Here is a 128,109-nt window from a genome sequence, read left to right on the forward strand (position 1 = left end):
GTTAAGTACGTTGGTCATGACCGATCAGAAAGTTGTCAACGCATTCCTTATGATGGAGTTTTTCAAGCAGCACCGTGCGTCTCCATAATTTTTCATGAAATGAACGGTTTTGTACGAAATTAGTATTTTTTTAAGGGATACAAATAAAACAAAAAACTGTTTTTGGTCCTCAAATTGGCTAGAATGCACTTAAGTTTAATGTTTTTATATGAAATCGGACTAAAGTTTTCCGAGGAATCCAATTCCGTGTCCAGATCTCATATATAAACCGATAAGTTTGTCCCGCTGGATAGATTGACGTCTGCTCCTTCAGACTTGCTGCTGTATTATCAGAACGTCGAAGGGATCAATAGCTTTCTATCTGACTACAAGCTCGCATGCTCCGATGCATGTTACGACATATACGCTTTCACGGAGACTTGGTTGAATGAAAATACGTTGTCCAATCAATTGTTCGACGATAATTACGTTGTATACAGACATCGTTCCCCGACCAACAGTGACAACCGCTCTGGTGGTGGCGTTTTGTTAGCCATCCATTCTATCATCAATTCGCGTCAGGTCCTTCCTCCAGGTCGAGCAACTCTGTCCGGCCTGAGTACTTTCATCTGTGTTATCTATCTTCCTCCTGACCAAGTCAATGATGTCGATGTCATAGAAACGCATATCAACTCGCTTAACTGGGTTGTCTCTCAGATGAGCGCTTGGGATAACATCATCATTACCCAGACAACCAGAATGCACGTATATTCAAAGTTGTTTTCGTGATATACAAACATATATACAAACAAACAATTCGTATAGAATGCAAATAAATGGCTTATACGTACAAAAGTGGAGGCCATATACGTGCAAATTTTAATTTAAATTTAAACGAGTTGATTTAACATCATATACGATTTAATCTGTAATAAAAAAATCATTTTGAAAAGTCTTACGATGTAATCCGATTTAATTGGTGATACAGTACGACGGAAAAATAAGTCATCGCATATAGGTCGGAAATTGGCATTCTATACGATTTAATTTAAACATAATGTGAGGTATGCCATTCTTATATGCGATTTTGACTGAAACTGTAGCAATTTACGATACTGTCTTTACTGTCTTTGTTATACGACTTCTGGTTGTCTGGGTATCGGCGACTTAAACCTCCGTGGCATCACTTGGCAGTTTAACCAAAGTGGGTTCTTTTACCATGACGCCACTCGTTCCGGGAATAGTTTCACATCCGGATGTTTGCTGAAGTAAACGATCGTTTATTGGACCTCTGTTTTGTTAGTGATGAACTCGGTACTCACTGCAGCATGATACGAGCTCCATGTTCGTTGGTAAAAGATTGCAGTCATCCTTTGCCATTATCGTTACAGTGTGATGTTCGAAGTACTTTCGTTGATGCTAGTGCTAATAGCATATACTACAACTTTAGTAAAGCCGATTACTCCTCCTCCTGAACTAATGATTGCGATGTGAACCTAGCTGCTAGCACTGTTTGTAACATATTACTGTACGCAATCGATCAGTTTTTTTCAAAGAAGTTACAAAAAGAACAAGTTTACCCTGTCTGGACCTCGTTGCTTAAAGGTCAAAGGTTAAAATAAAAGCATTGAAAAAATTCAGCAAAACAAAACCTGCGTCGTCGAAAACCCGTTACCTAGGAGCCAATAGGGTATATAAAAGACTGAATAAGCATCTATTTCACGCACATCGTTTGCAACGGAGTCTATATTCGAAACCGAAAGAATTTTGACACTATGTTAGTGATCAACGAAAAGAGACCGGACTTCCTTCAATTATGTCTAACGGTGATTTAGAAGTTTCAACTAGTGATGAAATTGCATCCCCCATCCTTGCCGTTTTTTTAATAAGCCAGCTAGCCTACAAGTCGATACCATTGTCAATGTACCTCTTTTACCTGCCATTGGTCCTCACCATTCGATAACAACCGATGTTGTCCTAGCCGCAGCAAAACGATTGAAAAGTTCCACCAGTTTTGGCCTCGATGGTATTTTAGCTATTATCCTTAAAAATTGGATCCATGCAATTGTATCTCCGTTAGCATCAATATTTGATTCTCGTTGGCTTCTGGTGTTTTTCCTAGCTGCTGGAAAATCTCATTCGTTTTCCCGGTTCATAAAAGAGGATGCAAGCGTACTATTTCCAACCAGCGAGGTATTACCGCTTTGTGTGCGTCGTCAAAACTTTTTGAATTGATTGTTCTGGACTTCTTATCACAGAAATGCTCGCAATATATAAATCATCAAATCAACATGGATTTGTTCCCAAACGGTCAACTACCTATCACGAATCTTGCGACAATTACTTCTTTCTTTACAGTATTCACTCAGCTGTCGACAGAAGCAGATATCTCTCAATGTGTTTTAAGCGATCGTCTGTTTACTCGGCAGCAACCATTGTGTGGTCCTCCTCATTGTTCTTCATCAACAGTTCTTTCAGTCGATGCGTCGTCGATTTTGGAAAGCAACCGTTTCGTGATGAGTGTGTGAGTGATAACCACGTTTTGCGTCCATTGCTGTAATGGAAGCGCTCTGTCCCCCGTTGGCGAATCTGCCATACAATGAAACCACTGGAAGTGGCTCCCGTTCTGGTGGAGGAGGCTTATTGGATAGCGGAAGATAAAATGTTTATTGTGTTGTACCTTTTGACTATATTTTTAAGATGTATTGTATAGTGAACAAGAATCCTCGGCTCTGTAAAGTTAATTTGGTTGAGCCTTATCAAATAAATTAATATACAAAAAGTGGAGAAAGGCTTGCAAGATGCGATTTGTACTTATCTGTCGGCTGCTTGCGATCAAATGGATCACGAAATTGCCCTGGCTATGTTTGACAGATTAGAAATTGCCGGTAACCTTCAAAGTTGGCTTCGCTCGTACCTGACTGGACGGAAAATGTCCGTCAAGCTCGGTGATAATGTTTCGTCTTCGTTTCTAGTTAAGTCCGGAGTAGGTAGTCATCATGGACAATTTCTTTTCCTGCTACACATAAACGATGTTAACAACCACAAAAAATCTTACGCTGACGACCTCAAGCTATATTCTGTTATCAACAAACCAAGTGACGCTTTCTTTCTTCAAGAGGCCTTCGCAGCTTGGTGCAAGACGAATCATATGGTCTTAAATGCTATTTTCTTTGGGCGTAAACGACCACTGGGCCAGGAGGGCCTCATCACAATTGGGATTTATGTTCCGATTCGGCAAACCTTACAAGGATGTGTTTAGCTTGAAGGCATTATATTGCGCTTTAGTGCGTCCATCGCTCGAATATTCTGCTGTGGTGTGGGCGCCGTATTATCAAAACGGAATAAATAGAATACGTTACGCATTTCGTTACTTGCCATGGAATGACCGTACTAATCTTCGCAGCTATGCTGATCGATGCAGGTTGATTGCTTTTGATTCACTCAACGGTAGGAGAGATGAAGCCAAAACTTCTGTCGTCAGCGACTTACTAACATCCAATATCGATTTTCCAGAGCTTCTTAGTCAACTGAACGTGAAAATCCGCAGACGTGTCCTTCCTTCTCATACGTTTCTCAATATAGCTAGATCTGTGACTAATTATGGAATGCACGAACCCATCAAGAGAATTTGTCGTGTTTTTGACAATTGTTGCGAGTGTTTCGATTTTAACTAATTTAACATAATTTTGTGAGAGCCCTATCTATTTGATGTTATTTTTACATGTTACTTAATTTAAGATTGTCATTGGGTTGTTTTAACCTGTTGCCTGTACAAGGTAGCAAGTAAAGTTTCTTCCATGTGTGGAATTTAGAGACGTGTTAGTAGTTTTCTTACTCGAAAAGCTATGCTTTGGATTTATTTTGCACATATTCATTCTGATTTGAGATATTTGATCGTTCCATGGGGCAGAGCTGGTAAGTCTAAATTGAAAAAAAAGACTTCAAACTTTGCCTTACAATCATTTATATATTAACACTTTTACTTTTATGCCCATTAGTTCAACTATACACCTATTTGTCCCTCAAAATATTACCAATTCTTAGATTGTGTGAAGAGCAAACTTTGCTAATGGTTCATAATATTCTACACGGCAATCTTTCAAGATCCCATGCGCATTACAATTTCGGAAAAAAAAACGGGTTTATCTTCAACAAATATCAAAAATGTTGTTCTTCAAAACTAAGATCAAATGATGCCTAAGAGACCGAATTGAGCAAGTATAATTTAACATATTTTTTAAAGTGTCATATGTTTAATAAATATATACTTTTTAACTAGTTCGTTTATTTGGAAGGCTCAATCGCGTTAGCTTTACGGAGCCGATAGTTCATTGTTCTTTGATTGTAACAAAATTCACTTAATTCTGTCCAAGGTTGCAAATACTCATTTCAGCTAAAATAATGTTTTTCGGAATAATAAAACCAAAAGATGGTATGATGGCATGTTTTACTTGTAACTTACAAGAAGATGTTACACAGTATTTTGCTTTCTATGAGTCACAATCAGCGATTTGATGATCGCTGAGTGAGTGAGTGAGTGAGTGAGTGAGTGAGTGAGTGTGTGAAAAATCGCTGATTGTGACTCTCATGAAGTGAAATAAACAGGTTTAATATGTCAAACACGTTCTTTGCAACCTCTTCGTGTATCTTACTTATTCAAAATATGATCATAGCATCTAATTATTTCATAATTTAAAAAAAAAACATTGTTTTAGCTGAAATGAGTGTTTGCAACCTTGATTCTGTCTAGTAGGAGTTGGGCCGAATACTCGCGGCTTACCCGAAGTTTAGAGGGGTACATTATCGAAGTGCAGGATCAGGGGAAGAGCTTGGGGATGAGGTTTCGTTGTCTCGTCAGAGCATTGTCGCCAGTATGAACGGTGGTGCGGGTCTAGTTTCGTCTGGAGTTCGACCGGCTATGGTGACCAGTGGGCGACAATGAAACTCATCGAGACGGGGGGACAAGACAAAAAAGAACTATTAAAGAGAGACAAAAGACAAAGGAATTGAATTCTTAAAGGGGAAATGTTGGCTTCGGTTGGCTTAACCAATTATCGTCAGGGGGTAAACAACGTTCTTGAGAGCTCAATTTCGGCGTGTGGATACATTGTGTTTCAGAGCATCTATTGGTCAAATTTGACTGCTCTAGGACTTTGTTTACCCCCTGACGATAATAGGTTAAGGTATTGCCGAAGCCGAAATTTCCCCTACTAGACATTTGCAGAAACACATTAATCGACTGCATATAGCAGATATCACGAGTTCCCAACACGTCTCTGATAGGGATATAGGGTTGTCTTCCTTGGACCTCGAGGGTATTCAAAAGTCGCTCTTTGGCGGCGTCATTATCCGTACATTGCCAAACTGCGTGATCGATGCCATCGTAACCGTTTTCACACCGACAGATGTTGCTGTCCACGAGGTTTATTCTATGGAGATGTGCATCTAGCGAGTAGTGGTTAGACATAAGCAGAGCTGGTAAATATCACGGCCGTCATGTGAGAATGAGAAAACAGGTCCTCTCACTATCACGAGATGAAACTATCTATCATTAGCTTTTTTGTCATTTTCCAACGATCAAGCACTCATGAGAATAATTATATTGCGGTTTTAATATCTTTATTTCTAACCGACTTAGATTAATTCAAGCAAGTAACCGTATGTAATCGGTAGAGTGAATATATTATTACGATTTTCTCGGTACAAGTAACTTTAAAAGCAATAAATGAGCTAGTAATTACGATGATCACAACACTGTCACGTTTTGTCATGACGAAAAATTCGATGAGATTTTGAAGAAAATCTCTACCATCGTTTTCTCATCCGATGATAGTGACAGAAGTATCTCTGTAAATATCGCGTGAGATCTTTCATTGAAAATGACATTTGCCAGCCCTGGACATAAGTCTCATAACGCGGTTATGAGGTTAGACATGAAGTCACGACTTAAATCCAAGCCCTTAAACCATGCTCTCGAAAAAAACATTAGGAATAATTGAATGTAACCACCGTCCAAGATTTCCATTGTCCCAATCGGTTTGCCAACTCTAAAGGGTACTCTGACGCACTAAATGGTAAAATTCATCGTGTGAAATTTGATGTCATAAGATTCGCCTTCCTGGGCGCCCACCTTTGCAAGAAAGTCCGCCTTCTCATTGCCTGGGATTGAGCAATGTGAGGGGACCCATACAAAGGTAATCATATATGATCTTTCGACGACTCATCTACTCCCTTACCTTTGAAAGGAAATAAGATGAGTGCCTACCTGTTTTCATCGACCGAATAGCATCAATCGAACTGAGACTATCCGAGAAGATGAAATAATGGTCTGCGGGTATATTGGAAATCATCCGCAATGCGAAGTTGATTGCTGCCAGCTCAGCAACAAAAACGGAACAAGGTTCCTGGATTTTGCGGAAGGCGCTAAAGTTTTCATTGAAGACACCGAAGCCAGTGGATCCACTGAGACGAGACCCGTCTGTAAAATATCTGTTCACGCAATTGACGTTACTTTTCAGTAAAAATACGCGGCATATTAATAGGGTGAAGTTAATCGGGAATCCCATGAGCTGCTTGTTTCATGGTCAGATCGTATTCAATTGAGGAACTGCGATTGGTGTAGTGAGCACGACCTGGAGTATAAAAAAGAAAACACGTATCCGACGATATGTAGTGGTGTTCAGCCCAAGAATTTTTCGAAAATTTGCAATTATAAGTGTGTTCGTCACTCCGCATTTGATTAGTATTCTGAAAAGAGCTCCCAGAAACGGTTCTGGAGGGGTGTTACTCCTGCCAGAACCTCGAGGCTCATGTTATGCGTTGAGTGCATACAGCCGAGAGCAATACGCAGACAACGATATTGAATTCGTTCAAATTTAATTAGGTAACATTTTCTTGCCGAGATAAAGCAGAAAGAGCCGTACTCTAGAGCAGAGAGAATTGTTTTTTTTTTAATAAAGCGTTATGAGGTCTTCCGGATGAGCACCCCACCATGTGACACAAATTGAACGAAGAAAGTTGATCCTCTGCTGACATTTTTGCTTCAAATACGTAATATGGGCATTCCAAGGGTACTTTGAATCAAACCAGACCTCAAGGTACTTGAAAGATAATGATTTCTGCCCAAAAATTAAGCTGCATTTGGGATGGGTACCGCTTTCGAGTAAACACTACCAGTTTAGTTTTCTGCAGCGAGAATTCGATCCCTAGATTCCTAGCCAAAGACGACGAGTTATCTAACGAACTTTGCAATGGTCCTTGCAAGTCCACGGCATGTGGACCTCTTACGGAAACCACACCGTCATCTGCAAGTTGTCTTAGCGTGCATTGTTCTGCCAAACAGTTGTCGATATCTTGGACATAAAAGTTATAACGAAGAGGGCTGAGACATGACCTTGAGGCAGGCCCATGTGACTAATTCTGGAAGTTGTCAGTTGTCCAAGGGAAAAGTTCATTTGCTTTTCTGACAACAAATTTTACAAGAATTTTTTTTAAATTCCGCAAAGTCCACATACCAAGACATAGACGAGCGTCAATTTTGATATAAAATTAAGTCATAGCAGACGTGAAATTCAACTCAATCAAACGAACTTTTCGTCGAGTAACGAAATTTTCAGTCTCGGAGCACTTAATATTACATGAAATATATGTTTACGTCTGATCCTTTATGTCAAAGGTGGATTCCGTCACGTGTAAAATTAGTTATTTCTAAGTGTGTAAAGGAATAAGTGAAATATTTTAGATATCTTGAAAACAAATCACGAGGAATTCTCCTGGTGTTAGTGCAGAATTCACGGTCTTATTTCAAGACACATGTTCTATAACTTTGAAACGAATGATTAATGCTGATGATATTTTCACCAGTTACTCGACAAAGAATAATAAATAAAACTGCTATCAAAAGTTTCTAGCTTCAATCACTAGAAGCACAGTGGTACGTTGAAACCTATGTCCAGATTGACTTATAACCGTGGTTTACATGTGCAAAGCTTAACATGACCGAAATTTTAAAACCCCTTGCTGTAACTACGGTGTGAAATAAAGGTTAATCCCACTGGCCCATTTTAAACCAAGCCCCTGCCCTCAACTTAGTGTTCTTTGAGCTCTTCCAAAACTATTGAGTTGGCTTGAAAGTTTTCCAAACCATAGACCATTTTCGCATTCTGTGGAAAGCACACACGGGAAAAAATCTGTTCCGAAATTCGTCAACCTCAAGTCATGATTTTCGGAACAAGTAAAATTTTCGTTTACGAAAGTACACCATGAATAAATATCATGAAATTGAGACAATTGTTCCGCACTAGGCACCAGCAAAGGCAACACAAGTCATAGAAACGTGACTTCTATTCTGAAAATCATTGTTCTGGTAAACATGATTGAAGTTCATGACTTGTGACGGTACGACTCATCTGCATACACTAATAATTAACTGTAATCAACACACTTTTCTCGAAGAATCCGAGCACTCAGTAGCAATAAGTTTGACAAAAACCTGAAAATGACTGCTGCTATGGATGTGATCCAAGTTCACGATTGCAGGAACGAAAACCACGATTATGGGTTCATGGTATCACGAAATCATGATTTTATTTTGTATTTTGTTTAACGTTACGAAATCGCTAGTCGCGCTGAACAGGCGTGAACTAAGTTTACGGATTTGAGATTAAGTTCATGAAAATTCGCCTTACTCGATCACGTTTATGGGAACTAAGCTATGAATTCGAAAGAGCTAGTAGTTCGGCTTTACGTGATTTCTTGTTCACGAATATCGGAACGGATTTTTTGTTTGCGTGCAGCGATCAAATTTTACCTAGGGCAGCCCAGGCATATTCACAACCGAAAATATTATTGACCGTACCGTGAATCGAACCAGCCGTCTCCAGCATGGTTCTACTAGGATTTTGAAAGGTCGCTGGATTCATAATAATAAAATCATTAACCGCCATCAAGGAAAACATGAGGAATGCAGGTATCAAGAGAACAGTACATACATCGATTAAATTGATGAAATACTCCAAACTCTGTCTGTACTTACTTCCGTATTCGAGAAGTTTTATCACCACTAAGAGCCCTGAGATGTGCTATCAACTCATTACATAATGAAAGAATAGTGCAAAAACTCTTATCGGTCGAAACAAGATTCACGTTCTGATAAGTATGATACGTTCGTAGAATATGTCCAGTTTTTAAAAAAAATAATCAGGTTCTACTTCGCGACCAATAATCACTATATAAACTTCGCGCTGATGGAAAAAAAGTATCATTTCCTCGCAGTTTCTCTCAGATTGAACAACAATCCACAACAAAATGAAAGGTAAAATCTTATTTAAATATAACCATGTTGTACGGATCTTCATACATACTTCACTTTTCTCGTAGCATTCGCACTTTTCCTGGCAATTGCTATCGTGGGTGTTAGCGCCGCCCCGGAGTACTATCAGCAACAATGGCAACAGCAACCACAATACAACCAGAACCAACAGCTTAGTCCCGATGGTTACAAGATTGTTCCAGGAGTCGTTGACCCCCGCTGCCCACGAACTGACGATGCAAAGAACCCAGCTCATCTGCCAATTCAGGGAGTCTGCAACAAGTTCATGAAGTGTTACGGAGGACGTGCTTATGAACAGGAATGCCCTGCTGGATTGGAATTCGGAGTCAGCGTAAATCGTTGTGATTATCCAGCAATCGCCCGATGCAGCAACAATGGATGGTAAACTGACGCGGGATGTGATCTTATTAAAGAAATAAACTGCATTGGATTTTTAATTAATTGGTCTTCTGAAATTAATTACCTCATATACGATAATCGATCGGTTAATGCTCGTCTCTTGAATGATCCCAATACCTTGGGTGATGCACACCAGTAGAGTACACGTGGCGTAAATGTGTCCAACATGGAATATCTGGTGAAACTAGCCATATAGATGATTACTGTCTTCGGTTGTTCATAAACAGGTTTTTTAATCGAAAACCGTCGATAACGTTTGCAATTTAAATTCACCATAGCAGACGTTATCGACGGTTATTGGATAACAACGCTGGTCAAGGCCCTTATTTAAGGACAAATTTCATGCCATGAATGGGCAACTAAATTTTAGTGTGCGCATATCTACTAGACTAATGCAAAATTTGAAATTTTCAAATCGCTGATTAGCCTCTCAAGCTTTTAATTAATTTGGTAAGAAAATGATTGTGTGATATCCATTCATGGATATAATTGCTAACCCATATGCCACAAATGAGTATCAATCTAGTACGTGTGGATAACAGTTAGGTATTCATTTCATGTGTTCATTTTTATACTTATTGTATATGTGCACTTCTTTGAGAGGTGGGTACTTTTCCATACAATAAGTAATGAAAATGGGAGCCTCAAATTTGCGGGTGTACTTTTTGCTGATTCTTGGTCAACTTTACCCACATACACGGCCGTTGAATCAAATTTGAGTTCCGTCAATTCAGTTTCGCATAAACCATGGCTACTAATAGACTGAGAAAAAATGTGCTCGAATGTTATGATAATAATTCAAGTAGATTTTCACTCAGACTAGGAGTAAACCGCTCCACAACGTAATAGAATTCGGTGAAGACGGCTCCAGCGTACTTGTCAACATCCGTGCACGCTATGTCTGAAGGCACTTTTTTGCAACTTTCATGTACCGTAAAACGGGGTAATATTGATCATTTTTTAAAGTATATTCTATATTGTTTACAGCAATAAATGTTTTTAAATTTTTATATTTTTAAAACAAGTACTGAGGATCCAAGAGTTAACTCGTTACAAATATGTTGAACGAAAACTAAAGCATTTGCACTATTTTTTTTTAGTTTTGTGATCGAACTTCAGTATTTTGATTTGGGGTTACTTTGATAATGCTCAATGAATGTAGAAAAAAAATGGGTGAAACTTAAATAATTTAGTTCTTTAAATATGAAATTTTGAATGAGTATATTATCAGAAATCTTCATAAGCAATAAGAATACAACATTGAATTCGTGATGGCTGTATTGGAAATACATTTCATAAGAGATGATTTGAGTGCTTTTTCCAAAAGCGAAAAACACGGAAATTGTTTTTCAATATGTTTGTAAAATATGTAACACATACAATGTAAAAACTAAATACGATATCAACGGAAATACCCCAAGCTACAATATGGAACCAATGTTTCTAATTTGGAAAAAGCACAGCGAGTAAATTTAATCTTTATATTATACTATCAAAGTTACCCGCATTATCAAAGATACTCCGTTTTACGGTACCTCAGTTTTTTCTTCACAGGAATTTAATATTGATTCTAACAATCAAATCTGTGAAGGTTTTAAAATATTTCATCTTTTATTTTTGAGAAAAAGTGTTTTTTAAAGTTATTACAAAGCCTATTATGAAGGCGTATATGGATCATTACGAGTTGAACAAATGCAGTTAAACAAGGTCCAAAAGTTGATTGAATTAATCCAAATGGCATTAAAGAGTTCTCTTTAACTCTCAAGTAAGATTCGTATTGATTATGTCGACTTTGCGCAAAATCAATTAACATTTGTAATGAAGAGCGTTGAGTGGGTTCGTTTATTTCTTTTAAATTCCGTTATAATTGCTTATCTTTTGACAGATACGCGTATTTCGTCTACTACTTGCAGACTTCATAAGTGCTGTTGCGTACTTGGCACTGATGAAGTCTGCAAGTAGTAGACGAAATACGCAGTTGCCACCAAAGCATCCTGAGGGGTGGGGTTTGACTCAACGGCGATATCGAAAATAAATCGAAACCATGACGAATTGGTTTGAAAACCGTTTAACCGGTAATTCTTTTTAATACATGAATGAAACTCACATGACGTTAGCTAGTTTAGGTAGTCCTCACCTTGAATTACTACAGAATTGTTAGGGCTTTATTGCAATTCCCATATTTTGTCGAAGAAAACTTTCAGGAACGTTCAGCGACTTTCTAGGAAATTCTGCGGACTGTAGGGAACTATAGTTAATTTTAGGAAAGTTCTGCAAACTTTAAAAAAGTTCCTGCAAAGAAGCAGAGAAATTCAACAAATTTCAGAAAAGTTCTTTGAACTTCAGAGGAGTTCTACAAACTTCAGGAAAATTCTTCAAACTTTAAAGATGTGCTCCGATCTTCAGAGAAATTCTATAAACTGCAGGAAAATTCTGCCAGCTTCAGGGACATTTCGTGAGTTTCAGGGGAGTTCAATGTCCTCCTGGTAAGTGCTACAAACTTCAAGAGAGTTCTGTGAACTATAGCAACAATATACCAATTTCAATGATGCTCTGCAAAAAGTTCTTTAAACGTGAGGAAATTTTTGCAAACTTTAGGATGGTCTGTGAACCACAGGGAAAATTTAATAACATTAGGAAAGTACTGTGAACTTAAAAATATATCTGAGAATTTCGGGAAAAAATGCCAAACTCAGAAACGTTCAAAGAAAATCAGGAAAGTTAGAATAATTTCATAGAAGTTCAACGAAATCAAGGGAAAACTTACGAACACGGATTTGAATTTGAATGTAACTTCTATAAGCTGTCTCATCAGGTCGTTGCTGGAACAACTCCCACTCCGTGTCTTATAAAACAGGTATGATAGTAAGAATTTGTTGCGATGTATCTTTCTCTTTTACGATTCCCTTATGAAATGTGATCGAGGGCATGAGCAGGGTGGAAGGACGTAAAAATGAGAGTTTGCTACCTAAAAAATATCGTGAGTACGACTCACGCATGTTGTATTGCCGTTTACCGGTATAAAAGGGAGCAGTATATGAAAATTGAGGTTCACAAATATCCAGACGAAAGATGTTAACAAAAAGTTCAAACCAAAGTCGACAGTCAAAGTTGTGCGGGTGTGTAGATATTTGTAAGAAAAAAATACCGCAGAAAAAAAGAAATTCATAAAAATTTGCAAATTATGTCTGACGCAGGTTTCTCCTGGGAAACGTCATGCATGTAGTGAACACCGGAAACTTCAGAATCTCTCCAAATTGGCCTCACTTCGTTTCCAAAAGCATTAAATAGTTAGCAGGCAAACAATTAGCTAAGGTTATTTTTTCAAACGTCGCAGGAAGGCCAAAACAGCCAGAAAAAAAATCTAAGATTTCTCACGAAGATTTACTCAGCTTAAAGAAGATCTTAATCTGTTAATAAAGTCGGTATTTAACAGTTATCTTTATAACTTTATATTTTACATAACTTTAAAATATACTTTTCTTATATTACAGACACAGCTCGGCCTCAAATCAGCTATGATTTCTTCATAGCGACCAAGAATGATCCCAATAGCGCAATATGGTGGCTGCCGAAAATGCGACTCAGCATACGCAATTTGAATTCGCTGGTCGCTTGATAGATGTCATGCCTGATGCCTGGATGCCTGATAAACGTACAATTTTTGAAGAATGAAATTTTGATCATCAGCTAATGAAAAACAACACATCGCTGATTTTTCGATATATGGTGTAAAAACCTAAATTTTTCAGGAAAAATATGAAAACTTATTACAACCTCTGAAAACCATCATAAATGGATGCAATTAATATATTCAATAAATATTACATCATGTATTTTTAATTACTTTTCATTTGATATAATGGTCTTTAAAAATGGGGTCCAGTGATTAAAAAGTTATAAATTTTTGAAAAAAATCATTATGAAAAAAAAAATTGACTACCCTAACGATGAAATGGTCACCCTAATGACAAAAATAAAGAAAATATTTTGCGATAAGGAACAAAACTACAATTTTTAACCAAAGTCTGAGAACCACTATATCGTTTTGCAATGCAATGGCTTAATAATAGTAAATTTAGAGACTAACCCATTGATTAATTATTTTATTTATTTATACATTATGAGGTCATGACATAGGGGAATTTACGTATTCTCGGCAATCTAAGCAGCGACCTTCTTTCTATAGCCTTTTTCTCTAAGGAACGCACACATATGCAGTATTGGTTTGTTTACAATCTTTGCCAGCTGCTCTAACAATTTCAGTCGAAAGAATTGTCAAAAACTGTTTTGAAACGCTTTTACAAAGCTCCAATCTTCTCTAGTGAGAGCGAGTATTGTCGGCAACTAGTTTTTCTTGGGCAACCGTTCCATTTGAACTGCATGTAAATCTGCTGTTCTATTATCGGCAACTCGAAATCAGTTACAATTTGTAGTGGGTGTGTTTCATTTCAAGAAAACCTTGCTAGATTGCTTTTTCTCAGTGGTAAAAATATAGTCAAATTGAAGCTGAAAGCATAAAGAATCGTTTGCATGCATTCAGCGAAGTGTTTTCGTAAGAAAATGCAGTGAAAATAGTGTTTCAATTTGGGTTGCCGAAAATAGTCTGGCATGCCGAAGCCGTCATTTCCCCTAGTTACGATATCTGACGGTACCGAAGAGGGAATCTTACTATACCATTGAAGCTTAGTATTTTGACAACTTTAATTCCCTTTTGAATCATTTTCAGCTGGATTTGTTTTGATCCTTAACAGTTTTTTATCATGAATAGTCCGTATACGCCATTGTAAACAGCTAAGTAAATTTCAAAACACTTTTTCTAAAAAATCCCAAGATGAAATATTTTAAAAACTTCACCGATTTGATTGTTAGAATCAATAGGACTAACTTCCTGTGAAGAAAAAACTGAGGTACATGTAAGTTGCAAAAAAAAAGTGCCTTCAGACATAGCGTGCCGTGCCTCTTTTTTTTATAATTCGTTTATTTTTCCAGGCTTATTTGCTGTAGCTTTGCGGAGCCGATATTCATTGTTTGGATAGCATAATTACTTAAAAATAACGTTATTAATTAGTAGCGGGGGCCGATTACTCGCGGCTATCTCGAGGTTAGGGGTAACAAATTGTAACAAATGGATGGCAGGGTAAGGATTGTGAACACAAGGTTTGGAGAGCAATGTGCTCTTGATCTCGAACTAGGCGACACTCTGATGAAAAAGACAAACATGGGGGTACACCGATGGGCAGCTAACAACTTGGGGGAACACAAGATGACACTAACTACTAAATCCTCAGATCGATCCGTTTTAAAAACACATAAATTAAATTAAAATAGTCGAGGTCCCAGCTCGCCAAGACATTCCCAACAAACAATTTTAGCTGCAGACTAGCTTATACAGGCAAAAATTAGCTGTATAAGCCATTTTTTGGCTGTATAACCTGATCTGCAGCTAAAATTGTTAGTTGGGTTTCTAACGGGTATCGCGAGTTGTTTTCCTCGGGCCCTGAGGGATGTGGATAACTCAGATCTGGCAACACGGTATAAGGTACATGACCAAATAACATGCTCGATATTGTGATAAACACTGCCACACGCTCATAAATTGCTGCCTGAGAGCCCAATTCGATAGAAGTGCGAGTCTAACGAGCAGTGATTGGACATAAGCCTTGATATAACGCGTATAAAGTAGCGGCTCATGTTCAACCTTTTGAACCATGGTTTGTTCGACACCTGTGGGAGAATAGAATGTAACCATCTTCCCAATTCACCATCATTCCATTTTTGTTGCCAACTGATGAGGACTTGCTGACGAGCAATGGAGAAAAATTCGTTGAAGGCGATTTGTCGCTTAAAAACATCGCCTTCCATAGCACCCACCTTAGACAATGAGTCCGCTTTCTCATTACCCGGAATTGAGCAATGAGATGGGACCCAAGCTAAGGTGATAGTATAGGAGCAGTTAGATAAAGCACTCAGTTTAGATCGTATTTCAGGCAGGAAATACGAGGAGTGCTTCATCGGCCTCATTGAACGAATAGCCTCCATTGAGCTAAGACTATCCGTAAAAATGAAATAATGGTCAGAAGGTAGTGAGGCAATTCGCTCTACTGCGTAAAATATAGGTGCGAGTTCCGTAACGTATACGGAGCATGGTTTCTGCAGTTTATAAAAGGCGCTATGAAGTTGATTAAATACACCAAATCCAGTGGAAGCATTTCTGGTTGATCCATCTGTGAAAAACTCCTATTGTTACTGACATGGTGATACTTGTTTGCAAAAAATAAGGTAACAACCAACGACCAATGGTGATCTGGTATTCCACGGATTTCTTGCTACATGGTCAGATTTACAGAGGAACTATTAAAGTCTTGAAGGCAAACACGATTGGAATTGTACGAAGAATGGCCAATCTCTAGTGCCATGTACTCGTAATAGAGACTCATGAATCTTGTTTGAGGATTTCTGTCGAGTAGCTTCTCAAAGTTTTCTATTACCAATGGGTTCATTACTTCACAACGGATAAGAAACCGAAAGGACAGTTCCACAAAACGATCTGTCAGTGAAAGACCACCCGCGAGTACTTCGAGGCTCATCGTATGCGTCGAGTGCATACAGCCAAGCGCGATTCGGAGACAACGGTATTGAACCCGTTGCAGCTTCAGGACATGTGTTTTTGTCGCGTATTGAAAGCAGAAGCTACCGTACTCTAAAACCGAGAGGATGGTTGTTCGGTACAACTTGATCCCCATGTGCATTTGGAATCGAACCAGACACCTAAATACTTAAAAGAAATACTTTGAGTGATTGTTTCACCCATTAGCTGAAGCTGTAACTGTGCAGGCTGATGCTTCCTAGAAAAAAACAACCAACTCAGTTTTCTCCGGAGAGAATTCGATACCCAGCTTCAAACCCTAAGTAGACAAATTGTCTAAGGTATCTTGCAATGGTCCTTGCAGGTCCGGTGCACTTGGTCCTATAACGGTTACAACGCCGTCATCTGCAAGCTGCCTTAGCGAGCAATTGTAATCAAGACAACCATCAATGTCTTTTACATGAAAATTATAAAGAAGGAGGCTTAAACATGAACCCTGGGGGAGACCCATGTAACTAATTCGTGAAGTTGTCGAGTTTCCATGAGAAAAGCTCATATATTTCTCAGACAACAAGTTGCTCAAATAGTTGTTCATAATTGGTGAAAGCCAACTATCGTGGAGTTTATCCGAAAGGACGTCGATACAAACAGAATCAAAAGCCTCCTTAATGTCCAAGAAAACTGAACCCCTTTGCTGTTTTTGCGCATAGGCCAGTTGAATTTCAGTTGAAAGCAACGCAAGACAGTCGCTCGTTCCTTTGCCTATCCGAAATCCAAATTGCGTATCTGAAAGTAAACCATTCAACTCGACCCATATGTCTAGACAAAAAAGAATCATTTTCTCCAACAATTTCCGTATACAGGACAGCATCGTGATGGGACGGTACGAGTTATAATCCGACGCGGGTTTCCCGGGTTTTCGAATGACGATAACTCTTACTTGCCTCCAGTCATCCGGAACAATGTTGTGCTCCAGAAATTGATTGAATAAGTTCAACAAGCGTCTCTTCGCGACGTCTGGGAGATTTTTGAGCAAGTTGAAATTGATTCTATTCATTCCTGGAGCTGAGTTGTTACATGAGAGGAGAGCAAGTGAGAATTCCACCATCGAAAACGGGGAATCTATTTCGTTACTACCTGACGGACGATCACAAACGTTGGTTTGAACCGACACCGAATCCGGGCAAACTTTCCGCGCGAAGCTGAATATGCAACTGTCTGAGTACTCCTTGTCTTCGTTGACCGGTGATGACGCGTTTCGCATTCTCCTGCCGACATTCCAGAGTGTTCTCATGGAAGTCTCTCGCGACAAACCATCGACGAACCGACGCCAGTAACCGCGTTTTTTAGCTTTAATCAAGCTCTTAAAAGTTTTCTCGAGGTCGATGTACCGCTCGAAATCCCCGACCTTACCGTGTTTGCGGAAGCGTTTAAGCGCGACGGACGTCTCGCTGTTTGCGTCGGTGCAATCCTCATCCCACCACGGAGTGAGAAGTCGTTTGCGAACGGAAACACCCGGAACGCGTTTCGTCTGTGCTTGAAGAGCGCAGTCAACGTTAAGTCGCGATAAAAAGAAGTACTCATCCAGCGGAGGGAGTATCTCAACCAAATCAGTAGCACTGAGAACCGCGGACGCAAATTTTTGCCAGTTGATGTTTTTCGTGAGGTCGTACGCGATGTCAACCGAGCGAGTGGAAGATGAACCATTGGTAATAGAAATTTTGATTGGCAAGTGGTCACTACCGTAGGGATCTTGAATTATTTTCCACGAGCAATCCAACGATAGTGAACTCGAACAAAGTGAGAGGTCTAATCTGCTTACTCTTGCTGGAGGTTTGGCTACTCGTGTTGCTTCCCCGGTGCTCAGAATTGTCATTTTGAAGATGTCGCACATGTCGTATATCAAGGTTGAGCGGTTTTCGTCGCACAGTTCACCCCAGCCTGTACCGTGAGATTTAAGATCTCCTAAGATCAACCGAGGCTTAGATCAAACTGAGCAGATATCTGATAGACCTTGGCGAGAAATCGCGGTTCTCGGAGGAAGATATACTGAGGCAATACTGAGGCTTTTACCTCGAATATTTACCAGACACGCGACAACTTCAATGCCTGTCACGGAAGGCAGATCGATTGTATAAAAGGAATGGAGCTTATTAATCCCTAGAAGCACCCCTCCATACGAATCTGCTCGATCAAGGCAAATAATGTTAAAATCGTGGAATCGGTGTCTGAAGAAAGCCATGTTTCACAAAGAGCAAATGCGTCACAAAATGAGTTGTGAACTAAAAATGTGAATTCGTCAAGCTTCGGAATAAGACTTCTACAGTTCCACTGAAGAAGAGAGATCATATCTCCGACCTCATTCGGAAAATTATCCATCAAAAGATATGATCGATGCAAGGAAGGACCACCTAGAAGCTAGTTGCTTCAAAAGAGTTTTCACAATTGGAAGCACTAAATTATGTTCCTCGTTGAGTCAGAGACGTTAAATATATTGAAGATGCTCTCCACAATTCCAGAAAACGTGAAAATGGCATCATGTTCTTGCTGGTTATTCAGCTGTTTTTCTGGCTGAAAAAACTGGGATATCTGGGGTTTTAGATGATCCCGAAAGTGGCGGAAAGTCTTTGTTAAAATTACAAACTTTAAATCCCGGTGGTGGGGGTTTTGCTACATTTCCGCTACCTCTTAAATTTTTCAAGGTAGGTTGAGAGTCCGTACGAAATGCCTTACGAGGTTTTTGGGTGATGTTTTTTTTGACCGCTTCCTCGTGTTGCCGTTAAAGACAAAAGGACTACTCTCACCAACCTCTGAGTCAGAGCCCTGATCATCATTTGGCAGGAGGTGGAATGTGTTGTTGCTTTTTGGGGTGGTTGGTTTGGGAAGATGAAGCAGTCGCTTTCAAAATTTCTGCTAACAAGCGCTTAGAGCGAGCTTCCAAAGACCACTTTAGTTTTCCTCCCTGCTGTTTGTACTTCGGGCAATCACTAAGAGCATGCGGAGCATCCTTACAGTAAACGCATTTTGGGGTAGCATGACAAGGACCCTCCGTATGCTCTTCCCCACATTGATCGCACCGCGGTTTGTTGGAACAAAAGTCCGCGGTGTGACCTAGTTGTTTGCATTTCAAGCAATTCATTCCCAGACAACCAGAATGCACGTATATTCAAAGTTGATTTTGTGATATATAAACATATATACAAACAAACAATTCGTATAGAATGCAAAGAAATGGCTTATACGTACAAAAGAGGAGGCCATATACGTGTATATTTTAATTTAATTTTAAACGAGTTGATTTAACATCATATACGATTTTATCTGTAATAAAAAATCATTTTGGAAAGTCTTACGATGTTATCCGATTTAATTTGTGATACAGCACGACGGTAAAATGAGTCATCGCATATAAGTCGGAAATTTGCCTTCTATACGATTTAACTTAAACATAAGGCGAGGTATGCCATTCTTATATGCGATTTTGACTTAAACTGTAGCAATTTACGATACTGTCTGTACATTGTTATACGACTTCTGGTTGTCTGGGTTACCCTCGGTACAAACAAGCGTACAGGTAGCCGATCCTGAAAAGGTCACACGAAACGAATCTGAGAGGGTATACGTTTTGTTTGTGCCTATGTGCGACACTGACTGCAGTTGAATGCAGTCCAGTATCTTGACATTCGGGAGGGCACGGTTTTTGAAAATGCCGAAAGATTCGGCTAGTAGGAAATCCTCACAAGTCAGACTCGATTCGGTGACCACTCCTTCAATTTCTACGTCACAACTGGGGACGTAGATTCGATATTCAATCGAAAAAAGCTCACAGGCAACAATCCGATTTGCCTGTTTCAGGTCATCAACGGTAACGCGCAGTTTATTTGGCGTCACCTTAAAGATATCGGTTACGGCCGAAAAATGTTTTGTCAGATCCTTCGAAATCCGAGCAATATTCAAAGGTTTTTGTTTGGGCCGGAAGAAAACAACCCACGGACCTTTCAAGTCATCAGGATAAGCCTTGTGGCGGGGGGTCGCTGATATTTTCGGGGGGACAGGAGGAGAAGGCGGTGATGGTGGAGAAGGCGGTGATGGTGGACAAGGCGGCGATGGAGGAGAAGGGGGCTGTGGTAGAGATTTCACTTTTGGATAGGCTCCAGTGTTCTTGCTGGTGGTTTGATCAAGGTGCTCTTCGAGGGTTTCCATTTCCCCAGAGCTATCAAGCTTTTCAAATGAGGGAGACTTTATTGACTCATCATCAGAGATGTCAAGCGACAGACCCCGCCTTTATTTTTATCATCCATTGCGGTGACTTAAGATACCACCGCAACGGAATTTGTTGCAATCTTAGTTATTAATTGTTTATATTTTCCACAAATTTCAAATACATAGATTGAAATTGGAAGGAAAACAACAAGAAAAGGAAATCAACACTGTGGGCGAATTGCTCAAAGTGTTAATAAAAAATATAAAAATAAAATAAAATATGTGCAAAAAAAAACTAAATAAGATAATGAGTAAATAAAAAACAAAAAATTGTAAGAAAGGAAGTTCAACGCTGCAGGGGGATTACTTAAATATAAGCAAATCAAAAACAAAAAAAATATTTACAAAACAAAAAAAGATGAGAAAAAAATAACTTATCTTTAAATGCCGGGATGGCGCGTTTACAAACTCCACTGTACGATGAAGCAGAGATGATCGCTCTATTGTTGCAGCACGTGCCTTAGCACAAAGGGCACCGTCCGGTCTGGATAGACCGTATCTGCAGTTCTGCTGCTTCGTTGTACGGGTGTATACGGGTGATGACCTTTTGATGCGATGTCTAGGTGGTGGTTGATTATTTGACCGTTGGACAATCCAATTTCCAGACTCGGCGGAGATGGTTGCTTCCTCCGGGGAACGTATACGTCCGCCTGTGGCACTGCACACCAGAAGGTGAATAAAAAAAAATCTGATCGGGAGAGAGAAAAAAATCCAATCCAAAAAACAAAACTTTTTGCGGCGGCGGGAGAGTAGCGTAAAGAAAACTTGCTCTGTCGAACGTTCGACAAGGAATGCGTGCCGCGCCTCTTACGTCAAAGTACTTAACGAGTTCAAATCTCAATCCCGGACAAGTAACGAATGACTCAAGAGTGTTGATTTCGGAACTTTTTAAAACATGAACGATATTTGTTGTGAAAAGGAATTTGAAAACATGTTAAAATTGAGTCTTCCAGGATATTTGAATTTTATACAGACATCAACGCTCTATTCGATGGACACCGGTTTTCTAGTTGACGCTGTTTATATAGATTTCAAATCGGTATTTTATCAAGTGAGTCATGATCTTTTGCTTGGTAAATTTTGCAAACTTGGCCTTTCGATAACCATAAATTGTACTTGTCTGGATGGTCTGTTACTACATTGGGCTTACCTTAAGGAAGTAATACTATTCTCAGTCTTCATAAACGAGGCAGTTTTTGTTCTGCCATCGGGAACACGTGTCTTCTGCGATGATGTCACAAAAATCACCATAATTATTACGTGTGCAGAGGATAGTTTTGAGTTCAATGACTGCTGGATTCCTTCGAGGACTGGAGTCAGCGAAATCTCTTAGAATTATGTGAGGCAAAATGTAGTACCATTTAATTCTCCAGAAAATGACAACCGAACAACTACAACTATCGCTTATCTAGTCAGATCAAAGGCAAACACGCAGCTTGGATTTATTTTTAAGCTCGCCAATGGATTCCGTGACCCTCTGTGCCTTAAGTCACTGAAGTCCATACGATAGAGCGATAGTGGACAGTACTGAATCGGTTCATAGAAAATGCGTACGTTTAGCTCTCCGGCATCTGTCATGGCGTGGTCGAATAAATTTGCCACCATATGAACATCACAATATGCTGTTGGGACTCGAAACCCTGGAGAAAAGAAGATCGAATAAGCAAACCGCTTTTGTTGCCAAGGTTTTGACCAACGAAGTAACTGTGCCTTTTTGTTTCATGACAGCTCGCTTCAACGAAGTCTCCAGACAATTCAATTATAATGTTTGATCGCGCACGGGTGGGATCCCTACGTTGTGTTGATACGGAAATACTATTTATTGTTTGTATGAGTTTTTGTAGACTGTAGTATCGATACAGTGGGTAAGGTAAATGCACATATATATGACGTTGTACAAACAATGTTCCAATGCTACTCTGGAACGTCGCAATTTCAACCGAATGGACTAAGAAGTTCTAGTAACATGCTACACACTTAGTTTTTTCTACCGAGCTCGGCTGTGCAAATCTCGGCAAAAAAAGTTTCACTGAGATCTCAGCAAAAGTGACATTTGATTGCTGAGTCTCGGATAATGCTAAGCTGAATCTCAGCAAACAAATGAAATGTTTGCTGAGATCTCAGTAAAACTTTTGTTGCCGAGATTTGCACAGCCGAGCTCGGTAGAAAAAACTAAGTGTGTATGTACCGTATGCGTGATAATGTTTGCACCATCGTACAAATAAGGTTCCCGTTTCACCTGTGCATACAATGCCTTGGTTTTCTTTGCATGCACGTAACCTATAGCTCATACCGTAGTAGGCTGTGTATAAAAGAAAATGATTTACTTAGTTTGACAGTTGCACCATGACGAAGTGGCAGCGTATTCGTAATTTGTGACGATGACGATGGATCGAGTGATGTGCGTTGTTCGAGTAACGGGGACACTCTCGATCCCTTTGAATCGGGGGGGTTACGGCAAGGTGATGGACTTTCGTGTCTGCTATTCAACATCGCGTTAGAAGGTGTGATCAGAAGAGCTGGAATATACCCGAGTGGCACGATCTTCAGGAACTCCATCCAGCTTCTTGGCTTCGCCGATGACATTGACATCATGGCACGGAACATTGAGACGATGGCGGAAACGTACATCAGACTGAAGGCTGAAGCTAGGCGGATTGGACTTGCCATCAACGCTTCAAAGACAAAATGCATGAAAGGAAGAGGTTCTAGGGAAGACAATGTTAGCCTCCCACCCCGAGTTCAGATTGACGGTAACGAAATCGAGATGGTCGATGAGTTCGTGTATTTGGGCTCACTGGTGACCGCCGAAAATGATACCAGCAGAGAAATTCAAAGACGCATTATGGCAGGGAATCGTGTCTACTTTGTACTCCGGAGGACGCTCCGGTCGAATAAAATTCGCTGCCGCATGCATTTGACTGTCTACAAGACGCTGATTAGACCGGTGATCCTTTACGGCTACGAGACCTGGACTATGCTCGTGGAGGACCAACGTGCCCTTGGTGTTTTCGAACAGAACGTGCGACCCAACAGGAACAAGAAGAAGAGGCGCGCAACGGGCAAGGTGGATCGACCAAGTAGAAGGCCAACTGCGGAACCTTCGCAGACTACGAGGCTGGCGAAGTGTGGCCATGGATCGAGTAGAGTGGAGACGACTTCTTCGGACAGCAGATGGCAACAAGGCCTTAGCCTGATTGGTAAGGGAAGTTCTGAACGTAATTCTTGCTGATGAAAAAATGAGAAATTTAGATTTTCGCCGAGAGTGACCCAATTCATTTTTTTCGCAACTACAACTATACATTGAAGTCGCTTTTTTACACGGGAGGCCGCGTAAAAATAACGTGTAAAAAAACCACGTAAATTCTGGAATCTATATTAAAAAACGCGCAAATTCTGAAACCCCCGTAAAAGAACCGCGTAAATTCTAGAATCCGCGTGAAAAGAACCGCGTGAAATCCGAAATCCGGGTGAAAGAAACCGTGTAAAAAAGGCGCTAATTCCAAAATATTGCGCGTAAAAAATCCTCCTAAAACTCATTTCACGCGTTTTTTACGAGATTTTTTTTACGATGCGCTCAAAAAACACGAAAATGCACTGTCTGAATCCTCATTAGAGGAATAAAATCTAACATGATACCAGTCCCTTAAAGAATAATTTATTGTTTGTTTTTCTTTGTTGAGTTTCAAAGCAGGCCATCACACACATAATCGAAGATTTTTTTTTTAAATAAAAAAAAATTGTACGGAATTGAAAAGAAAATTTTGTTTACAACTCCTTAGACAAACATTTTATCTTTTGTTTTACTATAATTTATATTTATTTTATGTGCTTTTTGATGGTTAACATGTTTAAATTTCAATGGACCCAGACGTCTCTTTCGAGCTTTACCTTAGCAGCACACTTGTCACTGAAAAATCGTGGTAACTTGTTTGCTTATTCCAGTCACAATCAAGTTTCAGCAACTTATCTTGATGGTAGTGTATTGCTTGCGTAGTTAGTGAACAAATTTTAATTATTATTAAGTCTCAGCAGATTTATTTTAAGAAGAACCACCTTGATGGAATTGGTTTGTTGACCAACATTCTCATGTCATGGGATTTATTTGATAGAAGAATGAACTTCGGATGATAATTTCTAATCAAACACAACTCGCAGATTAAATAAATTAACGTTTACATTTATGACAGGACTATAATTTATTCAAATGAATTGATGGATAAAAAATAAAGCTGTTTGCGATGCCCTTCCGTTTTATTACTAATTACTGCAAATAAATACAAACACCGTACCATTAAGTCTACGCCGTCAATGCAAACCACTAATCACCCAAGCTGGTTTCCACTCTACGGACGAATTGTGCATTTGGCCACCTTTGGATAGTCACACCGATCAAATCGCACACTCCAGTGCTGTCCCGCAGGACACTGGATGAGATAAGCACGGCCATCATAGCACTTGTAGAATTTTCCGCAGTCCTTTTTGTGGGTTAGGTGCATAGGATGTTCGTTATCATCAGTTATCGTGCAACGGCTATCAGTAACACCGGCGATCATCTCTCGTTGTTCGTCTGTCCATTCAGACGATTGCAATAGATATTCTTCATCGCTATAGTAATCGTAATAATCGTCATATTTCACTGCTTTACTAAGCAATTTAGACATATTTTTACGTTTAGGTAGTGAGCATTGCGCGTATTGTGGATAGTCACAGCGGTTTAGCTTTGGTCCGAATTCTTGACCAGGTGGGCAGTTCAAAATGTACGCTCTACCGTCAAAGCATTTCTGGAATCTTCCGCAATCGGTAGCATGAGGCAAGTGGATCGGGCGGAAAGGATCATCTGTCCGTGGGCAACGGATGTCAGGAACTCCTGCATTATAAACAAATTCAGCCTTCATCGGAACAGCGATAGCTGGTCGGGCAAGTGGTTGGTCGTTTATTGCCGTTTCGACTGCTTCTTCCAATTCAACATCTGTATTTTCTGAACTTTCATTTACACTTTCAGTGTCCTCTGTTTCATTAATATGATCAGCCTGGAATGGTTTTGCATTAATGACACATTTCGCAATTGATGGGAAATCACAACGATTGAGATGGGCAGCCCAATGTTGTCCAGGTGGACAATCCAATTCAAATCTCATTCCGCTGAAACACTTCATAAACTTTTGGCAGCTCGTCGGATGTGGCAGATGAAGTGGGTGCATGGGATCATCATTACGAGCGCATTTTGCGTCACTTACTCCATCTTCAAATTTGAATTCAGCCGGATCTGGTAAAGCCAAAACTGAGCGGCACTGAGCATATGCTGGATAATCACAGCGTTGAATTTGTGGCCCAAATTCCTGACCCGGAGGACAATTAATTGTGAAAGCGCGACCTCTGAAACATTTCAGGAACTTTCCACAATCTCTGGCGTGTGGTAGATGAACAGGATTCATTGGATTTTCATTCAATGGACATCTCGAGTCTACGATACCATCTTCGTATCGAAAAGTAGGATTGGCGATTGTTCCAACTGACAGCAACAGCGGTATGATGGCTGTAAAGACTGATTAGCTTTCAATTAGTATACATTGGCCATAATAATTAAAACGAAATTACCCTTCATTGTGAATCCCAAAAGTAAATATCTCGTATATGAACTGCTCACTGGTATAATTCGTTTCGTTCGTGGCACTTATTTCAACACTGACTTCATAAACACTGTGGACGTTACTACTTATATATGTACTACAAGGATATCAAGTTCTTCGTCGGAGATCAAAAAATCCCGACGATACCGATGCTATCACTTTCCCGGTGCAGTGCCACTCACAGCGGTGACTAATGGTAAATTCCGAAATGACGAGTTCTTTTCTGCCCAAGGAATTCGTTACGGTTCACTCACAGAAGGGGCTTCCTGTGTAAACAACAAACACTTCTGATTATTGCAAACAATATAAAAATTGTGTTATCGTTCGAAGTACACCGAATCATCATTATACACTGATGATGAACAACTATGATACGCAGCCGCCTAATTTGAAAATCATGTTGAAACTGCTGTCAGAGTATGAATACCATTTGCTTGCTTCCAGTGCAAGAGAAAATGATTTAATAAAAAAAATCAATTTATACAGGTAAAGGTTGAAGATAAAGAATTGAAAGATTCTCTCAAATGCTATGTGTTACTACACCTTCTCCCTCAATTTTCAAGAATCTCCCGATGGCTTCGCCTAGGTTATAAGACGATTTGTTATAAGCATGCTTTCATGATTTTTCTCCCATACCTCGTTGTACAAAATTTTGAAAGCGCCATGGCGACATAACTATTCATTCAAGAACACTCCTTCAGAGACTTCCCTGATCCAAAACATCATGCCGCGATCGACACCATCACCGTCACTCAATTTATATTCTTTAATCTTCATCATTAGTATACACATACATTCACACACTACTCATCTAAAAGTTTAAAGCAAGTATAACCTGACTTTACAACCATATTTTCCTGGTTAAAACACTTCCACTGTATTTACTTACTTGTGTTCTTCGTAACATTTCACAATGTCACGCAATCGAATTCATGAAATTAATTTTAAAAAAACTGCTTCTCAAATCTATAGGTGAAATCACCAAGAAAACCACTTTGATTCCACTACTTTGCTAGCGAACGCAAAAATATCATTGAGCAAGCGATGCCAAAAGTATTGCCTTTAGCAATGAATTTAAGTTTACTAGACAAGTTAAAACAAATTGGCACATTAACGTTCCAACTAAAAAGGTTACGCACAAGGGTGTAACAAAATTTCATACAGCTTGGTCTGGTAATCTGATTTTTTTTTGTCTACGACATTCTTATGCACTAGATAGTATGACGTCACGTCATCGTCATTCGAAAATTAGTCAATAGTCAGATGGGTTCAACAAAATTCAGACGTTAATCATCCAATGCAAAACAACGAAGTAGACGTACCTATATCGTTAGGAAAATCAAATGAAATTTTGTTTTGATATTGTATTGGAGAACTTTAGAATTAAACTGTATTATACGAGGGAATTATCCACATTTTTCATAACATAACTTACTAACTAACTAACTAACTAACTGAGTTGATGTTTTATGAAATGATGGTTAAGATGATTTCAACTTGTATACATCACTAATCAATTCCAATGGACCTCCATGACGTAGGCTGGAAACCTTGATCAGGTCAATACACTTCACTTAATGGTCAACAAATCGACCAGATTAGCCGAACTTCTTGAAAGGCGTATCCAAAAGATGCCATGAATGGACAAACAAAAATCAATTTTTTTAACGCGTGTGAACAATTTTATGACATAATTCAGTTGATTTTAGTAATGAAGCTATCCAAAAATAAATTCCTCCTTTTAAAAGCTCAGGAACTGCGTCAGCTGGAAGCTAACATCTCCGTGTTTTCTGTTCACCCAAGTTGTTCGCGTTGATGCCCTTCGAAGCCTTCTCACAGGCATATTCAACGTGGCCGTTGAAGTTTAGTCGGTCCACGATCATCACTCCCAGGTATTTCAACACACGCTTCAAGGCTATGACGTGCTCACCGACAGTGATTTGTGCCTGCTGCACCGCTTTACAGTTACTGACCAATAGCCCTTCCGTTTTGTGGTGGGCTATCTGCAGCTTCGTTCCTTGCATCCAGTTACCAATCATGTCGATCGCCTATGTAATCACACTTATTTAAAATAGTTCCAGTGCTCCAAAATTGATGAAATTTTAGATTTCGATTCCATTTGTAATGCAGATTACGAATATGCAATTGGATTCTTTAAGGTTATCTTTTTGGGCCCATACATGAATTCAGCAATCGACTAAATTTTCAATAGCGACCAAAACTATCCATTAGTACCGTCCCAATGCACACTGGGGACAAAATCGAAATAATGTGTTAAAATTCAATAACTTGGTGTTCGCTGGAACAAGAGACTAAACAATAGTCATTCTTATAGAAAAAAGTCTCAGAAATCGATTGGAGTGGGTTTCATCTTGGGCACGATAGGGTAAGTTGGGGGTTTTCACAGTTTTGCCCTAAAATATCCTATTTTGCATGATTTGAATGCTGTATCTCAAGATACCGATGATATAGACGGATGATTTCTTAGGAAAAGTTGATCAGGAGATTAAGGACTATTGGATGATGGACAGAACAATTCGGAATTCTTCCGCTAGGCGACACTAGTGAGCATTCGAAGTGTATATGTTTGCGCTGCTGTATCTTAAGATCCTGACTATTTAGACGGATGATTTCTTCGGCAAAGTTGATAAGGAGGTCAAGGACTGTTGGATGATGGACAGAACAATTCAGAATTCCTCCACTAGATGGCGCTAGTGAGCATTGAAAGTGAATATATTTGTGCTGCTGTATCTCAAGATCCTGACTATTTAGACGAATGATTTCTTCGGCAAAGTTGATCAGGGGTCAAGGACTGTTGGATGGTGGACAGAACAATTCGGAATTCCTCCGCTAGTTAGAGCTATCTATGATCTTCTCTGGCTATTACGTCCCAACTGTAACTTAACGCCTGCTCTCAACTTAGTGCTTTAGATGCACTTTCACAGTTGCTTATTGAAAGCTTTCCAAGCCTGTTCGATTTTAACATGTGTATATTGTGTGGCAAGTACAATAATATACTATGCCCAGGGAAGTCGAGAAATTTTCCAATCTGAAATCCTAGACCAACCGGGATTCGAACCCAGCCACCTACAGCATGGTTTGCTTTATAGTAGCAGGCTCTACCGACCGAGCTTATGGAGGCCTCCTGATCTATGAATGTAATCAAACTAAAATGCGAGATGGTAGCCTAATTAACAAGTTTTGAGGACAATTTGGTGAACCTAGAACGTATTAAACATATCGAATTCAAACGTAAATAATGTGCATGATATGTTTAAGATGTTTGGAGATGTTTTAATACAAAGGGCTTTGAATCTGTGAACCTGGATGAGAATTTGATCTGAACTCAAAGACAATTTGGAGAACCGTTTACTTGACTTTGTGTCTAGGGCACTGTCGAAAGCACCTGCGGCTGTAGCGCAAGGTGTTAAAAACTGGATTGGTCAATTTAATCGGTGATGGTTAAAAACCCACAGTAAGGATCGATTCTTTAAGAAGAATGCAGAGTGGCTTGAAAGCATATTCGAGGTAAGAATCCCTGGGCGTGCTTAATTTTAGAAAGCAGCATAAATTAACGAAGAAACGTTTTTAATACGATACCCTCGAACATTAAAAAATTACAGTTCGGAAAAATTGTACCTGTTGAGCGAAGTGCTAAATTTTCAAAAAACAACGGATTCCAAACCAATTTAAATTGGACTTGAATGAAAATTAGTAAAAGCGTGGGAATGCGTTAATGTAAAGCAAGACATACTACTGATGAAATCTGTTTTTGTTCATGTTACTAAATAATCAATAGCATCAACCGCGATTAGAAAAAGACTTGATATTTGTATGAATATTTTATAAAAATCCTAAACAAAAACTACCGACTCTAAAATTTTACGAAAAAATGCTTGGATATAATTCATCATCAATTATTTTATCAGGTCGAAGACCAACCCTCAGGATCCAGGCCTTCGAAAAATACGCGGGTCCATTCAAGGAAACCCAAAGATCCCTCGTCACAATCATCTCCTATTTCACCTCCTTTTGCCACTCCGGATTTGGATACCAGTTCCAACAGTCAGCGAAGACCGTCAACCCTAAATCCTCGAGGTCGAAAGCGCAAGGAGTTTAGCCAGTTGACAAGATTTTCGAAATACAGACGCAGTATCGGACTTTTCAAAGAACAAGGTCTTGATAACTTGCTGTAGTCAGCCAAAATTGCTGCCATAAAGGCTGCTAATCCAGCAACTGCTCAAATCTTACAGCATTTGTTGAGCGGCGGTGAGGTTTGGGTAAAAGAGACCATCGAATCCGTTGACTCTGTTCGTGGAACATCTCTGTGTTCGGAGGAGTCAACTTTGGCGATAAAATCAAAACTTGGGTTAAGTAAAACCAAATATGGAGAGCTGGCTCGATTCACTAAGAAGCATCTAGGTATGACAGTTTAATTAACGTATATATAAAAAAACTTAGTAGAACAATTTTTTTGTTTAAAATAGGTCAAGTTTCTAAATCTTTGATCAATTTTAGAGATATGCATTGTTATTAGTCCCTTCATATTGTCCCATTTATGTATTGCAATTTTGCAGCCCTGGAAAAAAGTAGCTGAATTTAGAAACGCCATAATTCCACCGTTCTCAACTCCAAACCGAGAAAAAGGATACTTATCATCAAGCGTTTCAATCCGTGATATGGTTATATGCGATTTGCAACGGATTCTACAACAGGATTTCAAAGTTAAACCAGAAAGTGTTGACTTGTAAATTGCATGTCACGGCTGGTCCGCACTCTGATACAGGTTTTGCGCACTACAACCAGAGTGGCTTTTTAAAAGAGGATGATTCTCTTCTCTCCGAACATTTTATGAGCCTGTTGTTAGTATTCGAAAGAGGAGAGGATATTTGGCGGAACCCGAATCCCCAGTCAGATTCGTTCTGCAGAATACGCTCTATGAATTGGACTAAAGAGACCAACTCGCTTACCAAGTCCATGTTTGAGCAGTTTTTTGCAGAGGTTGATTCCTTGAATCTGGATCACAAACATATTTATTTCAAATGCTCACTAGTGCCATCTAGCGATTCCGGATTGTTCCTTGACCTCCTTATCAACTTTGCCGTAGAAATCATCCGTCTAAAACGTCAGGATCTTGAGAAACAGCAGTACAAACATATTAACTTCAAATGCTCACTAGCGTAACCTAGCGGAGGAATTCCGAATTGTTCTGTCCATCATCCAATAGTCCTTGACCTCCTGATCAACTTTGCCCAAGAAATCATCCGTCTAAATAGTCAGGAACTTAAGATACAGCAGCGCAAACATATTCACTTTCAATAATCACTAGTATCGCCTAGCGGAAGAATTCTGAATTGTTCTGTCCATCATCCAACAGTCCTTGACCTCCTGATCAACTTTGCCGAAGAAATCATCCGTCTAAATAGTCAAGGTCTTGAGATACAGCAGCACAAATATATTCACTTTCAATGCTCACTAGCGCCACCTAGTGGAGGAATTCTGAATTGTTCTGTCCATCATCCATCAGTCCTTGACCTCCTGATTAACTTTGCCGAAGAAATCATCCGTCTAAATAGTCAGGATCTTAAGATACAGCAGCGCAAACATATACACTTCGAATGCTCACTAGTGTCGCCTAGCGGAAGAATTCCGAATTGTTCTGTCCATCATCCAATAGTCCTTAATCTCCTGATCAACTTTTCCTAAGAAATCATCCGTCTATATCATCGGTATCTTGAGATACAGCATTCAAATCATGCAAAATAGGAGATTTTAGAGCAAAACTGTGAAAAACCCCAACTTACCCTATCGTGCCCAAGATGAAACCCACTCCAATCGATTTCTGAGACTTTTTTCTATAAGAATGACTATTTTTTAGTCTCTTGTTCCAGCGACCACCGAAGTTATTGAATTTTAACACATTGTTTCGATTTTGTCCCCAGTGTGCAATGGCGTGGTCATCTCGATAAAATTGATAAATAGCAGATTTTTAGCGATGAGCCCAATCTTAGATCCATAGGCCAACATTAGAGCCATTTCCTCTATCGGGAACGAAAAGTTGTGTAAGACCTTGACATACAAAATACACCGTTGTAACAACAATCAATACGAAACTAACGATTTTAAATTGGCTCACCACTTTAGTAGCCTATTGGTCCCAAGCACACGATTAACGTACTCTATTCTAGTTGAAATTCCTTTACTACACTATGTTTCTTTTGATTCGCTATGAAAGTTTGACAGATAACATCAGGGGTGTGTGGATTCATGCAGAACATGCAGGGGTGAGTGAAATAGCTTGGGACTGCTTGGGACCGTTGTTCTGGTACTGAGTGAGCCAAAAATAATAATGATTTTCTTCGGGACCCAGTGGTCTTAGAGTTACCTCTATGGTTGTAATACCAACCGATGGAAACCAACGATTTTAAATTGGCTCACTACTTGACTAGCCTATTGGTCCCAAGGAAATCGATTAACGTACCCCATTCTAGTCAAAATTCTAGTACTACACTAAGTTTGTTTTGATTCGCTAGGAAAGTTTGACAGATAAAATGAAGGGCACGTGGATTTTCCTATGATTCGAGGGGTGCCTCGATTAGCTTGAGACCGAAGCTAAAAAGTTGAGCACGTTTTTTTCGGGACCTTTAATCTTAGAGTTACCTCTATGGTTGTGCGCTGTACGAAATGTCGGAATTCAGGAACCATGCATGGATGACGCTACTAATACGTCACGACCTTTTTAAGTACCTTTTCAGCTGCTTTGCAGTCCTCATCAGCACGTCTGGCTTCACGTTCCCTGGGGAACTCTTTTCGGTTGACTAGCTTCAGGACAGATACATTGCCTTCCCGGTTCTGCAGTCAATCTCCAAGGTTCGGGAGAGTATCATCACGTCACTAGGTCGCACAATTGGAGAATTTGACAATAAACTACTTACATATATGAGAAATTAAATTATTTTTTTTCTGAGCAGTTTTCCACTGAGTAACCATAAGCACATAAGTGATTATAAATTCAGCGCTGCACAGTTAAATCACTCGGCGCAGATTTTGGTATGTAGAGTTGAATATCCCTTGATTTGCAGCCAAAAAATTAATGTCACGTCCATTAAATTGCACAGCCTACTCTACCTACACTGACCGAGAGACTGGAATACCTTTTTTATTTTAAAAGCATTTTCTTTTTTTTTTTTTGAAAGAAATAATTTTGAAGCATATTCTTAATATTCTTCTTTAATGAAATTGGTGTTTGTTTGATCATTTAAGGGGAGTTTCTCATTCAAAAGTTTCAATAAATCGATTTTTTTGTTATTGCATTTTTTGAAAAGTATAAGTGTCTACTATATTGTGTTGAAAAGGTTTTTCGATCCGCGTACAAGAAAAGATTCTACAAACCATTGTTCGAAGCGGTTTTATGACCGCCATTAGACACTCTCAGCTCGGGGACGCGTTTATCTCGAAACATGATTTTCCAAAACTGCGTACAATCTCAAACGGTTCAATTTAACGACTTCAACCTTTGTCCATTCGAGAGAAATCCTTTTTCATTGGAGGAATGATCTATAGAATCTACAAATTCTTTGTATTTAAATTTTTTTCTGAAGCCTGAAAGTGGAAAAAAAAAGTTTGAGATCGCACCATTTCGTCAAATTTGAAGTTTTTTCCCATTCTTAGGTCATTCCTCCAATAAATTTAGTTCACTTAAAAGCCTCATTAATCGTGTTGTGTTTCAGATCAATCCTGAGGTAACAGGCTGTATGCAGTTTGGCAATTCCAGGCGTACACTACCTTATTCTAAACGTGACCACGAGCGCCATTTTATTTTTTTTCGCCTTGTAAAAATTTGGAAATAAAGACGAAGTTCTAAACTGTTTTTTGAATTTCAAAACCGCGTCCTTCTATGTTTTTTCATTGGTTCACAATAAAATGTCAAGCTTTGCTTACTTTTTGGCCATTTGAATGAGAACCTCCCCTTAAGATTTTTTTTCCTTGATTTTTTTTTTCGTCGATCTTGTTTTCCGTGCTGAGCACCAATGCTACCGATGCCAGGGAGGCACCTCCCACACCTGGACCCTACCTATCGACCCATCAACTCATGAACCGGGGACTAACGGCAGAGATGTTATGCCCCGAAACATCCCGGCGGCGCCGACTGGGATTGAACCCAGGGCTGCTGGGGTGAGAGGTAATCACGCTTACCACTACACCACCGGCGCCGCTACTGCAAACAACTCAATTTACGTAAAGGATGAGACGTAAATAAACATGTCCTGAAAAATTAAGACTGAAAAGATCGTTTCTCGACGAAAAGTACGTTTGATTGAGGAAATTGTTGCTTCTGCTATGACTCAATTTTATGTCAAAATTGACGCTCGTATATGTCAGTCTCAGAGCACCTAAATTTGCATGATTTTTCTAAGTGTGTGGACCAGATTTCCCTGAAACTGACCAGGCACCGCTGTCCACCACACGTTGTACTCTTTGCTTCACGATTCGTGATTACATCTATCACTTACCCTGCTGATGACAGACGTACAACATCGTCATTATCAGCGATCGCATGGTAGGGTTGTTCTCGCTCGATCAACCGTGGGGCCTGCTGAATAGTGGAGAAGGGCAGCCAACTTGGGATGGCCAACAACTAGGTTTGACGCATGATGACATCAATCTTTTTTTTTTTTTTCTTTTTTTTTGTACAGGCTCATATTTAAAGATTATGAATCAAATTAAAAAATAGCATATTAGATTGCATATATGTTTTTTTTTTCAAAATGAAGCACCTTATTGGATATCTCAGCAAAACGAAATCTTTCCTGCATCGAAGATAGAGTCATCCCTCTCGCTTGAGAGTACAATTTTGTTGTTTGCTACGTCAGTAAAACTGGAAGTCATCCCGGACACGAACCCAATATACGATACTGCAGGCGGCTTCGAACTGTTTGGTCAAATCATGGAACGTGATCTTTGGATTCTATTTAATGGTTTTTTATGATGTTTCACCGCACTTATAGTACCGCTCCGTTACTTGGTTTTAAGTGTGTTAGTTTTCGTCATTATTTCTATGTAATTACTCAATTTGCCTGTACGATATTTTTAAATCACCCGAAATACAAATTAAAATTATGTATCTTGACGAAGTTATTTTTAACGGATTATTTTGTATGGATAGCTGTTATAACGACTTTTTAATAATTATTGTAGCACTGCAAAAACTATTTTGTTCGCAACGATGGTGATGATGGATTTTTGATATTTGATTTAATAGTAGTAGTAAAAATAAATAAATAGTAGTCTACAAAGGTTTGAGCCTCACTGAATTTAACATTTGATAAAAGAAAAAAAAATGCAATTTTGAAGCTTATTTGGAAGATACCTTCAGTTAGTAGTAAGTTTTCTAGCAAATGTTGGGGGTTCGTGAGCATTGATGACATTGCTTAAAATTATGATAGCATCAGATTGCGGGGCTACTAGTGTAATAGGATGCTTTGTTGATTGTTCATTAACTCTTGATAGCTTGTAATACTTATGAATATTTTAGGTAGACAAAAAGGCGGAGGTGGACGCCTGAGCTTTTCCACATTTATATCGCTGTGAACCAACTGTAAACTCTAGAGGAAATTTATATCTGTAACTCAAACCAGTTCGATTTTGTTTGCCAACCTGGTTAAAATGTCATATTTATTTATCTTTAAGATAAATCGTCCAGCTCAAACCTTTGTAGGGGTAAGAGGTGGGACCATCATCATCATCATCACCTATCGGCCCATCAACTCATGAACCGGGGACCCTTCCGAAAGAAGGCGTGATCAGAGATGTGATCCCTCAGAACATCCCGGCGGCGCCGACTGGGATTAAACCCAGGCCTGGCTGGGGTGAGAGGTAATCACGCTTACCACTACACCACCGGCGCCGCTTCACTATAGCTCTGTAGTTATATAGTTTACTCATAGAAGCTGATTGATAACAATTTGCTTAGTCGCTTAATATTTCATAATTACTTCCAGCTTCTTCGTCTCTTCAAAGTCAAATGCTAGGAGAGGATGTTCAATTTATTTCCTTGAGCCATTCATATGTTGTCGTAGAAGGCAGCTAAAAAGTTTTCCACCACATGGCACCGGTCTGAAGTGCTGCATTGAGAAATTTTATTTTCTGAAAAGAAAACTATCCAAGAAGTGTTTCGCTTATCTTTTACTGCTTCATCTGCTGTGAGCAAATTGAAGTATTACTGCATGATAGCTTGGGGCTATCGCTATTAAGCTCTATTTGAATAGCACAGCATATTTTTAATTGCTTCAGAGAAGACAAGAAGTTTTCACAGAAATCTCGAAATGAATGCTATCGATGCATAAAGCAAAATTTCACAATAATAATTCAACATCGTTTCTTGCGTAGCTACTATGTCCAATTATTCAAACATAGTTTAATAGATTTATTCTATTTGGTTTTAGATGTATGTTAATAAAATTCATCAAATTCAGTTAGACAGACATAAATTAAGAATATAAAGGTTTTAACATGCCATGGACAAGCTTACAAGCATACATCGTACGCAAATAAATTCAGTCAGAATTAACCTGAACTCTTGAGGATGGGTATCACTGGTCACAGATAAGGTGATAGTCGTAAAGCATGCTCGAAACCTTCGATTCCCACATGCATAAGCAGATTTTCATCGGATGGATTATTGCAATTGATTGTCCATCAGTTCGAGAAAAAGGTAAATAGTATAAAACGCTACTTGGAGGCTTAACTGCTCAATCTTTTTTAAATCCATCCCAGCGTAGTTCTACATAATACCAGTAATAGTAATATTGACTATGAATTCAAATTATAATTACCGTTCTTAAAAGATAACACCAAGTCAAAAGGTGATTTTAAATATCGATCATGTCAATATGTAATGGTATTTATATTGTTTCAATGCTTCTGCTTCTTTTTTTGGCTTTATTAGACGCTATTATCAGATAAACTATATACCGATTAAATTTAACCAGCGTAAAAAAATACAAAATACGTATAAATGTCAAACTTTTATAGCGAATCAAAACAAAAATTGTGTAGTACTAGAATTTTGACTAGAATGGGCCTTATGAAAAATAATGTAGACAAAAATTAATAAAACGGAGCAGACTGGAACCGAGTCATGGACGTTGAGATTACGAAGCTCGTGTGTTGACCAATCGTCTTTCAACGTTTAAGAAAATGGAATGGATAAAGGCGTATAAGAACTACGTTATGTTAGACCAAAAGCTTTCATAAGTCGCGCTAATGAAATTCATATTTGTCGTTCATAAGTCGAGTCTTGTGAAATTCTTAAGTCTATTTGCCTCAGTGTAGGATATGTTCCTTCTACCAAGCAATCCGAATACCGCTGGGAAGTGGCTAGAATTTGTTTTGAACGCAACACAGCAAATCATATGAGCATTCAAAATCAAAATCATATTAAGGGTCCAGGTTCGGGTCTGGAAATATTGCCCAGGGAAGAGGCCAGATTCTAAATAGAGAAAATTGAAATCATTCAGAAATTGTCTGAGGTCATTTCCCTGAACATTTAAATTTATAAATTTGCAATGCAAATGTAATGGAAATGTTAATTTTTTTTATTTGAATTAATTTAGTTGTTGTATTATTTGTTCCCTCAAGTCAGAAAAATAATCAAATCCTTCAATAAAAAATTATTAATGTAAATGTAATGAAAATGTTACTTTTTTTATTTTAATTAATTTAGTTGTTGTATTATTTGTTCCCCCAAGTCAGAAAAATCGTCAAATCCTTCAGTAAAAACGCACATTCCTTTAATTAAGCTTTTCATCAGTTTTTTTTTTTGCGTGAATTCAGAGCAGTAAGGTACCGTGATATCTACCACCATTATGACCGGAAGATAAGTACTTCAACAAATACGTTTAAAATCAGAATAATTTGCAAATGATCATATATTTTTTTGCTCATGAAAAAGAGCGCAGTAAAGGGTGATCGGTCAAAATTTGGTCAAGGGAAAACGCGTGTAAATCGGTGAAATCGTTTATTTAAAAAATCAAATTAAATTTCTTTTTCAAGTTCAATTAGTATAAAATTCAGGAAAAATATTCAGTTAGGCTTCCGCTTTTCCAAATCCGAATTGCCGGGCCTTACGCTTGACCCCTGCCATCAGATTTTGTACAGCCACCTTGTCCACCTTCTTCGCCGCAGAAAGCCAGTTTGCCTTGAACTGCTGCTCGCCCTTAGCAGTTTTTTTGGTCTTCTTTAGGTTCCGCTTGACAATAGCCCAGTATTTCTCAATTGGGCGGAGCTCTGGCGTGTTGGGAGGGTTCTTGTCCTTGGGAACCACCTGCACGTTGTTGGCGGCGTACCACTCCATGGCCTTTTTACCGTAATGGCAAGATGCCAAATCCGGCCAAAACAGTACGGAACAACCGTGTTTCTTCAGGAAAGGCAGCAGACGTTTATTCAAACACTCTTTCACGTAAATTTCTTGGTTGACAGTCCCGGAAGCTATGAAAATGCTGCTTTTCAAGCCACAGGTACAGATGGCTTGCCAAACCAGATATTTCTTTGCGAACTTTGACAGTTTCATGTGCTTGAAAACATTTGCTACCTTTCCCCTTCCTTTTGCCGTATAAAACTCCTGTCCCGGAAGCTGCTTGTAGTCGGCTTTGACGTAGGTTTCGTCGTCCATTACCACGCAGTCAAACTTCGTCAGCATCGTCGTGTACAGCCTCCGGGATCGCGCTTTGGCCGTCGTATTTTGTTTATCATCGCGATTTGGAGTCACTACCTTCTTGTAAGTCGATAGTCCGGCTCGTTTTTTGGCTCGATGCACGGTTGTAGACGATACACCCAGCTTATTTGCGGCATCTCGGAGAGAGAGGTTAGGGTTTCGCTTGAAACTACCGGCAACTCTCTTTGTCGTCTCAGCGGCTTCCGGTTTTCGATTTCCCCCCGATCCAGACTTCCTGGCTGTCGACAAACGTTCCCCAAACACTTTAATTACATTTGTAACGGTTGATTTGGCAACTTTTAGCGATTTTGCCAACTTTGCGTGCGAGTAGCTCGGATTTTCGCGCGAGCAAAATTTTGATACGCTGCTCTTCTTGCTTGGACGGCATTTTGACAACTGAAGAGTGAATTCCAAAATCAAAATAGGAGCAACATTCTACACACACACACCTTCAAAATGAGGGGTGTTCAGGTTTTTTAAATGCAAAATTGAAAGAAATACGTCAAGTTGATATTGACCAAATTTTGACCGTATCACCCTTTAGGCTCTGCCCACGAACGGTCGGTATTAATTTCGCTGTCACCAATTTAGCGTTTCTGCGTGCTTTTTGGCTTGTACAAAGGCAAAAATAAATTCGATTTCATTATTATCATGAGTATTATACATGAAGATTTATTAATTTATCAGTGTTTTAATATTGTAAATTATTGTAAACACTTCCGGGCAAGAATTTGGTTTGAATAGATGAGTTTCTGTAGCGTCACGCTAGCCGGTTTGTACTTCGGTCGATTTTTTCGTGTGTTACGTGTGTGCTACGTCTCCGCTCCCCGAAAAAAAGTTTGCCGTGTTTTTTACGTTTTTGGTTTTAGCGTTTTGCAGTTTAGACTAGAATCCTTCCGCGCCGTAAAAAAAACCTCTGAAATGTGCTTTGCTCATGTGTTGTTTTTTCCAGTCGCTTTTTTTCGCTCGCTTTTCTCACTAGGTGTATTTTCAATTTTAATGTTGTGCTTTTTCAAAATAGTTTTAGTGTAAAAGTAAAGACATTTTAAAACTTAGTTAAGTGGAATCGCCCAGCTGGAATGCTTTCTCGATATAGGTTGCGACAAACTCTTCGGTGCAACTGCATACCGAAAATTCGGAGTTTTCAACCAACTGCAGCAAAATAACACGGAGAACGAAATCAACATTGGCAGCCAGCGAATTAAGTCGTGTCACTTTAAGAAATTGCCCGATTTAGCGGAGGCGGAGAGTTTGGTGAGATCAATCTAATTATAAGTTAATCAAAAATGCTGTTCCACTGTTACTAAATACGCGCTGTATTTGAAAACATCCATTGAATCCGGAAGTGTGTTGGCATTGCCATTATCCAATTGATAACGGTAATGTTTACATGCAGGGATTATTGTATGTGAAAGTGACCGCGGACCAGGCATCCTGAAATGGGTTACTGAATCTGCAGTAGAGCAATCACATTCTAACTCCCGGACTAAAGATGTTTTCAACTGTCACCTCAATAGCCATAACGAAATGCTACCATTTATACCTCAACCATAGTTATCTACCAAAAATCAGCTCAATTGGATGAATGACAACAGAGAAATAGCGGTGGGTAAACGTTACCACCCACCGCATAAATTGAGGGATTACAAATTCATGCATTAGTGTTTGCATTGAAAGTTCTCAATTAATATCTGTGGGAGGTTATCTAGAACACTAAGTTGGGCGCCGGTAAAACGATCGCTACAGAAGCGTCAAAATCCTAGATTAAGAAGAAGGAGAATAAGAAGAAAAAGAAGATAAAGAATAGTTGATTGAGTACCTGGGTTGTCGAAGTTCTATTAGAACTAGCGTCTTCACTCAACAACCATCTTCGCTTTCCTGCCGAGTGCACCACAAAGCCCCGTTTTCATCTGTTTTCATTGGTGGTTGCAAAGAATTTGAAGTTTTTTACACGGTTTTATACGACGATTTTTCTAATAATGAGCCAAACAATTAAATTATTAAATTAAAAATTAAAAATTAAGAGTGATTTCTAAAGGAAAGGACTAAGTAAAAAAACAAATTTCAGCACTTCGGATAAGTTAAGCGGACATCTTTAGCGAGCCATGTAGCAGCGTCCCAACTAACAGTTTTCGCAATGTAAACGCTTAAAGCCTGGTACGCAGCTGAAAAGAAAACGGAAAAGTAATTTTTGAGGAATATTCCCAAAAGTAAATTTGACAGCTATCGGGAGGTGTCTTTTGCTAAATTTTGAGATCATAGGTAGGTGTCGCCTAATTTTAAAATCAACAATTATCAATTTTTATGTTGTTAAAATGCATCCAAAACTCATTTATACAACAAACGTTAAAATTACCTAACGGAATAATTGGTCAGACCATTATTCCGCAAGGAAAATGAAATTGCATTCAGAATGCGCCACCTTCATATCGATCACGATACTAATGTAATCGATCTTTCGTTTAGCTATTTCTTTTGAACTGCGTACTGGGTCAAGAAATGCTAAAGGAAAATAATTTCTTTAGCATTCCGTGTCCTATCCCGTAGCACGTAAAAACGTCATTACTTTTCAGCTGCGTACCAGGCTTTACTCATTGCATTTATACAGCCTCAAGCGAGGGGTGTGACAAATCTAAATCTCGATTTTAAATGGTCGAACACTAGCAAACAATCTACACTGATAAAATTCGACACATTTTTATTGGCAATTTTCCATGTAAAATATCACATGATTTTCATGTGTCCACACATAAACAAAATCCACTCAGAACTACACATGAAATTTATGAGTTAGATGAATAGTATGTGTGGTTACACATGAATTTGATACGTACACATAAGAACTATGTGTCCGACACATATATATCATTTGTTTATCACATTGCAAAAATTCATTTGTGTGACATATAAAAATTAGCATTGAATTTTTTTTTTTACGAAAAATCTTTTTTTATCTCTTGCATCTAAACCCATCTTCTCGCATCGCTCTCCACATGTTTGCAGGAAATCTTCAATATCATAATCAATCGTGTTTCTATCTATTAAGCGCGAGTGCATCTCACAACAGCAAAGCAGAAAATTTCCTGCATCTTATACCCCGTTCATATTACAGCGTATATCACGTGATATAGGCTGTGTTCCAATGAGCACTCATACGTCTAGTTTTCACTGGAAATCCTATGTATGAGTGCTCATTGCAAGACAGCCTATATTACGTGATATAGGATGTAATGTGAACGGGTATTAGATAGAGTCGCCCCCCTCGGCCTCAAGTTGTATTCAAATGTTATACGATATGAGTAAACCTTTACTCAACAAGCAAACATTTATACTGCCTCAAGTGAGGGATGCGACACATCTAAATCTCGATTTTAAATGATCGAAAAATCTCACTCTAGCGAATCAATCTACGAAAAATCTTTTTTCATCTCTTGCATCTAAACCCATCTACAGTATACAGTATACAGTATAAACAAGGAAATCTGGCAAACTTAGTCTGCTACTAATGACTGTTGTGGCGGTTAGAACAAGCTCTGCCCCGTAACGTGGGTAGATCACCTTTTCGTGGTACGTTACGGGATGTAAGATCTACCACCGATTCCTAGTCCTAACTTCTTCAAACTAGGGGAACAGGATTTTTCAGTAATCAAAGGAACACATCTTAGTCCTTGTTACTTTTTATGCCTTGTTGATAGTGATAAGTCCTCGGGTTGGTGGACCGAGGATGATCTTGAAACAATGGAAAAAATGAGTTAGTTAGTCTTCATCTATGTGATTCCTAATCTTCTAATCGTTGTTCCCTAGTTTGAAGTGGTTAAGACCAGGGTTCTGATGCATGGTCATTATCGGTGTCATAGCTTGTTTTTGTTGTTAAGGAATCCAATTTTGACTGACAAAGGGGCGCGCCTTTGGAGGGTGTTCCAACTCCGAAGGGTATAAATAGCGGAACCTTTCAGTTAGAATCGATTCCTTGCGATGAAGGCAAGAATGACAACTGTATCAAAACCGAATACTTCATCATTTCTCAATAGTGATGGAGTAATACGACATGCACTAAACTAAGGACACGGGATATACTACAATAGATCAAATTACTGGTCGCAGTGGTGTTATGTCCCGAACAGAGGAAAAAAAAAAAGGACAAGCTCTTATTGCATATATATTTACGCTTCTATACAGCTGTTATCCTGCTGTTTAGTTGTGTATGACTTGAAGAAAGGCGCTTACTCAACCCGATTATCCAATAATCACTAAACAGTTTTCTCTTGACGCCAGGTTAAATATTGTTTACGCTTTTTTTTTTGTTGTTGGAGGAATTTATTAAATTTATTTTACACGAATCAAATTAATTGAAATTATTTACACTGTACTGGATCCTGGAATGGAACTCGAGACGACCGCATTGGCGAACCTTGATACTACCAACTTCGCAACGCCAACACTTAGAAATGACGTTAACAAATTTATATGCCCTTTTACAACAAGATCGCTGAGTAGAGGCTTTATAATAGTGCACATGAATCACTTTTCTCGACCAGTTAATTCAGCTTTGTAAAGAAGCAGAGTAAAAGCTGTAAAACGGCACACGTCTAAAAACAAACCTAGTTGACTGTAAAATAGCTTCCAAAGTAGCGCTAACACAGTTTATTAGTTGAGTATAGGTTGTTTAGTTGTTGGAAAAACACTTTTGATGTTTATGTTATTCAGCAAGAGTGGTTGGTTGTGTAGAAGCCATCAAATAAGTAAAATATTTGTTTTATTAGCTTTGTTTAGCAGCTAAAAGTTGAAAGTTGATTAATATATGCATAGAAGTGACATTGGCGTTTATATTAGCGGTCGTCTAGAGTTCGACTCCAGGTTCCAGCGCACGGTAATCACTTGGTGGTGGTGTGCTTATAACTAATTTCGATTAATTTGATTCGCATAAAATTAAAATCAATAAATTTCTCCAACGAAAAAGCATAAACAATACTTAACCCGGTTTCAAGATAAAGCCATGTCAGCGATGCCTGTGGTGTATTGGTAAGCGTGATAACCTCTCACCCCAGCAGGCCTGGGTTCAATCCCAGTTGGCGCCGCCGGGATGTTCTGAGGCATAACATATCTGATCACGCCTTCCTTCGGAAGGGAAGTAAAGCCGTTGGTCCCCGATTCATGAGTTGATGGGTCGATAGGTGGTAGGGTCCAGGTGTGGGAGCTGCCTTCCTGGCGTCGGTAGCATTGGTGCTCAGCACGGAAAACAAGATCGAAGGAAAACAAATCAAGTAAAAAAAAGAAAAAAGGTAAAGCCATGTAGTGATAGTTGAATAAGCACCTTTCAAGCTCACATACAACTAAAATGCAGAATAACAGCTATATAGAAGCGTAAATGTATATGCAATAAGAGCTTTCCCCAACCGTTCCGAAGAACCATAAGTAGCCAGTTCGCCAGATTTGCTTGTATAGAGGTTGAGTAAACATTGTCTCATATCGTATAACATTTAAGCTGTATTCAAATGAAATGAGCAAAACGTTTATTCTGTGAATAAATTTCAACTTTTTGAAGATTAAAAAAATGTTTTTACACGGTTTTTTTTACAAGGGGTTTTTACACGGCACGGATCCCCCGATTAAAAATATACTTGAGTCAAAATGTGGGTTTACTCCGGGGCGGGACTTGACAATCCAGTTTCTCACACTTCTTAATGATTTTGATGAATGCCCTTTGAAAATTTCTGCGTGGTGTTTGACGGAGTGGATCAATGATGCCAGGATTATAAAATGTTTTTATTTTCTATATTCATTTGGATATGATTTGGAGTTTCTACTGCAGTTTTGCACCTTGTACATCATGTTTGCTCAACACATTAAAAACAACCGCAAACAAACAACAATATCCATCGCTTAAAACATGCAGTACTCTCCATTTTTCCACTTTCCTTTCGCGAATATAAACAATTAACAACGCCATTGACGTCAAAATTGACTCTGGCAGCACTGCCAGTTAGATTGATGTGATCCCTCTGTCCTTTTTATTCCACGATTGATACTGTAAAATTGACCGACTGGCTCGGATTTTGACAGCAAATTGGCTCGAAATCGCAATCCATTCGTCAAGTCCCAGGTTTTACTACTTGAAAAAGATCACTTGTTCCGTATTTATAAAAATAATAACATATTAGCTCAAATTTTATGACCGGAGACGTAAAGCCCTTCACCTAAAACGTAATGTAATTTGCTCCTTTATTGACTACAGAAAACATAAATTGTCCTACTTACAAAGCAATTTTTTGATCTTACATCTTCATTGAATTTTCGTAATGAGACACCATAATGTTGTACCCATTGTAACTTTGGAACGAATGGTCTAATTGTGTAATCAAACATGTGCCAAGAATGGTCTTGTCGAGTACTAAGAGTATCTGCAATATAACTTTCCTAAAGTATGTTATTTGACAATCAAAATTATTTTTTTCGTAATGCGACACCATAATTATGCGACAGTTTTTAAAAATGGTTCAAATGTAAATGAATTATTGTGTAAAGTTAATGCAACTAGTTCATAAAACAGTTTTTTAATACATGTCTTTTGCATATATAACAAAACCAACAAATACAGAAAAAAAATGCAGCTTTCGCATTTTCATAACAAGAGTGTTTTTAATCAAAATTTCACATGTTTAGGATACATGTACTTGGCGTAACAGGGGGTGAATTGTGTTATTGAGCTAGTTTTATGCACATTTGACTTAAATTTACTCATATTTGGGTTAAAAATTTACCGATATTTAGGTTCGTCCGCAGGCCCAATCTAGGTAAACTTAATCTATATTGGCCTATCTGATCTTAGTGTGCATGATCTCACTAGGACTTTGCACTTCCACAGCTCTTAATTCAGAGCTTTCCAAGTCTGTACCATTTTTGCATTCGTATATATTTTGTAGCTAGTATAATCATTCTCTATTCCCAGGGTCAGGAATTTTTTCAGCCCATGATATTCCTAGGCCGGACCGAAAATCGAACCCAGCCGCTTCCAGCATGGTCTTGCTTTTTAGCTGTGCCTTTACCGACTGAACTAAGGAAGGCCCTGTTTCAATGCATAATAACCTCAAAGAGCTAGTGGCTAAAAATCGTTCAGTTCAAACCTTAAAAACTGTTGAATGCAGTATCCTGAAGCAAGACGAAATATTTTCTATTTTTTCTTCAAGTGTTAAGTAATGTACCAAACAGCGCTTCCAATTTAAGCGTTAATAACTCCATACTCGTACGTGTAGGTGGAATCACGGTAAAATCTTTCAATAGTTTGCTTGTGATTTAAAACAAACAAAATTCTATTGCAGTGTTTTTTCAATATATGAAAACTATATTTAGGGGAAATGGATGAAATGACGGCCAAAATGCCCCTAATTTGATCCCATTCATAAATTCAGCAATAGTACCGTCCCAATGACAACATTCATGCATGTAAACTTCCTTTTCACGTAAACTAGCAGCTTGCAAGAAATGTTGCAAACAAAGGAGGAAAGTTGCATACAATATATGGAATGTTGCATGACATGTCTCATAAATTTTCACGATTTATAATGTAAATTTGTATGATTTATGACGCTCCATTTATGTGCATCATAGTAACGGAAATGTACACTACTTTTTTTTAGCTGTGTAGATAAAACTGATGATTAGCCGATTTTTAGCGATGGCCCCAATCTTAGATCCATAGGCCGGCCAACATTTGAGTCATTTCCCCTATGTGATTTATTTTAATGCGTAAATAGATCTTGAATCGACAAAACAGTGCGAACAATAGGATTATCTGATAGCTTAACGACATTAACACTGATGTCTTGAATTCCTTGGAACGATGACAAATTGTAGTAAATTAGTAATTGGAAAATACTAATCCATCTCTTTTTCTATTTTTTATACGTGTAATCCACTATAGATGTCCACATTCATCAGGATGAAAAACTGGCTTGTTCATAAACCAAATTTTAGTGCTTAAAATTAGTGATCAAACAACAAACATCCATCTGTTTGATTGACGGTGCTTGTTCTATTGTAATGACATGCCGTCTATTACTTATTCTTTTTTAGATGCTTTACATAAAATTTATTGTAAAATTATTATTTTCGACCAGCCAATTATTTAAATCATGTGCCTGGAACATGGAACCAACGATTTATTATTTAACTAGCATAAACAAAACAGTTCATTTTACGTGTGGAGCATAATGTTCCTCTTACCCCTATGTATCTATTTGGACACACATGTGGAACACACATTTCAGGAGCCTAAACTTGCAGAGCTCCCACAACATTCATTTCAAATAAGAATTTTCATGCGATATGTGAATCTAAATAAAGGGACCAAATAATAAAAAAAACAACAGCTACATTTACGGTGTGACAATCATGAACCCAACGGTTCAGTGAAGTGAAATTGATCTTATAATGTTCACCTATTTTCTAATCTTTATTTCAATTTCACCTTCAAACTAATCGCTTGTCAGCATAGTCTAAATGATGATGCATAGGATGGAATATTATGAACCGCACAGGATAAGTGAGAAGCAAATCCATCGTTACTGCAAACAATGTTGTTTAGAAAGTAAGGATGCACGCAATGGTTTTTCCGCAAATGCTTTTCACCAAGAAAAACTTTCTGTTCCCGTTGCAAGCCTCGAGAATGCCTTTCCAGCGCATGGAGAAAGTTTCACGTACAGAAATATCGCTTTACAGTAATTTTCAAGTTTTATTTTCAATTGCATTTTGTAAGTTTTCCTTGCATAATATAACTTCACTGCAGTTTAATTATGTATAATACAGTACATTGTTTTGATATCTTCTCTCTAGTAAGGTAGCTTTCTCTCTGTTTTTAATCATCAAGTTAATTTAGAACTTATCATGCTTACGATGCTTCACAAACAGGCTTATATATAAATATTTCTTGATCAACGTGTGAGTATTCATTTGGCATTGTTTCCGACGAAATCTCAAAAATAACTCAATATCCAGCCAGCATCGGCTATTTTCAAGTTTTCGTCTTTCGCTCAAATCTATCAATCATGGTAAAACTTCTATTAACAACCTTTATGCCCCTCCAAATTGAACTGTAACTCATAAACGTAATCCTTATGCCGTACTTCTACATATAAACTAATCTACATCACAAATCAACATTGTTTTTTTTTCGCCGTTGCTCTAGTACCTAATGTCTCACGGAATCACCATCCATGATCAAATCAGTTGTTTGAAAAGCTAACATTCAGTTTTGCTTCAATTTACAAGACCTTCTCTCTGTGTTCATCCAGCCACGTTGAACAGTTTCAAGTGTTATCGACTTCGAAAGAATTTTCGGGTAATGTTGTGTTGTTTTTCTGAGAACCTTTTTTAAATACATCGGTGGATTAAGGAAGTCCCGGGTGGTTTTAAAGATGTACATGCCGGGAAGTTAGAACATATCGTTGCTATCACTAACGCCAGAGCTGAGCAACTCGTTCGTCGTCAGGAGACCGTCCTTGTTGTTGTCTACGAAACGTTGCAGAATTGTCCTCGCCAAGGTAGGATTTGTTGACATTTCGTTGGCAAACCAATCCAATGGGAAACTGAAATTAATGAGAAATAAGTTGAAAATGGTTGTCTCATTATAAAAAAAAACTTAATATGCATTTCGTAAAACAGCAGGTTAAAATGTAATTTTGTATTGTAAAATTGCCTACTAGATCATTTCAAAGTATCGATATTAATATTTCTAGACTGACTGGATCATCAAGTCCCTTCTGATAATTATCCTTGCTAAATAAATCAAAACAAATAGCAACAGCAAAACGAAATCAACCAATTAGCAACTACATCGTATGGTCTATACTCAGCTATCTTGTCTTGCCTTAGGTTTGAACCTACACACTTAGAAATAACTAATTTTAAACGTGACGGAATCCGTCTTTGACATAAAGAATGAGACGTAAACAAACATGTCAGGTAATATTAAGTGCTCCGAGACTGAAAAGGTCGTTGCTCGACGAAAAGTACGTTTGATTGAGGTATATTTCGCGTCTGTTATGACTCAACTTTATGTCAAAATTGACGCTCGTATATGTCACTTTCAGAGCACCTAAATTTACATGATTTTTTCTAAGTGTGTAGGGCTGCGACACATCTAATTATCAATATTAGAAATTTTAGAAATCTCACGCTAGCGAGCAGTCAATCTACGAGAAAATCATTTTCCATCTCTTGCATCTAAATCCATCTACTCGCATCGCTCTCCACCTTTTTGCAGGAAATGTTCAAAATATTTGTCATTCTTCTTTCTATCTACTAAGGGCGATTCAAATATGACGTCCATAAAATTTTAGCATGTTTTGCACCTCTCTTTTCCCTCTGTCACATGGTGTCACACCTATCAAAAAAATAAAATACTAGTTAAATTTTCCGAAGATTGTAAAAATGTTAAGTTTTAATGATATGTTTGCACAAATAGGATTATACGATTTATTTGAATGGCCTTATTAATTCATATTTTTTCTCGTTGGACGTCACATAATTTTAAGCCCATTTCCCTCTCCTTGCCCCAACGAAATATGCCCATTTCCCGCATAAAACAAGGACGCTTCTCACGCAAAGCAAAAAAAATCTGCCTTTTACGTAAATATCGAAGACAACATATCAACAAGACTGGCAACTTTCCCATTTTCTCACACCATCTAAGACGGGCACATTTGCGTCATCTGCCTGAGTTAAAAAAGTTAAATGCTACGAACGAATTTGATAAAATAAAAGTTAATTTCAAAACGAACTACACGCTATTTCAAAACTACCCACATTTGAGTCGCATCCTCCCAGATTGGTCAAAACTGAACCCACCCAAAAATGGGTAATCTAAGTTGGAGATGACAAATGCTCAAATTGTCATTTCCAACTTAAGGCCCTAGCGCAATTTGGGCGAAAACGAAACGGAAACGGAACGGAAACGGAACGGAAACGGAACGGAAACGGAACGGAAACGGAACGGAAACGGAACGGAAACGGAACGGAAACGGAACGGAAACGGAACGGAAACGGAACGGAAACGGAACGGAAACGGAACGGAAACGGAACGGAAACGGAACGGAAACGGAACGGAAACGGAACGGAAACGGAACGGAAACGGAACGGAAACGGAACGGAAACGGAACGGAAACGGAACGGAAACGGAACGGAAACGGAACGGAAACGGAACGGAAACGGAACGGAAACGGAACGGAAACGGAACGGAAACGGAACGGAAACGGAAACGGAAACGGAACGGAAACGGAACGGAAACGGAACGGAAACGAAACGGAAACGGTACGGAAACGGTACGGAAACGGTACGGAAACGGAACGGAAACGGAACGAAAACGGAACGGAAACGGAACGGAAACGGAACGGAAACGGAACGAAAACGGAACGGAAACGGAACGGAAACGGAACGGAAATGGAACGGAAACGGTACGGAAACGGAACGGAAACGGAACGGAAACGGAACGGAAACGGAACGGAAACGGAAACGGAAGTTGGCAGTTGTCACAAATGACATCAAGATGCCTAACCGAAGTCGATCTGGTACTAACTAGAGAGGGTCTAGTATAAGAGAGGAGCGGATTTAAAACAAACTGCCGTGGCAGTTTGCAATCTGCAATAAAGATAGGTGCTACTCGATTGGCTCTGGCTTTGACAGTTTGTTTGGCTCAAAACCAGCCAGTCCGCTCCTCTCTTATACTAGACCCTCTCTAGTTCTAACTAGTTTTCAATTCGACAAATAGGCATACTCAGATCAGGCTTGCCACTGCCGGTCCGCTTCCGCTCTCATTTCGCTTGGTACTTTAGTTCAGGGTAGGTCCAGTTTTCGCCGATCTGGGTGGATTCTACCCAAATTTCGGAGTTATGGAATAGCGTGTACCTTGGTAACCTATGCGTATGTGGTTTCTAGCAATACTGCCAATGCAAACTAGGGCAGGACAGGAGGCAATGTGCAGACCGGTAATCGGGCCGAACAGCCTGTATGCCGTATCGAACAGCAATGGCCAACGATGTGTGAACTTTGCAGTGTCATGCACAGCAAAAAATTCTGTATTATAATTGTGATGTAAACATTCATTCACGTAAACTTGTATTTCATTTCACGCAAACGAGCAACTTGTAAGCAATGTTGTTTACAAATATGGGCTGTTGTATACAATATTTGCAACATGTCATGAAATGTCTCAGAACTTGTAAACTTAGATGATATGTGACGCTTCTTTTATGTGCATCATATTAAACAGAAATTTACACTACTTTTTCGAACCGTGTGTGCATCCCTACTAACAACCACGGCAATAAACGAATCGTAAACAAACAAACTCATCCATTCCAAACTGAACAAAGTTCATAGCTTAAAATTACATTAAATGCAATTGCAACCATATACAATCCAACTTGTTGCGTTTCCTATGTATGATGTATCATGTTACTGATATTTTCTTCTCCATCTACAAAAACCGTGTACCCATAGCTGCGGTATTTGATACTTCTTATTCCTATAATTGCTATATCGAAAGGATAATGTCACGCCGCCACCTTTTCAAACCGCGGCAATGAGCAAACAATTTCCTAAATGGAAAAAATCTGTATTTCAAAAGAACGGAAGATCTTTTCAAAATAACTACATGGTTCTTTTTAGACTAGGAATCGTTCTGTGAAAACGTTATTGCCTATCTCTAATTTCAATCACTTTTCCCATATCAATTTTGAAAATACAACTCCGTAGCTTGATGATTCCTTCAGTATCGAGCTAGGGAGTGTTGATTGTACTTTATTTCGATACAACTTTTCTGAAGAAAGAAATATATCACCTTAAATATGTTTTTTTTTTTTCCTTTGGTTTGTTTTTTCCGTCGATCTTGTTTTCCGTGCTGAGCACCAATGCTACCGACGCCAGGAAGGCAGCTCCCACACCTGGACCCTACCTATCGACCCATCAACTCATGAACCGGGGACCAACGGCTTTACTTCCCATCCGAAGGAAGGCGTGATCAGAGATGTTATGCCTCAGAACATCCCGGCGGCGCCGACTGGGATTGAACCCAGGCCTGCTGGGGTGAGAGGTAATCACGCTTACCACTATACCACCGGCGCCGTTACCTTAAATATGTTGACGAATGAGAATGATAATATAATCTACCCTTTTTGTCCAGATAGCATCCATGCTTGATTATTCTCTAAGTTCAACCAACATTTAAGAGCCGGAATGCAATTTATTCAAATGACCTTAATCCATTTTGCCTTGTTAGGTTTTTTAAAACCATAATTTCTCCATATTGAATCAACCTCTAGATTTACCCCACCATTAATTTTACTCACCTTTCCTGTTCACCCATTATCTGCTGCACCGAATCGGAATTGTCGGCCGTGAGCTCTTCAATAAGCTTTCCTGCTTCTTGCTTGTCGTAGCCCCAAGGAGCATCTTCAATCATGTGCTTGACGCCGCTGGTGCCACTACTTCCACCCACATTGGCACCGATTGGGGCTCGACGTTTTCCAAATCCTCTTGCGGTCATCATTTCCGAGTTCCGAAACGGTGCTCGTATCGAACGGGGAATCTTTGAGGCACGCGCTGCCAGACTGGCCAACTGACGTGCCGGACCGGCACTGGATGTGTGACAGCATAGCACGACGGAGCACAAAACCACCAAGAACAGTAATTTGCAGACAGACATTTTTGTAACCTGTGAAGTGAAGTGAGAAATAGATTGAAGAAAATCGTTAGGTTTTATTGCAAATTAAGTGGAATAAAAGTACTAAGACATGGACATGCAAGAGAGGGAAATTGCTGGATGGTGTAATTCTTAATGGTCTCCAGGCGAGAATTACATAGGAAGCGATATAATGCTGCTCAAAATAATCACTTCAGGGATCTATTGCGCTATTTGATCCCTCTTTAATCTTGGCTAAATTTGTCCGCCTCCTCCACATATTCTTTTGAAGAATGGTGACTAGCAGTACACGCTTTCAGGATTCAATTTTCGCTTTTGAAATTATATCGCCAATTTCCACCTCGAATTTCCCGTTTGGTCTGCACCCTCATATGCAAAAGTACTCCCTTGCTTGACATTTCATATAGTCTGCACTATCGTGAACGCATGGCAAGCGTAATATAGTTCAGAACAACTTACCTATAGGATAGACTAGCACTAGTTAGATATGCTTTACATTCACATCGATTTCGTATCGTGCGACCATACGGCGCTGGTTGGTGGAACGATTTTGCTAAACCGAGTGAAAGTGTCGAAAACTTATCTTACATCCTGTGCTTCAGTCGATGGTAGAAGTTTTATGATTCTTCCCATTTACCTAGTAGATTCAGAACAGTGAATGAAGATTGAAAACGCGCTCTACACAGGAATATGTTTTGAAAATTTCAGCAAAACTAGCCAGTATTGGAATGATTTGCATATGTTTAAAGTTCAAGATGCTTCTTCATGTTCTAGGCTGATTATATTCCTACTGGGTATATATGCCTTATTTGGTTTGTGAAATTAATGTATGACTTTTTTTCTAGATTTAATGTTGTCAAATAATCTGGATGTTCAGGAGGCTAATTCTTTGTTTTAATTGTCTGCATATTTTAGTCAGTCGGTAAAGACGTAGCTAAAAAACAAGACCATGCTGGAGGTGGCTGGATTCGATTCCTGGAACGGTCTAAGAAGAAAATTCTTGGACTTCCCTGGGCATATAGTATGATTGTACTACTTGCCACTCAATTATACGATTGCAAAAATGGTACAGGCAATAACTGTGAAAGTGCATCTGGAACACTAAGTTGAGAGCACGCAATAAGCTAATATGTGATAAGCAATAAGCTTGAAATGCCAAGAATAAGAAGAAGATATTTTAATGTTGACGCCAACATATAACAAATTGAAATGAAAACTACAATAAACATATTTAATTTGCCAAGAAACCAACAACTGAGATCTCTGAGCTTCCCTTCTACAGCGAACCGAAGCTCGCCTACACAAACCAAGAATACTACCGGAAAGGGGAAAATTTTCCACTCCATTGTGTTGTTGGTTTGCCCACGCGAGAGCATTACAACTTTTGTTTATAAATGCCGATAGGCCCTTTCAAATACTACGCGAAATGTATGCATAGAACTGAGTATTTATTTAACGAACTTCGATTTCATTCCATTGTTTTTTTTTTTGGCTCGACTGGTCCATTTGAATTTTGTCGTTGAAAGCATGTCACGTTCAACTGTACCACCCCAAACATTATTTATTTTTAATTTCTCAAACGATCAAATACAAACAATGCCAAGGCATTATCTGTACATACACAATTGATCTTTTCATCAACCTGATACGGCTGATTTTCCCAACCAAATTGGAAACGGCTATCATTTGCTTACAATTACCCTCCGGATGATTCCGAACGATTATTATTTGAGATGTTGACAAACATTTCCTCAAGGTATGATTGCTTTGAAGTACACACCACCGACAGCCACATCCTTCACAATTCAACATTATTGTGAAAAGCGCGTCCAGAATCCTTTCCCGTAAGGCAAGGATTTGATGATGCATCTTCTATTAGAAGCCAGTTAAAACTACAGTTGCTTTGTCCACCCCCAACATAGTGACAAGTATTGGATTGATTGACTAATAAATATTTATCGATATATTAAATTTATTGCATTGTTGAACAAACCAGACCGCATGTAAGAATCTGTGGAAGGATAAACACAAAAAGGTTCAATATGGGAGATAGTACGATGGCTTCCCTAGTCACAAAGATTCAATGGTCTTGAAATGGATATTTTAGAAATTTTTCCATGCTAAAAACTAGTTATCAGATTGATACCGACCTTGACACATCAAATAGAAGCGAAGTTAAAATGTGTACATTGTTCCTACACCCTCAAGAGGTAGAATCTCAAAAAACTTTCCCATATGCCAGTTCCATCGAAAAACTACCCTGTCTGAAAATTTTCCATTGCACAACATCAAGCAGCATCTAAAACGGCTCAGTTACTCTGTGGTCCTCCAGTTTTCTGTACGTAATTTCTGTAAATAAAGCACACCTTCACTTTGTTTATGAAATAATTAACTCCATTACCGCCAACGCAGGCCGTAATTGTTGCATCCTGCCACGGGAAGTGGTTTTTGGTGTTGACAAATTTTATACTGTCACTGTAGTGTATTTCGCGTAGAAAAGTTCTGAAACACTTGGAAAGGTATGCTTGGTGGTCATTTATTTTCACTTGCCCGGTATAGTTAGTTCATCTATTAAATAAGAAAAAAGCTGGTTCAGTCATGCATGTAGTGCGCGTTTTTTTTTTAGTAATGTATGGCCTTTAAAAGGCTATAGAGTGACTGCTTCTTGTGTGGGACTCTTAACCACTTAACCAAGAACTCATACAATTATCTCCAGCTCATCTAGCTAGTTTTGTTTTCACCAGTTCGACAATTTTCTGCTGATATTTAGGTACATAGCCGAGTGTTCTGAGGCTCAGCAAAAGCGTTAGTTTGCTGAGATCTCGGCAAAATATGTTTGCAATCACAATTAATTGTATAGATTGCTGATCTTCTCTTCACCTTCGCTGCAGCTCTGCTAATATTTTTGGGGGAAACTGGACACACTTGATCTCTGGGAACCCCGTTTTTCAAAACCCATGTATTCACTCCAGTTGGAAATTCATAAAACGCTCAAACGTCGATATGCTCAATAGGGTGGGTCAACTTCAACTTATTTTTTGATTTGTATTGAGGTCAACTGTGTCAAAAATGAACGAATTTTGGTGCGATTTGAATTTGTAGGAGTGTTAACGGTCCATACATATTTAAAAAAAAAAAATCTGCGTGGGGGCGTCTAGCCCTTTCATAAGCCTTGTACTCGAAAAAGAAATGCACCATTTGTATCCGTGTGTAACTTGTTTATCCGTGGGTAAACATTGATGAAAATCTGGGTATAACTAGTTTAGAGTAAATTGTTAACATGTGCAAATTTTCATAACAATCTGTTCAGTGGTTATTGAGATGTCATCGAAACAAGAAGAAAATCGCCGGAGAATTTTGTGCGCCGTCATGGAAAATCCGACTCCGACCATGAGATGGATCGGAAGACAACTGGGAATCACCCATACAACTGTGTCTCGGGTGGTAAAATCGTGGACCGAGCGGCGGGCTGGAAGTGGAAGAAAATTGAAGACAGCTGACCCCGTGAAGGCCCGGAAGGTGTTGGATTATTTCAAGCGTAATCCGAACCTTTCGATTCGCGACGCGGCTCTGAAGGGAAAGTGTTCCGCCTGGCGTTCAGCAAACCATGAAACGAGCTGGGCTTCGTGTATTCAAGGTCCGGAAGGCACCGAACTGGCGTGATCAACAAAACACGGCGGCCAAATCCCGCGCAAGGAAGCTGTATCTAGAGTGGTTAACGAAACCGATGTGTGTGGTTATGGATGACGAAACCTACATCAAGGCAGACGCAAAGCAGATACCTACGTTGCCAAATCACGGTTTGATGTTCCGGAAGACAAATTTTATTTCCTATCATTAAATGGGGTTAACAGAACTAAGTCTGCACAAGTTTGGAATAATTGTTATCATTATTAAATTCTTCAACTTTTACCGAACTGTTCCGCAATTCAAAAACCCAGTAAAATCTTACTGACTGGATTAATGTATAATGAGAGAGACAGAGAGAGAGAGAGAAGGATTAGTATTTTCCATTTAATTCCACTACTTTATTTACTTATCCTGAGTCGAGTATTAGTATAAGACACTGAAGAAGTCTGCACATTGTAGACGAAATACGCGTATCTATCAAGGATAAGCAAATAAAGTAGTGGAATTAAATGGAAAATACTAATCCTTCTCTCTCTCTCTCATTATACAGGTATTCCACTAAGACGCCCACATTAATCAGGATTGGATTAATGTGTAGTTCACTAGACTTGAAGTGAACTAAATAAAAATCATTGGAAATCCCCTTGCGTGAATCGCCAGAACGGGATTTCATTTTGATTACTTGGACTGGCAGAACTCAAGTAATTTTGCCAATTCATCTTTGATCTGATCCAGGGATTAACCACTGGGCAGACCTTTCAAGACAACTTTGAACACATGTTCAGTTTTGGTGTCGTAAGTAAAACATTCACGCAGAAAAAACTATCGCCGTAACAAAAATATTTGAGGTAAATTTAAACGTAAACTCAGTTTGTTCTGGCCACAAACATAAATTAGGTTGATTTCAAACGTATTCCATGTTTGAAGTCATGTGAAATCAATGTTTAAAATAAAAATAATGTTACGTTTATTTCAAAAATATTCATGTTGAAAATAAACGTATTTATTTTTGTTTGGTTTGACAGCTATGCGAACAATAATAAATATGTTTATTTTAAACATGCTTCTCATGTTTAAAATAAACATAAATATTTTGGAATTATTTGAGTAGTAGGGTAAAGCAAAATAAAACGGAAATAAATGAAAAAAAAATCTTTGGGCAGGGCATCTTAATTCCTGCTCTTTTTCGGGTGCGATTAAGGGTGACCTGTGAGTATTGGGTTCCTGGTCCGGGATGCGAGGACCCGTCGGGGTGGGTGTCCGGGGGTTCCTGTTCAGTTGAACCGGTGTAAATTTGTGTTACTAGCGTCGTTTTGCCGTTTCTGCCTCGGTTTCTGCCACTGGTCCTCATACCGGTTTCTTTCCATGTTCGGTATCGGAGGAGGATCCGGAATGGATTCGGAATGGATGACCGTTTTCTGTTGAGGTTGAGCAAAGCTGGGGCAACTTTTCCGAATGTAACAAGAAGGAAATAAAAAGGCCTGACACGCTAAAAACCGTTTACCCAAATCCTATATTGTTGAAATGAACATGCTTTTGAATTTAATTCAAACATAAATATTTTAGTTTTAAACATGCTTTCAATTCACTTTGAATAATTCATATGTTTAGAGTATAAACATTTATATTTTTGTTTTAAATGAACAAAATTCGTATCCGTGTTAGAGGTGCTTCTCAGTATGATACTTGAGAAGACGTTTGAATCCGTTCAAGGTTTCAGGCAATACACGGCATTCTCCTCGACGGCCAATTTGCAGTGAAAACTTGAATTTCACGAAGTTCGAACGTTCCGTGCGAAGAGCAGGATCATTCTCATTATTCGTGTGCAAATTAATTTGAGTGCTCAATTTAATTTCATCAGAGGGGGGATCAAGAGACTTTCTTTTGCACTTAGGTGCCATGGCGGCAGTCAAACTTTTATCCAAATCGACTTCCAAACAGATTACTATAAGAATCTGAAGGAGCAAAGAGGAATTTTCTAAACCAATATCCATGCAGGATTACCTTGGGTAGGGTCAAGAGAGCACGATGCGAATTAAGCTCTCAACGTTCTAGCCCTTCGCTGTAGTGATCTTTGGAAAAGTTCGCTATCTGATCTTATAGGAAACTTTATCAGCTAGGGGAAACAGTCCTATTGTTGTGGTACGTTAGAAGCGTTAGAAGCCTATTGCTGTGTATGGAGGTCTCCATACACAACAATAGGCTCCTAACGCTTCTAACGTATCGCAACAATAGGACTGTTTCCCCTACTACTTTGCTTGAGACCATTTTCATTGTTAGTAGTTAATAATTGGTTTCAAAGCCAATAACTTTCTGAAATGATTAATCGACTGCTTTCAGGACATCTTGCACTTATGACATAGTAGCCTGTATTGTTTCCCTATTCTTCGCGCTATATATACCAATGTTACCTGCTAAGCAGTTGATGTACCATGTCTCAAGAACATTATCCCCCTTATTATTCAATAAATAATCATCCTGATTTTCTTTCAAAAAGTTGTAGCTGGGAATTTTTTTCATTAGTACAGATAGCAAACTTTTCCGTACATCATTGCAGTGAAGGGCTCGAACGATGAAAACAAAAAGTTCACTTTTCCAATAGTAATTTTCATATACACTTTAAAGGTCCAGTGCAGTATGAGTTCGCTTCCAAATGAGTACAATTTTTTGGGAGAATTAGCTGGACCTGATTTGAAATCGATTGTGATTGGTGGAACAAAACCGATATTATGTCTATCTATCTTATGTATGTCTACAAGCATCATGTATTGAGAAAATTGTGAACTTATCAGTTTCCCATCCAGAAAGTTTCAATCACATGAATAAATTTTCCGAAGACAACAACTGCTTAGATCTTTGTTTTTATTAATGAAATATTCAGCCTCGGGTAAATTCTTAGATGATCAGGACATTAACATGATGTCCACATGCACACTAGTGCCGTGTAGTGAAGATAATTCTGATCCAACCTACCCACAAATTAGAAGACTATGGAACAACTTTCCCGAAGACGGAAACTTCATATATAGTCATGACCTCAAAATACATTTTATACAGGAAATTGACTTGCACATTAGCGCCACGTAATGAGAAAATAATCAACGACTGTTCTCTAACAAATCGGCCATAACCAACTGTAAAACTTTGCCACATATATGGGGTTCTCAGAATGCTATGAAATTTCGCTCACAAAGGATAAACTCTTTGTGAGCGAAATTTCATAGCATTCTGAGAACCTTCGACCCATTTTGTCAAATAATACAAAAAAAACCTCCATATCAATGGCAAAGTTTTACAGTTGGTTATGTTCGATTGGTTAGAGAACAGTGGTTCTTTATTTTCTCATTACGTGGCGCTTATGTGCAAATCAATTTCCTGTGTAAAATATATCTTATGAATGAAACAAAAATAAAAAAAAATTTGCGTGACACATTTTCCCGTAAAATTTTAGTAGAAGTTTTTAGATTTTCACAGACATTACTTAATTTGAAAATTCATATCTTATGAACCAGGCGTCGTACAACAAATTTTTTATAGTAAAACGACAAGGAAATTATCTCAGCAATCCATATTAAATATAGTCTGAAAAATTTGTTCCACCTAAATTTTTACGATGGCGGTAATAAAACATTAAAGCAAAAAAAAATATTTTTTGAGTGATGAAAAAGTTTCCAACTATTTTTTTTTTGCTTAGAAAAATCACTGGTGAAAATTTCAAATTGGTGTGTCATGCCGTTTCTGAGTTTTGAACAAAAAAAAAAAAAATAACAGGAAAATTTCAATTCAACTTTTTCGATTTTCCCGAACTTAAAATTCCTATAAATAATCGCAACTTAAAAACAGTGTGATGCACAACTCTGAAATGTTCCCCAGAGGAATATAAAAAAATTCTAAGCAAGAGAAATTTATTAGGAAACTATCGCTACTCAGAAAATGATTTTTTCTCCTATTCTTTGCTATATCCTAAACTAGCTTTTTTTTGTGGAAAATGTTTTTCAGATTATATTCTTAAGGATTGCAAACTCAGCAATTTTCTTATGATTTCATTATAAAAGTTGTTTTTATCGATATTTGGTTCTTGAGTTATGCATTTTCAAAGTGTTTTAAATCCGGAATATCGGAAACGTTAAAATAAAATTTTCTGTTCGTTAGTTATTTGTTCATAACTCAAAAACTGTAAGAGACACTACTTTAAAATAGTCACCAGTAAATGATAGTATTTTCAAAACATGAATAAAATATTTTTTTTAAATGTATCACTCAGAAATTTTTTTTTCCTGCTTTTCTATGTGATTTTCCTCCATCATGAAAATGTTCGTGGAAACATTATCAGATTATATTTCATATGAATTGCTGAGATAATGTCCTTTTCATTCCCCGCATTTGTTCTCCAATGCTTGGTTCATGGATTATACATTTTCATAGTCCCTTACATCCAGGAACATAAGAAAACTTCAAATAAAGTTTTTCCGGAAAATTAGCAACCCAAAATTTTTGAATCTCTATGATTATAAACTATACCTGTGGGTGAAATTTCATTGCATTCGGCCCAAACCTGTCCGATAATACAAAAAATCAAAGTCCACAGTAATCGCAGGATCATGTGATATTCCATACAGTAAATATTACCCAAAGGAGTGATTTTTATTATTTTGATTTTTTTGGTATTTGATAAAACATCATCAAAAGAAAAGGAAATTTCCTGAAAATTAATCGAATTAGAGAAAGTACTCTATAATTTTTCGCTCAATTTATCGCGGAAATTTAATAACGTTTTCGTTAAATTTTACTTTTAACTTAGAGTGGCAATCTTACCTCGTCGTCCAATATATTGTATATGAAATTCAAAGATCTTTCAACATCATGAATAATGAGATTCGTACTCTTCATGATATGGCGTGTACTTGACATCCTTGTAAAACTAACGCTTATGGCATCAGCTGCCATGGAATAATGTATTTGGTCACATAAATCCCATTTTTCCAATGAACCGTTGATAATTCATTCTTCATCATCTTGCTAAATATCATTGTTAAATAACTTTATGGAGCCACGTTTGTCTGATACCTAATGTATTGCTTATCACATAATCTTACATTCCCCTCCCTCCATTAGAGCGTGACATAATATATGCATCCTATTTAGTATGTTGTGCGTTGCGAGCCATCTGATGCACACACAAAGATAAATCAGCAACTCCATGACATGATTGTCAGTGCAACAGAAAAACAATTCTTCAAACAGTTATTAAACACAAATAATAAGCGAACGTACATATATGAGCACGTGATGCGATTGCCTTAAAAGGTGCCTTTTGCAAGAGCTAAAAGATTTCACTACCTACTAGCATACAGACATATACAACTCCAGTTTGGGTACATCATATCATGCCTAGAAAGCAATAAAAACGTGAAGGATGAAACCCTACATACCATGCTACTTTGTGGCACGAAATAACAAATTCTACAGCTTCATGAGGCTTCGTGCACAAATTACATAGACAATTATTTGCTGCTAAATAAATCCACGCGACGCTGATATCTAAACACTTAGATTTTTCGACGAGATGGGCAAAGGAATAAAACAGTTTTCACTGTGAATGATTGTGATTCATATTTCGGACATTTTTTTAAGAATGTAAGGAGCACGGTAATATTTTCGCCTTCAATGTTATCATTTAGGGGTGATACATATAAAAAATGGTAGTAAAAGCGCAAGCTGACTACAGGAACTATAGGTATCTCAAGAGTCCGAAATATGAAGGTGTCGGAAATATGAATTAGAACGGTATAACATAAAAATAACTTTTCAAATTGTTAATTGAAATTTAATCTTGGAATAAAAGAAGGGTTCGAATGAGTTAAGATAACGTAATTTTAGGTGGGGTAATCTTGTCAAGCGTTACTTATTGTTAACAGTGGGGGTAAAAATTTTGATTTTTTGCATTGTACCTCCGCTGAGAATTTTGTGTCCATATGTTATGTTGAATATAAGCTTTAGCTGTCAGCAATTTTGTTTGTGAATATTGAACGCCTTGCAAGTATCTGGAAGCATGGCATTCTAATTGTTAAATCAATCATAGCACCATAGTAATGGTGATCTGCAGATGAATCGAAGCATGATATTGTGGGCGGAATCATGTGGATCAAATTTTCAACACCTGTTGATACTAAAAATACAACAAAGAGTTAGTATTGATTATAATTCTCAGGAAATATAGCCTTGCTGATAAACACCACGTTTCTGTATAAATATCCCAAAATGTTTCCATACATTAATTTAATTCAATAAAATCAAGTGCAGCTACAAATTCAGATAGTTTCTTGCTTGCTTCCGGAGATTCAACATATAAGGAGCCAACAAAGGGAATTTATTCAAATTTATGACCGTGTTTACCGGTCTGATTAGCCGGTTAAACCTTGCTGTCGATTTGCATATACATAATACAAACTAGGCAGTGAAAGTGCGTGTATGTTAACTGCGAATTAAGGGTAAGGTGTTGAAGAATCAAAAAGCTACAGGAAGAAATTTACCGAGTTGTATTGTTCAACTATAAGAGGAAGTCGTGTCCTGAATGTAGTTAGTTCATGTGTGGTTGCTGGGTACGTAATTACTGCGAAGTGGAATAGAAGTTTAAGGTTTCTTACAGCAATTTTCACTTTAAGGTGATACGGCATGTGATGTAACAATGGCTGTCCCCATAATCATGAACTAAACGTGTTTTGGTATGCCTACGAAAGACATCTTCCTGCAAAATAGTAAATTACTAATTACATACCTTAAATAATGGACCAGAATTGTATGAATTTGATCTGGATATATACTTTAACACTTTTCCATCAAAATATTGCCAATTTATTCACGCATTCGTAATAAATGCATTAAAAAGTTCGGTTATTCGATTTTGTTCTGCTCAGGGCATGAGCTTTCAATACCTGTTTTCACTAGATGTCACTTCTCGAAACCACACTCAAAACAATTACGACACGTGCTTCTACAAGCACTTTCCAGTTAATACACTTTTAAAGACGACATTTGCTTAAATCAATCATATCATTTGCATTGTTAAAAACGTGAGCCGCGAATAATTATGTAAGGTGAAACTGTTTTGTTTACCTTATTCTACACACTACATTACGAAGATATGTATTCGAATCATTTATCATCGCATCCCGTGTTGTCGATTTAATTGAAACAAATTGTGTAAAAACAATGCTTTTATTGCTTTTACAAGAGCTTAAGCTGTGTTCAATTTAAAAACCATCACTTATAAATATTTAAAAAAAATATTTGGTTTTCACGAAAAAAAATTAAGTAAATGAACTTACAAAAATTACGTAAAAAACATATGCTTCGTTCTGGTTGCACTGGTCGAAGCCATCAGCTGATATGAAAGAGGCAGTAAAAGATTAAGGCACTTCATGTTGCCAATCTATTCTGATTATTATGCAAATACAAAACCATCCCATTTTTTACTGATTGACGATTGACATAAAGATGTTTGATCAGAGCTGGCAAATTTCAAGGCCGTCATGCAAGAACGACAAAACCGATCCTTTCAGTATCACAAAACATCTACCTATCTTGAGCTTTCATGTAATTTCTCAATGATTAAGCACTGGCACTGGTGAGATTAATTCTCACATGATTTGACCATAAAATGTCTAGCTGATTGACATAGATTTAGATATGCATACGCAAAACAACTGACATGAATATCAAATGTAAGAGTGGATTTCTTAGATCGTCTGCTTGTATTCTAAAAACAAATTTAATGAAAATTCTAACAATGAACTGTTGCGTAAAAACATGTTTACCAGAATTAAAATGTTTGAACAAAACCATCACGAGATGATTTTCTAGTCGCAGTTTGTTTGAAAATTAAGCTAAAAATGTGTGCGATGAGTTTGTTTCATGTTAAAGGTTGATGCGCAGTGAAAAAATAGATACAGCGATCGAACCTGTAAGAGCTTGGCACTTGGCTAATTGGATTTCCATGTGTTTGAAAAAGCCACCCACGATTTCTACGGTCGCATGCTACACTGTGCTATGATTTAGGTGTATTAAGCTATCAGATGGAAAAGTGTGAAATAGAAAACCGATATTGTCGATAAAATATGACGTATGTTCAAACCGGATTCAACAACATACTGGAGACCAGCCGGGAGAATATATTAGGCTAAATTTCAGGCTGCAATTGCATAAAGCCGTTACTGACAGAACATAATATTTTATGAAAAAATATGTCATATTATAACTCCGAAAACATTGATAACTGCTATCGGAGATGTCATTTTATATGAAAAGCTTCTTATCTCCGGGCTTGAACGATCATCGGTCGTAGTGGTTTGTTGCAGGGCTGTGGAGTCGGAGTTGGAATCGAGGAGTCAGAGTCGAGGAGTCGGAGTCGAGGAGTCGGAGTCGAGGAGTCGGGATCGTGGAGTTGGTGTCGAGGAGTCGGAGTCGAAAGGGAATTTCACAGACTAGGGTGTCGGTGAAATTAAGCCGAAGCCAACTCAGACTCCTGAATTCAGATTGAAAATAATAATTCTCTGAAAGGTGTTTAAACCATGATATTCCAATCAGGATATTATAACTTCTCTATTAAAGGAATTTAAGATTTCTGTAATGCCTTATGGCCTCTGTATATCTTCCTTATTCCGAAAATACCCATACTGCTAAACCAGCCTTTCACAACCTATGGCTTACGGGCTTCTCTCAGGTGGATCATAGAAATAAAACTTCAGCCTCAAAAAATTTATGAATTTCAATTTTTTATGGATCATCTTAATTGAGCTTTGACGATTTAAGGCCGTTTTGGTATTTTTAAACTAGTTTGTAAAGTCTGACTTATTTGGGCCATTTTCAACGGTCTTAGGACCATTTTAACGACTTCGAGATTATTATAGTGTTTTAATGCCGTTTTAATATTTCTAGACCGTTTTAGTGTTTTAAAGCCATTTTGGTAACTATAGGCTCATTTAGAAATTGTGCGACCATTTTTGGTGTTTCTGTGTGGCCATTTTCTAGTATTTTTTTTCTATCAATTGTATCGTTTATAGGTACTTTTCTAATAAGTGGTAATACTACCAACCAGTGGAAACTAACGATTTTAAATTGGCTCACTACTTGAAGAATAGGCTGGTTCCAAGCAAATCGATTAACGCACCTCATTCTAGTCGAAATTCTAGTATTTACTATAATATGTTTGTTTTGATTCGATATGAAAGTTTGACAGATAATATGAGGGGTTCGTGGATTTTCCTATGTTTCGAGGGGTGCATCGATTAGCTTGGGACCGAAGATAGTACCAGAGCTGAGCCAAAAAGTTGAGCACGTTTCTTCGGGACCATCTGGTCTTAGAGCTACCTCTATGAGATACTATTTTGTCGTTTTGATACCACTCATGCGCAAATTTAAGTCCGTTTATTTGGCTGATTTGGGATTTTAGCGCATATTTGGCTGAATTAACTTGATTGGAAAATTCCGGCTTTTTAAGCTATTTTAAAGCCATTTTGTGTTTGGCTTTCTGTCAATCATACAGCATCAAATTCCAAAAAAAAATCATCAAATAATTTAGCGAATTTATGTCATTTTGATACGTTTAAGGTAATTTTTTCCCTATAACATCTGTACTAAATATCGGTGGATATTTCTAAAAGTGGGTCGCAATCAACAAAAGGTTGATAACCGCTGTATTGGACTATTAGACAGTTTTTTTAAAACCATAAGTGGTTATCTAAACTTCCCAAGTGGCTAATTAAATAAATTTTTCCTTTGGGGTCAAGGTAGACAACCTAATGTTCCAGTTCAGAACATTTTGGCTAGACGTGATGTGAAGTTGATGAAACTGATATAGGTATATGTTTTCTTGAAGAGTATTAACCTTAGACTTGTAGTTTGATTAACCTTGTGTTTAGTTCATATAATGTTTTATTTTATATATATTTGATTCTGTGAGGACTTCCTTAGTTCAGTCGGTAAAGGCGTAACTACCATGCTGGAGGATGCTCAGTTCGATTCCCGGTTGGAATTTTTTGGGTTGGAAAATTTCTGGACTTCCCTGAGCGTAGAGTATGATTGTATATGCCACGCAATTATACTACTGTAAAAATGGTACCAGGCATCGAAAGTTCTCACTTAATAACTGTGGAAGTGCATCTAGAATACTAAGTTTAGAGCACGCAATAAGGTAATATTCGATAAGCAATAAGCTTGAAATGCGAAGTTTCTGTAATAATTGTGTAATGACACAGTTGATATCAATTTGAATAGGAATAAGTTCACACAGTTCGAAAAGTAGTGTAAATTTCTGTTCAATATGATGCACATAAATGGAGCATCACATATCATATAAGTTAACATTAAATATCATGTAAAGTTCTGAGTACAAAAGCATATTGTATACAAAAGCCCATTTTTGTAAACAACATTGTTTACAAGTTGCTCGGTTCCGTGAAATGAAATACAAGTTTACGTGAATGAATGTTTACATCACTATTAAAATTCAGAATTTTTATCTGTGCATGTTCTAGGAATAGTGGAATATTTGTATCGTTAATCATATTTCAAATCTCTTTCTGCCTCTTCCCATTCACAAGATTGTAAATCTCTACCTACACGGTTCCAAAAAGTAGTGTAAATTTTTGTTTAATATGATGCACATAAAAGGAGCATCACATATCATCTAAGTTTACATTATAAATCGTGTAAAGTTCTGAGACAGCATTTCGTGAAAAGTTGCAAATATTGTATACAACAGCCCATATTTGTAAACAACATTGCTTGCAAGTTTCTTGTTTGCATGAAATGAAATAAAAGTTTACGTGAATGAATGTTTACATCACAATTATAATTCAGAATTTTTTGCTATGTATGTTGAGACGACCAATTCCCATAACTTAAGATTTTAGACATTAATTATGCATAACGCAAATGATAACTTGGTTCTGTAAAGTTGATTTGATTGAACCTGTACCAATAAAGTAATTCTAAAAAAAAAAAAAATATATGGGCCTTGGATTGAACTCACAGCCCGTCTAGAGTATAAGCTCTTTCAGACTTAGTAATATAGGACAAGAGCGAATAATTCTATGTGAGTCTAGTTTTACGCAATCTTGTTAATTGTTACATGTGAAAATAAGACCCTGATAAAGATCCCAAACATGATTGAAACGTTGGAGCGAGATGAACAATTCGACTATAAAACCATAACGAAAAATTACGCATCAGTTTAGTAGATACATGTTGAATTTCGAACGAACAATATTCCTTTATTAGATATACTTTCAGACATGAGAAACCCACGATGTACTTGCTCTCAATGGCAACCGTTTTTCTACAAACTTAACATAGCTACTGGAAGCCATATTGCAAATGAAATGAATGATAGATGATAAAAATATATAACCCATAGAAAGGCATATTCATAGCCAGCCATTCCCATTTGAGTTTTTTTTAGATGAGCAAAAGATATCACCTCTTCAGTAACCTGTCGATTCTATTTATTAATTTAAATCGTAAAGACCACTGAAGGTCATAAAACAAACCTCACATCCACACAGCGATGTGTTGATCAACTCGTATCGAATTTATGACTCTAGTGACAGTGCTTTTTGGGCCCCGCAACGATAGCATCTGTAAGGCCTACGATAAACTGAATAATCAAAGAAGATTAAAGAAAAAGAACAGACGCTTCGATGCCACCCACTACGCTTCATACCAGTAAATTGGAATCATCTTTTATGATTCTGATCTATTTTCCAAAACTACCGATGAGTTGAATAGTCGAAAATTGAACCAACAGGTGTGGTGTGATGTATCACCAAATATTGACTGACACAAGATAAACAGAAGCTAACAGGCTGTTCTCCACACGCAACACAAAACGTATGCGTATTAGAGTGGTTCAAATTATCCGATTTGCTCCGTACCGAGCATTCAACTTCAGTTCAGTTGTTAGCTTCCCAAACCTGACTTATATTAGTGCTATCATTGGCTATTTGAAGGTTTATTCGGGAATAAATATGGATACATTCTACTTTTGTTTATCTCCGTCGTATGCGTTAAAAACAAAACGTTTCGTTTACTATCAACTTATTTCTTCACAAGAAAAAATACGGCTGGTATAAAACACATGGCAGTAGACCATGGGATGACTTATTTATGGTGGCGTGCTGAAGTGAGCTTGAAGTACGACAAAGTAGGAAATGGATTATTTGAACCACCCTAGCGTGCATAGCACTTCTTCATCATAATCATACACTAGGGTTGGTTCAAAGGGCTTCTTACTTCATTGGCTGGAAGTCTTCTCAATAAAGAAACAACATCAACAAATTCTTACTTCATAGTGCATCTATTTGAAACACACACACTCACATCTTACGATTGACAAGAGTCCTATTTCGGGATGCCACCCAATGATAGGATGATGAATTTGTCGATATTTGGTTGGAAACACGCACGAGTTTACGAGAATTTATGGTGATTCATATTATATTGGATAGACGGAATTTTTGTGGCATACAAAGGTCTTTTTTATCAATTCGTATACAGCACTGCAGGCATGTAGCTCAATACTTTACCACCGACTTGATTGCAACCGCTCAAGTTGCACGCAAATATACTTGTTACTGGACTAATCCATTTAGATTTCATAAGCCGTAATTCATAATTGATAAACGTAAAACAAATATCTCTTATCCAATGTAAGTTGAACATCCTCTCCATATCCTTCATAAAAAAAATGTAATGGCAGTTCTTGTCAAGGACTGCAGCGTACAAGCAACTTTCTCCAGAATGTATAGCTTTGCATAAAACCTTTACGAAATAATTTTCTAGACGCAATGCATTTGATGAAACAAAGTAAGCTAAAATAAAGATTTCAAAATTAAATTATAACCCCTCCAGCAACCCCATTACAGAATCTGTTTAGTTTGCAAAACATGGAAACATTTGATATACATGCCATAACTTGTAAACCATGCCTTCATAAGTATGAATACGGTACACCAGGGTAAGTTGAATTACACAAGAAAGTACAAGATACGGATACGGAATCTATAAGCAGAAGTGAATAATCACTGTGATTTTTTTTAAAGTGATTATTCACTTAAGCGAAGAGATGCGCCTTCCGTTTCCCACTTTTCCAAGCGTTTCAACTTGCCCCAGTGTACCTTAAGGCCTTTTAAATACTGGCAGGCACGAAAAACGAGTCCTATCTATTAAGGTTTGATAATCGCTAAGGAATGTTTACATGATGTGTCATCGTTCATTTATTATGAATTTCAAAATTTTAATATACCTACATACCACTTTGGCTAACAAGTGAGCGTATCGTCTTAAAGCGTATGCGCCGTTTCTTTCAATATGTAAAATGGAACAGCGTAAAACAAAAGATGCTACACATAAAGCGTTCTAGTAGCATGTCCTAAAATACATGCCATGGTGTCACCTTGCCCAAGTGTAATTGAATGTGCCACCTCGAAAGCAAACAGAACGACTGAAAAGCATGCTGTTCGTTATGTTTCAGACGGACATGCACTGTTGTGGTAAAGTATTGCGTTGATATGTGATATTTCTGGTATTCGATTTGTACGATATCAAACGAAACTTTAGATGTAAGATGTTTTGCCCTGTCGCCATGATGCAATTGGGAGTCGAATACAAACCGCTGTTAGTAGGTTATCTTCAAAAGCTGCGCTAGACTTCCTTTAATGTTCAAGTTTCACAATACGGGAAGGTCACGATAGTGACCCCCGAGCTTTCGAATCAGGTTTTTTTTCGGATTCATCATGCAAAAAAAAACAGATAAAATCTCAAATATGATTTAAATTAAAGATAATTTACAGTCTCTATTAGGGTAATTGATTCTGGTTGAACCTATTTTTTCAATCGCTAGTTTAGTCAATCTTTCCTAATTTTTTATATTCAAAGATCACTTTACTATCATAAAAAACTCTTTTTCTTCAATTTGCATGGGTGTTTTATTGAAAAAAAAAACTTCAAAATAATTGAGTTTCAATGAGTTTTCAAAACAGTTCACTTTCCACGCATTAGCTCGTCATCATGCCTTACTTTCAAACATACAAAAAAGGAATATTTTTTACATTTATTTTTATTTTCATGCAGTAAAATACTGCTTTAAGGTGTAAACAACACGTTAGTACGCCATTTATCCATTGGTTTCACTAAAATGTTTGAATAATTGACGAAATTCGAATAGATAAATATGATCATGGTTGGACCTACGCATGAAGATGGTTGGACCTATGTGTTTCCTAAGACGTCCGCTAGGTGCGCTTCGGTTTGTATACATCCTTCATGCGCAGTTGATTTGAAATTCGATTTCGTTTTGGCCGAGTGATCAGTTTCTTCAATTAAAAAAAATGCTAAAGAAAAGAGTTATACGATCGAAAATCTTCAAGAGGCTGTTCTTTTAGTAAGAAATAAATCACTTACCGCACATCAGGCACAGACATGGTACAATATTCCGAAAACGACACTTCACGCAAAAATTAAGGGAAGCCACGACAAGAAATATAGAAGGGAAATAGTGTTGAATGTTGATTTGGAGAACCAGCTAGGGGATTGGGTTTGAATGTGCGCTGCTTCTGGCAGTCCCAAGACGACCAAAAAGATCTTGGAAGCTGCTAAAGACCTTGAGTCACTAGTTGGGCGTAAGAGGAGGAATTCCATCGTCAGGTTGGCTCAAACGGTAATCACCGATTTCCGAACTACCACGAAAGCGCCGAAAGAATCTGTTAATATGAATTTACATTAAGCACTTTTCATACACCTTCTATGTGTGAATTAACTTGAAATAAAATGCTAACTGAAAATTGCTAACTGACAAACTAAAAATTGCTAACTGAAACTTATTTTCGAAAAAAACAAACTCCTGAGAGAAAAAAAAAACTATAACACCGGAATTATGTTCTGATATTCTGTCATTTTAAGCACCTAAATTCCCCGGGGCACCCAGAACATGCCCGGAAGTGGCCAATGTCGTCCAAGGCACTCAATTTTGTTATTGATCTTGTTATCGAATTTGGAAGTAATGTGAAGTGTCGCATGATAGGTTTTATTCCTTCCATGTCAAAATTAGGTCCATGTTCCATATACCCTGGAACTTGTTCCGGCCATATCTCCGGAACCAGTTGACCGATTCCAAAAATATTCGATAGCTTAAAAAGGGTTAAAAATATAAATATAAAAAAGGGTTTGTATAAAAAGGGTTTTTTCATGATACGAATAAGCTCTAAACACAGTTTTTAAACAAATATGGGCTAAACTAGCATTTGAAAAAATAGGTCCAACCATCATCATTTTTTAGGTCCAACCAACATCATGATTCTTTGCTGAATAAAAACGTTTTATAAAATCAATTGTTCATAATATTTAACTTTTTTTTATTATTAGAAACAAGGTCCAACCATCATCAGTTACCCTATATTCATAAATTTAAAAAAAAATCTTGAAACGTTTGTGTTGTATATATTGTAGTTGACATTTTAAAGTAACAGAGGCATCACCAAGAGCTGTTTGTTTCCGTCGATCTTGTTTTCCGTACTGAGTATTAATTGCTACCGACGCCAGGAAGGCAGCTCCCACAACTGGACCCTACCTATCGACCCATCAACTCATAGACAGAGGACCAACGGCTTAACTTCCCTTCCAAAGGAAGGCGTGATCAAAGATGTTATGCCTCAGAACATCCTGGCGGCGCTAATTGGGATTGAACTCAAGCCTGCTGAAGGGAGAAGTAATCCCCCTTACCACTACACCACCACCGCCGCTATATTTTTATATTTTCCTTGAAAATTTTGGCTTTTTTACCCAACATATAAAACCGATGTATTTTTGTTTTTGAGATATATTTTTTTTAAATGATCAAGTTTTGGGTTTTCATTCAAATAAATAAAGATCCAACCAAATAAGTATATAATATGAGGCTATGTTAGCTATGTATCAATTGAGACGCATGGTAGTCTAGTCACATAGGAGTATTGAGACAACCCTATGGCCCTCTCAGAGACGTGTTCGGAACACACGATCTCTGTTATATGCAGACGATTTATACATCCAACCGGGGGATGTTAGATTTGCTTACAATAATGAGGGATTCATCATCGAAGGATGTTAGTGGAGATCGCATGAACGGAGGATGAGATACACCGAGCTGCGGTCCAATGAAAAAGAAAACCAATAATGTGGAGTGTATTATTGAATAAATCGAAAAAATAGGAAAAGGTTGCCGACTGAACTCCGAACGATGCGATTATCAGATCTGTGCTTTCCTCACTATCCTATGCATGCTTTGTAACTTAGATAGGCTCAAAGCGAATAAGAAGCGCTAATTTCCTCTCATACTAAATTTCGTTTGCAGTTCCTGCTGAACGCGAATTGGATAAAATATTGCGTGTGTGCAACGTTCTACAATGTTATGAATGAAACACGTGGCAAATGCTTGCTTGAATACTCGAAAGCGTAGGCAGAACTCAAAATACTAAAAAAAATTATTGCATCGTCTGCATGGTGAACTTATACCATCTCTGTCGTATTCGCTCCATCATAGGTAATTCAACTAGCATTAAACTTAATACATGTTTGGTTTGCGTGTGTGTTTCTGCAAATGTCTAGTATATGAATTTCATTCCGTTGTCTTTTTTCTCTCTTTATTAGATTTTATGTGTCTCCCCGTTTCAATGAGTCGCCCACAAGTAACCAGAGCCGATCGGACGCCAGATGAACCTACAATCACACCACCGTTCATTCTGGCGACAACGCAACGCCTATCTTCAGGCTTCAGTCTGATGTACGTTTACCCAATCGTCTCAAAGTTCCGTGCCATGATGTCAATGTCATCGGCGAAGCCAAGAAAATGGATGGACTTCCTGAAGATCGTGCCACTCGTGTCTATCCCAGCTCTTCTGATCACACCTTCTAACGCGATGTTGAATAGCAGACACGAAAGTCCACCTTGCCGTAACCCCCTTCGAGATTCAAAGGGACTCGAGAGTGTCCCCGATACTCGAACTACGCACATCACTCGATCCATCGTCGCCTTGACCAATTGCGTCAGTTTATCCGGAAATCCGTACTCGTGCATAATCTGCCATCACTGATCTCGATCGATTGTGTCGTATGCGGATTTGAAATCGATGAACAAGTGATGTGTGGGCACGTTGTATTCGCGGCATTTCTGCAGAATCTGCCGAATTGCGAAATTTTTGTCCGTGGTAGCGCGGGCACCCATGAGTCCCGACTGGTATTGCCCCACGAACTCTCTTGCAAATGGTGACAGGCGGCGGCATAGAATTTGGAAGAGTACCTTGTAGGCGGCGCTCAGCAGTGTGATCGCGCGGTGGTTGCAGTAATCCAACTTGTCGCCCTTTTTGTAGATTGGGCATACGACACCTTCCATCCACTCCTCCGGTAATATCTCCTCCTCCCAAATCTTGGCAATTATCCAGTGCAGCGCTCTAACCAGTGCTTCACCACCACCGACCGATCTCCTCCTCAACTTTTTGAAGATCAGGGGCCGGAAGCCTGTCGTCTTCTGCGTGTCCTCCAAGGTCTGTTGCAGTGCCACCTTCGTTTTCTGCTGCTTCACCGTTGAGGTGCTCGTTATAGTACTGCTTCCACCTCTCAATCCCCTCACACTCCTTCGTGAGAAGGTTACCGTCCAAGGCCTTGCACATCCTTGCTTGCGGCACGTAGCCTTTGCGCGAACTATTTAGCTTCTCGTAGAACTTCCGTGTGGACGTTGATCATGTCGGTGAAGAATTTCCCGTCGATTAGAACGTGATCGATTTGGTTTTCTGTATGTTGGTCAGGGGATCTGCAGGTGCTTTGTGGATATCCTTGTGGGGGAAAAAGGTACTTCGAACTACCATACCCCGAGAGGCTCCAATGTTCACGCATAATTGGTGTCGTTCGATATGGCATGCAGGCTGTTTGGCCCGATTGCCGGTCTATACATTGCCTCCCGTCCTACCTGACGTACGTCGCCGATGACGATTTTGACGTCCCGTTGTGAATAGCCGTCGTACACCTGATCCAGCTGCGCATAGAACGCTTCTTTCTTGTCGTCGGGTGTCCCTTCGTGTACCCACCAATCACGCGTTGGCGCATCTTACCCAGCACTACAAAGTCGATTCCCAGCTCGTTGGTGGTGCCACAGCTCTAGTAGAAAGTAGCCGCTCGATGCCCGCTTTTCCATACCTTTGTCCCGTCCAGCAAAGTTCCTGCAGTGCTACACTAATAGAATTCCACACATTTTAATTGGAATTTCCATGTAAAATTCCACATGATTTTCATGTGACCACACATCAACAGAATCCATCCAGAATCACACATGAAATTTATGAGTCAAATGAATATTATGTGTGGTTACATGACTTTTATATTAAGTATGTGTCCGACACATAAATATCATTTGTTGATCACATTGCAAAAATTCATGTGTGGGACACATAAAAACGATCTTTGAAATTTTATCAGTGTACGACTTCGAAGCTGTCTGATTGAAGCATATAGGTAACTCTAAGACTAGAAGCTCCCGAAGAAACGTGCTCAACTATTTGAGTCAGCTCTGGTACTATCTTCGGTCCCAAGCTAATCGATGCACCCCTCTAAACATAGGAAAATCCACGACCCCCTCATTTTATCTGTCAAACTTTTATAGCGAATCAAAACAAACATTGTGTAGTACTAGAATTCTTACTAGAATGGGGTACGTTAATCGATTTGCTTGGGACCAATAGGCAAGTCAATTAGTGAGCCAATTTAAAATCGTTGGTTTCCACCGGTTGTTTGAAGTTCGTCATAGATTAACCTATCACAGTCCGGGAAGCCGAGCAATTTGCAGTTCCATGTTCCAAGTTTCCAATCGTAGTTCTTATTTCGTCGCGTAGATCTGTGCCGATTGTTCCGATCCGTATTTCTGTCTTCAGTATTTGCAGCTTTATGTTTTTTTTTCAGGGCGGCTTGTTGGGCCTGCCGGGGGGCCATCGTGCACAGCTCTGTTTAGAGTCCCACACTGGTACTAGGACGGTGATCAGCCGCTGCTAATATGGAGAACAGATGCCGTTTTGAGCCTTACCTCCATGGTGAACAGACGCTCGGGTTTGATTAAGCAATTCCTCTATCACCGTACTATGGTTACCGCGCCAGTGTTCGCGTCGCAACTCTTCACTTAGCTATTGCCGGACTGGCAACATTGCCCAGGCTACGCCACCTAGCTGTGTCCATGTTTCAACTGGTAGTCTTTTGTTATCATATGACTCGGTGGAGGCGTGAAGTAGGAACTTGTGAAGACCAGGGCTAGGTATTCCGCTCCTTCCAGGTAGTCAACTCACAATTTATTCATTTTCGGTAAGGTCAAGTTATGGTTCGCGTTTATGCGGGCAGCGTGGGTAGCGAAACAGTCATTGTTCCAGTCATCATCAGCAGCAAGTAACTCGAGTTGCCATCGAAAAGATAAAAGGTGATTTTAGTTTTAAAATCAACACCACAATTGAATAATAATTCCAAATGAAAAGCTTATGTATGCAACTGTGAGCGAGAACCAAATTGCAAATCCTAGCCATTTTGCCTTCCTTTGATGAATTCTCCGATTATAAGTTTTCAGTGTATTGATGTCTGAAACAGTTATGTTTGCATGAGTACCGGTAGAACCGCCCTGAATGAGCTATCCTGGCAAATGACACACGCTTGTCCGCAACACATGCTTGGGTGTATTGGCGCGTAAGTGGACTTGTTAATTAGAATTCAGGTTTTTTGGTCAAAGCTGGTCCAACATGGAAAAGAGTGAGCAAAAAAAACTTATACATTCAGAATGGATGGTCACTCCCAGCCCCACTCATTTGAGTCAATGTGCAATTTCACTGATTTTGATCAATCACGAAGTAGTAACCATTGACACAATAATATTGTGTTGTGATTCATCTCATACTTCATTTATAACTATCCATATTATCAATATCAATAAGATAAAAATGGATTCTATTCTCAATTTCACATTTTTTGTAGATTGATTATCACTTTGATGTAATTATGAATAATTACATTGCAGTAACATGGTGTCAGAGATGATGTTAATTTACTATTCCCAGCTCGCTTGAAAACTTCAAAGATGCATCAAACATTAAATTGTGGGTACAAATTTCGAACATCTAGCAAAGTAAAGCAATAATAGACATATCCATCTTACCTAAAAATGACTTACTGATTTAACCAGAACAGAAAAGCAGTTTTGATATTGATTTGAAAATGGTATCCTTTGAATACAAGAATAACGTAAAACTACCACCACAATGCTCCATTCCAACATTAACGCTTTACTCATCTTAACGAGTGTAGGTATCGGAACTATCAATCTGCTTGGCAAATATTTACTCATGATTAGTTATACGTCGTAATCTCCGGATGACGTGGTAAAGATATGACATGATCCAACCAATGTCTACCCAACACCAATCTGGACGTGAACGTCAATAAAGAAGATGACTTGCACAGCCACTTAACGATAATAGTCCTTATGTATCCTTCGATATCGTTCAATCAGGAAGAATTTCATCCTAAGTCGTGCCATTTTCGTAGGAGCAGTCAAACATTCGACTGACTGTCAACGTGGATTCTAACAGGAGGAATGTACCGATACCTATCACCCAGAATGGAATTCCTCAAATTTATTGCATTTGCATATGGACGAGTGATATAAAAACAAGCCAAACCCATTACGAAAACAAAACTGCGCTTAGCCATTGTATTGCAAAAAAGAAAGACTTCTGAATTTATGTAGGCATTTTACAATTTAGGTGTAATGTTTTGCGACTTCAACGACCTTTATGCATGCTTCTTTGATGCCTATGAACCATTGGCTGAGCGGAAAAAAACGAATTTCATATTATACAGGGTAAAGAGCGAGACGGGTGAGGAACAATATTTTATTTGTCATCCACCGAAACATATGACGCCGGAAGAGACGATAACATTTCCACCAAAAATGTTGACACAATTTATCAATTTAAACCGCCACGCCGCCATGGTCATGGGACTACGTTTCTTATCGAACCTTGTCCGACTGATGAACAGTAAATAAACGGGAAGAGAAAATGCTGCTTCAGTAGGTTTTCAACGTTTAACACGAACGGCTGTTGTCAATTTAGATATTTTTTCTATAACTGATACCTAGTGATAAACCGAAACAATAAACTAATATGTAATAATAATAATAATAATAATAATTATAGTAATAATTTTAAATGTGTTGAACACGTGAGATTATTCAGTAACACCTTCGGTTTTAATGATTAATTATAAAACATGAATGTACTTATCTGTATCCAAATCAATAAAATTGAAAACTCTGTCATTCGCTGTTCTTTCGTGAAGAAAACTTTGACTAGCGGGAATATTTCCAATAATTGAATAATGTCCATCCGTAACTCCCCTATGCAAACTGAACATAAACTAAGGCAAACAATCTTCCATCCGTTCACTCCCCCAGTTCTATATCCTGTTTGCCGACGCTTGTTGGTTCAAGTTTTTCATCTTTTTCCTTTGTATGAATTGATATTAAGATATACTTCCTCACACAAAATGAGCATTCGGAATTCTCTGAAACTGATACTTGAAATGACTTTCTTTAAAATAAAAGCAGAAAACAGAATTGACTAACTCGATAGAACTGTAATTACGGGGTGGATGGTGGTAGTTCTTAACGTGAACTCAAATTTGATCCCACGATCGGCATTTATCATCGAAATGTCGTCAGAATGACAGTACGAATATTTATAACTTTGCCGTTATTATGCTGATAGTAACAGGTGTTTTGCCTGTTTTCTTATCCAACTTGATGCGGAGGAGTAGAAAAAAATACTCATGGAATTGGATGCATTTTCCCAAGAGCATACTAGAAATAAAAGACAGAGTAGTGCTCTCAAAAGAAAAAGTTTTAAACATCACATGCAACATTTAGGTTTCGTTGGTTTCAACCCATTTTAAGACATTTAATTTATGTATATAAAAGTCCAATATTGCAAGTATACATTTACCAAAAACAAACATAATTAAAAAGCTACTAAACGCAAAGTTGCCTTAACTATTCGACTACTACACTGAAAATGAAATCGAATTTTTTTTTCAAAATAATGTATCTCGGGTTCTACTTATCATTTTTTAAATGTTTTTTTTTTTACCGTTTTAAAGGTTATTTCCTCAACTTTTTTGTGGACTAGCTGATAAGGCCACACGGTTCTGTCAAACACAGCAAATTCCGGATTATTTTTTGTTGAATTGGTAGACAAGCCATTTCTGAAAGTTAAAATTAATTGATTTGGGGTTTCATATTTTTGCCTGACAGCTTATAAAATTATCTAATAGAATGTACTACTTTCTAGTTTTTAACTGTACTACTAACCGAGTTCTGGACTTTGAAAGATAACCGATGCAAATTTCAAAATGACATTTGTTTTGGTGAGATAATCATGGTGTGCGACAAATTATCTCCTTACAACTTAATAATTAGAAGTCACTTTTCCTCCAATTGACCACATTCATAATGTTTGAGGATGTTCTGGAATAGGGTACGTGCCCTTACAGTGGGTTCAATAAACAGATTGTTTTTATTTCAGTCAACCTACTTGGGTTGATTTTATTTCAATTAACTCTGGGTCACTATTACACACGACACTATTCTTCGTAAATTGAAGAAGCTTTGTTGCCCGTCGTCCAACGAGCAAAATAGTGAGAGAAAATGGAGCTCAAAGCGAGGCAAAAATCGATCTGCATACATAATCAAGGAACCGTCGATTTTTTTTTTTAAATAAATATGCAATCTGCAATATTAAAACACATGAGATTAGCGTTGGCGTTAGCGTTAGCGTTGTTATGATATACTTCGTAGATTGGATACTAGTGACACTCACGTCTCTTCTGAAATTCTCAGTTAGACTACTTTCAGGAATAATGCTGGGGAGTAAACATTGGTTCCAATCTAAACAAGAGTAACAGAAGCATGACTGTCGCTATTCCCGGCCACGCCCATCTTTACCATAACTAGGCATAGGGAAGGAAATATTGATATAGTACTTACTTAACGAGAGGCCACCGACTTAGCGACACCCTCATAAGTGCTATGGAGTTGGAGGGTTGGGTAGGGTATTCGGTTAGGATTCACCTCAAGTTGGCGATGCAACCAAAAGTATGTATTGTTTATTTGTTGTTTATTTAATCTCTCGATAGCCGGCTATCGAAAGAACATATTCATTTTGTTTAGTGATCATGAATTTTAAGAGTCATGACGGAGAGCTTGGGATTAAACCTATGATTTTCTGCTCTGCAAACACGATCCCTCCAGGGTCATCGAGCATCTCAGAACCATAACGCTTTGCGACAATACAGGACTACGTTTTCGCTTGATATGCAAATAGTTTCCGAGGTTAATGTTCAATATCAAATATACAAATAATGGTGGCGATTTATTGTGCTGTGGAAAAGCTTGGGGTTAAATCCATGATTTTCTGCTCAGTAAGCAAAATCGATCCCTTCAAGGTCATCGAGCATCCCGTAATCCACAGCGCTTTGCATCAAAGTACGAATATATGGATGAACTATCTATTATTGAATAACTACTATTTACGATGATTACATGAAAGACATAAAATATAAACTACAAACAAAACGTGACTACTAAAATCTCAAAAAGATATTCTCACAAATATATTTCACGCAACCATGAATCTCAAAACCATTAGACGCTATAATGATACTCTGCACATGTTAGACACAAGAAGAGGCCAAAAAGCAAGTTTCGGACACACAAAACCCGCCAAAGCTACTTGCAGTCCGAATCAACGATTCTACGAATCGCGAGCGCTCCCAAATCATAAAACCGCTGACTGCGACACTTTGAAAGCGAAATTGACAGGCTCTATGCGTCATTCACCCGCCCTCCAATCTCCTCCCACATCCAACAACACAAATCAGCATTACAACATATAACGAATTCAAAACTCTGAAAATCACTCATCTATAGCAAGTGAGTGGAAGCAACCCTGCATGCAACCATTCTTCACTTTTTCTGCCTATCTTTCTATTAGGATCACAAAAAAAAACTTGAAAAAAACTTTCAAAGGTAATTACAAGTAAACAACTATTGATTTTTTTACGCAAAACGAGCAAGTAATATTAAATCTCTTGTATCGTATCCTAATGCTAATTGACTGTAATAAAAATAATATGCTTAAATAAAATAAAATATTAATAAATAAAACAGCAAAAAAGGTTATCTTCCATTTAATTCCACTTAATTAATTTTGGAAAATCCCCAAAGGCTTGGTAGCCATCATAATAAAGTAATGAAATTGACTTTATTATGATGGCTACCAAGCCTTTGGGGATTTTCCTTATTAGAGAGTTGTATAGATTTTTCTCCTTTAGCTTACTTAAATCTTTGGTTTTTATTAGTTAGGTAGGTTCCGATTAAACACATTGTAGTTTCATTTTTATACCTATGATCTTGACTTTTTTACCTAGGGGATGAGTACTTAAGGGGGTTAGATTCTGATAAGTTCTTTAGTGGGAATGACACTGATGAAGACTGCACATTGTAGTCGAAATACGTATCTGTCATGGATACCAAAATTAATTAAGTGGAATTAAATGGAAGATAACCTTTTTTGCTGTTTTATTTAGCATTCCGCTAACAACCCAATTTCATTACTTTACTTTAATATTAATAAAATTATATGCAAAATTTAATAGAAGATCATAACTTTATTGGTGAGAAGTTTCTAATAAGCCCTCCCAGTTCCTCTGTATACAGAACAAATCTGATATTATAATCAGAATTGCTCAGTCTGCATGAAGCAGCCGATTTCATCAAGGAAGTTCTATTAACAACCAAGAATTAATCGTTTGAGGCATACTGAAGCATTAAGAAGGTGATATGTGTCACTATAGGAAATCATCAACGTTGCAAATATAAAGAAATTAAACATAACCCTTTGCTTCAGTACCGTCAACCTCCATGTCCATGGAGAGGGCAATATTAAAACACATGAGATTGAACAAAAAGATGTGTCTTGCGTTATGGTAAACTTGCTGAAAATGATTGTCCCTTTAAAAGTTCCATAGGCCATCTTCTGAACGTCAGTGTCAGATCAGTTACCCAATAAAAAAACAGTAATCATCAAGCTTTCTATTCGATATTTTTACATAATTTCTAAATTATTTAGAAAGTATCGAATACTATTATGATTTAAATTATCGAATTTATTGCAAAAATAGTGAGTGAATTCCAAAAAATGTCGACTTAATATCAGGTTAGTAGCTCGGAGGTATTTACAATATATTGGTGCCCGTTCTCAAAGTCCTCTCACCCACAACATTTAAACTCTAATTTGAGAGGGTGCTGTATGAAAATTAGGGACCATTCAATAATTACATAAGTACTTAAGGAGGGAGGGGGTTTTGGCATTTTATTACACTCCATATAAAACAAGTCAATTTTATATGAAGAAAATCTTACAAATGGGGGAGGGGATTTAAAAACGTTCGCAAATACGGTTACGTAATTATTGAATGGCCCCTTATTTGCTTAGAATATTTTTAAAGGAGACAGAAAAATTTATTGTTAGTCAAACTTTTTCCTGCAAACATGCAAAGTCGTCCATATTGTAACTGTGTAAGAATTAAATTGACTTCCCAGAAATTAAAATCTTACAATACAATTCAAAAATGGGGTTCATTTGGAAAAATACCGTTTTCATTTTGTTTAGGTGAAGATTTTTTTTTAAATTCAGATAATTTTTCACGAGTTACGCTTTTACCAAACTGTTATACAAGCAGATTTAGAAGCCTAAATGTATAATTTTATTTTATTTTTATGCCTCAATAGTTTAGACAACTAAAAGATAAATTACTCCTAACCCCTGGCCTGTTTTAGTTTAATTTTGTTTAGTTTGTTTAAATTTTTATTTATCATTCAGTCCTGATAAAAACAAATAATAATGCACCAAATACATTCCCGTTCAAGCTACATAGCAATTTTTACAAAAATAGTGCACTCCTGTGGATTGAACAAATACTTGAACTACAATTCACACATGTTACTGTACTTCGCTTTCCGCACTTGCAAACAGTCTTCCTAGGTTTTTTGGCGTGTGTTCAACGATCTGATGAGCAGTCTTTTATACAGCTGATTATTTTCTTTTCCCATCGATGTTTTTGGCAATAATACTGTTTGCACATTTCACATGAGAAGGTTGTAGATTTGCAACGAATGCCACATATTGCGCAAGAAATACGATTTTCAGAAGGGTTTGCAGAACTCTGAGGATAATTTTCAGTATTTTGTGAGTATCCTGGCAGATTTCGTCGTACTTCATCGATGTGCTGCAATAACTTATGCATGTCATCTTGACATTCGAGTGGTATTCCACCAGCAACAATTTTTTCGAATCTCTGAGTAACGACACCTTCTATCATAAAATAAGATGCATATTTTATAAATATCGTTCGCCTGCCAGAATTATTTTTGTTCCAGCCAAGATATTTGGTAATTAAAATAATGTACGCATTATACAAAGCAATATCAAGAATATTTCAAAACAATCGTACAGGCCAACGATACGTGATTCTGGCACATGACGTGTCTCTTGTGACCTGATCTAAAGTGTCAACTCCTGCTACAATATTATAGGATTACTGGACAACACAAGAACAGCTTTGTGCTTTTTGGGTACGTATGAGGTTAATGTTGACCGTTTGTTGTACCCAATTAAAGATGAATGCTATTTGCGAGATTTTGAAGGCAAAAATGCTAACGGGATTTCCCTTTTGTTTTCACGCAGTGTTTCTGTCAAGTAAGTTTTCCTCTCAAGTAGTCTGCCAAATCAACTGAGGAAAAAAATGTCGACTACTACTTCTCTTCTCTGATCCAGAAAAGGTTGTACCAAGTCCATAACAACTCTACGACCTTGGTTCTCTTCTCGTATTTTAAGTTTTTTAAGAACTTTGACGGTTTTCTTTGATCGGGTACACTTTTTCTTGCATTTGGCTGTGCTTCCTACTTCACTTGGCAACTGTTTACTGCTTCCTTGAGTTGTCTTTGACAATAAATGCGAACCTATAACAAGACCAGAAAGTACAATATATGTCACAAAAGTAGGAACTTGTAGATTTCAGGCGCAGGCATTTTCTGAATCTGCTGCAACCCATACTTTCAATCCATGCCGACCAGGCTTGATTTTCATGTAAACTCCCAATTTACATCCTTCTTTGAATGGAACTAGCCTTTCATGGTGTTTTTTGTTGCCTCTGTACACATGCTATTATCAAAAGTCCAAAAACTGCCCAGACCTCATTTTCCGTTAATTTTTTCCAGTTTTTCTCTTTGGGATCGTCGCGTCCATGTTCATTCGTATAACGAATGATTTTTTCAATTATTCCATCAAAATCAAACAATTTAATACATACAATCTATAATAGACGTAACATGCTGAATATAAGCACTCAATCCTTTATTGGGAGGTCGAACACGAAATATTTCAGAGGATGCTGGTGTTTTCGGCCATATGAATCCTGTCCAACAACATTTGATAAACTGTTTTTGATTCGTAACACGCCTGTGAATGACTCAGTGCTACATCCTCCCACTCTTCTTCCGCGCTAACAATGTCATTTTCTTTTAGATCTTCTTGTTCTTCCTCCCATACACTATCCACGTCAGATAAATCGTTATCGGAATTGACGTCGATTTGAAAATCTTCCTCATCTGCAGTGTCTGAATCCATTGTAAAAAATGAATGAAGCACTTGCTAGTTTAGCAACGTCTTGTTTGAACAAGTTCGAAATGCGTACTAATTCTTGTGCAGCGTGCTTACACATATGTATAAGAAACCATAGCTACTGTATACCCCCGAAGAACGCGTTAGAAACAAAGTTGCATCCACTGCTATGCATGCATATTGCGTATTACGAATAACGTGGAGCGAGGAAAGGGGGTTTTCAATGACACCTTTTTATTGAGGTTATTTGTTGTGAGATCCTTAATCTTGTAATCACTTCGAAACTTTAAGTGCACAAATATCAGCTTCCACAACACGTACTACAATGAAACTATTACTTGACGTTTGCTGCGGTGCAGCATACACGAAAGAGTAATTTCATGTGAAATGGGACATTAATTTCCGAAATACAAAGTTTCACTATTCACTATCTAGAACACTAGTGATTCACTGAATACTCATCCGCCATAGTGAAATACCGCCGAATATCAAGCTTAAAATTAGCAAAATGATCCTAAACAATTCTACGAAGTAAGCTAGTGAAGAATTGAATATAAGCAAAAAAATATTTGAAAACACCCAATACCTGACCTAACACCACCTAACACCATGGTGCTTCTCTACTTACACCCCCCCCCCCCCCCAATAACTTGAGAAACGCCAAAACTACCGTCAAAATGGCCCTCAGAACGCCAAAAAAATACCATAGGTTTGACTTGCTTTATTAGAGCAAATCTAGCTGAAACCAGTTCACTTTTTGCACGCGGTTCTCAAAAATCATTTTTTTTTGTACTCATTCAGTAGTTCTAGTTATAAAACTAGAAAATTCGATCGGTAAAAGTTAAATTGATGGAACCCTCGGGACCTAGGGGCTCTAACAGTTTTCAAAAGATCTAAATTTTTGCGAATTCTTGATACATCAAAGTAAGTATACCTTTAAAAATTCTCAAGAAAACCTCATATGTTTACACACCATAATAAAGAGGAAAGTTAGGGCTTTATTTTTTTTCCCCTTTATTTAACGTCAGTCTCTGTTCCGCAATCTAGTGCCAATCATCGACGGACATCGATTGCCATCCATTGACGGCAATCGAATGTGGAGGATAGCGTAGGGTAGGATAGCGCACCCATTCACAACACACAATGGCCGGGACCAACGGATTTACTTCCATTCCGAAGGAAGACGTGACCAGAGATTTTTATGCCTCAGAAAAATCCCACCGACCTCGTCTGGAATTGAACCCATACCCATAGGGGTGAGAAAGCAGTCACGCTTACTACAACACCACCGGCGCCGGCTTAGGGTTTCATTTGAAATGTTCAGAAATTTTGGGCGGCCATATTGCATTGGACATCTATATATGAAAATTGAAAGTGATCTACTTTGCACCACTCAGTTATTAACCAATGAGCCATTTGTGTGAACAATTTAGTGCTAAACCCGAATTGAATCAATGGGAAAACTCACAGGTTGCATAGATATTCCATTTACATGATGATGTCGAAATGCATGTTCCGCAATAGATCATTGCGCGAAGCTTCACATAAATCTCCCCGTTTCCATTATAGTTGCTTTATTCATAGTCTGGCGGATAGAATCTCGGGAACCAATTGAACCTGGATATTGCGAACTCTGTCGGTTTAATTTTTCAAGTGAGCAAGCATACATCTTGAAAATCTTTCGAAGCTTCAAATTTGTTTGCTGAAACAGCTCACAAAATCGTATATACGTGCTGTCAAATAAACTCTTAGCTCCTCCTTATCTGCTCCACAAATTACGTATACATGGTGTTGCGAGTGCACCTGCCCAGAAAGCTCACATGACACTTATAAAGTTTGATTAAATTCTTGTTGCAGCAATTCGTAGCATTATTATTTGGCATTATTATTAATATCAAATAAAAACACTTATTCGAGCATCACTAAGGTTGATGTTTCGACAGTTTCATAATTATAATTCTTAATTTGTTTTCAGTAGGTGGCAATACCTTTACTTGTGGTTCAAACAGTAACTACCCACATAACTGCTGAACTCTTTTGAATGTTTGGTTCCCGTTTGACAGTTCGACTCGGCTCCCAGATGACAAGCATTTTGAATTAGTTCGCAGTACTCAGAATTGAACTATCAAATAGCGGAACCAATCGAGAAAATCACGACCAACAACAGAAAAGAGCACATCAGCTATAGACTTCTCTGACGTTTGCGAATTGCACAAGTATTAGTGCAGAACTTTAGGTAAATTCAAAGGTTTTCTTGCACTAATACTTATGATTTACCCCGAGTTCTGCACTAATACTTGTGCATTTCACAAACGTCAGAGAAGTCTATTGCGTACAAAACTTAGGAAACCCTTTTCTCGTGACTCAAGGCTCGTCTACGCAAACTAACACCAACAATCAATACGAAACTTACGAATTTAAATTTTAAAATCATCCTCACTACTTGACTAGCCTATTGGTCCCAAGCAAATCGATTACGTGTCCCATTCTAGTCAGAATTCTAGTACTACACTATGTTTGTTTTGATTTGCTATGAAAGTTTGACAGATAAAATGAGGGGTTAGTGGATTTTCCTATGTTTCGAGGGGTGAACCGATTAGCTTGGGACCGAAGATAGTACCAGCGCTGAGCCAAAAAGTTGAGCTCGTTTCTTCGGAACCTACAAGTCTTAGAGTTACCTCTATGCTAACAGCACCGACAAACCGACATGACACTTAATTTTGACTTATGCCCGAAAATCGTAAACGGTCGATTTAAATGTGCAGTGATCCGAAATGTCAAATCCATAGGATTTTTTGATCTAGATAAAAATAATTTGTCCAGAATAGATCAAACACGAACCAATTCATAACTTTTGCATGCAGGTTCATAGTTTAGCTAAATATTTCCCGCGAACACGAAGCCAGATGTCAGTAGCATGCTTTGGTAAGAAATTATATTGTTTTTGCTATGGTCATTCATGTCGGTTTGTCGGTGCTAACAGCATCTTGGGGTTGGGGAAAGTTTCCCTTATCTGATGATCCTGGTAATTTGCGTTCGATTGGCGTAGAAAGAATAATCAACGTTTTGTTTATGAAAGTTGATAGTACCTTTTCAATTGTTGGTCTAAAATATATTGAATTGGTTCCGATTTTTGATAGACCGAAATTCTATCCACCAGACTATGATTATAGCGACTATAGTTTCCGTTTCTTATCCACGAATGTTGACAGATCTGCCATGTTTGCTTATACGGAGATGAAAAACCACTCAAAATTAAGTACTTTTCCCTCAATTCCGGGGTTCAGCCCAATAACCCAAATTTGAGTATATCGCATATAGTAGTTTCCATTTAACACCAGCAAAAAAAATTACCTACTCTCAAGTATATTCTACCCAAAACTAAGTTTAATTCACGTAAATTTGAGAATATGCATTTTACTCAAAAGTAACTTATTGGGCTGAACTATATCGTTGGGTCGAATCTCTTGTTCCTTTTTTGACAACAATAACGAGTGCAAGTGAGAGGCTGAAATCAATTTTAAGTAAAAAGAACTCAAATTTTGGGTAGTATTTTTTCTCCGTGTAGGTCTCAATTTGTTACTGTCTCTTTTACCAACAATCAATACGAAACTAACGATTTTAAATTGGCTCACTAATTGACTAGCCTATTGGTCCCAAGCAAACGATTAACGTATCCCATTCTAGTCAAAATTCTAGTACTACGCAATGTTTGTTTTGATTCGCTATGAAAGTTTGACAGATAAATTGAGGGGTGATTGGTTTTTCCTATGTTTCGAGGGGTGAATCGATTAGCTTGGGACCGAAGAGAGTACCAGAGCTGAACCAAAAAGTTGATCACGTTATTTCGCGACCTTCTAGTCTTAGAGTTACCTCTATGCTTTTACTCTCATGGAGGACGGAGAATAAAAGGACGGCGAAAAGTAAGGTTTGCTTTTGCGTGTAGTACTCTATGGACTTCTCTGACGTTTGTGAAATGCACAAGTATTAGTGCAGAACTCGGTGTAAATTATGCAGGGGCCTGGCTGGCGGCCATGTTTTTGATGCTATCATCTGCTCTTGTCTTCCTGCTTATAACACGATTTTCCGTTCCTTTCCACCATGTATACGTCAGGCGGGCCGTATTTAAATAAGGCCCGTGATGTCGCCTACTGTCAAACTTATAGGATTGATACAGGGTTGCCAGCCTCCTGAAATTATGAGTATTAGTGCAATAAAACCTTTCAATTTACCCAAAGTTCTGCACTAATACTTGTGCAATTCACAAACGTTAGAGAAGTCTATAGGCCTCTGCTATCAAAACGAGTGAATAAGTAAATATTGATATGACATTTGCGCATAATCAATCACTCGTTGAGCCATGAAATTGGACCACGAAAAGTGCCCCAATTTTGTTTGTGTTCTGTGCTTTCAAAAGGCAAAGGAAAATTAGCGACAGAAGTAAACAATCAATAGTAAGACATTTCTTGACGTTATATAATTAGCGATTCAGATCAAGTATATATCCCAAAATTTTACACCCAAGATTTTGCTACACGGTCGTTTATCGACGATCAGAAGGTAAATAAAAATAATCATTGATTCAAAACAGGTTTGGAGAACAGTTTACAGTAAGAATGAATCAGTAGCTACGAGCAAACACTCAGATAAACCATGAATCTGATTTATCTGAACAGTTTTGTAAACTGTGCGCAGTTTTTTTTCCTTGATTTGTTTTCCGTCAATCTTGTTTTCCGTGCTGAGCACCAACGCTACCGACCACAGGGAGGCAGCTCCCACACCTGGACCCTACCACCTATCGACCCATCAACTCATGAACCGGGGTCCAACGGCTTTACTCGGCCGAAGGAAGGCGTGATCAGAGATGTTATGCCTCAGAACATCCCGACGAAGCCGACTGGGATTGAACCCAGGCCCGCTGGGGTGAGAGATAATCACGCTAACCACTACATCACCGGCGCCGCTAACTGTGTGCAGTTGTCCGATAGAATTATTAAGTGTCGTTTTCGATGTTGCGATGTTGCACCGTTGTAGGATATTCGTGGAAATACTATCAGACGATTTGGCAACGTGATTTGTCTTGTTAACAAAAGCTGCCAACACTTAAAATTTACGGATTTTCGGGAGTGAATTGCAGTTTGGGTCTTTTGTGACCCGGTAATGCACAATGTGTAACTTTTTCCTAATCCATTAGGATGGTTAAAACGAGGGGAAATGTGAACACATACAGCAGTAGGGGAAAGTGGGGCAATTTCACCGATAGGGCAATGTGGCCACTTGCTAAAAAATCAATTTATTGAACATATTTTACAAAAATTTGTTGCAGGCTAATGGCTGGAGCCTACTTGTACTATCTATTAAATTTTAATTATAATAAATTCTTTTCTCTAGTGCAAATATTTTAAAAATATTCCACTAGCTCAGCAGCTATATAAATGGTCGTTGGTTTCTTTTTTCTTTTTTTTTTTCTTTGATTTGTTTTCCGTAGATCTTGTTTTCCGTACTGAGCAATGCTACCGACGCCAGGGAGGCAGCTCCCACACCTGGACCATACCTATCGACCCATCAGCTCATGAACCGGGGACCAACGGCTTTACTTCCCTACGGCTGATCAGAAGGCCTCAGAAAATCCCGGCGGCGCCGACTGGGACTGAACCCAGGCCTTTTGGGGTGAGAGGAAATCACGCTTACCACTACACCACCGGCGCCGCTAAAACGTTGGTTCCTTATATGTTTTTTTTATAGTTTTCAACAAACATTAAAGCATTTCTTAACATAATATCTGTGCATAAATGGTAAATATTGATGAAGGACTCATATTTTTAAATTATGAATCAAACTGGAGGGTGGCAAGAAACCTAACACTTTTTAAAAATGTCCACGCTAGTCCACCAAGGAAGAGGTTGGAGTCCCAAATCTGCTTTGGTCTCTTATCTGATAAAACAAATATGACAGCACTGGGTAAACATTGTGTAGGTTGGTTTTGTATAGGTTTTCGGTACACACAACAATCTTCAAACTACTTTAAATTTAAGTTTTCTAAACTTTGAAAAATTAAAATGACTCCATCAGCATTCACAATCTGTTGCGGTAAAGTTTTAACTCATCTGTTATTCATTTACAGGAACGAAACTTGGCAAAAGATTCAATCGATACGGATTTGCTGTCCATTTTGTTTGTTTTTGAAAATCAGTTCTATTAGAAAACGGCAATAAGAGAGATTTAAATACAATGAAGGTACTCACGTATCGACGAAGCTGTGTCTTTAAAATAGACGCTTTGAAATTTTTCCGATAAAAAATATGTAAGCTCTATTGCCTGACCTCATTTTCAACGTAAAACGTCCCACTTGCCGGAAGATATTCAAACAAGACAGACGTAAACACAAGTTTATAACAACATACGTAAGTGTGCACAAATTTGCCATTATGAAAAAGACGTTGATGATACCGGACGCAAGTTGTCAGTTTATCTTTCTCGCTGTTACATGCTACAGAGACTGGATGAAAGCCTCGAAGCCTATTGAAAACTTCCATACTGTTACTGTACAGTTGTTCCAGAATCAGATTGCGGGGGAAGTAGTTTGGCGTGAGTGAGCAAGAAAAATTATCTTTCTGAAGAAGTGAAGTACTGCTGCCAAGTTGCTCATTCCTTGAGGAAGTGCTTGACAGCAATGCTTGAAAATCGCTGCAGGTTTGTGTGTATACATACTACAGAAGATGACTGAAAACACGATGATGAGCAAACAAAATAGCATATGAACGCAAAACCGTGCGCTAACACGGTAAATATTGAAATGTTTATGCTACTCGTTGACTGATTTTTCAAATGAAATATAAATTTCTTATAAATTAAGTTAATTGTAGTTGAACAGCTTTTTTTTATAAAACCTCATTAAAAATACTCATTATGACAATATCGATCCTTAGATGCATGTACTCTAATTCGATTAATTATTGGATTATTACCACGTGGTCAATTTCAGGTTGCATGCTGCAAAGATATCTTTTTCTTTTGCTTTCTTCGAATTTCCATGTAACTACAGGTAATCGACATTAATGAACTTGTCAAATGCGTCCCACATACGTTACTTCTCATTCCAGTATTAGCAAGAGTGTATGTCTTTCGCACATAGCGACTCCACTTCATTGCTCCCATATTGACATCAGTATTTCGCACGAGCACGCAATTAAGTGCCAACCTGTTGCATGTTTACCGAGTCAAACTTTGTGGAAAGTCAACCACATATGCTACCGCCAGAAACTTGGCCAAAATTGATTAGGCTATGAAAGCTCACTCAATACCAAATTATTGCCCTGACTGATATACCAAGAGTAAACTTTCTATATTTGGATCGGGTAATTGTTGATTAACATGGATAATTAACATATACGTGCGGTTGTCGAATTTAATATACAGCCAAGTCTCCATTTCTTGATGTTCTATATTTGGATATTCCCATCTTGCAGTGGACTGCAGCATATAAGCAAGTTTTTTTTTTTTCAGAAAGCATATTTTTATAAAACTTTCACGAGATGTTTTTCTAGCCGCAATGCATTTGGGGAAACAAACTTTGTTCTAAAAAAAAATGTTTTTTGGTACATTAATACATTTTTTTTAAAGTTTTCATACCGATGATTAATTCCCCTTAAAGCGAGATAGATTTTTTTTTCAGATTTTAATATACATGGTTTCGCCTCTCGAATGCTTCAAGCTCCTTGTTCCTTATATGTTACTGAGCTGGCGTAAATATATTATACTCTAGAAACTATCGCCTCACTTGCACCAGGTCACTACTTTATTTTTACGGATAGTCTCACTTCTGTCGAGGCTATTCGCTCCACGTGGTCGGTCTCAAGAAACTACGAGAGCTTCTAAGTGCTTTATCTTTAAGATTTTTGGCATTACCTTTGCATGGGTCCCATCTCATTGCTCAAACCGGGCAATGAGAAGGCGAACTCGCTTGCAAAGGTGGGCCCTAGGGAAGGCGATATTTGCGATTGACAAATCGCCTACAACGATTTTTTCTTCACTTATCGTCAACAGTCACTCACCAGTTGGCAAAATAAATGGAGTGAAGGGAGTTTGGGACGATGGCTATATTCGATCAACTCTAAGGTGTCACCTTTAGTTCAAAGGGTTGGAGGTGGGTCGAAACTACATTCGTGTCAAGTCTAGCCTCATGTCCAATCACTATTCGTTAATAGCTCACTTGTTCCGTGTTGAGCAATCTCTGTGATATGGAGACGAACCAGCCCAGGGCTGAAAGTCTCCTTAATAAATTTTTTTAAAAAACCCTGTGATTGTGGACAAGGCTACCAGGACGTAGATCACATTATTTGGTACGGTGCTGAGCATTGTGGAGTCAGATCTGAACTATACGATTCCCTTTGGGCTCGAGGTAGACAACCTAATGTTCCAGTTCGGGATGTTTTGGCTGGACGCGATCTGAAGTTTATGAAACTCATACACCTGTGTTCAATATAATAACAGCGCATGCCGATTTTCATACAAAACGGTCAACTTTGACAAGTTGTAACTTTGTTCTCTTAAGATCAATTGAGCTGAAACGTCTACCATTTAGAGAAAAATTATGCGGTTTACATAAAAAAAAATTCACCAAGGGAAAAGTTCGCGAGTCATAGTGAATTTTTCCATCACTCCATCGTGACTGTTTCAGTCGACGTGTCTGATCTTGTGGACGGTCGCTTCAATCGACGAATTGTGGCAACTGGCTCACTTACGGGAGCTAACGGCACCAGCTAGTAGGGGAGATTTAAGATTTAATCGTCGATTGAGGTGATTGTTTGGGGGGACGGATGCGTCGCTTGAAATTTGGTAATTTCCGATCTTTAGTTAGTTTATTTGAATTGACGAGAATATATGTAATTGTGTCCAGCTAGGGTCATTTCTTGATTGATTTTTCGAGGGGACAAGGCTGCTTTTGTAGGCGGTGCGTTGGATCTTCGGTTTGGCGTGGCTGGTGGCTGGAGGCTCACCCACGCATGCCAGTGCCACTATCGGGTAGGGGGAAATTTCCCCTATCTGATGGTGGTGTTGGCGTGCGATGGTGGGCTACCAGTTGTGCCGGATAGGCGGTCGGATTCATTATTTGAGGGGGTAATTGAGATTTGTAGATTTGATAGTGGGTAGAATTGAGCCACTCTCTTTTACTCTACTATAGGAATTTCAATGCCTTTGGTGGCCCACGCAATACTGCAGCTATTCCTCTAAAACAAGATAGGACATCTGTTTTTTTTATTCTTCGCAAGTTCTTCATTTGCTCGTGCAGTCGCTGTGCTAAATCCATACAAATATTTCCGACGGTTATTTTGTAAACATTTAAAAAACCAATCTTAAACTTGAACATCAACCAATTAGCAACTGGATCCAAATTTATACTCCAGAGATGTTTTCCCCTAGCTCTACCCTAGGGTTGGTGTTTAGCGATATAGCACAGATAAGCAGACATAAAATATTGAATATCTCTCACTGTGTTACTGCCTAGCCAGAAGGGCTAGTCTAAAGGTTCCCCTAACCTCGGGTCTAGCCACGGAGGTCGTCTGGGGTGGGCTACATCCGCCTCTTTTTACTGGCTAGCTCGAGCTTGAGGCCTCTCACTCTCAGGGTCGGCTTTTGTCATGGAATCGCTATCCAAGAGTCCAATCTTTCATAGATTAAACGACACACAAATTCACTTTAATCCTTTTTATTTCTTAACAAACACTTACAGTGGGTTGGGTGTGTAATGGTTGGCCGGCCGGCTGCTGAGGGGACACGTGGTCGCGGGCGAGTGGTCGGGCGGGACCGTGATGATACTGGGCGCCGTCGTCTGGTTGGGTGCGCTCAGGGAACCAGTCCGTGTGATTGACCGTGGTTCGGGCTACGGCCAGGGTTACCGTCGGGCGTGGCTCACACAGGGAAACAGCACGCGATGTCGGGATGAGCGTCGTCGGTTTAACCTCAAAACTCGAGGGCCGGCTTGGATTGCCGAGATTTGGTCCACAAGGGAGTAACACTGGGAGCTAGCGTGGGTCTTCGCGTCCTGATTGGCGACAAAACACAAGCCGATAAACTTCAGGATACGCGCGGTACAGACTAACCCCTTTAGTTCCGTGGGTGTCTGGGGAAAAACGGCCACAATCGCTCACGAGGTTCTAGTTTCGTCTCCTTAATTTTGCACGATGATCTGTTCACTTCCGTGGTACTTTGGAAAAAAGCCTCGATTGTTGCTTCAGTCCCAGTAGCTAGCCCTTCATTTCTTCTTCTCCTTTTTCTGTTCGTTCCTTTTTATTCGTCCTATATCCACCCGCGACAATCCAATAACCGTCCCCTGCAGCAATTTTAACGTGTTGTTGTGTGTACTAAATGTGTATTTTAACAAACTTTGTTCTTGCTTTTATTATGCATGTATATATATAACATTTTAACTTGTAGAGTGTGCAGGTAACTTGTATATTCCTAACAAGAAGTTTATATTAACTATCATATTTATTTTTAGTCATATACACATAAAAATTAGACATTTAACAATTAATAATTGAAATTTTAATACGAATAGTTTTTTATTCGGCAAGCAAGTTGGGATATTACGTCGCAACGGTAACAACTGTAAAACATCGTCGCTAAACAGATAGTGGGGCGACTCCGGCGTAGTGGTTAGCATCCATACCTCTCACGCCGGAGTCTCGAGTTCAAATCTCACCCCCGGACAAGTCACGAATGACCCAAGAGTGTTAAAGTGACTATAATAAAAAAAAATAAACAGATAGCGGTAGTGTGAAAACGTTAAGGTTCAATTTACTTTGATGCATTTTTTTAAAAATTCCAAAGCAGTTTTTTTCTACGCATTATTTTAGATTGCAAAAAGCTCGCGTCATTTTGTGTAAAATATCAAAAGGAATCGAATAGTGCGAGCTTTTTGCAATCTAAAATAATGCGTCGGAGAAAACTGCTTTTGAAATTTTTCAAAAAGCATGAAAGTAAATTGAACCTTAAACGCAAGGGAATTGTGCGCCACAGATTGCGGTACTATCAATAAATGATGGATTTAACCCCAAGCTCTTCCACACCACAATAAATCGCCATCATCATTTGTATATTTGATATTGAACATTAACCTCGGAAACTAATTGCATATCAAGCGAAAACGTAGTCCTGCATTGTAGCGAAGCGTTATAGTTCAGAGATCGGTTTTGCTTACTGAGCAGAAAATCCATCCCAAGCTCTCCGTCTTACTCTTAAAATTCATAATCACTAAACAAAATGAATATTTTCTTTCGATAGTCGGCTATCGAGAGATTAAATAAACAACAAATAAACAATACATACTTTTGGTTGCATCGCCAATTTGAAGTGAATCCTGCACATGAACATACAGATTCATGAGTCGCCTTGAAACAACCTGTTATGTTTCTGGAGTGCCTATACGTAAGCGTACTACAACGGCTTTCAAATAAAGGAGTAACAAGTGTGATACTATCACTTCAGGCTAGAACTTTGGTTCTCTTATGCAATGGTTTATCAGAGAGGGGAAGCTCAGTAATCTTCATCGCATGCTCATGACGCTATTTTGTCACGGCATGAGCCAACGATGCCGGACCTAAACCAACCGTCTTCAACGCTTCACTAAGAAACATAAGATTAGGCCCGCCCACCAACGTCCAGGTTAAAAAACTAGCCTAGGGGAGGGCATTGCATGATATACTATTATTATTAGCTTAATATTTCAGTTTACCCAAGCAAGTCATTGAAATTAATGTGAAGCTTATGAAGCAGAGGAAATAACAACATTAAATAATATTATATGTATATAATTATAAAGCAGGTAATTTCTCGTCATGTTAGTTATTCATCCCAACTTTTAGCATTATTGTTAGTATCATTCGAGCAAAATATATTTAATTGCTTAATATATCCTATACATTTCAGTGTTGCATCCTCCTGCCATTGTGGTGAGCTGAGGAGGTAAGAGCTGCATCTTATTATAAGTAAAATACTTTTTCATTGCAGTAGCAACTATATTATCCATATAAATGTATTTCATTATGTCATATTTTAATGTTCTGATATATTACATTTCTCCATTGCATATATTTTCATTATATAAATAAATACTCGGTTGGTAGGGAGCATTAGGGTATCATTTGACCTGGGACTGGACGATGGAGTGGTATGACAACCGGAGTCTAGGAGGGAATAAACACTATCATTTTCTTTATCCTACCGATTCGATTGTGGTGGTGTGAATTCTACTCCAACAGTTTCAGGGCGATTGGCGCGCCCTTCTTAACAAATCATCCAGTAGGAAGCTTAATAAGTATTGCGAATTGTGTTATTCGAATTGTTGGAGCGTATCGTTGGAAGGAGATTCTTAAATTCTCGTGGATTTCGCGTAAGTGTTTCTGCTTACGGGTCCGCCCTTCCGTTTTTGGCCCTTCATACAGTGATATTGTGAATTCAGATCGGTAGCTCAAATTGATCTTGCTATTAAGTGGAGCTGCATACAAGACAAGTCTTGAAGGGATGGTGGCTACCTTACATACATACATATATACAATTATGCGGTTTACATCAAAAATGTTGTATGTGTACAGCTCAGTTATGGTGTGAACAGCTCAGTTAAAAATTCACCCTCCAGGTGGCAATAATGTGCAATTTGTTTTCAAATTACTTGCATAACTTGACATCTTGACCTTTCTGACTTTGGCAGAGTTGTTCAAGCAAATAAGTCTTACTGGCTGAATGTTTGCGGAGAGGGGTGTCTAAAACCTCTCAAAATCGGTCTACGAAGTTTATCAACAGCCCCTAACGAATATACGTTTTATCCCGGAAAACCAAGTGCTCGTCTTATTTTACGTGCATTATACTACTTTAACATAAATACACAGCGAAGAAAATTGTATTATCAATCAACGTTCTTCAAGCTGATGTATGGAATAATTGAGTAATAGCAAAAAGTAGATACAATATTACATCAATGGATATTATTTGTAAATCAAATGGGAATCACTTCACCGTGAGTGACAACTGGCCACTTCGCTTCGTTAGAAGTCTTCGTAGTCTGAGAAAAACTAACTGCTGTCAAAACATTGCAGAACTAACCACTATGAGTGCTTAAAAAAACTGTGCTTCCAGATTCTAACTTGACCACACTTTAATACAATAAATGTGGTATCACTATTACTGGTGATGATTATATATTATAATACGTGTTGCTTTGACCAGTATGGAAGCAAAATGGGTCACTTGCTAGGGTATATCCAAATAAGACCATGATCATTCGATTTTCCGAACATGTGTATACTAGTACACTGCATATGGGATCACTATTTCTATTTTTCTACCACGCACTGTAGAGTATCATTCTGCTTGCCAAGCAAAGTACAAATGCATGAGAGTTGAAGGCCTCTGAAAAATTAACAAACACAGAAGTGGTCAGAAAACATTCGCCAGCAATGTGCTCATATTGAGAAATGATAGGTTTTCATGGCAGAATTGATGCATTCTGCTCATCAATCGTATTTTCGAAATCATCCCATCTTCCAATTCACATGCAGTAAAGGAAAGGCATTAGATACCGGAGAAGGTGTGTTAGATCCCCGGTCCGTTTGAGGAAATGTTTATGTTCCTCAACTTCCCTGCCTGGGCATAGCGTATCATTATGCTTGTCACACAATATACAAATTCATGAAATGCTAGGCATAGAAAGTTCATAATTAATAATCACAAATGTTCTTAAAAAGAACACTTATAAACGGTAGGTATGAGTTCCAGCTGGAGGATTTATGGTTACCATTGAAAAATTTGGAACATCGCTTAAAATTAAAAATGATTTCTGCCTTGAGGCTACCGATAATAAAGGCATTCTTTACACGATTGATAGACTTTTTGGGTTCAAAACATTGTTTAATAATTTAAAAAAAAAACGTTTTTGAGTTGTCGGAGAAAACCTCATTTCAATCAAAATTTTAATAGAACCTAATTATTGAATTAAACCAAGTGGACCTGATTTTGTAAACAAAAACTTCAAGCGCCGATTTCTCACAAACAAGCTATACAAGCAGCGAACATCCTCTATCTGATGGTGCTATTAGCTTACCTATATGAGCTCTTGTTCTCAAAAAAATTGACCGGTAACGCCATTGTTTACAAAAGCAATTTCGACCTTTTAAAATGTTGATGTAAGAGTAATCACAGATCTTTGCATTATTTCATTAAAAACAATATCCATCAATCACCATAAACGATCCCCACAAATTTACCAGATAATCAGCCTTTGCACACAGATGGAAACGAAAATTTCCAGTTGCAAATCATGAGGTAAATCACTCAATTCCAATCATTCGTATCACTGAACGATGTACATGTGTTCCTAACTGAGACTACATATCTCATCTAATCAGCATATTTCACTGCTCCTACGTATAGAAGTGGGTGGAAGAATTCATAAAAAACAATGTTGTTTATTTCTGTTCTCCCCACTGGCAAACTGATACCAGAGACTGGAATCCCTTGGCGTCTGACTCGACAAAAAAAAAACATAGCAACGGCTTTATTATTATACCTGTTCCTATTCCAGTATTTTTAGTCCATCATACATTTGCCCCCTATAGGAAATCAGCCTCTAAACCTACTATTGTGTCCTGACAGTTTATTAAGGTGGTTGTATTTTTGTTTTTATTAGCTAAGTCGTTATACAGGAGTCGATCATGTAATAAAAGTTTTAAAAATTGACATTTAGTGGTTGGGTGTTCTAAAATCACTGAAATTTACACGACTTCACTCAACCAGGAAACATGAACATATTCTTTTTTTTTATTAATTACTTTATTTGCACAGGCTCAATCGAATAAACTTGACAGAGCCGAGTTATCATTTTCGTTATACATTATTAATGTCTTAAATTTTTATATACAATTTTTTGGATGGGAAAACAGAGCAGGAGGTTTGAAATGTGACTTACGATACAAATATTTTATTGATCCTAAAACAGAGAACATATACTGTACTGTGGTAATCTGAAAGACATTTAATTAATTTTGCAATGATTATGTTCAATAAGTTTTTAAGCTAAGATTGGTTTTTTTTTAATAAACTTGATATGGGGAATAACTCTAATGTTGGCCTATGGATCTAAAGATTGGGCACATCTTTAAAAATCAACTGTTCTTCAATTTTTCTTAGAACAATCCGCCACCTGGACTATACAAACGGATATTTATAATTGCTAGTGAAACATTGTCAAAATATCATTTCCTTTAAAATTAGGCCGAATATTACAGACACTTAGGCCAGCATTAGGGACATTCAACCTTTTTAAAAAATAATCTAAGTGGAAAAACCTTGCTAGTTTTCTTAAGTGCCCTGGTCAACGTCTTTTTCAAGTAAATTAAATTTACTTGCTCAGTACACAAAATTATTTTTTTTATTAAAAAACCATGTTATTGCAAAAAAAATCATGTAAAAAAACCGGGGTATTTAAAGAAAAAAACGTATAAAAAATAACCGCAATTTTCTCACGCAGCAGATGTGTGAACACTAAGTTACATAGTTTTACTAATCTTTCACTACAAATCGGCTGGATATTCATCGCTTCGATTCACGTGAACGGAGTTAGGCGCTGATATGAATTAGGGTACATCGCGGTACATATAGACTTCTTGATTATGGTATTGCTCGAGATCCCGATCATTGTGAATGCTAAATAGCCTACTGAAGAGCATCCTATAGAGTATTCCACGCAAAACAGCGAAAAAATAAACGAATTTTAGATTTTACCTCTCAGAATTCTATGAAACTTCGACTACAATTGTAATTGTTCGCTAGGGACAAATGAAGCAGGCTTGTGATAGAACAAAGCCATTTTCGCTCTCGCATGGTGAATTCTGTTGATGATTTGGAGTAGTCACATAAGTTTGTACGGAGATCAGTCTTATCTTCACCGCAGCTGTCTACTTTGGTGCAAAATTCGCATTATGGAAAATAAACGTTATTTTGAAACTTCTTGCATAACATTTTCTCAAGTCTTGTCGTGTTTTGGTTTCAGCAGTGGATTTTAATGATGCCCAAAAATCATCTTCTGCAGTTTTCTCCCGCACGCACTTTTTCTTTGCCTCCATTTTCAAAACTACTAGAAATTTCACAATGTGCATAAGTTTCAGCGTGTAAACAATACACGCTGAGGTCATCTCACCCAAAATTTCATGCTATTTAACTGTGGAAACTCTTTATATCACGCTTGTTCCTTTAGTAAGCCCACGGCTCTACAACCATTTTATGCAGGAATTACCCCGGAATGATAAAATTCCTGTTAAAAATATTAACGCGATTCCAACATTCTTGAAGAAAAATAATGTTTCCGAAATATGAATCACATTTTAGCGGCGCCGGTGGTGTAGTGGTAAGCGTGATAACCTCTCACCCCAGTAGGCCTGGGTTCAATCCCAGTCAGAACCGCCGGGATGTTCAGAGGCATAACATCACGCCTTTCTTCGGAAGGGAAGTAAATCCGTTGGTCCCCGGTTCATTTGATGGGTCGATAGGTAGGGTCCAGGTATGGGAGCTGCCTCCCTGGCGTCGGTAGCATTGGTGCTCAGTAGACTGGCCCACATTTATATGGGGGAAACTTTTTATCATTTTTTTCAACGGGCCAACCCCTAGATTTGTGCCCTTAGATGAGAAAACCACTCTCTGAGAATTCAAGCTCATTCGGATGTTATAAAAGCTGGCGCTGTTGATGTAAAATTTATATGGGGATTCTGATTGAAAAGTATGTCGGAGAAATAACATTCATTCACGCTTTTGTGCATAGAACTGGTTCAGCAAACTCTATTAAGCTCAGAATTTTAGCACACGTAGCTTAAACTAAAAGGAACAACTTTGCTGGAGACAGCACCACGATTCAAGTTAGTATTATGGAGATATTAATTAATTATGTGCATTCTGCTAGTATATTGCATCAAAATAAGGCAACTGCAGCTGCAACGTATCAACTAGATTACCACTAAAAATAAACGTTCATATTTTCTACAGGCCAACATCCAGGCTCGTGTCTGAACTGAATGTTTCAGTTCTTTTTGTCGTTGCATGGGCTGGCGCTTTTGGTTTAATGTTGATATAGGAGATTTAGTTGAAATTTTCATATACAAAATGCTCATATACATTCAAAAGCGAATATCTCAATAAAACTTACTAGATTCATGATGCAATCTTCAACAAAGTTGTTACTCATTAATTGAACTACAAGTTTTGAAATTCTGAATCAAATCGAGCATAAGGAAACTCTTTCATGATCGATAGAGTGTCATTTCTTCATATATTTTATCAAAATTTCCCATACAAAATTCAAACTAAAAGCGCCAGCTCATCTTAGAACCAAATGAGCTCAAACTTTCAGATATTGAATTTGTGCCTTTAAATCTAGGGGTTGGCCCGTGGAAAATTAGAAATTTTATTTTTGTGAGCCAGTCTAGTGCTCAGCACGGAAAACAAGATCTACGGAAAACAAATCACAGAAAAAAATCCTCCAGCCGATTGTAGCCTCTTCTTCTTCTTCTTCTTCCTCACATTTCAAGCTTATTGCGTATGGCATAATTAGCTTATTGCGTGCTCTCAACTTAGTGTTCTAGATGCACTTCCACAGTTATTAATTGAGAGCTTTCGATGCCTGTACCATTTTTGCATTAGTATAATAATAGTAATTGTGTGGCAAGTACAATCATACTCTATGCCCAGGGAAGTCGAGAAATTTTCCAACCCGAAAAATTCCTAGACCGGACCGGGAATCTAACCCAGCCACCTCCAGCATGGTCTTGCTTTGTAGCTGTGCCTTTACCGACTGACCTAAGGGAGGTCCCCGATTGTAGCCTCACAATAATTAGATATGATTTGCATTTTTTTCCTTATCATTTTCATTTTTGATTGGCTGGCAATTTCATCACCAATCCAGATCATCTAGCTCAATCGACTGGATGATTGAACGTGTTTTCGGTACAAAAACGTTGCTCATCGCAAAAACCCGAACAATAGATCAGCGCTGTCAAGGTTATACCGGATAACAAAGGGAAATGCGAGAACACACCAAGAGCAACATGACAACAAAACATTTGCAAAAACTAGTTCATTCAAATATATACGGAATATAAAACAATTAAAATGCGATAATCGGCCCACAACAACAAAATCGAAAAACTCCAATAACTCGAGAACAAAAAAAACATATTAAACTCAAATACGTGCAGAAGATAAAGAATATCTTCGTAATGAGTCATTAGGCTGCATGTCATTAGGTCGAATGTCATTAAGCCGGATGTCATTAAGCCGAATGTCACTAGGCCCAATGGGTCCGACATTTTTATAGTTGTTCTGTTTTCGTCATACGACATCTGCGTTGTTTCAATTTTAGGAAATACTTGATTTAGGAAATACTACGATATCTCACGACGCCTGAGTGGAGCAAGGATGAATCCTAGGATGCCAGTGAAGGACGCGACTGGTCAGTTGCTCACCGACCCCACTGATCAGCTGAAACGCTGGTTTGAACACTTCGAACAGCTTCTACAAGTTTCGTCGGTCAACCAGCCATCAACATCTCGGCATGAACCGCCAAGAGTGCGACGCATCACTCGCGTCAATTCTGAGGCGCCATCCCTACCGGAGATCGAAGCTGCTATCCGAACCATGAAATCCAACAAGGCTCCCGGGGTCGATCGCATATCAGCAGAGATGCTCAAAGCTGACCCCATGCTATCTGCACAAATATTGCATCAACTATTCTGCAATATCTGGGACACCGCGACTTTTCCGGCTGACTGGATGCAGGGCGTCCTAGTGAAGGTCCCAAAGAAGGGGGACCCAACTGTATGCGATAACTGGCGTGGCATTATGTTACTGTGTTGTGTTCTCAAAGTTCTATGCAAAGTTATCCTCAACCGGATACAGGAGAAGATCGACGCGACTCTCCGACGGCAGCAGGCGGGATTCCGTGCTGGAAGATCCTGTGTGGACCATATTGTCTCGCTCCGCATAATCTTGGAGCAGGTCAACGAATTCCAAGAGTCCCTTTACTTGGTTTTCATTGACTACGAAAAAGCTTTCGACCGACTCAACCACGAAAACCTGTGGGGCGCCCTAAGGCGCAAGGGAGTTCCGGATAAAATCGTCAACCTCATCGAAGCTCAGTATGAGGCTTTCACGTGCAGGGTGCTGCACAACGGAGCCCTATCTGACCCTATTCGGGTAGTCGCTGGAGTGAGGCAAGGATGTATTCTATCACCGCTACTGTTCCTCATCGTAATCGACGAGATAATGGTTGGTGCGATCGACCGTGTGCCGAACCGTGGGTTGCTCTGGCAGCCTATTACAATGGAGCATCTAAACGACCTAGATTTGGCGGATGACGTTGCTTTAGTATCACAACGGCGTTCTGACATGCAGAGTAAGCTCGACGATCTCGCCGAACGCTCCTCAGCGGCAGGTCTCAACATCAACGTCAGCAAGACTAAATCGTTGGATATCAACACGGGTAATCCATCCAATTTTACGGTAGCTGGTCAGGAAGTGGAGAAGGTTGAAAGTTTCCAATATCTTGGCAGCCAGATAGCGTCGGACGGCGGAACCAAGAGTGACATAGGTGCACGGATCAAGAAGGCAAGGGCTGTTTTTGCGAGTTTACGAAACATCTGGAAGTCAAATCAGATTAGTCTCCGCACGAAGATCCGAATTTTCAACTCTAACGTGAAATCTGTACTACTGTACGCTAGCGAAACATGGTGCGTATCAGCGGAGATCACACAGAAGCTGCAGGTGTTCATCAACCGATGCCTGCGGTATATAATTCGTGCTTGGTGGCCTCACAACTGGATTTCGAATGCCGAGCTCCATCGACGGTGTCACCAGAAGCCGATATCGACAGAAATTCGGGAACGTAAGTGGAGGTGGGTTGGCCACACTCTACGGAAGAGCGGAAATGAAATCTGCAAACAAGCGCTGGATTGGAATCCAGCCGGACATCGCAGCAGAGGCAGACCCAGGGGCTCATGGCGGCGAAGCCTAAACAAGGAGATTAAGCAAGTCGACCGGAATTTGACCTGGGCCCAGGTCAAGGCGAAAGCAAACAATCGCCCAGGATGGAGATCTTTCACGTTGGCCCTTTGCGCCAGGGATGGCGCTCAGGACACTTAACACAACACTTGATGGAGTCCAAATATGACCGACATGATGACGGACTTATATTATCACTTCCAATTTTCTAGAGTACAAATCTTGAAAACTTCACGTTTTCAAATGCAACTCCATATTTGCAGAATACGTTGGAATCCATTATCATTTGTTATTCGTTCCATTTGTGCCCTTCATTTTTGTTTGTTGATATTTGAGCCCTTAATTTTTCTAAATGAGATTCATCAGAAATTAGGCCTTAACAAACCTTCACATAAAAAAATAATCAGCAGCATATTAAAAAAGCGACAATATGTTGATTCATTGTTCATCCAAGATGTCAAAAGCTCCAGAAGAACCGCTCGTATATCAAAGAAGGAAAAATCTGTTATGAAAAAAATTAAGCTGGAAAATTTTAAAACTCGAAAGAACTGCTCACGTTTGAAAAAAGTAGAAATTTACACTGAGGCAAATAGGCCTAAGAATTTCATAAGGCTCGAATTATGAACAACATAGGGGAAATGTCTCTAATGTTGGCTTATGGATCTAAGATTGGGCCCATCGCTAAAAATCTACTATTTATCAATTTTATCTAGATGAACGCGTTATTGGGACGTTACTAATGGATATTTTAGGTTGCTATTGAAAATTTATTCGATTGCTGAATTTATGTATGAGCCCAAATTAGCGACAGTTAGGCCGACATTACCTGCATTTCCCCTATATGAATTTCATGATTTTCGGGTAACATGAGGTAGCTCTTATACGCCTTTAACCATTTCATTTTTCAAGCGTTGAAAGACGAGTGGTCAACACACGGGCCCCCTAACCTATGCCGACAATTTTCCCTGGGATTGTTAGCTTTGTTTTGGAATTTTTAAGGTAACGATGCCTTTAACCGAAGACAACAAATCAAGAAGACTGGCAACTTTGCCAGAATCCAAGCGACAAGTACAGTAACACTGCGCTTGAGTGAAGGTGGAAGCAACGCATAGAAAAATGAGCAAATACACAAACCCTTCGTCTGAGGATGTAATCTTTGCTATCAAATTCGTTCTAAGCATTTACCTTTGAGCGCCAGATGACGCGATTGTACCTGTCTCATAGCGTTCGTATGAGAAAATGGAAGAGATGCCAGTCTTCTTGATTTATTGTCTTCGCTTTAACGCTATTTTGTTGTATCAACGTTTGTATTTTTTCTTTGATTTGTTTTCCGTACTGAGTACCAATGCTACCGACGCTAGGGAGGCAGCTTCCACACCTGGACCCTACCTTTCGACCTATCAACTCATAGACCGAGGACCGCGTGATCAGAGATTTTACGCCTCAGAAAATCCCGGTGGTGCTGACTGGGATTCAACCCAGGCCTTTTGTGGGATGAGAGGCAATCACGCTTACCACTATACCGCTGTCAGCGTTTGTAGGATTTAAAGATTTTTTTTAAAGTAAAACTACACATCTACACACACAGAAATCATACACATAATACTACAACCACCCGCAAATAACCCACCACCAATGATTGTCAAACAATACGCAAACTGGCGCGTTAGCAGCAGGAAAGAGCTGATGGCAATGATTTACCTGCCGTTGCGTTTGCTGGGATTTCCTGTTGTCTCATGTAGCCGCCAGCCGGATGGATTGACGGAAAATGACGACGGCAGCAACAGCGGCGACGAGTAATTAATATCTGGCAATTTTGCTCCTTGAATTCAAAGTGGTGTAGGCTGATGTCGGTCTCGGGTAGGAAAGAATTGCAGAATCGAAAAGTGGAAAAGAGCAATATAAAAGAGAATCTGTTGCATAATAATTTGTTCTTTGACCAAGTTCATCGGGTGACGATGTTGATGAATGAGCTTTTTTACTGCTCCAGAAACCGAGCCGGAATTGTTATGCGGTGCGCGGCGAGTATTAAAGAGGAATATTTTGAAGGGTTTCAATGTTGTTCGATTGAAGACAAATTAGATTTTTTTTTTAGTTATGCAAGAAATGGAATCAAATTTCAATTGACGCAGTTAATAGTGATTTTTATAGATATAAATACAGTATGACGAATGATTTTGATATGACCCCTATATAACACGGATTTAAATTTAGCGATTTCAGTGCAATTAATATATGTACCATTGAGGAGTTGAGCTAATTAAGCACGCTTAGAAATAACTATTTCTACACGTAACGTAATTTACCGTATGCGTGATAATGTTTGCACCATCGTACAAATAAGTTTCCCGTTTCACCTGGGCATACAATCCCTTGGTTTTCTTTGCATGCACGTAACCTATAGCTCATACCGTAGTAGGCTGTGTATAAAAGAAAATGATTTACTTAGTTTGACAGTTGAACCATGACGAAGTGGCAGTGTATTCATGATTTGTCCCACGCAAGGCCAAGGCCTGTTCTAAAAGCCACTCGAGTACAGCAAGCACATAGAATTAAGTGAATTTTGTTACACACAGTGAACAATGAATTATCGGCTCCGTAAAGCTAACGCGATTGAGCCTTCCAAATAAACGAACTAGATAAAAAAAGAGTACAGCAAGCCTCACACAAACATTGATCCGTACCTGGAGAGAAATGGATCCAGACTACATTATTAGAACCTGCTTTGCATTCCGGAAGCGTGTGGAGGTCGTAATTGCAAGTGAAAACTCAACCGATGATTAACATAGTTCAAGACTCTGAGAAACATTCCCCCTTTGAATAAATAAAAAAAAACTCGAAAAAGAAATCTTTGAGATTTTTTTTTTTTATTTCTACATTGCTTAATGGCGCAAACATTATCACGCATACGGTATATTTGACGTAAATCATGGAATGTAAACAAACATGTCATGTAAAATTAAGTGATACGAAACCGAAACATACGCAACTCGACGGAAAGTGTGTTTGATTGAATTGATTTTCTCGTCTCTTGCATGTGTCGGTCTCAGTGCATTGAAATAAACGTGACGTTTTCGTAGTGAACGTATTAATACAATTTTACGAAAAAAAAATAGAGCTTTGTACTGATAACTGCAACCGGAAAACAACTTTACCTGCTCATCTGCATCGAATTCATTGGAAAGGTTCTTAAGATTAAATCTCTTTTTATTAGCAAACACGCCGTGGGGCGTACCAAAGTTCCTGATTTTAAAAGACCAATCCGATAGGAACAGGTTGGTTTCGGCATAAAATTATCCATACATTCTGGAGCCAGAAGAGCTTTTTAGGAGACAAGCACCAGAACATGTCGTGTGCCAAGCCTCATGATGTTGAAAGATTAAGCCATCAGGCTTTCCATTCTGATGTGACCACTCGACATCGATCTGGAAAAGGTTCGGGCATTGAGAATCCATATTCTTTTGTTTCGCCATGATCTTATAAGATCAAGACGAAAAGCTTAGATTAGTATCCAATTTGTATAAAATTAGATTTTGTTTTTGTTGTTAACATATTTTTCAATCGATCTGATAAAATTGAGGTAAGGATAAAATACACTTTACAATTGTCCCAAAGCCGTATTAAGGAAGCCAACAATGTTTGCGCTTAAACCATTAGTTTTAGGTAAATGGTGTCTTAGGGAAAGTTTTTGTATATTACTTAGTCAACCTTTTGATGTGAGTGAAATAAGATTGGTCCCTATGGTTATTGCGTTCATATTATCAAATTATTTCTTCTGAGATACCCAAGTAACACTTGCAACATCTTTTATGGAAAATAAAAGAAATCCCAGTTGTAAAAAAGTTGTGTATGAATTGCTTGAAAACATCTTGTTTTAAACCCGTTGTATTGTTGTTTGAGAAATATCAACCTTTCTGACAGGCACTTGTTGTATTGAAATTATATTTCTGAATTGTTCTTCTTAGCATTTCAAGCTAATTGCTTATCGTATATTTGCATATTGCGTACTCTCCACTTAGTGTTCTAGATGCACTTCCACAGTTATTAATTTAGAGCTTTCGATGCCTGTACCATTTTTGCATTAGTTTAATTGTGTGGCAAATACAATCGTACTCTATGCCCAGGGAAGCCAAGAAATTTTCCAAATCAAAGAAAAATTCCTAGATCGGACCGGGAATCGAACCCAGCCACCTCCAGCATGGTCTGGCTTTGTAGCTCCGACTTAGCTAAAAGAGGCCCTTAATTCAGTATTGTATCTCTTTATTACCTGCATATGACACATTTATAACTGATTGTATTTGATGAAAACCTGCATGTCATAGTTTATAGCCTTAGAAACATGAGCAAACATTAATAAAACCTATATATAACTTATTAATAACAAGTTATTAAAAGTTGTATTTCTGTTGTACTCATGTTTTTAATAAATACAATCAGTTATAAATATATTTTCAAGAGATAATTGATAAGAGATAACTTTGGTAGTGCAGAATCCCAATGTATGCACTTTTTTTTCCTCTGTTCGGGACATAACACTACTGCGACCAGTAATTTGATCTATTGTAGTATATCCCGTGTCCTTAGTTTAGTGCATGCCGCATGGCGCGCCCCTTTGTCAGTCAAAATTGGATTCCTTAGCAACAAAAACAAGCTATGACACCGACAATAACCATGCATCAGAACCCTAGTCTTAACCAGTTCAAACAAGGGAACAACGAATAGAAGACTAACTAACTCATTTTTCCTTGTCTCAAGATCATCCTCGTTCCAGGCAACCCGAGGACTTATCACCAGGCATGGAAAATCATTTACATTCATTTCATGCAATCATTTACATTCATTTGCCTCTAACTTTTTTCATCAACAGCAATCTGCAAAATGATGTATAGAGCTTTAGTAGGTTTTGTTATTAGCTACAACTTTTGCCCATAACTCAAATCTGTAGATCTTATGCATCACGAATTAGAACGGGCAGAACTTGTTACTGTTTTTCAGTGAATGTGAATTGCATTCACTGAAAAACAGTAGTGGCTTCTGTTTGCTCTGGTTCGTCATACATAAGAGATACGGGTTTGAGTTGTTTACAAAAGTTGTAGTTTATAACAAAACCTACAAAAGCTCTATACATTATTTTGCGGAATTTTGTTGATGAAAAAGGTTAGAGGTAAATGAATGTAAATGAATGCACGAAATGAATGCAAATGATTTTCCATGCCTGCTTATCACTATCAACAAGGCATAAAAAGTAACAAGGACTAAGATGTGTTCATTTGATTACTGAAAAATCCTGTTCCCCTAGTTTGAAGTAGTCAAGACTAGGAATCGGTGGTAGATCTTACATCCCGTAACGTACCACGAAAAGGTGATCTACCCACGTTACGGGGCAGTGTATGCACTTTATTCACACAATATAATTACCCAGATTTGTAAATTGATAATTGAAACATAAACATACGGGTCATTCCGTGCCAAGTGTTGTTTTGGGCTAACTTTTATGAATCCAAATTTTTGTGCCAATCGAATCCATCGGTCTAGGGGAGCATTTTCTATTTTTCATGTTTTTCAAGAAAGCATTACTTTCGTTTATCGTTATCTTTGGTACAAATAAAGCTACCATTAACACTTTAGGGTATTTTTATGAGACGTACAGTGTTGCCAAATATTTTATATTTGCGTTTAAAAACTAAAAACGAGATTTTCTTACAATGAGTATATTTAGACTTCCATTCTGACAACACCATCGTGTTCCACATCCTTGTTTAGATAAGAAACATTTATCGACAAAAAGTAATTTGTGTTTTTCTTGAGATACAGCATTTTGCATCAAAGAAAGCTAAAAGTTATGAGAGAAAGAAACCCATTAAAGGAACTCATTTTGCTCGCCTACTATGTTTAAAGATTTTTTTTCAATTCCACTTCATCATATCTGTTTTTTCGTCATGCGGTAGAGTAACAAGACGGCCAATTTTTTCTAACTAAAATAAACGTGCGCAAAGGTTTGAAAAGCGTGCGCAAACTGAATACCCAACTAACAATTTTTGCAATGTAAACGCTTTACTCATTGCATTTATACAGCCGCAAGCTGTATTCAAATGTTATACGATATGAGAAAACCTTTACTCAACCTCTTTGCAAGCAAATCTGGCGAATTTAGTCAGCTACTTATGGCTGTTGGGACAGTGGGATCAAGCTCTTATTGCATTTCCATTTACGCTTCTAAACAGCTGTTATCCTGCTTTTTAGTTGTGTGCGAACTTGAAACGCGCTTATTCATCCTTTTTCCGGTTATCCAATAATCCCCCCTGCACCGGAACCTGGAATCGAACTCGAGACGATCGTATTGGCAAATCTTGACACAACCAACTCCGCTACGTCAACACTTTGAACTGACGTAAACAAATATGCATGCCCTTCTACAATAATATCGTTTAGTAGAGGCTTTATAATAGTGCACATGAATCACTTTTCTCGACTAGTTACTTCAGCTTTGTATAGGAGCAGAGTAAAAGCTATAAAACAGCGCACGTCTAAAAATAAACCTAGTTGACTGTAAAAAAAATGCTTCCAAAGTAGCGCTAACACAGTTTATTAGCTGAGTACAGGTTGTTTAGTTGTTGAAAAAGCACTTTTGATGTTTATGTTATTCAGCAAGAGTGGTTGGTTGTTTAGAAGCCATCAAATGAGTAATATATTCACTTTGTTAGCTTTGTTTTGTAGCTACAAGTTGAAAGTTGATTAATATTTGCATAGAAGTGACATTAGTGTTTATTGGCTGCTGTTATTCAGTGTGACTGAGTGTATTTGCAGCTTTTTTTCAGCTACTTCACAGCACCATGCTTGAAAAGTTGGCTTTTAAAGCTGAACATGTTTGTTGGGTATTGCATTATCTCTCGTCTACCAACCTAGAGCTTGAAAAATTGTGATAGTAGTATTTCAAAACTCAGAAAGTGGATCAGAAAGTTTTGGTCACACGCATGGATGTCTATATGTAGTTAATCTTGACACAGTGTACTATACAGATACATATAATTGAAACTCAATTTTGTATGCAACTCGTTGCAAAACTCTATAGTTTCAGCACTCGTTGTAATATGTGCTGATAAAATCGTCATTTTGCAGCTTGTTGCATAAATAACTAGGTATTTGCAAGAAAACATAAAGTTCTGAAACAAACAGTGTTGCCAAATTTAAGTTTAATTTTCAAACTAAAAACAGTAATGGGATTTTTTTGAGAATATATTTGAATGAAATATTTAATTTTGCAGGACAGTCGCGATCCTCGTTTTTTAGATAAGATAAATTAATAACAAAAGTTCAGAGAATAGTTGCTGTGGTAAATAATTTTGAAAGAAAAATAAATTTAACGAATGTGATTTTTTGAGATATTTTCGAAAGCAGATGGAATCCCTCTTCTGAATGTTTTCAGAAGATAACAGCCCAATGAATCTAGAAATAGAGTTTTCGGTATAGTGTTCACAAATTGTATTGTTGCGTCAATGTGTTTTTGTTTGTTTTAAAATGTGGATAATTTTATTTTTTCATTCTATTCCATCGTCTTCACAGACAAACAGACAGTTTAGATCACATGATGATCTTCTGTCACATATTCAACAGTTTGTTTATATGTTTGTTAGTAGGTAATGTAACCAACGTCTCGTGTGAAACTTTGCGCTGACCCTCAACTGAGTGTTCTAGATGCACTACCACAGATGTTATTTGAGAATTTTCTAATCCCATTACCATTTTTGCTTTAGTATAATAGTAAGGCAGTGATTGTACTCATACAGGGAAGATACAAAATGATACATATCGAAAAAAAATCCCAGACGAGCAGGATATCTCACTGACCATCCAATATATTTTTCTCTTCCCAGTATTTTTTTAAAGGCATAAGCTTTCTTTAAAAATTATGCAAACCCAATATTGAAGTGTTCCTTAGACAAATAACACGGTAAACTAGAATTAGGGCTGAAAAATGCAACCATGTTTGAATATATAATGACCACTTGAGGCTAAATATGGAAAATACTGCTTTAACACGTCATGGAATAGATACGTCACGTCATTTACAAATTGATATAATATTGTGAATATTATTGACTGTAAAACAAAGTCCAAAACCATTACTGCAATCTATTGATTACACTTTGGAGGGCACTGTGCTTAAGGGGTTAGGTCACTGTAGCGGGTTCAAACAATTGATTTTTTTATTTTATTTTTTGTCTTAAATGATAGTTTAGAGTCAAAAGAATACGGGACAATTGGTTTTATACTCGGGAACACTTTCTTTCGTATTATTTGCGCGCTCCCGGCTAGAAATTTATCTTTAATCGCGTTTTTCTCGAAACCATGGTTTTCAAGTCGGGCGGAAACGAAAGTCATATTTCTAATTAATTAATCGACTTGATTTCTTTTTGTAGTTTGCTCTACATACTTTTTCTATTGAAGTAGGGGAAACGCTCCTATAATTGCGGTACGTTAGAACCGTTAGGTTCCTATAGTTGTGCATGGAGACTCAATACACAACTTAAGGAACCTAACGCTTCTACCGTACCGCAACTGTAGGAGCGTTTACCCTACGTGAATTTTTATCTTTATCTTTATTTTGTTAATAACGATTATATTTGATATTTTTGGCTGAAAATCAGATCAGTTTTTTCAAACACGTGCTTTTTTCTCAAAAATCAATAGTTTTACAATCGGCCAGGTACTTCACTAGTTTTAACATTCTAGCACAGGCAAACAGACATAAAACTCGGAAGTTGTTCATCGGATAAGCATTTAGCGGACAATTTAAAAGTATCGTAGTTGGTACTACCGCCACCTGTGGCGCGTATAGTCAATTCCCTTGCGTTTGACGTTTACACACTGCCACCATCTGTTCAGTGTAGTGCCCACCACAGTGTACTCAACAGATGGTGGTAATGTTTTAGCGACGATGTTTTACAGTGAGAAATACTCAATGTGTTATGTCTGTTTGTCTGTAAATCTAGTTTATGAAACTTTTATCCATTTTGTTCTAGGACTACCTCCAGCTGCAAATCGTTTCTGCCCGCAAACCGCTTCTCGCCGGGGTTGCCATCACTTAGACGACTGCAGCGCCACCTCGCTGCACATTTGAAAAACAAAAATTTTGGAAAATTTTATTTAAAATATTTTCAATAAAATACTGAAAACCGCATTCTTTTAAAGTGTTTCTGTTCAAAAAAATATCGCAATATCGTCCCTTTTTTCAGGTTCTACACTGGCCTAACCCCTTAAAAAATGGTGATGGTGTTCAAACGACAAATAGTACATATCAAAGTGTGCTACCGGTGGCAACACTACAAATTACCAAAAAATAAAATGTTGGAAATAATAAGAAGATATTGTCGCTCCTCAATGATCATGATCATGATCGAAAAATTAAAATAACCGTCGAGAGAAGATAATCATTATGTGAGGCATTTTGTCTGTTTGTCTGTAATAAGCGATTAATAATGAACATATGGAGAGTGATTCAGTTTAATTTGAAAAAATTTAAAAAAGAACACTTTGCCATGTTTTATATTTTTTCTTCCAAAACTCTATATCTCAGCAACTATACTTTGATTGAATGTTATTTTATCTATTTTATATGCAAAAAAAAGTCTGTGGAACGCGATTGTGCTATGCAATCAAATACTTATACCCACAAGAAATTCCATTAATGTTTGTAGGTGGAAAATTAATCTTAAAATTTTACAACACTGTAGACAGTTTATTCTTGATTTGATGTTTACTTGCTTTCAGGGTTCCTTCCATTCATTTCGGCAAAAAAAAAGTTTAATTAAATTATGGAATAATAAGATATTATGATAATATTTTGTTTGCGTAAGCAACAAGAAAATATTGTAAAGTTTGTGTTTGACACATAATACCTGTCAATTTTGCTACATGAGAGTCGCAATAAGCGTCATTTATCTCACCCACTCTTCGCTCTTCATCTTCGCGAAAAGGCGATCAGAAAACCACTCATTGTGACTCTGTCAAAGCTAAATTTGCAAGTTTTATGTGTCAAACACAAACTTTACAATCTTGTCTTGTTGCTTACGCAAACCAATCATTATCATAATATCTTATTATTCCATAATTTATTAAAACATTTTTAGCCGAAAATTTGAAATCTAAATGTACTCATTGTGTACTGAGAAATTTGCGTTTTTAGTTTTTAATCACAAATATAAAATATTTGGCAACATTGTATAAACATAATAAACCCATATTGAGATTCCTCGTCTAATTTTTTCATAATAAAATTCTATGATGTTAATTCTAGCTTTATTTGTTCCGAAGATATTGATAAAAGAAAGAATTGCTTTTTTGAAACCCACGAAAAACAAAAAATGCTCTCCTGGACCGAGGAGTGCTTCGATTGGCGCAAAAATGTGGATTCATAAAAGTTCGACCAAATCTCCATCGCAATAGTGAGAGTTCAATTTCACTTTTGTATCTTTTATCGGTCACTCGGAATGACCCATATTAAATTCGTTGGTAGGTTGAAATTAATTTACAACATATTCAAAAAAGTAGGTTGCGATAAATACCCAAGCAGCAATTTAACATACCTTTTGGATTTCGATCTGATTTATTCTGGGGTTACAATGGCAATAAGCAATCTGTTTAGTTTAAATAAAGCATTTAATAGTGCAACACATTCTTGGATAGTAGTTCAGCATTTTACTGCTTTAAAAAACCTTTTAAAGTCTGACGATAAAGTCAAAACGGGTCTGTTTTTAATAATGAATTTAATGCAGCATTCTACCTCTTTATAAAACTGTTAAGTTAGTCAAGCATAAACCTCCTTAGTGTTAGTTTATCGATGTCGCGACAAAATACTCCATAAAGGTGTTTAATCATTATAAAAGCATTTATAAAACCGTTCGGTTTCAAACGGTAACAAATAGCTAAAAACATGGATCCGCCTAGAGACAGAGACAAAATAAATCGAGTGGGCCGGAAAGGAAATGCCGAAGGATAGTCGAGTAATAATAATAGTAATATAAAGATAGTAGGAGGAATAATTCTATCGGTGCTGAAGACGGAAGGGAAAAGGAATCCAATTCCAGAATTTCCTGGAAGGCCCAGTAGCTCCGACAAAACCCGTCGACAACAACAGAGCAGCCGACTGAGAAGAGTGAAGTGAATGTGGCTCACGAAGCAATTGAAGAAGTCAAATTAGACGCTTAAAATTGATGGGAATACACAAAATATTGTCAATGACGTTTGCGTCACGTTATGAATAAAAACAGACAAGCCTTCTCCAGGAATTGCGTTTCGATGTTGATCCGACTAACATGCATCAGTGCCAAACTAGGACTGCGGAAAACTGCTGACAGGAAACTTCAGAAGCTGTCAGTAAGCTGAAAATTGGCTGCCTTCCGAACCGTAGTAGCAGTTTCATTCTGCGAAAGGGTCAACTGTTCCAAAAAATCATGTAAGCGCACAGAACCTTCATCGGTAGAAGGGAAACTTTTCTGGAACGATTGAGCTTCCACCTGTTCCATGGTATGTAGATATACTTCCAGAGAACCTGCTTCCAATTTATGAAAATCGCCCTTATCGAGGATGTCACGCAACTCGTTGATCCAACGCTGGAGTAGAACTTCGTTGCAACTTGCAATGATCGCACAACAAAACCTAAGAGGAAGAGGAGACAATAGGGAGCCTTTTTAACCAATTTTCTGTCAAAGGCGAACCAGCATCTGATTGGTCCGGTGAACGTATAGAAACGGAAGAATTTTTACAACAGGGAATCTATTTTCTTGAATTTTGACAGTCGACTGCGTTGCCCATTGAGTTCTCGACCACCGTTAGCATTGGTGAGGAGTTTTATATGCGTTTTACTGGTTGAAAATAAAAAAACAACCCGCTGTCAAGTTGACCACTTTGACAGCAAATTTAGTGGTTGAAAATAATAAACAAATCGATTTTACACGACTACACCTAGCGACGTTGTATTAGTGAGATCTTTCGACGAGAAGTCAGTATGAAATAGTTTTTGCACGGTCGTTTCCGCGAAAGAAGAAGAACACGCCTCAGACAAAAAGAAGACAGTTGTCTCTTCTTCCTCTTAGAACAAAACTATCGAAAGATAAACAAATTTTGACGTTTAACTTTTTCCATGTAGCTTTGCCACCATTAATGTCGTCATAAAAATAAATAGAATAGGATCAAGCAAAATGGCTTAAGATAAAAACAATTCAGTCTGCAAATTATCGTCATAAAGTCGCATTAAAACGTTTTGCATTGATTAGCGATTTCATGAAAGAAAAACATTTTTTTTACAAATGGCTTATGGAAAATTAAAGATTTTGCTATCACCATATTGTTATTATTCCCGTTGTTTTTTTTTTAACTATAGGGTGGGTGAGCCAGTAGTGGAGGTACTAAGCCATTTTATTAATTAATCAATAAATATACGATGTACACACAATTGTTATACGTCAATCTATAGCTTTAAACCTCTATTTTGATAGAAAAATATTACACTGTAATAAAATTGCATACAGTTTTAGAAAACTCATCCTCCATTAATAAGGAACACTGTTGAACCAGTAGTTGTGGTAGTTGCTAACTTTGGTTCCTATAATAGTGGAATTCGTTGGTTTCTTATGGATTCCATAATTATAGGAACACTACCGCAACTATAGGTGCAAACAAGTGAAAATTTCAAGGAAAATTAATGATTTTCGGTAATTTTTGGGCTAATTTTAAGTTTGAAATATGCAAATATACTTTATTTTAGGACAGCTACCTATAAAAAATAATCTTATCCGGGTCCTCCTCACTATTCCGGCACAACCTCCATACCGCAACCCCCCGAAACTATAGGTACACCACTATTACTGGAACACCTACCCTATTCGTTTTTCAAGATGTTCATTGATCAATTCATCAATGAGCAGTAAAGAGATTACGAAAATCATCCAATTATCTCGGCTGGGTGCAATTATTAATATAAAAAATAACTACATTTTGTTTCTTAAATTAAAAGAAATATGCTAAAATCAACGTTTTCCGAAGGCGGATTTATTTAATTTTTTTTTGATAATTTTGGTAATTATTTCACATTAATAATGAAAAAAATATGAGGATTTTTTACCGATACAGTTTTGAACAATGAATTTGGCAAGATCGGATGATATTTGTGAACCCCTTTTTATCTTGATTGATACTTTATTTGTAGTGCGCTTAGCAAGTTTCAAAGGCAAATGGCACATTTTTTTTTTTTAATTCTTTATTTAAGAGATTTTTAGCCTTAGGCTAGTTCATCTCTAAATCAAATGGCACAAGTATTGATGCCAAATGGCATTCATTTCAGTCACGGATATAAACTAGCCTTAGGCTAAAAATCTCCCTAATAAATATTTTAAAAAATGTAGGTTTAATAATGATTTCAAATGGTTCTCAATACTTTCGTCGTACAACCTTTTTGCAGCTAATCAATCTTGAAGAGCCTCGAAAATATTCCCTTCAAAACCCTCTCCAGGGTGGACCAACTAGACAGATTTTAGTCTTAATGAGGTTTTGGTGGGTGCAATAAAGACAAAGTTGTCTTGACCAGGGTGTTTTATAGTAGCCTTGTAGTACTTCATAAAACGTAAAATGTTACTTGGGTAAGTTGCGCAAGGCAATCATACATAACTTCACTTATGTTATATGTAGATACAAGCGGTGGACTGTGCCTTTTTTGTTATAAATTAGTTGAATATAAGTGACTAGACGTTTTTTTACAGCCGAAATTGTCATAAATAAGTTATGTAGACCCCTTTATGACAAACGGTGTTGCTTGGATAGGAATCTTCTTGATACGTTGTCTTCGGTTTAACTCAAAAGACCACATAATAATCAAATATGGCCAAATCTTTCCGCGCTAGAAAAAGAAAATCCCAGCTTATTGCACAGTGATATCAATCAAATTACAGTGAAGTTTCGATCGTTTGGATAAACCTATAGCCCACTTAGTGAAAGGCTTTCGTTACTTGGGCTGAGCTGTCAAGTTTTAAATTGCTTGCGGGATACACCGATTTCTTATTATCATCAAAATAGATTAGCAACTTTCCAAATTGTTCATCCATGAGCCCCTCGAAACTGAACGATTGCCGTTACACATTTTACCGGAGCCATCGTGTTCGGAGTGTTAATGCCAAGTGCTTTTTCGCAGGCAACGATATTTTCTGCAAAATGTATTAGTTGACCTTTAAATAGCCACCCACGATTTGTACAATCGCATATGCTATGCTATAGCATATGCTTTGCTATGGACATAAGGGACGACACCATTAACAACGGTACACGCACTGTCATGTCATGTTTATTATACATAAATTAGTTCAGGATAAGTTTCCACCACCACACATTCTAGGTTCTCCAAATTGTCTTGAAATTCGGATTATTTGATCAACTGGATCAATCAGGGTTTTCACGATGTCCTCAGTAACGAAACAAGCCTAAGTATGTCGATAAGGTTCATGCTCATCATTTACAATCAGTTTTTATGGGTAATATTATATACAACACCTAAAGCATTCACATTTTGCACTTAAAATCGCCAAAAAACCTGAGCAGCAATTAACGAAAAGTTTTAACAATCCACAAATAATCGAAAAATTTCCGATTAAAAAACTCCAATTAGCACTTAAATATTGGGAAAGTACCGTAGATTGGGGGCAATTTTTTGCTATCTTCATTAAGGATAAAAATACTGCCCACGGGCTACGGTACTGTTTCAATATTTAAGTGCTAATTGTGAATTTTTCATTGCAACTTTCAGATTTTTAATCAAATTGATCACCAGGGTTAAATTTATTATTATGCGTTGTTAATTGTCACGTATAACATTTTCGGTGCTAGATATCAAGAGAAATCTTAAAAGCACTCCAATGATTGCCCTGATGTGTTTTTCATACCAAAACATTGTATTTTATTGCATAAATTTAAATTTTTAGAGCTGACGTTAAGTAGCATACAATCCAAACAAACGATCATAGGACTGCAAGGATTGTTGTCATTACCATTCAAGTAGTATTTCCTACTAAACTAAGTGTCAATGAATCCGAATTATTTAATAAATTATGGTAGAATGCTTCAAATATTAAGACATCCAAAGTTTTTCGCAAAAATACTTTTTTACGTTTTTGCTGAAAATACTTTTCCCACAAAGGTTTTTGCATCTAAATAGGATTCAGGGAACCCACATTGAATAAGAACAATTACTACAAATGCACTGGGAAGCCATTTGAGGGGTTGATAAATTAACAAAACGTGCAATATTATAAGACAACATGCAGGTGGAGCCCTCATAGCTACTGAATTAAATACCATTAGTTTTTGAATTTAGTTTATAGTAGAAAATTATTTAAATATTTACGTTCAATAGTGGTCAATTTGCTCCTGGATTACGGTACCAATAAAAAATGAAGAATTTTCCATAAAAAATAAAAAGGGACCAACTCAAAATTTATAACTAACAATAAAAAGCTTATTGTTATCGCTATTTATTTTAGATTTTATTTGAAATTTTTTAATTGTCTAGGTCACTTGTTCCATTTGTTATGAAAAACATTGGTTTTTTATTTGCACTTTCTGGATATTTTATTGCTGATTTTGTTTTTTTTTTTATTGCATCTTTCAGATTTTAATTGGAATGTGTTGGAAAATTCTTGGAACAAAGATGGTTCCAATGGGTTACTTTACTACACATGGCCTACACGACTGTGCAGGAATTACGCTTTTCAATCTGATGCCAAAAAATGTTTTTACCAATTTGGTTGATAATTTTGAGCTGCTCGTCGGATAGCGCATACTTCTAGCTGAATTTGACATTTTATTTTAGATCAATAATTGGTTGGTATAGTCACTAGGGTGGTTCACAAACATTAAAAACTAAATATCGCCGTTATTGAATTGAGGTATACTGTAGAACGTTTTTTGCATTGTTTGAGGTCCTCTATTACCCTGTTGCGGATAGACCATGTACTAGTCACCCTATATCAAATCATATTTTCGACTGAATTTACACACTTAGAAATAAAATTTTTTACACGTGACGGAATCCATCTTTGACATAAAAAAGGAGACGTAAACTAACAAGTCATGTAATATTAAGTGCCCGAAACTGAAAAATTCGTTGCTCGACAAAAATTAGGTTTGATTAGGCTATATTTTGCGTCTGTTGTGACTCAAATTTATGTCAAAATTGACGCTCGTATGTGTCACTCTCAGAGCACCTAAATTTACATGAATTTTTCTAAGTGTGTAGCAAAGGAATTAATTCAAAGTTCAATGTTGAAAAAGCCCTAATATATTCACAATTTAAACCTACATACCATTTTGAAACAAGAAATACATCTGCACTATCTACGACCCATTCCCGGACCAAATAAATCACTTTTCTACTCACCTCCATGACTCCCACAGAGGATCACTAAATTCGTCAGTAGTTTATCACGATGCACTTGGGCTTTCGTGCCAAAATTTATTGCTTCTCCACCCTCTTTTAACTCAACTTGTGCAGCACCTACTCTTTCACCGTACACGCAGTTGCCAAAAATCCGACGGTTACACTTGCAACTAGTTGCACGGATAGAAACACCCCGATTACGACAAATCTTGTAGATTTACAAATTTATTCATAGACCTTCCGCGTCATAAATTTATTCACTAGTGACGTGCTTCCCAGGGAATGTACTTTTTTTTTCTGTGCTACTTTACCACTATTCGTACACTTGTTAGAATAGGACTGCCAAGTGGCAAGATTTAAGTGGTGCTGAGATCTACTTGTACTAACCTCTAGCAGGGGGTTATTGTTAATCTGGAAGTAAAAAATACTCACTGCCTCGTCGTTGCTTTTGTTTTCGGTGAAAATGCAAGTATTTGAATAGGAAAAAGCAGAAACAATAGCACCAGAGTTCTTTCGTTCTACACGTTGATAGAATCCTTCACTGACTAACACTTTTGCAAAAATGCATATGAAAGTATGGTACCGGATTTAAATTCCCCTAATGCTTTCTTCTAGCTTCCGTGCATTCAAATTATTCAAAAGTCGTTTGCTTCCGTTCAATGTCCAAATCCTTTCTTGTTTTTTCCTCTCTTTAGCACAGCACCACACTCCTATGTTTGCGTTGTATTTTAATCTAACGTTCTTCACAGCCCCTGAAGATCACTTGTTGTTCCTGTTGGCCTAACTCTCGTGTGTCATCTGTATCCTCGGGGTCACCAGAAAGAAGTGCTTACTGCTTTACAAGATCAGTTCCTTTTATTTCCTCTCCTATTCATCATCGCAAGCATTGCCATCATCGGCGTCGTTCGGTGCTATCGTCGTCGCCGTCGTCGTCGTCGGTGACGGCGGCGGCGTCATTCTTGTTGATGACGTCCCCCATCATCACCCATAAGGACATGCGATGTCTTCGTTCATTGCGTTGCTGGTGGTACTTTTATGCTTCTTTACCGTTACATAAGGTGACATAGGTCGAAAAAAATACTCTCTTTTAATTGTGCATTGGATACATCTTATTAAACTACACATTTTGTTATATCAGTTGTAGTAAAATGATTTTTGCTTCCCACGATAAAATAAGGGTATTTTGTTCAATCTATTCATAAACCCTGCGTACTTGCGGACTTTTTTCAGAACATTTACACAACTCATGACGAGAATGATCGCGATTATGAATATTTTTCATACCTTCCGGAGCCAATGACGGATATTACAGTTAACAATTTATCCCTCAAAGAAATCTTGCATGCTCTTGAGTCCTTGCATACGTCAAAAGGCGCTGGTCCAGATGGTTTACCACCTATTCTTCTAAAAACACTTTCAAATGAATTAGTAAAGCCTTTATTTTGGTTGTTTAATTCATCGTTAAACGCCAGTATGCTGCCTCCAATTTGGAAGGAATCTTTTTTAATCCCTATTTCTAAAAACGGGAAAAAATCGGATATCACAAACTATCGCGGGATTGCTATATTATCTACTATTCCTAAACTTTTCGAGTTCATCATTAATGCCAACATATTTTCCCAAGTTAAATCTCTCATTACTAGTAAACAACATGGATTTGTTAAAGGTCGATCTACAGCCACTAATTTGATACATTTTGTAACATATGCTTTAAATGTAATGGATAAGGGAAATTACGTAGAAACATTATATACTGATTTTAGTAAAGCATTCGATAGAGTGGATATACCACTGTTGATTTTCAAGTTGTCCAAGTTAGGTTTTAATACCAGGCTACTGCAATGGATCGAGTCATACTTGTCAAGGAGAACGCAAAGAGTAAGATTTGAAGGAAAATTGTCGTCTGTCCATGTAACATCTGGTGTGCCACAAGGTTCGCATCTTGGTCCACTACTATTCATCTTATTTGTCAATGATATAGAATACATTTTGAAGCTGCTTCATGTTTCAATATATGCAGACGACATGAAACTTTTCATGGAAATATCTAAAGCATATGATATGCAGCTATTTCAGCAAGAAGTTGACATTTTTTACACTTGGTGTAAGAAGAATTTGTTAGAGATTAACGTTAGTAAATGTAATTCTATATCGTTTACAAGAAAGCATGTCATAGTAAATGACACAATTTCCCTTGGTGAGAAAACAGTTGAAAGGTGTAATCAAGTAAGGGACTTAGGCATTATTCTCGACTCTAAGTTGTCATTTGTTGATCACTACAATAACATTATATATAAAGCAAGTAAGATGCTAGGGTTTATCAAAAGATTTAGTCAGCACTTCAATGATCCTTACACTATTAAAACATTGTATGTGGCCTATGTGAGACCTCTTCTCGAATACTGTAGCGTAGTGTGGGCTCCGTATCAGGATACATATATAAACCGCATTGAGTCTGTTCAAAAACAGTTTTTGTTGTTTGCCCTTCGAAAATTAGGTTGGACGAGATTACCACTTCCATCTTATGAATCGCGATGTTTGTTAATAAGTTTAGATGGACTGAAAAAACGAAGAGACTTTGCCATGATAACATTTATAAACGATGTTATTGCTCAAAGAGTTAATGTTCCGGAAATTTTAGAAAATATAAATTTTTATGCTCCCACTCGCTCTCTGAGGATTAGGAATTTGTTTTACATTAACAATCAAAGAACAAACTATGCTAAAAATGGGCCTTTGAATAGAATTATGACCTGCTATAACGCATATTCCCAATCAATTGATGTAACAATGAATAAAATAACACTAAAAAAAAATATTCTTTTCAAGGTTAGCCAGGCAATAATATTTAAGACATAGTTAATAAGCATTCATTGTAATTGGTCTACGATTGATTGACGACATAAATAAATAAATTTGTATGAACTTTTTTAATTTTGAGCAAATCCACGCCAAACATTGAAAAAATGTATGAAATCCAGCTTTTACCTCTCAGATTTCCATGAAACTTCGTATAATTGTTCAATAAGGTAAGTGAACCAAGTTTGTGCTGGAACTTGGCCGTTTTGACCTTTGTGCAATATACATTTTTGTATAAATCGCAGCACGAAAACGGCTCATCTAATCAAAATGATGTCTTTTATCTCAGGTATAGGAAACTGGATGTAAAAAAAGAAAAAAAAAACTGTTTTAAAACTTATTTTTATTGAGTAGCAAGCACATTTTGATCATGAGCATGAGTATGATTGACCGCCCACGGTTGTTACTCTGTTATTGCCAGATCAGCTGTAATTACACAGAGAATCAATAGATAATGCTTGGGACTAGCAATCAACCGCAGTGTGTAAAAACAGGTGATCGCAAACTAGGCAATAGACGCATTTCTCAGATTTCAATAAAATTTTCTGGATGTGTAGACTTTGACTAAATAAGCACTTTTGCATACTCAGTTTTTCCAAATTTTATCTAGACCAACATTTGAGAAGGACCAAACCTTTTCTGCCGATTTTTTTCAACAAAATATTATGGAAAAATGACAACTCCAACAAAAATATGTTGTATGGATGACTTTTAGGAAATTGACCAAATTCTCAAAAAAAAAAAATACTGAAAAAAATTTCATTTAAGGCCTACACTGAAAAAAATCGATTTTTAAAATTTAAAGTCGATTTAAAAAGAATGGCCGTGTTTGAAACTTTGCCTCAAGATAGGTAATTATGTTTACTACCATCCGTCCATACATCGCGACATGGGCACTTTTAACGTACGATTTTTACACAAAACTAAACCAGTGAAGCTCAAAATCATCTCAAAACCCAATGAAGCTCCATTTGTGATTCAATTTTGTCTAATCAGCAACTAATCACTTGGATTAATGGAGAATTCCATATGAAAAGGGCTTATATCATTAGAAAATAATATAATTGATTATATTGTCTACTACTGAGGCAAAATCCGATACTCCTATAGCAACTAAGAATTCTTAGCTCAAATTATCCATAAAGAATTAGGTATGAATAAAATTTAAATTGAGATCTTCTTTCGAATCAACAACGATTTGGGAAGTCAACGTATCGTATCATAATTCTATATGCCCTTGTGTTATTTATTCCTAAACCATTAACATTATATACCTACCACTTCATTCTACCTATGAGCACTGTAAAATAAGGTTGATTTCATACAAGCAGCAGTCAATCTGATAACGAAAGTTGTGAAGACAAGGTGTAGTAAAATTATTATCATGGACCAAAGTAGTAAATTAAGGCTCAAAGGATTGAAATGTTGTGCAAATACAAATAATCCGAGATGCAACCGAAATAAGTTACGGGCCATATCGTCAACGATGGTAGAAAAAATACATTCTATGGGATATAACCACGAAATTGATGAAACGATGAGCATTTGTGAGTCATGTCGTAACGTGATATCTCATAATAGAAGTCCAGTTATGAAAAAACGCCGATCGGTTAGAAATGAAGTAAATATCCAACCGTCAACTAGTGGGCAGCAGCATAGTGATGATCCAGGTCCATCAATGAGTGGCCATCTATCCGTAGATGAGCTAGGTAAGAACAGTCATCCTGATGATTCTATCAACTTTTAACTGCAACCTCCTAATTTCACTTATTAATTATTTTCTTCTTCTTTCCTTCAGAAACGGTACCATCGGTTCCATTCTTGGAGTCAGTTCCATCAGCAGATGATCTGCAACGCCCATACAATGTTGAGAAGTTTAATGGCTTTGTGGAAACGTTGAATTTATCTCCAATTACATTGAGGGACATGAGGAGCATGGATTATCGTTCAATAAAATCTCTAGAAATTACACAAGCAGTGCGAAAAAATATATTTGACCTAGATACAACAGACATTACCAAAATAGAGGCTTACGAAGAAATGATTGTGCAGCTAAAGGAGAAGTTCAATTCCCCTACAGCTGACAAAAAAGATCAGATAACAGTATTATCAGTATTGCCAAAGTCTTGGTCCGTGAATAAATTTGTAGCAGAATTCAACGCACCAACTTACATGGTGAGGCAGGTGAAGAGCCTTGTTAATGAGCAGGGTATTCTAAGCACACCCAACAAAAGAAGTGGGCATGGGATCAACGATGATACAAAAAACTAGTCAGGGAATTTTTTGATGACAATGATTTTGTTTCCGAGTTTGATAAAATTAACAAACTTATAACTCATGACTTTATTTACAAACAACAGTCATCTTTTCTAAGAAATAAAAAAGAATCATTAAAAGATGGCGAAATTATAGCAATTTGTGATTTTTCTGAAAATTATTCATTCATTATCCAAAACGTTGCTCAAGGATATCACTGGAATAATTCTCAAGCAACAATACATCCATTTGAAGTTTATTATAAGAAAGACAATAAACTTGAAAATGTTAGCTTCATTATCATATCAGAAGTAATGACTCACGATACAGTTGCCGTTCAGTTGTTCATCTCAAAAATGATAGATTTTATTAAACAATCGACAGATTTTTTCTAAAATTACTTTTATGTCAGATGGGGCAGCATCACAATACAAAAATAAAAAAAAAACTTTGCTAGTCTGTGTAGATTGCAGTCAAAGCATGGATTAGAAGCAGAATGGCATTTTTTGCAACGTCTCATGGAAAAGGTCCCTGTGATGCCATTGGTGGCACTCTCAAGCGAATGGCAAAGAAAGCTAGTCTTGCTCGAGATTATGGAAACACCATAACAACTCCACGAGAATTATATAACTGGGCAGTTGAACAAACAGATAAAAATATCACAAAACTACGTTTCGAGTACATATCCACTGAACAGTACATCGAAATATCAGAAGAACTCGAAGAACTATATACTGCCCATAAAAGCATAACAGTCCCAAATGAATAGGAAATCAAGCAAAGATGGGACAATTATGCGAGTATCGGCAGTATAACAGCACAAAGACAATATCTGGCACACAGAAATTCCACAGTTTTGTGCCTATAACTGGTGACAAAGTAGCGGCAAAAAGGTATTCTAATTCAGAAGATGAACCAAAAATATTTAACTTGATTGGAAAAAGGAAAAAATAGCATGTATGAAAACAGGTTTAAAAAATTGAAAATATATAAATAAATGATATATGAAAAATCTCGCCTTTTTTCTCTCACATATTATCAAATTTTGCATCAGTAGTAGACAACAGAATAAGGGAATGATATTTTTTTTTGACAAGGTCTACATGTCCAAATAGTTTTATTGAACTCTGAGAAGGTGCTGCCAATTCCAAATACGATTTGGCGAGAAATGCATCATGAGCCCTTTTCATATGAAATTCTCGATTAATCAAAGTGAACTTAAGTGCTGATTAGACAAAATTGAATCGCAAATTGAGCTTCATTGGATTCTGAGATGATTTTGAGCTTCACTGGTTTAGTTTTGTGTGAAAATGGCTAATTAAAAAAAATCAGTTCAGACATGAAAGAGTTTTTGTAAGAAAAACTTTTTTTCCTTAAAAGTGTCCATCTCGCAATGTATAAACGGTTGGTAGTAAACATAATTACCTATCTTGAGGCAAATTTTCATCCAAATAAAACATGGCAATTTTTTTTAAATCGACTTTAAATTTTAAAAATCGATTTTTTTTCAATGTAGATCTCAAATGAATTTTTTTTTCAGTATTTTTTTCGATAACTTGGATAATTACCTAAAAGTCATCCATACAACACATGTTTGTAGGAGTTGTCATTTTTCCATAATATTTTTTTGAAAAAAAATCGGCAGAAAAGGTTTGGCCCTTCTCAAATGTTGCAAAGTGGCATATTTAGTCAAGGTCCACACATCCAGAAAGTTTCATTGAAATCTGAGAGGGTGCTGCCAGCTCCGAATACGATTTGGCGCGAAATGCGCCAATACCAGAGCCGGCCGCGCCCGAACGCAGGTCAAGAAAGAAATGGGTAGGAATGTGTTGACGTGACACTCGCTTTGATGAAAGCCGAGAACAACTCTGCACTTCCACGAGGAATCACTAGGATGTTGGGATGTTGGGTTTACAGCAGGGCTCGATTAGATAAATGTTAAGCTGAATTGATGTCCTGACGATCATATAACGCGAAGGAGCTTGGGTCTTCTGCTCAGTAAGCAAAAACGTTTGCCACTAGGCAAACGAGCTTATTTTTAATCATCGAGACGTTATTATTACCATGTAGTCATATTAACAAATAACGCGATTGACGAATCTTGAATGTGCATGGGCCTGTTATTGAACTCATAAGATTCTGCTCAGTAAGCAAAAACGGTCACTCTAAGGCCACCGAGCCCCTCATATTACATCATACCGTTACTCGACTTGTTGTAACCATTAAAACCCGGTAGCGACAACGAAAAATTTAGCAAAATACACAATAAACAAGTGATTTGACCATAAATCTCTTTAATATGAAAGGACCTGCAACCGTGTTTCTGTGCACAGTAAGCCACTGCAACCGATGATCTTTAAAATCCGAAAACTAAAAGCTACGAAAAAGCACTTAGGCCTTCATTAAGTTCCACTTTCACGGGACGTTCAATTTTTCGATTTTTTCTTTACGCATTGTTCAGGCTATCGCGCCTCTTACCTCCCAAGCGATCCT

The 128,109-nt window shown here is 37.9% G+C and overlaps 3 protein-coding genes across 3 annotated transcripts; 1 reads left to right on the plus strand and 2 right to left on the minus strand.

The window, feature by feature from the left end:
• Positions 1–23,157: 23,157 nt before the first annotated feature.
• LOC135707755 (uncharacterized) lies at positions 23,158–23,796 on the plus strand. Its single transcript, XM_065229635.1, has one exon. It carries the CDS (start codon positions 23,158–23,160, stop codon positions 23,794–23,796), a length of 639 nt encoding a protein of 212 aa, XP_065085707.1.
• Positions 23,797–24,744: 948 nt separating this feature from the next.
• On the minus strand, positions 24,745–26,280 carry LOC135707776 (uncharacterized). The gene is made up of 2 exons (XM_065229658.1): positions 26,166–26,280; positions 24,745–26,112 (listed from the first exon to the last, which is right to left on the minus strand). Exons 1-2 carry the CDS (start codon positions 26,170–26,172, stop codon positions 24,911–24,913), a joined length of 1,209 nt encoding a protein of 402 aa, XP_065085730.1. The 5' UTR covers positions 26,173–26,280; the 3' UTR covers positions 24,745–24,910.
• Positions 26,281–48,070: 21,790 nt separating this feature from the next.
• LOC135707761 (allatotropins-like) lies at positions 48,071–121,325 on the minus strand. Its single transcript, XM_065229645.1, has 3 exons — positions 120,502–121,325; positions 52,256–52,620; positions 48,071–48,496 (listed from the first exon to the last, which is right to left on the minus strand). Exons 1-3 carry the CDS (start codon positions 120,505–120,507, stop codon positions 48,343–48,345), a joined length of 525 nt encoding a protein of 174 aa, XP_065085717.1. The 5' UTR covers positions 120,508–121,325; the 3' UTR covers positions 48,071–48,342.
• Between the last annotated feature and the right edge of the window lie 6,784 nt (positions 121,326–128,109).

The sequence above is a fragment of the Ochlerotatus camptorhynchus genome, unplaced genomic scaffold, assembly GCF_037179485.1.
Source record: "Ochlerotatus camptorhynchus isolate MF236.1 unplaced genomic scaffold, CSIRO-AGI_Acam_v1.1 ptg000317l, whole genome shotgun sequence".
Classification (NCBI taxonomy): domain Eukaryota; kingdom Metazoa; phylum Arthropoda; class Insecta; order Diptera; family Culicidae; genus Ochlerotatus; species Ochlerotatus camptorhynchus.

Excerpts from the sequence above, each read along its gene's own strand:
- LOC135707755 (XM_065229635.1), top strand. The coding sequence starts at position 23,158 with ATGGCACGGAACATTGAGACGATGGCGGAAACGTACATCAGACTGAAG.
- LOC135707761 (XM_065229645.1), bottom strand. Across the intron at positions 48,497-52,255 it reads ATAATGGGTGAACAGGAAAG|TTTCCCATTGGATTGGTTTG; the intron begins GTGAGTAAAATT and ends CATTAATTTCAG.